The sequence below is a fragment of the Botryllus schlosseri genome, chromosome 14, assembly GCF_051294905.1.
Source record: "Botryllus schlosseri isolate E-star chromosome 14, Bs_hap1, whole genome shotgun sequence".
Classification (NCBI taxonomy): domain Eukaryota; kingdom Metazoa; phylum Chordata; class Ascidiacea; order Stolidobranchia; family Styelidae; genus Botryllus; species Botryllus schlosseri.
Genome location: NC_137249.1, coordinates 11332579 through 11476757, shown reverse-complemented (window position 1 = coordinate 11476757; position 144179 = coordinate 11332579). Strand labels below are relative to the sequence as shown.

Here is a 144179-nt window from a genome sequence, read left to right as displayed (position 1 = left end):
AGGATATGAATAATTTATTATGAATTATATACGACTTTTTGGTGGTACGCAAACGCACTGACTTTCACCGCAAATTCTACGCTCTTAAGTTCTATACCGAATCAATAGTGGGACATGGAAATTATAGCTAGGACAGAATGTAAGCTGCGTATATAGTAAAAATCAACCGCTGTATAATTGGTAGATTATGGACAAAACGATATGCACGTCGTATTGTTTCAAGCTATAATGACAGGTATCGACGTAAGCAGGTATACTCTATATGTCATATGTTATGATTCATGCGGTGATGCCCTCTGTAATTATATGCTTCAGCATGGACTCACAGAATCATAGCTGCGAATCCTCATCCACGGGTTCTTGTTACAGATAGTGAATCTCGCAATCTCTAACAGATTTAGGAGACGGCAGGTAACGGTGATGAGATCAGCACTTTCTATTGATCAAAACCCAAGGAAAGAATTAGTGAAGAAACACTTCTTGCTGCATTAATATCGATGTCAAGTTGGAGTACAAAATCATAAACTGTTTAAAGTTTAAACAATTGGCCAGGTGCACAATTTAACAGTGCACAACTCAATGATTGCCAAACCGTACTGATCATAAATTGGCGTGTGTAGAATTACTTTTTTGATTGCATGGAAACCAGGGATTCAGAAGTTCTAGATATCCCTGATGAAAACTTACACAGATTATTCAAAAACAGGAATCTATGTCTTACTAAGTGTTCCTGCAAATCTTGGCACTTGAATCTGACTTGGTAATCAGCGGGAAAATGTTGTTGCTGTCGAGTGTTGGTATGCGTAAATAACTAACAACTCTTATATCGGCATACTCAGTATAGTGGGCCTATTTCATGATCTTTTAATATTATTATTATCTGTAGTAAAAGTGGGTATTTGATTGAAAGACTATTCCAAGTCGGTTGACTCTTTCTCATATTTTCGTTGTAGCGCAATCATGTGGTGTTATAAAGTGATGAAATTTTACATAAACTGCATCACGTATAGTAAATACAAATGATTTTAACTGGGTGTATAAACGAATATAAGATTATACATTACAAAATCCCGCGTGTGCGGCGTAATTACGTAGTGTATATACCATCATAGGAATCTCCAGGTCAAATTGCGTTACAATAAGAAGCAATAGGGCACATATGTTTGGAACAGGGAATACCAAATGGGTACATTCCAAGGAGTGCGATGAGGTCACAGTCAGCGATTAATCACGGATCTTTGACGATTGTGACATGCATATCGATTAAATTTGATCTGCTAAGAAATAATGTAGGGCTACGCATTCAACACATGATGTAACATGACTAAACTAGTTTCTTGCTCTCGTGAATACTCACAATCATGCATAAAACCATGATATACCATGGTGATTAGCTCCGTGGTCATATTCGGTGTTGACAACTGTCACACACTAATTCCATGCGTCACAAATTAGACTTGAATTGTAGTGGAATTTGGAACGCGCATGTTATTGTAAATATTTTATTTGATGAGGCGACTCCTGCATTTAGGAAATGGGTTTGCATTTCAACTGCTGTCCTTCATTTGTATTCCGTATTTCTAATCAATATTATTGCGCGATTTTAGTGTTTTGATTGTTTGATTACTGTTTAATTGTCTCCTGGCCAGTCTATATATTTTCTTCGTTGCTGTTGTATCTTTCTCCATCCCACCGAGGAACGGACGAGCAAGCACCATTGCGAATCTCGCTTACACATTTTCGTATTTCAACCAAACCCCTAATCTACGTTCTTGTTCAATTTGGAGTTCAATTTGGATACACAACGTTTGCCGAGTCCACATTAGCAGATTTTAGCTGAGCGGACAGGATTCAACATCTGGCACTCATTACTAGGGCTGGGCAAAATGATTCGAGTACTCGAATCTGAATCGAGTATTAATTTTAATGATTCGAGTCCAGTAGTAAAAGACGATTTTTTCGAGTACTGAAATTATACGCTTCTCGCCACTGAAAGTTCATTTATCAACAAGAATTATAGTTTCGATACTAATTTTCACTGGTGAAGCCTTGAAACATTGATTGGCGGTATCGTAGCATACGAAACACATAGTACAAATCTACGAAGGTTACTGGACGTAGCACATTTCCGAAGTCATGATTATCCCACAACATTGTCACCAAGTGGAATGAATTCGGTATGGTCAAAAACATACCAAAGTATCATTTATGAGATGGATAACAGGCATTATATTCTTTGTGGTAGCATAAACGGTACATATTTGAACTTTGACGTTTTACATTCTGTTATGACGTCATAATGAGTGATACTCGATTACTCGACTCGAAGCATATTACGTGATTCAGAATCGAATCACTCAGGTACTCGATTTTGCCCAGCCCTACTCATTTGGAGTATCGCGTCGAAACACACCAACTCCAATGATTCGTGATGACGCGCACGCCTCGGTCACCATTGGGTGCAGGAAATTGGGCGCGATCAGTGTTGTCGAAAGGTGATGTTGACGTTGTGTGCAGGGGTGCAGTCATAGGTAGGTAATAAAATATTATATAGTAAACATTTTCATATTTATTTGATGGTAAAAGGCACTACTCCGTCTAGTCTGGTGCGTTCATTTTTCTCCAAGCTTATGCCATTAATTAATAAATTATGTCAATTCTTGATCTCTGATTGCGACGCCATACTGTACGTATCGTGCTTTTTTATTTATTCGTGTTCTCGTTAGTGTAGGCCTAGCCAGGGTTGTAATGACTCGAGTCATGACTCGACTCGATTCGGACTCGAGTCACGATTTTTTGATGACTCGTCTTGACTCGAGTCATTTTCTCAAAATACTGAAATGACTCGACTCGACTCGAGTCAATTTCTGTATTGACTCGACTTGGACTCGAGTCATTGTGCATGACTCGAGCCAAGTCATATGACTCGAGACGCAGACCGCCAAGACCGACATTTCATTGTAATTTCGAAGAATAGTAAAGTAACCACACTATTGGGATTTCGTCTATGGGTACTGGTACTTGAAAATGCGACCAAAAACTGCTGAAAGTGAGGAAAATTAGTATATTAGAAATGCGAACCAGTCGATATCACCAAACAGAGTTATAAATGGTGGGTTTAACAAGACATTAACAGGAATCTGAGCAGTCAACACAATGACTTGGACTCGACTCGAGTCATAATACCGTGACTCGGACTCGACTCTATTTTCGATGACTTGGACTCGGACTTGACTCGGTGGTGAATTGAAAATGACTCGACTTGACTAATTTCCCTCCAAAAGCCAAACAGCATAGCTATAACCCACTCCCCCTAAAATATGTCAAATACCACACCCCGAATCCCCTAGGTCTGCAAACTTGACCCACCCAAGGCGTTGCAGAGAAACTCACTCTTGGCGACTTTAACAAAATCTATAGCCTGAATAAGGTGACCCAGCGAAAATGTAATTTTTGGCGGTCCCGCCTGGGCGTTCCTGAAATGGGAAACTAATACGTCAAATTTAAACGACAGCATCAATAAAGCGATATATTTGCATATTGTTCGAACACGGTCGTGCTTGGCGGGATAGTTGGAATGTTTGCTTGCAAGCCATTGTGTCATAGATCACACAGTGAGATGCCGCTACCCCATCATATAACTCTTTGTTATGCATATTAAAGCGAATAGCGCAATACTAGAAATAGTATATAGCAAGTTTTTATATCACTCCTTTATATTTCGACGCAATATCTGATAAAAGTGGCAGTAAAAATTGGTATGAAAAATATAGAGAAAAGTCGCAAAAAATTGCACTATAAAATACACCCAAACAGCTTATAACATCATATTACATGAGTTCTGAGAATCTAGGAAGCTGTAGCAAGCTGTAAAAAAAAAGTTGCAAAAGCTGCAAAAACTTGCCCTAGTTATGACTGTTGAAGAGAGAATTCTAAAAATGGAAATTTAATTCGGACATATAGACATAAGAATAAATTGGAGGTAAATCGTGCAGAGCGCTAACAAATTTTCCAGTGGAGCGCTGCTGTACAGAGATCCGAATTACAATGAGCCGATGGCTAGCTATCACAAAGGCAGGTTTATGCGTCAGTACAGGTTGACGCACAGGTTAATGAGCAATATGGTACGATGTTATCTTAAGTGTAATACTGTACACCGCTAGATTGTGATGTCATAAGCAAATATTTCTCCTATTCATTTAGCTGTCGGCAATGGACCAATGGTCGCTTTGGGTGTTGGAAAGGATGCAGTTAACAAACATGTGTTCGGCTAGCAATTTGTCTTTTAGTGATTCTTGAGGAAACCGCCACGATAGCTCAGACTTCTTGAATCGGTACTTCCTACCCAACTTTAATAAATGCCGCAATGCACGTAAATGAAAGTGACGTAGCCAGCCAGGGTTGAAACTGCTTCCATGTTGAAATCGAGACTCTATTGTTTTAAAATGCCGATTTCATGTCCAATATTTCGCCATACATTTGCAATTTAGTATTTTGTTATTAGTGATGCAAATTAGCGGCAATCGACTGTGTATAGCGGTAGATGATCTGAGGTTTCTGACATCTCTTGCAGCCCGTATGCTACCATCGACTGTGTGTGGGGCAGTAGGCTGGTGCGCCTATACTATCATCGCTGGTCTGAATTACCGCTTCTGCAGCAGTAGCTTTTAACCTGCTCTCTCCACAATACTGTTACATTTAGGTTGATTATCGTTCGTAATGTCATGCTGTTTTTGGGCTGACACGAAATAATTCCAATTTGCGTGGCGGGCGGCCTAACTGGCTGCGAATAGACCCTGAATCCCGTGCTTGATTTGAGCTATTACTAAAACTCTTCTTAAAATTCCGGAGCATCAAAATAGGAGTCGAAAAGCGCTTACGATTCTTGTTCGCATGTCTACGACATATCTTTGCGAGCAAGGATTTTCTGCACTTGTTCAAATTAAATCGAAAGAAAAAAAATTCTATGAAGAATGTTGATATGATTTTTGTAGACACGCCGCCATTTAGGATAGTGAAAAATTTCGCACCCCCCTTATCGTCATATCACAAAATCCAACCGGGATGCTAGCAACTCCAACAGATTTTCTGATGGCAGGGAAGATTATACCTGTTGATGAGAGAATTTTAAAAAAATATGAAATTCGGTGTGTATATATAGAGAAACCCACGTGAATTGGAGGTAAATCGCGCAAAGGGCGAAATTTTTCTTCAGTTGACCGCTTTCTCGCGCCCCCTTCCGAGCTTTCGCTCTCCCCCAAGGGGGCGTGCCCCCCAGTTTGGGAACCACTGGCCTAGACAATTTAGATTAGAAAAAGCGTGTACAACACATATTTAAAAGTGACAGGACAGACATGTGTCGTTACGGTTTATCGATATATTAGATAGTACGGTAATCTCGAGCCCTAATTAGTATTTAGCGGTTCCTCCAGCTTGCTAATCCTTATGATTATTAGGCCCATTACCGACTTGGTTGTTTTATGTGAACAGGGGTGTACGAGTGTTGAGCAAACGTTAAAAGGGTGTACCACGTCGAAAAAGGTTGAAGGGCACTGCTTTAATTCACTTTACCACTTAGTTCTGTTTTCTACCGACCTTGTCCGTACATATGAACACTGAACAGCTTTCTTTCCGTCATCCTTAGATTGGGAGAATATGGTCCGGTACATTGAAACCCACGAAATAAGTCTGAAACATATTGATTAAGTTATGACATCATGCCAGCGTAGTATGGCTGCTCAGTGCTCACCAACATAATCGCAATATTCTGGAGCGCCCCAATTACTAGCCGAATATATGATCACTGATCAGTTGTGACGTTATGTTTACACTTTACATGTATACAGCAGGGGTTCGTAATTTATAGGTTGATGGCGATCTAACGATCACGAAGCCATTCCCGGTAGATCGTTAGGTATTTCGGCAGGCAGCGCAGCAATGCAACGGCACCATAGAGAGTCCACCCTTCTCCCTCTCGGTTCTAGTACTTTTCAAAGTGTGGGAGGTTTATCTGCGCTCGTCCTCCCCACGGCATCTGTACAAAAAATTCCACAGAAAGAACTCGCGAATGACGCATATAGCGAAAGAGAAATCGTCAAAAAGAAAGAAGATAGCAACCATGAAGACTACCATGTTATATTGGGCAATAATGGCAAATAGCCTACATGTATGGATTATTAAACTGGGGTTCACGGACCCCTGAGTGGCTGCCAACCATTGAGCATCCCTGATGTAAAGGGTTGGCTCACGTGGTGATCTCAGTAGGGGGCGGTTAGGCGCAATGGAGGGGGAAAATCCAACATCGTGAATATTTTTAAAACCCGACTGCAAGAATATGCATCGCTTGCGTGATTTAACATTGTCATGCCAGCCGTAGTCCTATGACGTGGTTTGATTACGCCAGCGCCGCTGTCTTCGTGACAAAATGCCTAATTTCCTAATTTTGCTAACCTGCGGAAATTTACATTCCTATCTTTCGATTGTGTGTTAGGTGGGTATATCTCATCTGTTGTGCTGTAGATTAGTACACAACTTAGTCATATCAGTTATTAGTTGCACGTTATGCTATTTTAGACCCGGGATTGCGATTGTAAAGTTTTGGGGGTTTGCCCTGAAGAAGTGGGTGGGCCAAATTGGGGCAATTTGGCTGGGACACAATGGCCCATTGATATATAACGGCAAATTTTACAATATACATAAAGCAACAGAAGAGTGCGAAAAAGCAATGTCGTCACCAACACTCCCTGAAAAAAATATCCCTTGAAGTGCCACGCAATAAAAACACCCCTTCTATAACACTGGTAAACACAAATTTTTCTGACTTTGAACAGACAACTGATTTCGACTAACTTTTGGTCGCTGAATTCAAAAATTACTTCCATATTTCTCTATCACGTCAAGTTTTCGTGGTAGGCACCCACCCCATTGTCTTATAGGGCGATTTTTTGCCTAAAAAATATAAGATTTTGACCTAAATTTTGACATTTTTTTACCTTAAAAAACTAAATTTTGACCAAATTTTGACCTTATGTATGCAAATTGACTGTTTTCCCACATGATGTTATAATTGTACTTCTTATCTTCATTTCTCGTAGGAACTGTCTGTCATTACGAAGTATAGTTTGGCCTGAAAAAAAATTTGTCTCAAAAACTGACAAATTTTTACTTGAAAAACTTTATTTTAACGAAATCTGGCCCTATGAAGAATTCCAGTAGTTACATCACGTCTTACGGTAGACATAATTAAAATTTGTTGTAGTACAACGAAAAATACTTTCCTACATTCTCGGGTAAAAAGTGTCTGTCATTACTAAGTAGCCAGCCAAGAATAGAGAAAGAACGTTCAACAGCAGCAGTTGTTGGCTGCCAACATTGAAATTGTGCGTACACCGTACACTGCTGGTGTCACACCGTCTTGCTTCATTCTGACAATGGTGTCTACATCACAATTTTTCATCATGCGCTTCTTGATATAAGAACCATGCATTACCAACGCCGTCTTGCTTCAGTTAGGATATTGCGGTACGTTGAGCATAACACCATGCCAACCTATTTGTTTCATTTGAATGTTTAAGATTCACAATGAGCAGACAATGGCTGTCTTCAACGGTAGACCTATACAGTCGGCTACAAGCTGTAAAATGTCAAACGATAAGTTCACCGACAGTGCAAAGTCTACGATACAAACGAAATGCAGGTTGCAAAAACGCTACAATTTTGACATAATTTTGACTTTTTTGACATGTCAAAATAAAATCGCTCTATTTATAACCCACATAAAAGTATACTACTTTTAATATTTTGTGTTTATTGTATAAAACGTTTCAAAAAGCACATGCAGTCGAAAGTAAATCAATAGACTCCAAATAAACATTTGCACTGCTTTATTTGGTTGATTTAAACTGATGTTGCTTCTGCAGGACAAATGAAGTGCGAGTTTCAGGGTCCAAATTTTCGCTCATAATTTATAATTCTGCGGCTTGTCTCGTTTGATACTCGAGATAATAGTCAGCTAGCATATGTAAGCTCCAATCTACTCTGGTATCTTACTCCCATCATCATCAGATATTAGGGGATGCTTTCTCCTTGCCCATCGCTGACTATGCCAAGGTTTTCCGGGAAATTATTTTGATATTTTAGCTTTTTTAAATGTCTGCTGTCCGACATAAACAAATGGCACTGGCGCATGTCTATCAGGTTTACATGTACATTCTTATTGTCTGACCACTAAGAAAATATTTCAAAGCTGACACTTATGATCCAATCCCAATCGTGCTTGTGATATTGCAACAACTCAATGTTTCTGTATTATTCACGAAGACTAACTGAGTGTGCAATTGTTAATGCACCTAAGACGTTGCCATTTTGGAGAATGCCACACTTTGAGATCCTTTTTGAGCTTCCAATAGACATTTGCCATTCACTTGAGCTGTAAATTCCTATCTCATCCAGCAACCTAAGGTAACAGTATCATGCCAATGCCAGTATCACGGCAATACACAAATACACCGAAAGTAGCCCTACGATGAAAACGCCGTTTCTCATGATCGAAAGTGAGATATCTTCGTTCTCTTGCCAAGTAATCTTTTTTTTCAATTCGCAAGGATGCTAAAAGTTCCGAATATTTCTCTTCCAAGTCTCAAAGCCTATGTCAGATCATTTAACTTGTGTTGATGGACTACTCTACGTTCTGAATCATCTTCGATTTCAAAATCTTCTTCATTAGGCCTGCCATTCCTAAGATCTTCATCTTGATCCAAATAATCAAGCTTATATGAGTTTCAAGTTACACTGGATAAGCTGAATGGAGCATCGGACCGATAAGTGATAGTAAAAGTAATGTTTATTTTTCTTGCCATATCCTGCAGTTTGCATCAAATATGTGTCTGAAATATCCTCGGATGATTGCATCCTCTAAGCAAAAATGGGTGAAAGCGTCGGCCTAGATCGATACCAGCACCTTTTTTCCTTGTAATTCAATTGACCTCTTGGCTATATAACTTATTATATGATAAAAGTGTGGATTTCTATATAGTATGAAAATATAATACGGCTAAATTCGTGAAAATTTGCATATTTTCGACATACGTCGTAAAGCAAAAACTTGACAACATCGAAGAAAACCGGCGGCATTTTTGGAATCACCATACCAAAATTAGCCTAGATCGAGTGCAAAATCAAAGTCTTCAACTGTTCCCAGTTTCTTGCTAACTGATGACGTGTTGTGTAAGTGATGACACTTTCGGTCGCTGTTTGCCCCATTGTGCTTGTATCCCGTCTTAGGACAATCGGACTGAAACGGTACGTTTTAGCTGTGCTTTCGCTATGTCTTCGTATTTTCAAATCATTCATCTTTGTAAATATGCGTTTTATGTTCATCCATCGTTATGCTAGAGCTCATTGGAATTTCTGGATTCAAAATATACTTACGGCTAAAAATGTATTTTATCCATTGTTCCCACCTTCCCCTACTCTCACCCTGTTATGATTATTGCGTAATAAAGAGTGCAGATACAATTGAATTGATTTCACAAATGAGAATAAAAATTTATAATTTCAAATATTGTACAACATCAAAAAATTCATTAGGGTCTTTAGGGCCCTCGATCCGGTACTGGTTAGCATTGGTACTAGGGTTGGGAAAAATCAAGTTCACCAGCGATTAGAGTAGACTGAAGTTTAAACTTCGAAACGAGTTGTCTGTTTGAGTAGTAATCTCACCTTTTCTGAAGTGATAACAGGACTAATTTGAGGTGTATGAATATGTATACAGATCGTACAACGATATAATCGTGGCAAATGCATGCTCCATTGATCAATTTCATGTTTCATCCTGTAGCATTGGCAGCAATAGGCCAAATAGCACGTATATTTTCGAGGGCAATCCTCACGGCGAATATGGGATTATAAATCGTTGAACTTTATGAAAGTCTGAGATCTCGGAACTTCGTACTTTTGGAGGGAATCCGCGGATCATTCAGCTCTGCTTGCTATGCCGCAAATTTTTCTGCCCGTCATACTGAAGGTCTCACTGCACATGTCATTTCATTGTCCGTGTGGCAAAGGATTGAATATTCGAAAGTCCAGAAGTTCAGGTTTGTGAATTTGTATACATGATTTTGACTAAAAATGAGAATAATCAGGCTCCAACCCGACATGTAAACCCTATTTCCAATGATTACTGAAAATGTATAGAGCTTTCCGCGGCATTGAAATTAGCATCTTTGAACTGCTTGGTTAGCCTTGCCACGTTCGTGATATCTCCATAAATCAGACATCAGTATGCGAAAATGGGGGCATCCAAGATGCTATACAGCAGGATATACCGATAAAGCAGGGGTGTGTATAATGTGTGTGCCACACATTGCTACAGCACGATGAGTGCATGGAACTACTCATATCCTAGCTCTTGGTTCCATATCAGGACGGTTCTGAAATATTAATGATTTATCTACTTTACGCACTGTTTGTTATATGTAACCATCGTTTGTTAGTTTGTTCGTCCCGCCACGTCCAGATCATCCGCAAGCTTTAACGACGACACGAAACAAATCGTTAATTCATAAACGAAGTGCCCATGCCCATTGTCCATCCTGTAGTAAATGTTGCTCTTTTACTAAGGTTAGCGACAGACTGCAGAGTGGATGTCTATTGTTAATTACTCGCCGGTATACAACACACTGATTGATGAAACAAGGATGCAGGGTGAAGCCTCAGAAAACATAAACGGAAATAATCAAATATTACAACACAACCTACAACATCGTGCAATAATTCCCAATGATCTTATATGGCGTTGAGAGTAACTTGACTCTGATCTATCGATTTTAATTTCGTACAATACAAGTCTGCAATCTTGTTACACGACATAACGAGGCGCTTCCATGTTGATAGCAGTTGTCTTCAGCAACTGGTACGAAAACTTGAGTCGTGGAATACGCTCGATTTCTGGATAATATTAGACTTTAGTGCTATGAGATTTAGTTTCATTCACAGGGACGTAAGTAATGTTTCAAAATACTTGATAACCTTACAGTTATCTTTGCTTTACTGTTAATTCGATTCTGCATAATATTACCAATAGCGACATAGATACTGATATTCGCATATTTGAACTGCGGCTAATCACTGGGCCATATACGAAAGTATGATGTGGACATAAGTTGAGCATTCAGAAATTTACAGCATATGGTCACATGCAGAGACGGCCAGACCAGTCCTTGATGCTATTCGGTAGAGTTGCTGCTGAAGATTTGCACTCAAGTAATATTTCTAGAAACAGAGAAACTATTAAAAAGTTAAAAAGTTAAAGATTAGGCAGTTGCGACTCGTCAGAAGATTGGGTACTGGGTATACCCAGTGGAGGCTTTTGGTGTGGGCGAGGTGGGCGGTCGCCCGGGGCCCCCTGGTGGAAGGGCCTTCCTCTTTGGTCAATCATCAAATCTCTGCATTTGTTGGAAAAGTCTCATATCCCGATAATCATCAAGTCTCTGCATGCGGTAGAGGTACTTAGTTTTGATTTAGTCTATCCTTGCAACCATGCAATGATAGATATGACCTAATCCAGCGCCCGGCTCAAACCTTGACGTGGTGTGCTGGCTCATTACTAATGTCAGCGGATAGCTTTTCAGATTAGTGTGGGTCTATTTAGCCTGCAGCAGTTGTATCGCTATTCTATTATTTCACGCTACATGCCATACATCTTCAACATAAAGGCATGAGGTATATTTAACTGGTTCACTCCTTTTATAATTTGACAATGTATGATAAAATAGGGCTCAGGAGCTAGAGCAATTCAACATTCCGGTCTGCTTCAACGCTGTGTTATAGTGTAATATACACATCACGTGATCCCGTTCTATATTGCGCACTAATATTAAATGGGTAACAATAGATGCGAAAGCCCCCCAGAAGCTGCGACTACTTACTTATAGAGGGCCCCTGGATGTCTCGCCCAGCCATCCTTCCCAATCGTAGGGCCACCAATGGGTATACCACTATGGTGGGACTGTGGGATAAACAGGCGCGCGTCATAACATGGCATATTCTTACATGAAAATGTGACTTCATGCTGGTCAGAGCAGTCCTTCAGTTTCGACATCTTTCATTGTCGATATGATCGGTCAAACTGCTGTGCATTCATATAATCAATTAAATGTAACATAGCTCCTATTGAGAGAGCCTACCGTATCATCGTGGCAACGAATAAGTGATAATTAGGGCGGTGTTTTTTACCTAAAAAAAGGAAAATTTTGATCTAAAAAATCAAAATTTTGACATTTTTCGACCTAAACAAACTGAATTTTGACCAAATTTTGACCTAACGTATGCAAATTAGGTGTTTTCCCACATAATGTTAAAATTGTACCAATTATCTTCATTTCTGTATGGAACTGGCTGTCCTAACGAAGTAGTTTGGCCTGAAAAAACGATTTTGGCTCAAAAACAGGCATCTTTTTACATGAAAAACCAATATTTTAACGAAATCTAGCCTATGAAGAATTCCAGTGGTTACAATATGTATTATGGTAGAGAAAATAAAAAAAAAGTTGTAGTGCAACGAGATAATTTCCTACATTCTTGGGTAGAAAGTGCATGCCCTTTCTAAGAAGCTTGCAAAAGACGTTCAACAGCAGCAGTTGGCTGACAACACTCAAGTTGTGCGTACACTGCTGGTGAAACACCGTGTTGATTCATTCTGACAATGTTGTCAACATCACAATTTTTCATCACGCGCTTCTTGATATAATAACGATGCAATGCCCAAGAAGTTTTTCTTCAATTAGGATATTGTGGTACGATTGACCATAACACCATCACCACCTATTTGTTTTATTTGACCGTTTATGATTCACAATGAGCAGACAATTAGCCGTTTACAACGGTTGGCCTATAAAATAGGCTACAAGCTGTAAAATACCAAATGATAAGATGACGATGCAAAAAAAAATTGACTCAATTCGGACTAGTAGAAGTGGAGTTATTGGAGTTTTTCGTTGATAATTCTCCAATTATCCTTAATTTGGGGATAATCCGAGAATTATCAACGAAAAAGTCGAATAACTCCGTTTCTACTAGTCCGAATTGAGTCAAATTTTTTTTGCATCGTCTCTGAAGACAGCTCAACAATTTCATGGGGTTGACAGAAAAATTTGAAAAATTTTTTTTTTCAATTTTCCTGTATAAATTAAAAATTTTAATTGGATCCGCGGAGCCCTATACTTGTTAGAATTGAACCAAATTTGGTGTGCAGCCTTTGTTATGGCAACCTGACAATTTAATCAGTGAATGGCTGGAATCAGGAAAAAAAAGTTATTTTTGAACAGCCCTAATGCACACCACTTTGACCGATTTATTATTGATCAAATTGATACATGAAATCGAAAAAATCAATATTCCCATCGTAATGGATTTGGAAAATTAACCGCCGCATAGACTAAAAATCCCTGTTTCTCCTTAGTTAGATCTACAAAAACTACGCTAACCTTTAACATTTGAAGCACATTAGCGAGGATAGCGTCTGTGAGTGTGAAAGAGTATTTGCGATGGTTGAAGTGTACCCGGTGCCCTCAAACACTATGTAGAATACATCATCATTGCGTCTAATCCGTCACCCAGCATGGCATTTTTGATAGACGATGTAATAATCAGCTGTGTCCCTCAGTTAAGTAGGAAAATAAGACTAACAACGAAACGAATACACAAATAAATTAGAGCTTCTTGGAGGTACAAAACTTTAATATACTTTTGGATGGTATATTCATTAGGGTTGCTCAAAAAGTAACTTTTTTTTCCAGATTCCGGGATTCACTGATTAAATTGTTAGGTTGACTAGAAAACGCAGCACACCAAATTTGGCTCGATTCGAATTGGTAGATATGAATCGGTAATCTCAACATGAATATATTATTCAAGAATAAGTAAATATAAGAGCGCAACATTAGAATGAAGGAACCTGTTTACGTTGGTGACAGTTTCAGCTAGCGTGCCATGTGCATTGTGTAGCAGACAATAACAATTCGATCAAAGCACCCAGTGCTGATATTCCTGCAGCATCTGAATCAAAACGACAAATACATTTAGTAAAAATACACGTAGTAACATCGTCATGAAGACTGGTGACATTAGAGTAAATTTACAGTTGTATTCCATTACATGACGAATGGTGGTCAATATCAGCAATCAGGATGTTCGGTGATTTTTGAGAGATTGTGCACGGTACACTACGGAATTGACGTTCTAAGCTCAATAATTTGCGGTAGCAAGGTCTTATAGTCCTGTATTTTAAGGTTGCCTTTAAAACAAACGGTGTCGTCAACAAAAACCTTTGAAAAATGAATATTTTTCAAACATTGTATTATCATGCTATAGCTGTGTAAATACTTTCGAAAAACAAGTAGTATCAGCCCATACGAACGATTTGCACCCAACGCAGTCGACGTATACGATATGGAGGAGCTGAAGTGATGAAGTTTAAGTGATTTTTCTGTGCTTTCCGGATTTTATAGCTTCAGGCATACTTTTCGTAGCATCTTTAATAGTAATGTAGTCTACGGAATAGGGGTGACCAGACATGATTCCGTGCTGTGACAGAGTCAGGTACTGTCAAAGGTTGGGTATCACTAAAATAGAACAGATTAATGCGGTAGAGCAACCCGCAGAACAGGTGCGTCAAAAGAAAAAGTATGATTTAACACAGATTTTACATACGGCCCGCGACGGGGTTCGGAGCGGCCCACAGAGAGTTATCCGATCTTACATGATTATGTGACTCGCGCCTACATACATTTTCGATTATGGACATTACAAAACAAAGCTGCGTTCCAATCTAACTAAAAACTTTGATCTACCACAGATGTCACCTGAACTGCAACAGCTACTGAAGTACATTACGTTAATAAATTCATTGAAGGCTGTTTTTGGTCTCTATGCGTTGAACTAGAAGTCTATTAAACACGATTTGTTCCTTTTATAGGTGGATATAGACGCGATTAATACATCGACTCAGTAATCCGACCCTCCAAGTATAGGCCTACTTCATTTTCCCATATCCGACCCGCCGACTGGAGAAGTTGCCCGTCCCTGAACAGCACATCGTTGTCTAATAATGATAATGATAATTTTGCTTGATAGAAAGCTCGTTTACCTAAATGATGTCAGTTTGCTCAATCAAAAAGGATTGCAGAATTGCTGATTTCGCCTCGTTAATCTTCCTTGCCCATTAGCTTAATGTAGAGGGGAATTTCAATAGCGGAACATTTACTAGTCACCTTTCATCATGCTAAATGGGTCAACCTTTAGTCAGGACACTCACCATCAACCTTACATTACGATTTCGCAATACGTCTCATCACATTACAATTGTACTATAAAACATTCCTCTACTCACAGTATTAGCATAGAATTCTCTAGTCGACATGACAGGCAACAGCTCAGTGATTACGTTCTGAAGAGGTGCGATGAATCGTAGCGAAGACCACTCGCTCTAGCATACCATCGATTGACGCTGTGCACTGTGCAGTGTAGGAGAGGTAGTGACAATAGAATAAATGCCGAAAGGTGAGCTTTCATTACAAAGATCCCATCCCAGTAAATTAGAAATAATATCTCGCAGACTATACTCACCACGATCATTGAGTTGGGATGGTAGCTTTTTTGAAGTAGCAAAACATTTCAAAGTAGGTGTGTTGTTAGAGGTAGGCATACTTTGTAACGGAGCTATAAAAACAACGCTGCAAGATCTCTCTGTCCCTTAGGGAATCCCGTGACCATGAACGTACGTTCTCAAACCACTTGGTGTTGCAGGTTCTTTTCTTGAGCCGGTCTAAAGTTGCTGCTGTTGTTGTTGTTGTATTCGTGGTGTTTTTCAACTGCAATGGTCGTCTACAGCTACGCCAGGTCGGGATCCGTTATTTGATTCCGCATATGCCTACTTGTGGCACGACCAGCTTCTACGCTTTTTAAGACACTGTTCACGAGGTTCACGTGGCGAGGAGGAGCCTAGATAAACCTCCAACACTTGAGAAGGCATTCTGGAGTCGACCTCGGTCGAGCTCGCACCCGCAACCTATTGGTGTTGCAGCTGTTTATCATCACTCTGAAGTTAAATAAGATAACGTAGACTCCTAAAGCATGCTATCCCACCCACAAAACACTCATTATCACATGCAACTCTGCAATAATTTGAATCCAACACTAAAAGTTTTAGAATTGCAAAATGGGAAGCGGGTGTTTTGGGTTATATTTGTCTGTACTTCATTAACGCACGAATTTTCAGCTCGGTCGAAAAAGTATCACTTTTGATGTTGCTTTAATGTAAAAGCCGTGTGTCGTATGTGGCATATCTCATACCGCCGGGCCTAAATTAGATCTCAAATCTGTTCCGATTGGTATTTTAGGGTATCTTGGAAATGAATATTCCGCGCGGAAACATTTCTTAGAATACCCAGGTCCTTGATCGAGAAAGGAATAGACAGAATCACAGATACAATGCTGGAGCAAGTGACTGATCTCTTATACGTGCCGTTGCTCAAATTTACCACAAAAATACATACAAGGAAATTGTTAAAAACATTTAGTACAATGGAAACTGGACAGTAGTGATGTACAAAATTAACTTTTTTTCCGGATTCCGGGGATTCACTGGTTAAATTGTTGGTTTGCACAACAAATTTGGTTCAATTCCAACAGCAAGTAGCAGTGGCCGCAGAGCCAATTTAAACTTCTGAATTTATTATAAAAATATAAAAATATTTTCAAATTTACTGTCAACCCCATGAAATTGTTACGTTGCCTAAAAGAACGACGCATAACAATTTCTGCTCACTTTCAATCAGTAGAAGCTAAGTCATTGCAGTTGAAACTTGTGGATATGCAGAAATAACCTGGACGGTGGGTAATCCCAGAATTATGGTTGAAAAAATCAAATAACTTCGCTTCTACGAGTTGAAATTGCGGCAACTTTGTTTTGCATCGTTTTTGTAGATAAGTCAACAATTGCTTGAGTGTAAAATTTGAAAAAGAAATATTTCTCATGATAAATTCAAAGGTTTAAATTGGCTCTCCGGTCGCTTCTATTAGTTGGAATTGAGCCACCTGTTTGTGCAGCTGTTTTTATGTAACCTAGCAATTTAATCTGTGGTTGCCCGGGATCCGAAAAAAAGGTTATTTTGGAACAACCCTACTGGACAGTCTTAGAGGACAGTCTTAGATCACGGCCCCAGACATATCTCTCATAATCATGTTGCAACAAGCAAAGTCTAAATATTTATATTTAAGTTTTCTAATATTTATAGTTATATTTAAGTATAACTCTAGAAGTTATACTTCAATGGTTCTATTCCTTTAACACTTTGTTGATGCACGGTGATTTTGTGTCAGCAATCTATGGTAATGTTTCATAACCTTAGTTACATGTGTATTGTATTTGTGCAAAGGTTAAGAACCAATGGACTAGAACTAGTGCTTCGAATCGAAACGAGTCTGTCTTCACTCAATCAGAATTGTCAAGGACCCTCATCCTTTCCGCATGACAACAACAACAACAGCAGCTTCTAGTTATAGCTGTTTTCGTTCGCGCCATTTTTATTGCATAAGAAAGTAATACGCGTTTGAAATTTATTTAAATTTGATTAGGAAAATAAAAATTGTGAAAACCTTCAATTGTTATTGGTATATTCTATCCATGCTCGTGAATGACTAATTTTAAACATTTTTATACCCGACATCCGATTGCATATTTCGTTGCATATTTATTGTTCATAAATATAGCGCGAGAAGAAAGGTGGGGATAAGGTGAGACGCAGACGTGCCTGTAGCCTCATATGTGAGCGCAATTCATCTCAAAGTGTTCCGAATTTATAATAACTGGTATCAACCGAATGCTATTTTCGCACTGATTTCGAAAACCCAATTTTTATTCATAATACCAGAGCACCAGAACACCCTTAAAATCGCCAGGGAGTTTGAAATTGGGCTTTGTTTCATACAATGACGGGGTATGTCACTGACTGGAGCCCCGGGAACCCCTGGTGTCTGTAGCGTCCGAACACTTGGTTATGTTCTGAAAGCAATCTGCAAAGGGTGTGAACTGCTATAGACATAGTGAAGTACACCCAGGCGTAAGACCCGCATAAACGGATACATAAAGTCTAAAACTAAAATGGGCGGTGCTAAAGGTCGGCATATCAGGAATGATATCAAAAAGTGAAGTGACCAATGTAGTGGAAAGACCATGAATAGAAAGTTTACAGAACCATTTGATTGTATGCTTCACCACCATCACCATTCCGATATTATCTCATCAGAAAGTGAATTGGGTTGTTTTGAGCCCCATAATCACCGCAGGCCACGTGTGCGGGCTCGCAATAATTAATGAACCAGTTTTTTGAACAGTCATTTTGATTGGCGCGCGAAATAGGAGAGTGTGTTATTATGTATGCCTGAGAATTGGAATTAATTCCTTCCTCCAAAAGATTTGTGACCATTGATCGGGAACACAGTAATCCAGTGCGATTTGGTATTACACTGAGTATGAGTAAGCAATTGCCGCGATGCAAGCTACTCATAACCGCACTGTATTCAACTTGAAATATACGCGCTTTCTCGTTTGTAATCATGTGGTACGTGAATTGATTCTTGTCTACACTATGTGTGGCGAGAAAGCGTGGTGTTCGACAGCTGTTCGAGTCCAACCGAGGTCGACTCAAGTGTTGGAGGTTTATCTAGGCTCCTCCTCGTCATCTGATCCCCGTACATGCTGGTGTCTCAAATAAATCTAGAAGTGGGCCGTGCTACAAGTCGGCAGCTACGGAATAAAATTAAAAAATATCGGCCTGGCCTAAATGACCACCCCAGTCGACAAACAACACGAAGACCACAAAACAACGACGACGTACTGTGAATTGAATTACGTTTTCATTATTTGTCATATTTCATGGTGGGTTGCACGATGAAATTTGGATGAAAATTGGGTCGCAAACTGAAAAAGGTAGGGAAGCACTGTTGTAGAGCAATGTGTTGGTCGGGTTGAAAGGACTTTATAGATTATCTCCCTGACAAAGCTGCTTTTCCCTCTAGTAAATCTGGATTTATCATATCCAAAATTTGAACCGTGAGGAGCCAAGTTTGGACTCTAAAATCCAGATTTTTATCCGCATTATTCCATTTGATTTCGGCAAATCCTGATTAGATTTGGAATAGCCCTCCCTACACTGGAAATCGATTCCATGTTATATTAGCGATTTTATGAAGTCATAACAGTCCATTTTCGAAACAAATTCTACAAGTCTAATCGTTGAAAGACAAATTCACGGCGAAAAGAAGGTTTTGGACGATTTCGTCGACCTGGAAACGGCTAATCCAGTCGATTGTCTGAATATCAGATAATTTCAAACGTTTCGAATGCATCTACTGTTTGACCTGTGCTGCGTTTTGATTGATGGAACCATGAATAAAACTACTAATATAATAACATCATTAAGCATACATATTATGTACATTTACTGTAGTGTACGTTTTCATCGCATGTATAATATTTATCAATACGGGCTGTCGCAGTTTATAAGGAGTTCAAAACAGTGACATTGTCGTAACAGATTCATATCGAATTCCGACCAACAAAATCGAATTGTTATCGAGTGAATTTATGAGAGCGATCAATATCCTAACAAAGATCCTATTCAGATCCATATGCACTATTCAGTTTCAAGCGCTTAAAGCAAGCCGTCCGTATGGGCGGATAAACCACCGTTGCGACTATCATAAAATATTAATGGCTCAAATGGCAAAATGGGAGTAGGTCTAGAATGGGAAATGAACTGTGATTTATCAGTGATGACCATGATCACGCAAAAATATATCAAGCTCTAATCTGGTCTGATTGGATGATAAAATATCTTAAGTTCTAATTGCACTGGGGATATATGTTGAAGAGTAAATTCATATCCGTTTTCACATATTCGAAACCTATAAAATAAGATCCCATGCAGACTGAGGGGAGCACAAATGTTTTTATAAAATATGCAAATGCACGCACGCACGTCATATAATCTCGGTAACGAACTCCCGGGTATGTTCGAGAAAATAGCTGATATTGCTTATCGACTAGGTCGTGGAGTTGGATGTATACAGTTCAAGCGATCTCGGCCGACATTCTGTAAACAAAGTCAATCAAACGCGGCGCGGGCATCGGTTTAATATATATACACAGATTTAAATCGGAAAACCAACGAATATGGAGAAACGGAAGAAGCAAGGGGGAGCGGTTAAAGGTTGTTTATTATTTCTAGTGGCTCTGATCTTTTCTAGAGAGGCTTCTAATTAATTGAATTGCGCACAGAGTAGTCCTCAAAATTCTTGAGTGCATATAGTTTATTATTGGGCGCAATTCGAAAGAGACAGAGAAGGCCGAGATGGATGCAGACAACCAACCGTGTGTGCGTGACAATGAATTATTGACAACGTGCCAAATATCGCGAATAGACAAGTGCCGGATCGTATGATGCTAGGAAGGTATGGAATTACCGCGCGAAGCATAGACATTTTGAGTGCCAAGGACGGTGACAGGTTAAACCCACGAGATCGAACACCTGCGCAGTGGAAGGCTTTCAGTGCTCTGGAAAATTGTGAAGACAAATTTTGTAAAGGAAACTAGGAATACGCAACTTGCTATGTTTAATATGACGCTCAAATGCGTTTACAAATATTCGGCCCGTGCTGGTGAAAGAAGGTCTGTTTAAATATCAAGGAAATTTTACTCCACAAAGATAGCGGATTGGTGCTGAGTAGGCCCTATATCTGCAGATGGAGCATAGAATGAGCGTGGTGGAAGGGCAGCATAAACGGGAAGACAGCATAGCGCTATTGTCCAAAGAACGTGAGTATAGAAAAAAAGGCACGAGATTTATTTACCAACCACTACATGGCTGTATGAAATTATATGGTTGGTTACAAATTTAACACAGCACCCTGAGGATGAGTTCTGACAATTAACAATACCCGGATCAACGCAATAGATCCCCATTAGAGCGGTGTCTCATTGAATGTGGGGCGGAGATAGCATTGAATGAGCCCTAGCCTTTACCATCCAACTCTAAATCGTATCATTTTCGGAAAATCAAGAAATATCATATCACTCTAATGGACTGCAAACTAGAATGAGGCCAATATCAAAATTTAAAGCCATTATCAAAATGTCCATCTTTATGCAGTCGATCATATATCAATAAAATTTTAGGTATAATCATTATATAATCATAATATTCCGTTGATATTTAGGCATTTTCATCGATTTTCCCCTCGGCTGCATAGAAAAAATGAAAAATTATGACAAGGTGTTTGTTATTAGAGTGAACACATTATATTATAGTGAAGGGACAACTTCTTGTATCGACAGTGTGTAAATACAAATCGCAGGCAAAGATAACACTGGTCAACACACATTTTGGTGCCAAGAAAGTTTCAACGGTTTTTGGGTATTTGCATGTCGCTGAATCGAAAAATGACGTTGTTTTTTCCGAATTAGCTCTATTTTTTGAGATATTCCATATTTTAGTTTCACAAAATGCTAAAAATACCTGATTTTGACGTAGGTCAAATTCTCTTTTTCTACAACTTTGATGAGTCTACATCTGTCTTCAAGCATGTGCATTGGCAATTGTGCATGTGCATACCGTATTCTTTTAGTTCTCAAGCGATTTCGCAAAACACGCAATCGTTAACACAGAGAGCCTTGTAAACGGGAATGATGTTTAATGTGAATATCAAGCAAAAATTATGCGATATTAGCAGTAAACAAAAACAGCTGACATCAAAGCGCAGCACTGCTTTCAGTAACGCCCAAAGTACATTTAGTAAGGTATCAAAGCACCTTACACAACTATAGAAGTAGGCTACTCTATAGCCCCGTAGCTATAAAATGAGATATTGATGTCATGTGATAACTGAAGGGAGTAGGCCTACTCGACACTGTACATTGTACAATGTACATGTACATGTGGTTAACAATCCAAACAAACTGCAGCTTATCAGAATGATGCTTCTACTTTTACCCTTCCATTACCTGGTTTACTGTGTGATGATGTAGCCTACATGTACACTGTACTGTACAAGTACAGTTTGCAGAAAGCTGAGGAAATCACTCATAACGATAGAGACATACGGTACAGCAACATATTATATAGGCTGCATCTAAATAACTTGTGTTGTCCAAAATGAAGTGTTTCTGAAGTAATGGGATGCTACAATAGCACATAGATATAGTGGAGTATCTGGTCCATAATAAGTAATTCATTGGCTTCAGAGACATTTCCAATATGCATGTTATTGATACTTATGTTCACATTTGGCAGTTACTAAAGTTAGGCTAACGATTTTTCTTCTATTAATGAAAATATCACTATCTCAAAAAATAGAGCCAATTCAAGGAAACGAATGTCACTTTCAGACTCAGCAGCCCCAAAATACCCAGAAACCAATAAACTATCTTTGGCACTCAAAAAAAAATTGTTGGCCAGTGTAATAATTTTAATCAAGTACGCAGTGTCAATAGACATAGACAGTTACTATTTATCTTAAATTGTTGAGCTGTTGACCGAACCGATATTATTCATATCTTAATCCATCTATACTCGCTGAATGTCGGCAGAATACTCGAATCTGACGTCATAATGAGTGATACTTGAATAGACGACTCGACTCGAATCACACAGGTATTCCATTTTGCCCAGCCCTAGCCTAGACTCGGTATCCAGAACCAGAAAAGCAAGTATTTTTGCTGTCTAGCCGCCTATTTATTTATTTTTCTCTGTAATAGGCTATACCCAATACTCAGCGTAGACCATAATTACTCAATGTTAGCAATTGCGTACTAAGACCTTGCTGTCCCCGGTAGTCACCTCGTCCCGTCGTCCGTACTGGATTTTCATCGGCGACAAAATCAATAAATCCATCTTTGCCATCAATAACCATACAGACGCCAATGCAGATGTTGAAACTTATGGATTACATCGAGGCAATGTAATTTCGTTCAATGGGGATCACCATACCACGTGATATTCGTACATGACACTTAGAATGCTGTCGGTCATTTGCCCCTGCCCATATTGAAGCAGCAATTCATGTTCTACAGAACAGCAGCTCAAGGGTGTGAAGACTCGTCTGTACTGCAGGCAGGGATATTATTTGGGCATCAACGTTTCAAACGGTCAAGTTCGTGGATTTGAGGAGGAGACCGATAGCACGGTATTTTTCCTGATACCGGTAGGGCTGCGTATCGTCGCGATTCAGCATCGCGATACACATCTGTACATTGCCATCAACTCGGAAGGACGGCTAGTTACTTCGGTAAGTAAAGGTAACAGCAGTAATCAGTGATCTCAACAGTGGTCCTCGATTTCTTCATTGAAAGCAGGCATGCTGCAGGCTGCAAATCATTTGATTATCGTGGCTTGATTGGTTGCTATATCTCCTGTGATGTGTAAGGCATGTTTTTTGTGCAGTGACGTTGCATTGCAGTTGTGCAGTGACGATGACAGATTCTGGGACCACCTAGCGTGCCTCAAGGAAAAAGGCTGAATTTATCCAATCAAAATTTGAACCCACAAAAACTCTCACTATAAATCCAGATTTGGATTCGAGAAATTGAGATTTGTAATTGAAATAAGTCTCAGCAGATTTGGCACACATATTATACTAGCCATTTCCGTGACGTCACATCAATCCATTCTCGAACTTTCATTTATATTATTATTATTATTATTATTTATTAATAAAAGCATGTTATGGGGCTTATAACAGCGTGGTCTTTTGCACCACGTGACAACAAATTCCATCACTAACACAAGCTAACTTGCAAATTCAGTACATGATACTCTCAGTCGGAAGTCAAATGTCAATAATTATATACGGCGTCCCGATGATCGAACTTCCATTCATCAGGCCTACTTCTTGGCAACTAAGCTGAAATACCATCAATTTATTTTACTGAATAACTCGGATATTAAAATGCCAAATGCAAGACAAAGGGCTATCAAAGAACGTTAGGCTACACGTTACCGTTCTTAAATGTGATGCATCCCATAAACAAGCTTAGTATTTCACAGCAGGAAAGGAAATTTAAGTCACAATCAACATTTGATTTAAACAATCCGATGTGAACAGATGATCAAAGGTGTTCATCTTTACACAATCATTGATGGTCCATCATTGTTTCTGTTCAAATAAAGTACACCAATTGGACATCTTGACACCCTAGTATGTATTCAGTATGGTCAATTCGAGCCGCGAGACTATACGTCAATCTTTTGTGCAGACTGAACTCAAGTGAAATCCTGCTGTAGAACCGACTGTGTGTGTCGATAAATATTCAACAACTGGCACATTCCTTTATCATGCATATAGACATGTGCCTTTTCAGGATGACTTCACATCGGAATGTAAATTCAAAGAGTCTGTGTTTGAAAATTATTACGTCATGTACAGTTCAATAATGTACAAACAAGCGGAATCCGGTCGACTTTGGTTTATAGGACTGGACCAAGATGGGAAACCGCTGAAAGGGTCGCGTGCTAAAAAGAACAAGCCATCATCACATTTTATTCCACAACCGATGGAAGGTAAGTTCGGCTATTAGGCATCGTTAGATAGCAGCGTGATATTTAGTTGGTGGAGCTATATGCTGACGATCTCTAGATAGCCACAAACTCCATTGGTCTGACTGGCCGGTATCCATTGTCCAACAAATTTTAACTTTTCTCGGGCAGTGATTACCAAACCTTTTCACTCAGTAGATCACGCGGCCCGCAAAATTAGCACCACACCGCTTGACATTTCGTATATGCGGTATACATTAATGTAAGCAGAGGTGGTCAGTAACGAAGTACTTCTACTTTTCGAAGTACTCAAGTAGCTTTCCTCTACTTCTGGTTCTTACTCAAGTAGATCTTGTTTTCTTCTTCTACTTCTTTATATTTTGTGAACTACTTGCTTACTTTTCGCTATTTTCAGTATGTCAAGTAGAAGTAGTTAAATCCAGAGGTGGTCAGTAGCGAAGTACTTCTACTTTTTCGAAGTACTCAAGTAGTTTTCCTCTACTTTTGGTACTTACTCAAGTAGATCTGATTTTCGCTACTTCTACTTCGTAATATTTTGTGATCTACTTACTTACTTTTCGCTATTTTCAGTTTGTCAAGTAGAAGTAGTTTAATTCACCAATCAGGAAGACAGCCTGGAATATCAACATTAAATTTTCATAAAAGTGTAGTAAAGCACAGAATTTTCGTCGCGCTTCGCGCTCAGTGGATATGGAATAACCATTATGATTTCACGTAAGTATCGGTGAATATTATTTAGGCAGCGGGTTGACGTGGTTCCGTTCACACCGGATTGTCACCCTTCGCCCATATGAAATATTTCATCACAGTATTATCATCATAACGTTTGAAACCGATGTTTCACAATCTAGCATTTACTTACTTATCTAAAAGTCCATGGCGTGTCCTAATCTGGAAAGGTGGACTCTGACTTTTTTTTAGTTTTAGAGCTGTTTTAGCATACCACTTTTGAAACTTTCTGGACTAGAGACATGAAATATATCTTCCGCTTTTAGAAGTAGTATTTATATTTCACTTTCAATTCCCCGTATCATATACTTTGAGTTCTAATTAATATCAGTTCTTTTGTCTGGATAACATACATGTTGAAGTATAAAAGCAAGTGTAGTAATGCCTTCAATTTCCGGAAATAAAGCTACACAATATTGCATTTTTACGATCCACCACATCACGTTAAGTATTTACACCGTATCCTATACAACTTCTCCGTATTGCTCTTCGGCTAAACTATGGGCCTTATGATGTGGGGAAGTGCGTGAAGAAGTACTTCTACTCGTACTTGATTAGATTTTTTCGTCGCTACTTCTACTTCTACTTGCAATACACTTCTACTCGCAATACATTCACTAATATGACGGCAACAGCGAATCCACAATCAGTCACAACATTTCTCCTTGCTATGGAGCGACCACGCAAACGAGATAATGAGATGCTCTGTTCTATAATGAGATGCTCTGGCCTGTGGCGTTTCATTAGTAGGCAGATGGCATGGCACGCGTACCAGTTTCGGAACCGATGCCTATTAATTGCAGAAGTAGGATGCTTCTTGCCGTTGTCGTGACAACTGTACCTTTTAGTTGCCGATAAAGATATAAAATGCAGTAAGGCGCGTATACGTTGGGGTCTAGGATCAAAGTCTAATCTCATTTATAAGAATATATAAATCATAGGCAGTCAGATGGACCTTTCCCGACCAATACCTGCCACCCCCGTCAGTACCACAGTATGAATCTATAGTGTCCAATGCAGACCCGGGCAATATTACGTACCTTGTACTCTGTAAAAAAATATGCGCGTCGTTCAAATGTGGTCGTCTCGTTGCAACACCCATATCCTTGTTCAATGTTTCTATACTCAATCATACATAACGTAATGCGCGCTTATTAAAACTGCAATTCCATTGCCGATTTTATATTTCAGTTCAAATGTTCAAAGAACCTAGTATTCGTGAGCTCGCTTTAACACCGCGTACCGCTGGTTCGGGAGAGGTGAAGAAGAGGAAGCCTGTAACATCGTGATCGCGATTCTGCCTCCAATTAGTGTCAATAACTTCTATCAATCCGTTTTGATAGTGGAATACGGGTGGCATGTTTTCGGAAGGACTTCCAGCTGGATGTCGTTAATTTTACCGATATTAAGTGTTAGTGCAGTACGTTGTTCACAATTTTCTTTGCACAGAAACCCGCAATATAACAAATGATCATCCTTACGAAAATGATTGTACACGTAGATCTATACAAGAACAGATAGTGTCCTCGTATACTGGGAATACGACCCGTAGCTAGACTATGGGATGTGAGTGTCATTTGGCAACGCACACTACAGGACGTAACCGTATACATGATTGAGGGAATCAACAATAGCGTGGTATTTCATCTAATTTACATATCCTGTTCTGCGACACATATAGCTCACTAAAACACATATTAGTCACGCATATGGAAAATGGTGGCTGTGCTAGTGCTATTGTGCATCCAAGTGACATTTCATTGATTTGAGTACAGACCTCTGAGATCTTCCATAGCAGTGATTCTGAAGGACGCCTCTCCAAGGACTCCTAACAAGGTCATCCCCTACGGCCTACAATCTCATTTAGGGTTAATTTTAAACAGTGTTTTAAAATAACCTTTTTAAATGTGTTTTTAATTCAAATCTTGTATAATTATGGCATTAGTGTGTAACTTTCGACTATAAACATGTAGTATGAGCCTACAGACAATTTACACCCGATATAATAGTCAACGTATGCGATATGGAGTGATTGAAGCCCTCAAAATCGTCGTCGGTTCAACACTTGTTGCACGTAGATACAGATCATTGGTACGAAATGGATGTTCTGATGATGATAACCGCCGACCGTAAAAATGCTGCATAACGATGTAGTCCTGGTTAAAGATATTTTTGGTCCGTTTATGACAGGAGTCGGAAGCCTTTTTCGTCAAAGGAGACCAATTCATCCAATATTTTGATTTGGCAATGTCAATCGGCTGTAACGACACAATGAAAGATTCGTGATGTGGTGGTTTTGAACTAGTACCATGTTTTAAATATGTGTGTTTTAATTTTTGTTTTAAATGCAACCTTAATCTCATTAGGACTGTGGAAAGCCTATACAGTGTATTTTACAAGTGGCATGTCAAACATGCTGCCCGCCGAATGATAAAATGCGGTTCTGATCTATTTCTTAGCACGTGGAAAAGCGAGTCTCACGTTTTTTTTCTTCAAAAGTTGAGTTTTTTCATCAAGTAATATGTCAAAACCCGAACACTTCCACCACCGTTAGATCGCCGAGGGGAATACGAATCATTACGCTCGTCATGTAGGCATATTATGCCGGGATATATAGAACTCTATATATCCCTGATATGATGGCATGAATATAATATAGTGCGAATAACATTAATGTATCATAATAATAATATATTATGGTATGAACCATTGTTGTCGGCATGTAGGCGTAATATGATATAGGAAGTGTTGCAGGCAATATTGTAAGGAATTTCAGCCTCTTGTAGGTCAATCCTATGATTCCTATCACGTGTTTGATGGTGTTGCCGCTCCTTTGATTTATTTTTGTATTGCTACAACTTCAGAGTCACCAGGCCGTGCAGCTAATGCTGAACATGATTGTGCAATGTACATCGCTAAGGTTTTTTATGGGAAAAACAATTGCTTCATATATCTCCCAATTCATTTTGTGTGGTATATGTTGACTACGTAGTCTAAAGCTGGAGTATTTGACTGCCTTTATCAACCAATCATTCTATTTTGAGCAATTCCATTGCTTGTGAATAAATGTGATATTAAACTATATTCCTTGTGATTAGATAGTTGTCATAGGGTGTAGGCCACCAATTGTGCTTTAATAGCGCGGAGGCACAGCACGGAGATATAAAACGTGAGATACGGTATTATTATACAATTGCGGTCCACATCATCATCATCATTGGTTTATTAGCAATTTTATCAGTTCAATACACCACAAAAAATGCGATACAATGAAAAGACAGGAAGATGTCGAAGCGACAAGGAGTATAGTCTATGGAATCTGACACCCACCTTGGCCTAGGCGATGTAAAGAGGAGGCATGCACACTGAATGAAAGTAAAGAAGATAGTATAGAAAAAGAATGCGACAAGAAATAGGGCGGCATGTCATGGGAAGCGATATCGATAGGTCAGTCGTGGTCCGGTAATCTTGAGGATGGACTGTATTTATTTAGTAGTAATTGCTTGTATTTCGACTTGAATGTGGACATGCTCGTCGACCGTCGGATGGCCGGCGGGATACTGTTCCACACATCAGGTCCGGCATATTTGATGGAGCGATGATCTTTTCGGTCGATCATATGATATTTGGACGACGTGGACGCGCGTGTGTTGTACTTGTGCGCTTTTGATTCAGAGGTAAAGAAGTCATTGAAATATTCGGGGCAACGACCGCAGTGAAACTGATACATAAACTTGGCGATTTCTAGTTTCCGCATATCTTCTATGTTTAGGACGCCAAATCTCTTCAGCAGCGACTTATTGGATGGGCAGCCAGGCCCCTTTGGAGCCCTAGCTATGATTCGGAGTACTTTATGCTGTAGTTTCTGCAGTGGCTTGAGTGCAGTTTTACTGGCAGCCCCCCAAAAGAGGATGCCATAATGTAACTTCGATCGGATTAAGGATTTAAAGAGTATCAGAAGAACCCATGCTGGCATGAAGCGCCCAAGGCTGTAGAACAGGCCGCACTTCGGTGATAATTTAGTTTCTAGGGACTGAAATATGACTCTTCCAGGACATGTTCGAGTCCAGTAAAACTCCGAGATATTTGGCATTATCTGTGTTGGAAACGGGCTGACCAGCGATATTAACGGTTAGGTTATTTTTTGAATTTACTGTCAGCAATTGCGATTTCGAGGCGTTTATGCAAAGGTTGTTCTGGGCCGTCCACTCATGGACTTTGAGCATTTGGTCATCAGTCAGGGCATCCAGCTCTGCCGTAGAAGATGCGGAAGAGAGGAGGTGAGTATCATCAGCGAACAGTGTGGTGTTCAATGAGGAGGTTTAAAAAATGTCGTTGACATATAAGGTGAAAAGGACCGGTCCAAGTACTGAGCCCTGGGGCACACCAACGGTCACCGGGTGAGGAGAGGACAAAGTGTCTGAGATCGCAACCATTTGTTGGCGTCCAGTGAGGTAGCTTTTCATGAGCTCAAGTTGTGGGCCCCGAAGTCCGTAACGCGCCAATTTCGAGATGAGAATTTTATGATCTACGCAGTCAAACGCTTTTTTTAGGTCGAGAAAAATGCTACATCCCACATTTCGCTTCTCTGAGATATCATAGTACTGTTCGGCCACGGTTAGGAGGGCATGAGCGGTTAGGTGTTTGTTTCGGAAGCCAAATTGTTGAGGGGAAATGACAGACATTTTGGCGAGGAATGAGGACAGACGGGAGAGGAGCAACTTTTCGAATACAATCCCGATGCATGGGAGAACGGATATCGGACGTTAGCTGGTGACATTAGTTCTATCCCCAGCTTTGTGTACAGGGACTACTCTGGCTTTTTTTAGATAGCTTGGGTAGACTCCATTTTCTATCATAAAGTTGAAAAAATGGGCCATATATTGACCGATATGCAGGCTTATCATTTTTAAAAACCATGATGGGATTTGGTCATAGCCGTCGGCCTTGTGCGATTTCAGTTTGTGGATGGCTACTTCTACTTCGTATTTGGTCGTAGGTTCAAGCACAATTGACTGGGATATCGATCTCACCTCTGACCTGGCCGACACAGGTTTTGTAATAGAAGAAGCAATATTTGGGCCTACGTTACAAAAATATTCATTGAAGTGATTCGCGATGGCTGCCGGGTCTGAAAGTTTGTTTCCGGTATCCGAATTCACAATTTCCGAAACAGACTTATGGCCTGTTTTCGATGTAGGAGAGAGTTAAGTCCTGACCATTTTTTCGAGTGTCCTTTATGTGTCTGTTGAAAAATCTCTCATTGTACTTTATTGCTTTTGCCTTGGAAATGAGATGCACGGTGCGATTCCTGAAACGTCGAAATCTTTCTCGTTCATGTTCTGGGCAGTTCTTGGTGTCTATTCGGTTATGCCACCGGTTACGTTTACGGATAAGTTGAATCAGCTTTGTGGTCATCCACGGATTTCGCTTCAATTTTCTTTGACTTCTCGAAAGGCGCTGTAGAGGTGCAAATTGTTCCAGCAGTGATTTGATAGCAGACATAAACTCTACAAATTTTTCGTCAAAGTTGTTTACCGAGATGTGGGGGATGGCTGATGTTTTAAATTGATTGAATGCGGCATCATCGAGCGCTTCTTCGTCCACTAACTCTCGTCGTCTGCAGAGGTGATATGTTTCGGGGGGTGTCCTTTGTTGTTCTTGTGATAGAAAACCAATATGGTTGTGGTCACTGATTTTTGCCGAAATGACAAATGGAATGATTTCCATGTCGCGCGAGTTGGTATATATGTGATCGATCAAAGTCCTTGACTTTTCGGTTATGCGTGTAGGCTCGGTAATCATTTGGTAGAGACCGGCGGATTTGACGGCGTTTGAGTATGCGTTGCCTTTGTGTTTTAGAAGGTTTATGTTAATATCTCCCGCAATGAAACACATCTTTTTGTCGCTGTTGACTTTGTCCATGAGATCAGAAGGTAAGATTACGGACGATACCTAGTTCAGTTTGACAGTTTAACGGTTTGCTCTACAGCGGAAAAACTGAACTCAAAAAGCGTGTCCCACTGTCCACGAATGCACCCTACGATGAAAAAAAATAAAGTGGTGTTTGGGCGGCAATTGGGTGATGTAGCCCGAGAGGCCGTGAAATTGAAGGTTGTGAGTTGTAATTACCACGTTAGATGTTGAAGGTTATGAATCCATGGTTATGAGCCACTGCTGTAAAGACACTATAGGTCGTGTCTCTATGCCAGAGTTTCTTAACTAGGGGTGTACGCGCAAGGCCGTTACTGCCGCACCTCAAAAACTTCAATTATAGGGACGAGCGCGAAGAGGCCCGAAAGTATTTTGTAAATCAACATAAATTATAGAGGATTTTTTAGGGAGATTTATTCAAATTGAAAATTCGCTTCGCGCGATTAAATGTCTCTAGTTTTCTTCATTCTAATATTATCCGGCCCACCACGGAAAATACGCATAATTTAAGAGGCATTTCGACGCCTGTCATTACCACGCCACGACACACCAAGACATATGAAGTTTCGCCCAACATGCGACAACTCGTGGTATGCTGCCAAAAAGATCGGCAGCGGGAAACCCTTGGCCGAAAATGAAATCCGCATGTTTTCTCAAATCTTCGATATATATGCTCAATTGCCCATGTCCATATGCGTCTGAATACCCAGCGCTGAACAGTCCTGTCCTGGGAATCTAAATCTCACAGTATGCAAATACCCCTCACTGGGGAAAGTGATCCTTGCCGTGCAGAAATATTAATTTAGAATAGCGTGCATTTCACGACAGAAGTTTTTTTTAGTTCAGTCTGGTGCGTTTGGAAGATTCAAATCTTCTTTGGAGCAGACAGAAGGTCTCGAAATAATAACATGCAACGAAGTAATTAACTAACTGCCTAACTGAAGATGCATAATTATTTAACTACGGGCCATAAATTTTCGAAGACATCAACTCCCTCAGCTCTGCCTGTAAATCTGATCACGTGGCCTGAGAGAGAATAGCAATATGCAGTTACCGATATTTTTGACAAAATTTATAACTAATGTATCTATATTTTGATGATCATATGCTATGCATTCATTGGATCGGTACTTTATCGAAGCTTGGATTTTTTTACCGAATAACAGTCCATTATTGTCGCTAGCATCTAAATAACTTGACCATTGCCAGTCGGTTTTGAGATGCACGCATCGCTCTTTTCAAAATCCATTGTAGATTACTATTCAACGATCTAGCTCCAAAACAGAGCGGAATGCATGTCGCTATTTTACAAAGATCGTCATTAGATTGGTGCTTGAAAATCCCATCATCAATCTTACATATAGCCCAACATGGAGACAAATCATCTGTGATGCACAGATAATTTAACTACGCGAAGTCCCTGCTATAGTTTCACCCAAACGATACTTCGAGTAGCCTACATTTAAAATGGTTGCAAGGCAGTGGTTCTTAACCGGGGTTCCGCTGGAGGTCAGTACACACACTCAACTCACATTTATCGGCCTGGTGTAAATAACCATTGTAGTCGTAGTAGAAAAGCACCATGAATACCACAAAATAACAACTCATATTTATATAATAATGCGTGATGACACGCCCGTCCTAAGGCCGTCATTGGCTGCATCGCATTGTGTCTTGTAGCCTATAACGCATTGTTCAATGTTCATGTGTGGTGTATGCCTCGATCGGATGAAAATTTTATATAAACTGACACAGTACAGTGTACACAGGGGAGGTTAGAGTACGAAATCGAATTCCCGTCCTTCTGGAATGACAATTATATCCCAATATATATTACCTCATCTGAAATTAATAAATCGGTATCACACTGTTGTGGTTAGCGCGAACAATGCGATAGCACTTCCAAACGCCAAGCCTGGCATTTCAAACTCATGGCCTGTGAAAGCGAATTGCAGAAGTCACTATGTTTGCACCAAATATCCATAACAACGTTCTCGTTTTGTCTGAAAATCATATTTTAATGGTGTTGTTCTCGCTATGTTGATAATCGGTTCATTTTGCGCATCAAACAGATGTGTAGTGTGATGCGGTTGATTTTAGTTTTTGTGACTCAGCGAAAACTGTGGGTTCCCGAACGCTTGCAGATCGGCGTAAGGGTTTCCCAGGTTAATAAAGGTTAGGAACCTCCGTTGTAAGGATAAAATGTCACAGCCATTACGACGCCAATTAGGAGTATGTCAAAGTTGTTTTGTTAGCGGCAATAACCTCGCTGCTGGTGGAATTACAACCATATCGAAAACGTAAATAAAGGATTCGCGAGTATTAATGACGCGGGCACTTCAGAATGACTTGACCATTGACTAGAAAATTTGACTGGGAGTAAAAAGTCACTTAATATTTCTCGTGGAGTCCGAGTCATGTCAGGTCATTTTAGGGCAGGTGTCTCGTAGCCTAAACGTCATTTGAAACACGTGACTCGCTTTCCTTGAATTCGTCCTTCGCCGAAATTTGTCTGGGCTTTTCAGTAAGCAGACCAACAAGAATAGCGACGTAGAGGAGCCCAGATAAACCTCCGACACTTTGAAACTACAGAACGTTCTACTGCAAAAAATCAATCCAGTGCCGACGTTGGTGAATTTATCACTGCGCCAACTCCTTCATGCCCTCGACACATCAATACCGCTAACGAACACCGTGATCCTGACTACTCATACCGACAGCGCACCTAACCAACCATAGCACTCGTTACACGTTGTCAGATATACATACATTCAAATGAAGTATACTCAAAACACTCCGCTTTATTCATACCACCATATGGAAAAAATAAGGGAGACGTATGTCGTTTTGACAGACAAAAGAAAGGTACAAGTTAAGTTTGCAGACTTATTTACTCCCTTCAATTCATTAGCCAGTGCATCACACAAAACGTAGCAGAAAGTCGCTAATTCACTACTCAAGACCATACTGAATGAAATAATATCGGAAGTAGGCAAAGGACCTACACAGTAACCAAGGCACTGTTCGTGGGGCTTGAGTAGTATTGTCACCCTAAATGCAATGGCAGAGATATCCCTAGCAGACCAGGCATTGTGTCGTTGCTCCAAGACATTGACGATATCTTTGATAGCGCATGGTCGTATGCCACGGAAGGGGATAACTATTTCTCATGATAATCAACCGATTGCAAAATATCATCTTTACATAATTTGATGTTTCTCATATCAATACAAAGTGGAAAATGCGATGTTCCAAAGTATTTGTGCCCATGCAATGTGACGTATGTACACATTGCACAATTCATACATTTCAAAGGCAGACATTGCTCGTGTGAACGTGGATACACGTCCGGAGGGTGTGAAGTTGGAAATAGATCAAAGTTAAACGGCACAGACCCATCGGATCCCATTCTCTCCTATTGCTAACCAGGAGATTAAATGGATCATAAACAGAACGTTGTCTACACAAGATGTAACGCCTCTTGCGGTAAGATTGCATGCACGCCCCGATTTAAAAAGCCGTATTTGCCGAGGGCCCGAAAACCGAGACATGCCCAATTTCAATGATACATAATCGAAAGCGCCCCGCTACCAGTCGGCCTCGCCCGTCGCTTTTTGGAACACATGATCTTTCCCCTCGAGATTCATGATTCCGACTTTTAGGTTAAATTTCCATTTGGCTTTGGCGCGATGAATTTTGTCGTACTGGCAAACCACTACGTTTTCTACGTCGAATAATTCGCTAGCATCTTGGTCACTGTCGTCATCGTTAGAGTTCAATGGCTCCTCGTCTTCGTCCTCCTTCTCTTGGGAGGCGTTTTCATCGTCATCTGCATCATCATCGTCGTCATCATCATCGTCATCATCGTCATCATCATCTCGGCCTAGGTCATCATCGGACGAAGAAGAATCGCCTTTTCCATCGACTTGTAGCACAATTTTCTGGCACCTCTTTTTTGGAAATAGCTTTTTCAACGTCCCTGATGAAGCACGCTGCTTGGCAGAAACATCTCTACCGATTCGTTCTTCGGGTAAGACCTCGTCCGCACAGCCGTCGGATTGCGGGACGTTCGAGGAGCCTGGGTTGTTGCTGTTTTGTGGATGGTCTTTCGAAGTCGAGGCTAAAAGTAGTGTTTCTCCGGTTGTTATTACTTGTGACGGAAGGTGCTGTTGCAGAGGAACGCCGGGATATGAAGTGAATAGCTGATTCTTTGTAGGCAGTACGATATTCGCTCCTTGCCTATAGATGACGCCGGGCACCTGCGCCCTTGCTTGTTGTGATGCCGCTGAGAGTTGGACGCGCGGGACTTGGTACATGACGTGTCCGGTGGTTTTTTGTGTTGGCATAGAATACGGATATACTGTCTGTCTGGCCCTGTCTCCGATTGTCGGAGAATCAACTGCTTTCGTTTGAGCGAGTTTGGTTTCCCATATCTGCTTCAGTTCTGTTAAGACTTGTTCATCAACGCCATCATCGAGAAAAGAATCCCGCACGTTGGTGATGACGTCTTGAATGACTTTTTCATAGAGCTGAGCGACCTGATTCTGAGGTCTTGATGCCATAGCTTTGGCCAACGCAATATATATGGCCGTTTAAACTGATTTCAACATCACAGGATACACAACAGGATATATCTAAATGGAAACATTGAGTGATGAAGAACCAGATACTGAATATATTACTAGTGCTCAACCAGTAGGTGCAGCAACTAAAGCTGCATGTATAGGAAATGCTTGGATCATGGTAATCCAACAGCCAAACTTTTCCATAACCCCAACCACGTTTAAATTATAGGGCCTATCAACCATTAGTCTACTCGTCACAAAGATTCCATCAGACAGATATGGCTTTTTAAACGGCCTGGTTTTTCATGCTGCAAAACAAGTGATTACTGATTTGCCTGTCATAACAGGTTTTTGTAAAATAACCGATTTCTTCAAATACATGTTCTAACAAAGCACGTATGGTGTCATAGAAACAAGTCACACAGAGACTCAAATTGCGGTGAACAGAGAGTGGTTAGACTTGCTCAGTCACACCATGCAATACAGCCGCCAGCCATTCTCTCTCGATAATGAATAAGTTGGGTCTAGATATTATTGTTACATAATTAGGAATCAGTGTCTTGTACACACCAAAGATTTTACTGACAGCACGCATGGTGTGATGCTTGGAAGTTGGAACTGTCTTGGCACACCAAATATATTACGCTAATCGTACCGGAATTCCAACCCGGATTATTATTATGCTATTAACACAGGATCTTATTAGTTATTAAACTGGTTGGTCTCAGGTCAGGGTCAGGCATGCCGATGGTATTGCCCTCTGCCGGACATTCGTATTTGCCAGACGTTTACTCACCATCAATCATATATTCATATAGGTCAGATATTCCCAGTACTGGTATTGTTAGTGGATCAGATATAACACAGCAAACCCTTACTAATTTCATACGGAATCCTATCAATCCTCCTTCAGTTTCTGAGCCTGAACCCATCGACAAATCAAGTTAGCCATTAGCCACTAACATATATAGTCATTTCCAATTTATCAGGATGCCAGGACCGTAACTGCCGCACCCCAAACCCAATAATTGGGGGGGGGCGAGCTCGAAGGGGGCCTAAAATTATTTCGCGAATTGGCATAAATTATAGAGTATTTTTTCAAAATATATGCAACTATTTCAAATTTTTTTCGCGCTGCGCGCGATTCCAAGTTGCTAGATATCTTGATTTTTGGGTACGCAAGATTTATCGAAATGGGCATATCGGCGCTGGCCATTACCACGCCACGATGCACCAAGACGTATAAAGTTTCAGGTCATGTAACATGCGACTTCAAGAAGTGTACCTGAACGATCGGCAGCTAGAAAACCCTGGCCGAAAAGGACTGCCCTTATGCTTATCAACGTATTGTTTGCTGCAATATTGAAGTTCTGTACTCCGAAAAGCCTATTTAGATTAGAATTAGAATTACTGAATTCGCAAAAACTTGAAAATTGAATGCAATCAGATCATTTCAAATCACAGTGCATACCCATAACCTGCGAGGAGGCCCAAAATTATTTAGTGAATTGGCATAAATTATAGAGTAGGCTATTTTTGCAACTTTTTCAAATTTTTTTCTCGCTATAGCCGCGATTTCTGGTTGCCAAATATCTTGATTATTGGGTACTTTACCCAAAGAAAAAATACGCAAGATATATAGAAATAGGCATATTGGCGTTGGCCATTAGCGCGCTAAAACGCACCAAGACATATTAAATTCTAGGCCATGTAACTTTCGACTCTAAGAAGTGTGCCAGAACGATCGGCAGCGAGAAAACCTTGGCCGAAAAGGACTGCCCTTATGCTGACCGAAAACTTCGTTATACATACAAAATACATATAGGTTCAATTGTCTATAGGCACCTACATGACTGACGCCGAATGTTCCTGTCTTGGCAATCTGAACCTCACAAGACAAATACCATCCCGCAGCGAAAAAATATATGCCAGTGAAGAAATACCAATTTGAAATCGTGTGCGTCTTTTAGTTTAGTAGCCTACGTTTGGGCGATTCTATTTTGATGCAGCAGACAGGAGGTAAATCTGATTACGTGAGCAGAGAGGACAAGAAATTACCAGCAATATATATGCAATTCTTGATCATATTGACCGAATTTATCATGAATGTTCGAAAATTTTCGCGCTTGGCGCTGGGTCGCTAAATAGTAGCCTACGACTTATTTTGTGACAAAAGCGAATAACGTGATTGGGGTAGGTTTATCACCCTATGGAAGACCAAGAGCCAAGTTTATTTTTGGGGGCCTGACGAAGGGCTGTTTCGTTCCTGCCAACGGGTATACGCACGAAGATGTCTTTTCAAACACACCTCACTCAGCTCTACCTGTAAATCTGATTACGTGAGCAGAGAGAGGATAGAAATTGATGGCAATATATATGCAATTCCCGATCATATTGACCGATTCAGTCATGAATTATAGTATTTTTCGCGCATGGCGCGCTTAGGCGATAAAGGCTGACCCAGCAAACCGCTCCAGTCTATACGAAAAGTAGCGGTGACCTGCGTATAGCCTGAAGGGGGTCTAGGGGGCGAAGCCCCCCATAAGGAGAGTTTATCATCATATGGGGGGCCAAGACCAACGTTTTTTTTGGGGGGGGGCTGACGAAGTGCTGTTACGGCCCTGCAGGATGCGATATACTAGCTAGGTACTACAGTATTTACAAAAGCTCTAATAAATTTACACAATATCACGCATTCCTTGGTCATGTTATGAGACTTATTATGCTACCCAGCAGTAGCCAATCCCAGTACCCACTCACTATACCCACAAACTGGGACGACGAAGAAGATACGAAACGAGCCGAGCTGAACCGAAGTTCATTACTGACAGCCGTGGCTATTACGGCATAAATTAAACGACTCATCATTACCTGAAACTATTTATGAATTTGAAAACTAACAGACTCTTTGATAACCGGAGTTACTGGCTGCAGATCTTCGACGCTACACCCCGTATTCCAGAATGCAATGGTACCATTGGAATTTGTTTGAAATCTGACACGAAATTAGGAGTTACTAATGTCCGGTCCCGGACCTGAGCAGTCAGGACATGCTAGATTTTAGAATTTAATTTATTATATGTATATTGCATATCTATATTTACATCGATTAAAATCTTTGCGTACGAGAAATCATATATCAAATGGCAATATTCATGACTGAACTGAATCAGTAACAGGCTATGTAGTCTGAAGTTGCCGTGATGTATATTTGATGTATAAACGACAAAGAGCAAGAAACAGCTTATAAAAAAGAAGACTGTGACATCGGGCATTAGGTCAAGGTGGGTGCCAGTTAAAGATACCCCAACGCAGGGTTATAACCAAGTCACAATGCTCCGAGTCACAAGTCAATCTCAGTTTTATAGTTTTGACTCGAGTCAAGTCGAGTCGTTTTCAATTCACCACCGAGTCAAGTCCGAGTCCAAGTCACCGAGCAGAGGGTCGAGTCCGAGTCATGGTATCATGACTCGAGTCGAGTCAAAGTCATTGTGTTGACTGCCCAGTTTCCAGTTGAAGGCTTGTTAATTCTACTTTTTGTAACTCTGTTTGGTGATATCGAATGGTTCGCATTATAATATACTAATTTTCGTCATTTTTAGAAGTTTCTGGGCACATTTTCAAGTACCAGTACTAATAGACGAAATCCAAATAGTGTGATTATTTTACTATTCCTCGAAATTACAATGAAAGGTCGGTCTTGGCCGTCTGAGTCTCGAGTCATATGACTTGGTTCGAGTCATGCACAATGACTCGAGTCCAAGTCGAGTCAATCCACAAATTGACTCGAGTCGAGTCGAGTCATTTCCGTAATTTGAGAAAATGACTCGAGTCAAGTCGAGTCATCTGAAAAACGTGACTCGAGTCGAGTCATGACTCGAGTCATTAAAACCCTGCCCCAATAACGGGTTGGTCGTTCGGCATCCCCCTATCTGTTCATTCATTGTGTGTCTTGTATATCGCATTGTACATTGTGTGTGTGTGTGTGTGTGTGCCGATATCCGTTTCTTTTATCTTTTTGTAATTTTGATGTTTATTGGTCAATTTATTTGACTTTCATATTCGTTCGTCTTGATATACCCATATCTTGCCATATTTACTCGTTTATAACCCCGCTGGGTTGCGACTGGCCTTTCTTGTGTTCCGTTGTAGATCCATAGCCTTTATAAGGGATATGATAGACGGACCTACGTAGATTATTATCTATCAATCGTCAGATTATATTTTCATCTGCCCAATACTAGGCTTACCATATTTTGAAAATGCAAAAAGAGGACACTTTTTCAGAAATTTGCAAGATACATAACCGGAGTAGAATTCCAAAAAACCGGTGAATTGTTCCCACTTTGCGGTCGGTTGACTGAAAAAAAAAAAAAAAAAAAAAAAAAAAGGTCTTCACTTCCGCTCAGATCTCAAAATAACGTTTTTTACTCTATGGATGACTAAAAAAAAAAAAAAAAAAAAAAAAGGTCTTCATTTCGCTCAGAGCTGAAATCACTGCTTTTCCTCCGAAATACCCGCCGGAGCTTCACTTCTGCGCTATTTTGCGGCATATCACTCGCAATTTCCTCTATATCTGACCTAAATTTTCAAAAAAGAGGACAAAATCTCAAAAAAGAGGACAAAAGGGCGTCCTCCGAGGACACTTTCGAAAAAGTCAAAAAAGAGGACAAATCCTCTTAAAAGAGGACGTATGGTAAGCCTACCCAATACACACACATACACACAATGTCGGGGTAGAGATTACTAACCTACGGATAGATACGCAAGTCCCGTCGTTACGCTCCGGCAAGTAGTCACACTTACTGCTGAGCAATCTAAAAGCAGCATAATTGGTGGTGTTATAACTTGCGACCCGAGGGGTGAAATTTAATGAAACTGCTCTTAGTCGAGAGCTACTGTCGCACTGATTCTGAGAATGCAAATTAAAATCTTGTTGGGGAAATGGAACCACGTCAAAACATCCCTCAACGTCTAAAAATCGGCATTGTTCTGAACGATCGCTTGACGAAATTGCCATTGTTATGTTCATCGTGTTGCGGTGGTGCCATTGCTGGAACAATGCCGATTTTCAGATTTTGAGGGCTGTTTTGAGGTGGTTCCATATCCCCGACAATATTTTAATTTGTATTTTCGGAATCAGTGCGGCAGTAGCTCTCGATTAAGACCAGTTTCATTACATTTCAGCCCTCGGGTCGCAAGCTATAACTCCACCGATGATGCTGCTTTTAGATTGCTCAGCAACAAGTGAAACTGCTTGCCGGAGCGTAACGACGGGACTTGCGTATCCATCCGTAGGTTAGTAATCTATCCGTAGGTTAGTAATCTATAGTCGGGGTCTCTTGAACTGTCATCCACCTCGACCTATTATAGTTCCCGATGTCACAGTCTTCTTCGATGTTCTTCTTTCTTCGTTGGTCTTTTTTAAAAGCTATTGATTGCTATTTTTTCTTTCTTTATCAGGTCTTTTTTCTGTTTTTTTTTTTTGTCGCCGTAAGAACAGCAACACTAGTAATGTATAGTCCCGTCCCGTCGTCCCCCAATCCATACCAATTTGCCTGTTGTGTTTGTTGGTGAGATAAATAAAAACATATTGACTATTCTGCAGCTATACGTATGTGTATGAATCAGTGATACCAATTGAGATGGCCTTTATTAATATCATGCGAAATATGTCGGACGTGAAGTCACTTGAACCAACCCACCTTCAATTCCAGGTCCTGGAGTTGAAGCATGGCCTTCATAAGAGGCCATTGCTAAAGAGTATGTTCCAGAAATATCTGCGCCACTATCAATAGGGCAGCGGCGTTTTGTCACAATTATCCCCCGCTAACAAAATAAGGTGGTCGGATACTTAATGAGTGGTGATTCTTATTTGTGACCCGATGGCGAATTTCGTGGTTTTAGGCGTAGTATGGGTACATTTTATTTAAATACATCGGCGTTACGCATTTACATTGTACGTTAATTTACTAATACACAACAATTCAAGATATGTGGCACCCTGTACTTGATGTAAATATTCATCGAGTCTTATTCCTTCATTCTATTCGTCTATAATGGCGCCGGTTAAGAATCACATGAATCGATCGTATCACTAGATTCAACTTTCCGGCATCGTGGTAGCTAGTAGCCTACGCTGAGTTCATAAAAACACGTCAGTTAGAAGCGATATGCACCACTTACCAAATATACCTTATTCTCTCTCCACATCCCTTTCCAGCCGGTTTACTGAAATAACATTAGAAATTGTTTGAAGCTAGCCCAGAATCGGTTAGCTATCACAATTAGGATATATTAAAACCCATCAAGGTGGATCCAAAAATCCAAAAACAAATTGGATTGCAATGACAACCTACAGTTCCAAGTTATGCTCATCCCATTTTACTGACCTTTAAAGTATGTTAGCATTACATCACAAACTCTGCATTCCAGTATATTTTGAGCAGGTCTATAGGAGGTGGGCCGCGACCAAAAAAGCCAAAAATAACTGTTCTAGGCTAAGGTGGATGTCTCCTTAAAATAAAATTCTAAGCCATATAGACACCTTGCTATCTTTCCATTTTATCGCAATCTTGCGGTTTTTAAATTTATGAATACCCTAATAAAAAGAATAACCGAATGAATCATTTGCGAATATTTTTTTAACTATAAATTTCGTTTCGATTCAGTAATCTGCCGATTTTGCTGAGATATCGCCGCGATCGTCCTATATTTAGGGTTACTATACGTCCTCCTTTAGAAGGATTTGTCCTCATTTTTCATGTTTTTTAAAAATGCCCTCCGATGATGCCTAAATGTCCTCCTTTTTTGGCAATTCGTCCTCCTTTACAACTTTTACAGCCAGGATAATGGACAGGTTCGACTGACAATCGGCATAAATGACGTGAAATAGAAAAAGAAGGACGTTCGAGCTTGTCATTCGGGAGTCGATCGAAATGGGCCAATCTTTTTTTTAGTCAACAAAAAGTGGGTAAATCGGGAGCTGAGCGAAAGTGATGACCTTTTTTTGTTAGTCAACTCCACAAATTTTCCAACAGAAATACCAAAATTGGCTGTTTTCAGTCTTATCAACTAAGTTTTCTTATTTGGCGAAAGTGTCTTCCTTTCCCGATTACAAAATATGGTAAACCTTCCTATATTTGACCTATTTATCACACAACCGAAAACATGTGACATTATGTAACAACCAATGATAGTGTCACGGCGTCTCTGTACAATAGGAACTGCCAATGATGCTTTATCGCAAAAATCACAGTTCAAAGCTTCATAGAAAATCTCGGTCTTCAAACGGGACTTTTTTTGGGGGGGGAAGTGTTATTGGAATAATATTGTTTTGCTGTCATATTAAAGATACGACTTTGAACTGATGTCTTAAATGATCGATTCTCACGAACGGCAGTGTTTTTGTCTGATTTCAGAAGCAAAGAGCTACGCCAAAGAATCGATGTTTGCTATGGTAAAGAATAAGTTGATGTATATATGCGGAGTCGTTACATCACTTGATACGTAATTTCCGCATTTAAAAAGAAATTATCAGCACTCAGCAGTTATCGAAAATCCATGCTACTCGCCGTTGGCTGGTGATTTCCCGAACGCTTTTCTGACGAAGAATAAATTTAAAGCGTGTCGAGATGGTCGACGTACGTAGTGGCATCAACAAAATAGTAATATCGTGTTTTCTGCAAATAAATCGAGAGATTTGTTTTGGAACGGCGGTCACAAGGTTACAAGTAGCCTGTCTCGAATAATCCTTGACATCCGAACATATCGAGGTTTTCGTGTGAGAATACACTGCCTTCGAAACTGATTCCAAGTGTGAACTTCGGTATGAATATGCTGTGTATATACAGTGTAGCCTCGCTAGTGCCGATATATAGCCTTTTCCTGAATGTGGAAGCCTCTTTCAGTTAGCGGGCCAAAGCATTTTCATTGAAAATATAGGGTGTAGTTGGTAGGTAATTAGCATCGAGATCGGGATGATTATCAGGCGGAAAGTTTCTAAAGTAATTGATACAACCAGCCAGTACAGCTTATGGTACGTCGAAGCATTCTATAGATTCACATAATTATACCTCGTCGTAGAAGCAATCTGTTCGTATGTAGCTGTTACTATACGAGAAAATGTTAGAATATAATTTAAGATTCCATAAGCTACTTTTATAAATTATATCTTTAATAGTTCACACAGCAACTGTACTATGTGATTGATATGTCCCAAATATTCGAAACACTTTACCATTCCAGATTTTATGCTGATAGGAATAGTAGAAACATATCTTCAATGCTAACATGAAAAGTATAGTCGCATGCTTGATGTCTATTACGATATGGTTACGCATTGGAAGAAACCTAGCAGACAATAGATCCAGCTTTGGAAAGATTGTATTAGAGACTGGTAAGGGATTCGTAATCGGGTAATATAATATAATACAGTATAATAGCTAACTAATGAATGGTTCCGAGCGGTTCGACGTGGAGCCAAATAAATCTCCAACACTTCACTAAGGATCACGGAGTAGACTTGGAACGCAGGGGAACCGGGCCATACAGTCAGCCCGTACCCGAACATTGATTGCAACCTCATTTGAGCCCGAACACTATAGTATCACTTTTATATCTTGGATTAGTCGAGTGGTCATTCGGCTCCATTGATCTCCGATATATTTCCTAAGTCGGTCCCGAACCCGTTTTGTCCTACCCGATTTCCATCTATGTTTAGTGCGCATGCTCACATTGCTCAATGCTCAGTCATTCTCGAATCAATACCTTATTGGCGGTGTTGGAATTAGCCATTATATACGTTATAGTCGCGGCTAAGTGTAGCTAAACTGGCGTCAAAGGTAAGGCTATTATTTAGTATTAAAGAATACCCAATTTATGAGCCATATGTTGTTTATGAATTTAACTTGGTCATTTGATAGGTACCTATAATGCTGAAAAAGCGTGGTCATCCGGGATAATGTAACAGGCTATAAATTAATTAGACGTTAGTCAAAGAAGGGAAGGAAGCTATAGTTATATTCAACCGGCGAACTTGGCAAAATTTCTCTTTATTTGTTCTATATATATCGCGACATGATAAGTAAGTGATCATAGGTTACCAGACGTAGACTGTGATTTGCCGAGTTAGAGAACATACACTGCTCCCGAAAACTTAATCAAAATTTCTACTAATGCATTTACCGAATCGACACTGGTAAACACTGAAACTTTGTATGTATTTTGAAGATGGTGTGATCATAACAATATTTTCTTGGCTATATTAACCAATGTTGTTTGTAATATTCGTGCATAATAACTATGTCCATAGTAGGACGTCTATTTCGAATCTCCACTTTAACTGCTTCCTTATTGTTAGGTGACATCCTGTAACTAGTGCATAAAAGGTACGGAATAGCTTTGTTTCCCCATATTGTTTATTGCAGTACTAACCAGAACCGAGTCTTCGCATTATCTGATCGGAATAATCCTTCTGGGGATGAAACAGTGAGCCAGCACCCGATTGGAAAGACGTTAACCCATAGCTATACCAAGAATCCGAATCGCAAGCACAAGTTCAAAATAAATATTGTTATATCTTCAGGTCAATGCGGAAGCAAATGCATCAAAGGAGAAGTAACGATTCCAATAATATTTGAAGTACAATCATGGCGTGTCATCATGAAATTCAATAAAACCCTCACAGACTTCAAGGTTTGCAATGATTGTTTCCTCGCCTTGTGACGTAGCCCGACCGATAGGTGTATTTCTGATTACTGAAATTTACGTTTAAAGGTTTATGACGCCAGAGTTAGAAAGCGTAAAAGCAATGGAGCTGTTTTTGAAGTCGAAAACTTAATAACCGACAGATTTTTGAGTGCAAAAGATGTAATACACTTTCAATTTCGAGGCTTATTTGACGGTGTCAGGCCAAACGCTACCGTGACCCTGGTAAATGCCGCTAACGGATTGGCATCGGAACGTGATAGGCCCCCGGCAATAAATCAAGAAATATTACAAAGAATCACTAGTGAGTATATCCGAGTATACGAATGTATTTACCCTGACCTTTGACAGAGTCGATGCGATTTCGGTATAAATCTCAGCTTAACCATGGGCTTTTCGAAATATATGCTCCATCCTGCGATTATAATCCACGGACCGGTATTTCGCCTTGGTAATCCCACGCTGTCACAGCGCGCTAGCATAAGCAGTGTTCTTTGAGTGAGTTTTATGTCAATAACAGATTTAGGTTCATTGAACGTCGATGCAAAGTTTATGCTGCGGCAGCACACGCCATGTACCTCACGTCCAAGTTCCATCTACTCTCTAGTCTATCGCATAGGCATATACGTCAACTCGACTTTAAAAACTTACATGACCGATTTTTCATCCCGGTCTCACCCATTTTAATCTATTCATTGTCTCGCCACACATATCGATAAAGGGCATGCTTTATAGATTCCATCGTGGACTATCGAAGAGCTATGAGACTATCATTGAAAATGTTTAACGGTCAAAGGTCAGGATATTTGCCAAAAGATAACGCCTTTGGTTGGAAGAGCAGTTCCGGCATCGAGGATGGATCGGGACAGCAGGTTGACCTTGTCGGAGGATATTACAGCGGTTAGACAGAGTTTCTTAAGCTGGGATAAACCTAACCACTAGGGGTAAAAGACTACATACTTTCCGGGGGGATTTAGGCAATCAAGGAACTAAACATTAACAAAAACAATCCCGATATAATTACCTCGTAACGAAACAAAAGGAAAAGTTAACAAAGGTAGTTGTAATTTTTCCACCCCATATCCCTGTCATGATTCACTCACTCAGCACGCACAAATGTTTGTGGAACCCTGGATTGGATTAATAACATCTCAAAGATTCATTGAACCTATGAAACAGCATACAAGTATATGCTATACACGGCTATATTGCTATTGAAGCTATGAGTATTCTGGTTCCGTTTTTGACAACTTATCTGTCAGAGTGCAGTAGCGAGCACAAAATCCAAGTGACGTTAAATCAAATACTTAACCATAAACAATGACAACCTCCCAAATAAATGAATAAAATTGACTTTCGCAAATCTCGTTTGAGTTTCATCACAATTATCATGGCCGTATATTGGGGTAAATTTAGTTACCACTTCCGCGGAAGGGGTAGATTCTGCAAAATAGGTTAGGAACTGGGCTACAATGATGATTATTTTCAGTCCCTTTATAACGTTCATGCGTTTATATCGACTCGAACGTTGCTTTCCTGTGATTAAAATCAGAACACAAACTCACGTCCGGGTATTGTCAATGACTTTCTTGCTCAAGGGATCCCATATTTGTTTACATTTTTACCGGGGGTCTGATGTTAACCAGGCATAAGAGGATTAGCATAAGCGGTCCTATTACTATGTTAGCCAACTAATTCTCCTTCTAAACGCAGCCGTGCTGTAGCCGAGTTGATTACCGTTATTCCTGCAAACCTGGTCCGATGCAAGGGATATGACTAGACCTAGAGTATAAATAAAGAGGCTTTAAATTCCGTGGTTCCCGCTTTTCGTAATACTGTGTTATATTTACAAACGACACTTGCGAATTGACGAGATTTTATATTTGAACTGATAACGGACTTAATTAAAAAATAATGACATTTCAGGAAAATACGCGATTCGGTTCGAATCAGATTCTGTCAAATTTGTCTGATTGAGAAGACACGTTCTAATTTACAAATCGAAGTATAATATGTTATACAACTTGTGCCAAAGGTTTGTCGAGATTTGAGATCCACGGATAATAAAGTGATCTATAAAAAGATTGATAAAGGATCTATCCATGATTGCAGGGGGAGATTACGTCAAATACAATTTTCCTATGGCGTTCGCGACAACACAACTGGTCTGGGGCGCTTTAGAATTTGCTGAGGGATATGAATCTGCCGGAGCAACGGCGGATTTATTGAAGACAGTGAAATGGGCGACTGATTATTTTATCAAGTGCAATCCGAAAAAGAATGAGTATTACTATCAGGTCAGCGTAATCGTGTTACAAAAACTTTACCGCTGTCAATAGATCGAATATTTGACATTTCAAACAACTCATACGACATTTCCGCTATATCCTACTTGTATTATTTAGTAAGTATGTAATTACTGAATAATTATTGTCAATGAAGCGGAGGCTTGTGACAGCGGCCGTGTTGCTTAGTCCTGATGACAGATAATGCGGCATCTCTCGCCACGTTTCATCCACGATGACCTTTAGGTGGCATCCCATAATTTGCGTTGGTTACTAATCTTTTATGGCTATGACCTTCATCTTAAAATTGACTCATACAAATGCTACTGCGACGTTATCTTCGTTCATGATTAGAGTATTTTGTTTAAGGTGGGAGATCCTGCGATTGACCACAGTATGTGGGAACGCTCGGAGAATATGAATTGGAGTCGCCCAGCTTACAAATCATCACCGGACAAACCGGTATCTGACGTAACGGGGGAAACCGCAGCAGCTTTGGCTGCCGCCTCCATCTTATTCAAATCGTCAGGTTAGTTTATGGATTACATGTTTTGTTTAATGTTTGGAAATTGACTAATCCAATCACATAAATTAACCTCGTTCGTTCAAATATCGAAATGGATTTTAAGTACAAAGCTGCTATAATCCAGACAATAGCGGCTCATCGAGACTTCTTCTTTACCATTTACAGATCCTACGTATTCCGCGAAACTGGTAAAGGCTGCAAAATCTATTTGGAAATTGGGTAAACGATACAAAGGAGCATACGACCCCATACAAAACGCTCCTGAGTATAGGTTAGAAATATAACCAGTCAAATGAATTGATCCGATTGTAGGCCGATTACTGTCCCTCGGAGGCGTTCACAATCTCCATTGTCGAATAAGATTATATTCGTTCGCGCATTTCAGCTCAACGGGATACCGTGACGAGTTGGTATGGGGGGCATTGTGGATTTATAAAGCGACATCAAATCAATTGTATCTGAACAGCGCCCGAACTGGATACTCCAAATTAATTAAAAATATGGATGAAGGATTTTCACTGAATAGTAAGATACTTGGGATACAGGTAAGAACTGCCTCTGGTACAGCGCGGTTAATTTGAACTCGGATTACTCATTGTTTACATACATTTGACAGCTTCTATTGTATGACATTACTAAGAAAAGTAAGTTCATGCTGCCAGTGACAAGATTTTGCAACAAGCCAACTGGTAAAGATGGGTACATTCTACCGAATGGTCTTCTCTATCACGATTCTTGGTTTGGACCTGTGATGTACGCTGGTGAGTAATGGTAACCTAGAATAGATCATCAAATGAGTCTATCTATCAAATAAATTCGAATCGTGAGCCCACTCGCGTAGCTGTATCACAATACACAATACGATTCGGGAGAACTTCGGTTTTAAGAAATTGAAAAGTGAATAATGTTCGTGTCATAAACAGGAATCATATGAGGTTTGGAATCGGCAGACCGCGTCCGTTGTGGCTGCAAGTATATCTTTATCCAACTCAGGCTAGGACTGGTTACCGGTACTATGACATGAGGTCAGAATGCCCGCCTTCTGATTCGGGTTACATGTTGCTCCCTTATCTTAATCGACACGGACAAAAGACAGATGGGGCAGTTCGGAACATATCTATGGCAGGCGCAATGCCAACAAAACTGCTATCATTACAGCGAATGCGGCGTTTGTTTGCTCGTATGCAGCCCGGAGAAGCGAGAATAAGGCCACGCGATATGCGCGCTTTGTCAAATCGCAAATTCATATCATACTGGGTACTGATGTCCAGAATGGATATATGGTCGGTTTTGGACAAACATATCCCACAAATCTACACCACAGAGAGAGGTATGCATAATGAACTACACATATACTTAGACTAGAGAACACGGCGTTTTATTCACTACGCCAAAGATAATAATTCAATAATGTCCTCGATGGATAGCCAATTATTTGGGCAATATGTGACTGGCTTGTCGCTCGTAGTCATTTTACATACTGCAATCAGCTCTGCAAGCAATGGTAGAGAGATTTAATAGAATAAGATATTCTGACATCAAATGACATAATGAACTACGTGCTGTTTATTATAGAAAATGCATGTATAATTGAATAGCTTCGTTTCCAGGCAATATAGTCTGTGTCAATGCTGTTGAAATGATACGAATCGAAGTTGCAAGACTGAATTTTCATAATAACCCTAATCCCAACTCCGTGTATTGAGGATTGTCGCTGTATCGACTTGACGTATCGTTGCAGTTCGTGCCCTGTCCATCCCAAACCATGCGGTTGGGACTTTTACGAAGACGAAACCCTACCTAATGCAAACGAATTGAGCGGGGCCATTGTCGGAGGCCCTAACGGTACAGGGGACTACGTAGATACCAGGTATGCTTGCATCATGTAGACTGCATGTATGCATAATCGGGCAATCTACAAACACGAAATGTTAATAGTAAGGTCTTCAACTGTTCAATGACAGAACCAATTCCAAATTCAACCAACCTAATATTTTGTACAACTCCGCCGTGCAGTCCAGTTTAGCATTCCTCATCATGCTCGAGAACGGACATTTTGATTCTGAGGACAGCACTGGCGACAGTACACAGGCAGTAAGTATAAATAATCGTGATTTACAGGGTAATGTTTCCAATCTGTTCAGAGATAGCGATGTGCGTCTTTCCCTTCACGTTATATCCGAAAGCGCGCCATATATCGCAGATGGTATTTACAAATTAGCCCTCGCGGATAGTAATAGTGTAATGAGAATGACGATTGCCCTCTCCGTCCATATCCTGGAACCTATAAACTAATTTGTGGAACTGACCAGAGGATATAAACCCTTGCTCGAGATAGAGAAATCTGATCTGTCATTGCCTATACCCGCATCTCCAGTGCTTTGATTCTTCAGAACGTCTATTCGGATAAGTAAAATGGTTGTAATGGTTATCGAGTATAATCGACATACGCATTATACCACATTGTTGCTTTAGTTTTATGTGCAATTGTAGTGATTGCGATTGCCCACAAACAGTTATCGTATATTCGCCAACGGAATCCTCGTAGTTCATTACGATAGTACTGTGATTGAGCCGATCTGACAGTCCTACAAAACAGACTTAGACAACTAGATAATTCTAGTTGTCTAATTTCACTAAATTAAAGCGAAATGCCAGTAGTCTAATTTTAATCTAATTTGTGAAATGTTTTCATGCCCTAATTCTAATTATATTCTAATTTGTGAAATGTCTCTATTAGGGCTGGGCAAAATCGAGTATCTGGGTGATTCGATTCTGAATCACGCAATATGCTTCGAGTCGAGTCGAGTAATCGAGTATCACTCATTATGACGTCATAGCAGAACGTTATACGTGAAAATTTATATATATGTACCTTTTATGCGACCACAAAGAATACAATGCATGTTATCCATCACATTAAAGATACTTTGGTATTTGCACTTGGTGACATGTTGTGGGTTGATCATGACTTCGGAAATGTGCTAGTTCTAGTAACGTTCGTAGCTTTGTACTATATGTTTCGTATGCTACGATACGCCCACTCAAGGTTTCAAGGCTTCACCAGTGAACATTACTGTCGAAAATATAATTTCCCGTGATAAATTGTCAGTGGCGAGAAGCGTATAATTTCAGTACTCGAAAAAATGGTATTTTACAACTCGACTCGAATCATTACAATTAATACTCGATTCAGATTCGAGTACTCGAATCATTTTGCCCAGCCCTAGTCTCTATGCTCTATAATTATAGTTTTTATCTAATTCATTGTTTTCCTGAAAATGCCTCTTTGTCAGAGGCATTTTGCAGCGAGTTTATAAGAAAATCCCTCTCGCGCAGGGAAATCCAGTGCCAGACCACCATCCCCTTACTTACACCGTGCAGTTATAGTAGTTATTGTGACGACGCATAATAATAACCTGCTAGCATAGTACTTTGTAGTCTGCGAACAACATTCTAGTTATTGAAACTTTACGTTAGTAGGCTACAATGCCGTGCTCACTAACATGGGCGATGCTCGTGGTTACCACAAAAGAAGTAATATTTTAATAAAGTAAAGTAGTACAAATACAACAAAAAATATCACGATCATGAACGTCATTATATTTTGAACTATGAGCTGCGCACGATACCCGACATCGCTTTCCAACGACTGATGAATCGATATTGGGGCTATAGCCAGACATCATGCTAGCTAAAAGACTATCTCATCGTAAAGATTGATCTTGTGGGAACGTCCTATGCCGTTTCTAAGCTTCTTGGGTGTGTCTGGGTCATTACGCGTCAAGGCAATATGCTTATTGATATCAGCAGACGCTCAATCGATGAAATGCTGTTGCCATCGCCGAAGCCGATTCAGCTAGTGTGGAATAGTGTTGTTGGCCACAGACAAATAGCTTATTTTGAAACAACAACAATAATTTGAAACTGAAATCAGTTTTAGCATTTCAAAATGCTTTATTTTGCGTCTTTCCAAAATCTCATATCAGATCGCCGGAGGCGATTGCGGTGACCCCTGGTATAGTAAAGAACGAGCCCAGCTTGGTGTACAGACGTTAACCATTCTCATGATTATGAGAGTGCTCTGTCGTTTGATATGAACTGATTGTTGCTGTATTCATTTCCAATCACAATTTCATTCAATTTCCAAGTTTTTGCGAATTCAGTAATTCTAATTCTAATCTAATTTGGAAAAAGCTGTGTAGCTCTAATTCTAATTCTAATCTAATTCGGAAAAGCTGAAAATTTTCTAGTTCTCCAAGTCTGCTACAAAACGGTATTGATTTGTGCGAATCAGAGAAATGTCGGATTTCTCAATAATTATAATAGGAGCTCTGCTCATTTATACTTCAATTAAGAACTTTAGTACCATATTCTTGCATTCCTTCATATTTCAAATGCAATTATTGACTTTTTATTCCGACAGGACTTTATTCCTGCAGCCAATTTGGACCGTCCGTTTGCAGAGGATTCCGCTGATCAAGCTCTGAGTGGTAATTATTACTAATTAGGCTTACTAGTATACAATGAAGCATATTTGCCATTTTTGTAAATAGATAACTTTACCGTTTATATGCTAACAGCAAGTAAAGAAGTATCTTATCCACATCGAATATTCAATTTCTCACAGAGTCAATTAAATACTTATGTACCGTAGAGCCTATATGATGTAAGGTTGTAGGTAGACGATGGGTTTACGATTACCCACCCACACATATAGGCCTAATTCGTAATTCAGAGGTATTAGAGAACCGGTCCAATATGATAGAGCGACATGATAGTACAATAACCAGAATTCGCATACGAGCTATTGTTGATATTTATTATTGTCACATACCCAGGCGCATGAATTGTCATATTCACGAAGTAAACGTAATCGCGCGGTCGAACCGCCATGAGGCATTCCGACTATACCGTTAATTTACCTCATTTGCAGTGTGTTCGCCCAATCCGTGTCAAAACAACGGGGTTTGTAAACGTAAGGGAAGTCAGAAGTTCTCGTGCAGATGCCACAAACATTACGCCGGACAAATATGTGACAAAGGTAACAAGCTAGTGCATAGGCCTACTACGTGCTTCTTGGCATAATGAGGTAAATCTCGTATCATAACTGTGTCGCGCAGCCTTGAAGCCTGAAATAGAATGGATCGAAAATTGGCGAGGAGGCGCTCGATTGTATATCCATCTCCCTAAGTCTATGATGAAAAGGAAGGAAAAGAAGTTGAATATATTATTGCCACAAGACTGCAACGTATGGTACACAGAGGTAATACCGAATGTCTCTAATTTCGTATGTTGGAAGTTCGACAGATCACTTCTTGTAACCTTCAATTTCAAATGTCAGTAAGTCAAATGCTATTGACACTACAAATTGATGCGTAAAAATAGAGTCGTGAAATGGCGCATATATCGATAACCCGTGCTTTTACGACTTACATTTATGACCGTTGATGTTGGATGTGATAACGATCAAAATAAACAATAAACATGTTGCATGGTATGTAGTATGTACGCTTCGTACCGCGGAAAATCCCTTTAAATTACTAGGCGACCACATATTTTTGGATATATAGGCCTAAAAACGTCAGTATTTCAGAAATCCAGTTAATTTGTATAGGCTACTGACGCTTGACGCCAAGTTCTAAATATATATATATAGAATGCGTGATTTTTCACTACATGCGTTCCTGATAATGCGTCGTAAATACGTAACAATAGCTGCGACGAAACAATAGCGAATATTTGTCCGAACTCGTAAACCGGAAGATTCCTTTTACCAATAGGTGTTGTATAGTAATTAAATGTCTGAAATGGTATCTGAATTATCAAATTGTATCATGAATAGATTTGGAACGGATGCTTCTTGACTTCAAACGCCAACTTGAAGGAGGGTAGGATAACAATTCAACAAAGAGTCATGGACAGAAGCTACGCTTATTTCGAAGTTGCTCTTCAAGTTCAAGAAATCTCAGCTGTTGAGCCATGCTTGAAAACGGAAAATTTTAAATTCAAAGTTTCACCTTCAGGTATTTACGGTCTGAAATCAATATAAACTTGGATGCACTACGCACATATACCTTCAGCGATTGCTGTTGTCGTGGCGTCGCATCAGAATACACGTTTATGACTCGCGTTGAAACTTTCTAGTTCTGTCGAATAAACTTTTTATTCCGTCTGCGGTGACAATTTGCCGAAAATTGATTCGATCTCGATATCGCCACTATTGAGTATCTCTTTCATCGTTTCCTCCCTACAGAACGAATTGAAGGATTTTGTGTCACATATCTTGAAACTGAAACTGAGGAGACCACACTGCGGTCGCCAGGTGAGTCGAGAAAATGCATTGCATAGGTTTGAACACACATCAATATTTGAATGACTTGACAACTTTCTCTCAAGGATATATAGAACTCTACAGACAGGCAGGATCCAGAAGATCTTTCATTTCATCATGTTTATATTTTGAACTCTTAGATGACTTCATTCACCGCCTTTCGTGACTACTGTACCTCACGCTGCGGTGTTATAGTCTTATATCAGACAAACGGTACCTTGCACGTAATAGCCTACACGTAGGCCAGACAGGGGTTGGCAGCCTTTTTGATGGATGAAAATGGTAGACGGCCCAGATATACGCTGACCAACACTAAACTTTGTCAACCATGTATAATTCACAGCCGCGTTGGGCTACTTTGCATGCTGCAGTTACCGTTCGCTATTTATTTTCAAGTGTTATTATTCATTTTTCTCTTATAAAAACATGACAATTTCCGGGCGCCACACGGCAAGAAATGACTAAACTGTGGATCTGTCACTGTGGGCTGATGCACTAATTTTAAAAATATATAGGTTTAGTCCTAGAGGGGAACGCGCGGTCTGCGCATGGAGAGGTAAAGTACAGATAAACGGCATATAATATAAGACATGACTTTAATAGCATTTCATAATTTATTCCTTTCTACGTTGCTTATTCAGATTTGCAAGAAACCATAACAAGTGTGCCAAATTTAGCAGAAATTCTGAGTAAGTTATTGTAAATTCATTGTAAATTGAAAGTGACTTAACGTATTCCTGTTGCTCCAGACACTCCGTTGCACGACTTTACCGGTCATCTACCAATTATATCACATGAGAAAAACGTTGTTGGTCAGCTTTGCTATATATTCGCCACATTTATTGAGCTTACTCACTCATGCCATTCATCTGCAGTCGGACAAGACCTCATCAAAGATCTGGGCCTTTCACGAGGTATGGTATGGTACATTGGGTGCACATTAAGATATTAGTCGTGTGTATAGTTCCGCCCGATTTTCGCCTGAAATTTACCTATGCAAGCTACTAAATGACTGCAATAGCAACACGTCGAGTACCCAATTACGCGTTATTTCATATTGAGCACAGCACATGAATTGCGACTAACACGAGCATTGAGCATGCGTTCTACTGGGAGCACGACCTCAGCGCAAGTATCAAGGCTTTTTGCGAATTTTAAGCCTAGCTTATGAATATATGATTAAGACGGGAATTAACAGAACGCCGCTTTGCACTAATTCAGTAGTTTTATTGTCACCGACGTCTGGTAAAATATTACAATTTTCGTCTTAGGCGACATGAGTATGATATCTTGGAATAGCCGCTGGGGAGCCGGTGGGCAAGGGCATATTAATTTGGACAAAGCCGTGATTGGCGCGGGTCGGTCGTGGAATCTCAGACTTTTATTTCCTCCCGGGTGCTATCTTTCAACTGCTCAATTTTGGCATGCTTGCGTCGTGGACTCCCTTACGCAACCGGAAAATGGACTTTTCACCCTCAGACAGGTATATATAATTCAGTTGTCGCTGGATGGGCATATTTTTCAGGCTCGTCTTGTTTCCCTATCCAATAATCACTGACAAAATCATGTCGCCAGCGCCCCCTAGGGACGATTTTGAAATCAAAGGGAGCGGAAACACTCAGGGGCGATGTGGGGGGCACTGCGACGTTATGTGGGCACAGAAGAAAACGGCGTAACAGTACATATGGTGCAGTATTTGTCATGGGGACACAACGTTCTATATTTCTATATATCCTTGATATCTCGTTGCAAAATTCATTCATTCCAAACCAAATTCATCAAGTATCCAACATTTTCGTCGCGCGAAATATACCGACGACGTATTTGCACTATTTAGTGTTTCCACGAATGCAGCGGTTACTATATTTCATCTAAAATGTGTTTTACGCTCCATGCGCGTACTTTTAGATAGCAAAATACTGCGCCTCGAAGTCTGAAAGCGTATGGTGCTATACCACTTTTGAAAGTGAGAGCCATCTGTATCCAGCAGACATGATTTGACGCTTTCTGACCAGATTGAATAACTAACTTACCTTGTTTTCGAGAGCTACAAAATATAACGTCACCGAATCCGGGTGTGTACATTGCACTCAATACCCTATTAGGTATGAGTCTGTGCCCGTACCCTACAGTTGTTATAAGAACCTTGATTTAATCCCGAGAATAGTGCATACAACTATTAGATCGTTAATTAATCGAGTGGTCATCCGGCGCGATTCAAGCGCGAAATATTTGCAATAATCAAGTCCAAACCCGAAAAAATGGACATGACTTGGACCTCTACCCCATTAGTACACACCGTAAAATATATGGGGCGCCAAACCGTGAAATTTTCCGAAACGGGGAGCTGGGAGAAAAAAGGTTAAGAACAACTGGATTAAATGATGCAGCATATTACTTATGAATAGGTAATGGATATGCTAGTTACACAATGTCATACTGAACAGATGGATTTAGCAGGCCATGCTTGCACTGGCACTGATATAATAGCCTAGTCTGACTGATAAGGTCTGGATAAGGAACTCCATTCCACGATCAAGGCTATCACATTTTCTTAGTTGATGAACTTCTGGTGAAGTATGTCATATTTCATGTTTCTTACCTTACGTATTATAATTTAATATACTATTCAATCGTATATTGAAGTTCTCTACTCCAAGAAGCTCTTACGTAATTATAGTTGATTTGATGCATGGTATTGTGTTGCTTTCGCATTGCTGTGAACCTCTCCTCAAAACAGAAGTCCTCATTGCTAAGGGACTTTTCGGTGGTATATATAGCTCAGCAGCCTCATATCACAAATAACATTTGCTACTGTTTTGGACATGTGCCCACTGCCCAATGATGCCAAATCTTTTAAATATCGGTTGAATAATCAATACATCAGAGTTATCAGCAGGCCGTGTTATTTTTGGCAGTTTTCAGATTTTCAGAATTTTGGAATCACCATGAATTCATATTTATAGACTCGAATTAGTCATGTAAATTGCTTGACTTTGGTCTTCCTTCTGTAACGGAAGTCACAAAACATGCAGTATCCACACTCTGCCATCAACCAGCAAGATTTAAATCCGAATTCTATACGATGTTGGATTCCAAATTTATCCGATACAAAACCGAGTGCTTCTGCAGTAACTATTCTCAATAGTCGATTTACTATGCGTACAACATTACCGGCATTCACATAGGTCACAATACATACAATAACAATTCAAAAACGTTTCTGATCAGTTTGACTAGCAGCCGTCACTGTATATACTCAACCAATGATTACTGATTAGAAATCATGAGGGAATTTAACAATAATCAATATAATACAAAAATCATCCACCCGGCAATGAAAAACTGTGAAATGACTGCATGTATTGTATATCTGTATGTATGGAGGCTATAGATCTGGAAGCCTTTTGCACAGGCAGTGTTTTTTTGCATATGCCAAAAATACCAAAACTAGCTTATTTTTGGCATGTCAAAATTTTTATTTATGGCAGTTTTGGCATTTCGTTCCCGAAATGCCAAAAATAACATGGCCTTGTTATCAGTGAAGTTGCTAGGTATCGGTTTTTATCGGTATCGGCTCAAAAATCCAATATAGGTATAAGGCATATTGATATGAGACGGCGTGATTCACAGTTTAAAATACACCTTTTTCGATACTGCAGGTTGGCTGGCAGGTTTACCAGACCTTCATCGGGTTATTCATGACATTTAAAGAAGTCGCTGCGGATGTGGACTGTTATAATCCTTCCAATTATTACGTGCGGTTTGAAGGTGATGGGCGAGGTTCTTTTTGTTCGATTTCTTCCATCTTATTGCTTATAGAGAGGAGACAAGACGCCACAGCCGCAGATTTGTTTCAATACGAGTAGATATAGGTTATTCGAGGGACTTCGGTCAGCAATGATCGACTGCTGAACTGAGCATAAGATACTTTATTCTGCGTCCATGTGTTTACTGAAACGTTCTTATTTAAAATTTTCATTTTCGGATTGTAAAACCTTCTAAACATTTGTGGCGAAAGTATTTTATGGTGTAGTTTATATAGATGTTTCTGGTCTACAAGAGTTTTTTTTTGCAAGAACGTGCGTAAATATACGCTGTTCTCGTTATGCAATGGCCGATTTTAGCAACTCCATCCATTGAAATTAGTGCCCCGAGTAGGCTTACTGGGTACCTTAGTATAGAGATGAAATAGCGCTGCTAGGTAACCTTTACAAATGTGTTTGAGTATAGGAATATGATCCAGACGACTGGTGCGCCACGCAATCAAACGATAACCAATTCTGGTAACTCACAAAAATATTAACGCGGCGAACGTCCGAATTTTCAAGGTTCGTATACTGAACACGAACCAAACGTTCGGATCATCCCGGCATATTCAAAAGTCAGAAAAAATGACCATCGTGATTTCGCTTGCTATTTCTCGCCGTGATAGTTGGCTGCGATGTCTGTACGTCAGTGGTCCCTAACCTTTACTAAAGTTATGACCTGGCCAGCCCTTACGCGATAGTGCAAGGCTTCGGCGAACCTCAAATTTTCGCTCAGTCACAAATCAAAAATCTATCTCATTACATATCTAATACAGCACTAGAATATTGGTGCATAGAACGAAATGTGCATCGACAAAAATATCATTAAGTTTTGATTTTCATACGAAACAAAAAGATTATAATTTGTGTGACTGCTGCTGCATGATGAAGGTGTGTGTCGTGAGTCTTGACCTACAAGGAGCCCCTGATACTGGCTCAGTGAACCCCGGTAAAGAAACACTGCTCTGCTTGTAACTCGATTATAAATCATTTCGATGTGAAAAGGCAAGTCGTAATGTTGACTTTGCGCATCTCCTCAACTTTTGATGTCAATGGGTTTATGTCTTTAAATTGCCAATGAGGAAATTTCCATATGCAACAGAGTCAACTGCCGGGTCCGGTATGTTTCCGGACTCGTGTACCGAGGAATTTCAAAATATCGGAATGCCCGAGGCAAGTCTTCCATCGGACGTACTAATTGTTGGAGAGGAGCGGAGTAGCCCAGCGCCGGTCTCAAGTGTTATTGAGATCACGCGGGACCCAGAGGGAACGCCGGCTACACGGGCAACAACAACAAGAACAGTCACAAGACCGCCAAGGACTACGGCGGGAACTCCCAGAAAACCACGAGCAACTACGACACGGCGAACAACAACTACCTCGAAACAAACTACAACTACCAGAACAACCACACTGACACCAACAACTACAACAACTACCACAAGACCACCAGCAACCACGAGACCACCACCAACAACAACAACAACTACTATTACAACCACAACCACGCCAGAGTCAACTACAGAAACCACCCAACCGTCACCAACAACAACTAACAAACCGACTACAGCTGCTGCTACTACTACTACATCTTCAACTACGGCGGTACCTCCAACGACTAGTACTGTCACAACTACCGAGCCTTCCACAATAGCAGAAACGACAAGCGCAGAACCGCAAACTACCATAACGGAAGTAACAACACCATCGACTACGACTACCGCGACCACCGAGCCTACCACAATATCAGAAACACCAAGCACAGAACCGCCAACTACTGCAACAGCGACAACTGCTTCTACTACTACTACTACTACTACCGGAGTGACGACACCGCCGACGACGGTCGTCACAACTCTTTCGTCGACAGCAAATCCGGTAAATGCCTTTTGGAAGCGTATGACTTATTGTTCAGTTTGTCGCGAACGGCGCATCACTGTGTTGATTTATTTTCCGTCTGCTCATTGCTATTCATCGACTCCAAATTCTAATTTGGATGTATTGAAACACATTGGTCATAGTCAGTAAATTTTCATGGACATAGTCAGTAAATTTTCATGGTCATAGTGAGTAAATTTTGATGACACTGAATTAAGATTTGGGTGTGGAAATTCCATATTATACATGCATCTGTTCTAAATCCCCATCCCCCAGCTTCAACTTTCTACTTTATGAAAGTAGGCCTACATCAATCTTCACTTGATGTTGAATTCTTTCAGGTCGACCTTGGGAATCTGTGGCGGTTAGTGATACCGACACCAGAGCAAAACGATGGTAGATCTTTAAATCCACTTATAGATCCAGCCAGCTAACACGTGACCTTTTGTTTCGCTTGTAGGTCGCATCACAAGATTGCGAATCAAAACATTGTCGAAGACGAGCGTTCAATTAACGTGGGGCCGACCGAACGCAAGGCAACGGAGGATATCTGTAAGATTTTATTCACGAGCCGGTGTTACCAAAATGTCATCGATCAATGATACCGAGTCTGCTGTACACTTAGATATACCTTCGTCTGGAGTCCTTGACTCGGTCTATAATATGAAAAGTAATGTTATCGTTTAGAGACACCTATATGATCATCATAGATCACTTTGCAGTTAGCAATTTGTTTTCCCAGCTCATATGATTCACTCGCTTAACCTATCCGGCAGTTGAGATACATGGTTACAGTTACAATGGATTGTAGTGTTCTTTTTGCTATTTCAATCCAATTCTTTCGATACACTTGAAGGTTGTCGTGCTGTCATATTTTTTGTGTCAACTGTACTACGTTTTTTCGGGTAGAATCTTACATCATGCTTAGTATGCATATATTTTCAATTCTCCAGGCAAGTTTCACGCCACCCCGAATTTAAGCATACACGCGAAACGGTGACATCGCATAGCTGTATAGAAAACAAGGCTTCAGTTGCTTTTCGTGTTAGTAATCCTGCTTATCTTTCTCAGATCAATTATGGTATTACCGAACCAGAAGAAGGTGTCCAGGAACTGCCGAGCGCATCGTGGCCGACTATGAGCAGAGAAGTTCCAGCGAGATCGACAGGAGTTGAGATATCGGGTCTTCAACCGGGCGGCACATATGAGTTCACGGCTAGAGCATGGGACGGAAATACTTACGGTCCTGCATCGTCCGTTTCTGTTGCCTTACGTAAGAACTAGTTTTTGGTTTGCTCTTTTTCACTTACGACACACTATAGAACAGAGGTCTCAAACACGCGGCCCGCGAGAACATTTTGTGTGGCCCGCGATGGCATTTTGGAATTTCAAGTCTTCGACAATATACATGCAAGTGCCACATATCTTTTTTACCGATAAAAACTTGAAGTTCACCCTAGTACTACTATAAAAACACTGAAATCTCAACAAACTACACCATGATATCACTTTTAAAAGCTACCATGCAGTAGAAGATCAGCCATTAGGTCACATTTCTAGGTCATGATGATAAAACAAGACCAGTTGATGATTCGTGACTGAAAACTGTGATTTGGTTTGGTGCGACCTTTCGTAAAATTACTCAATTTCGGATTGGCTGGGTGATTAAGAAAAATGACTCGAGTTGAGTCGGGTCAAACGTTAAAATCGGAGAAGGACTTGCGACTCGGAACGATGACTTGGCAATCCTACGGATGCAACGATCTATGAAACAATCATGGGAAGGTCGTAGCTTGCGTTGCGTAGGGTATATATAGCTATCTAATCAGGTCCGTATGGCAATAATCGGCATTATGTGACCCCCGTGACGTATATAGTTGGTTACATGCTGGGTGCTGTTTGTTCTCTTTATCCATGCTATTATCGGTGGCGAGTAAGGTAGTAGTACGCTCCACAGCTGTAACACCAATGAATTCATCGGCGATTGGACATTTCTATTCCAGGGGTTCTTAACCAGGGTCCGTAGACCCTTTCGGGGTACGACGCACCACATCATGGGGTTCAATATGCATTTTGGAATTAGGCCTTTATGCTGTGGAATATTTTCTTGGCCAATTTATTCAACTGGAAAATGCTACGCGCGATTTTATGTGTATGGGCTTTCTAATTTTAATATAGGTACCATCATAGATTGTGTTGAAAATGAACTGGGGCTACGAGACATCTTATTGGAAGCACGAGGGGTACGATCGCTAAGGCTAAGAAACAATGCTAATACTATGGCTCAATAATGATTATATTTAAGTTGTTATTGATATTTTCCAATAATAATTGAGGGCAAAATCTGACGCTGATATAATTTGACTTTGGCAATGACAGTAACATGTATATCATGGGTCTACGTCTGATATCATATCAATCTTCAGTAAATTTTAAAATATTCTGCATACAATTGTGCCACGTCAAAGGTCCACCAGCTGCAATGTTACAACCCGACAGTTTGACGATGTCATGATGCATCCTCTCGCATGATGTCTATAACTCATTATTTTACCAAATTATGCCCGGCACAAACACAATGATTTTTCCGTGTCAAGCGTGAATGGTACAATTGTAAATGACATTTTCACGATGTTTGTGGAATGCCTGTCTGCAAGCTCCCGTCAAATAAGGCCTACTTGGAAATCATACGTTGAATATCCCTGTTATTGATGCTGCGGCCCGCGGTGTCATCAAAACTAGGAAATTGGCCCGCGAGCACATTTGAGTTTGAGACCTCTGCTATAGAAAGTGTATGCGTGTATGAGCAACGAGTTCAAGAGACACTGCAAATAATTATGACGGTAATATTCAACAAACATAAACTTTTCCTGACCGTCCAGTCAATCCCCTAATATTCCACTCAACTTGTTTAGCGCCTTCGGAAATTGGGGATATCCGCGTGTCCAATCCAAATGGGACGGCTTTGCGGTTCCATTGGCTGAAACCTCCTGGTTTTCTGAGCACGTACCTCGTCGCCTATTTTCCGCCCGTAAGTGCCTATTCATGTATCTATACGACTAAAAATTGTGAGAAATATCGGAAGAAATCGTCTTCTTACACCTACAACGCGTTGACTTCTCGCATATCGAGCTGGTTATCATACCCCTGCGTTTTATTCATAAGTAAATATTGTATCAGTAAATTGCTGTAATACCATATTGACTGCTATTCTTTCCGCAAAAGTATATTTCATTATCGTCCATTTCTGGCGCCCTTGTGTACGCGGAAACAATGGAGACTCATAATCAACGAGAATTAAGAATCATAGAGACTACACTCACAACTGTATTGAGACCTGTTGAGCGCATGCAAAGATCCAATAAATATATCGACGAACAGTAACCCACGTCAGGGGCCCTCAAACAGGCCTACATTTTGATGCGATCCATAAAAATTGCTCTGAGGACTCGCGACGCCAGCAACTAATTCGCATGTATATTTTGCGGATTCAGTTACCCTGGTGAGAACACATGAAGTCAATTCCAGTTATGATTTTAGATACGGCGAAGATGGCATTAACATTATTTTAGGCACATCTTGGGCTCGAGAATGCAATTTTTATACGCTTACCGACCAATAAATCCTGCTTGAAAATCTATTACACTGCTGAATTCCATATAGTTATTCACTAATGTCGTGGTATGATTATGTTGTTGTTATTATAATAATTATATAAGCCTAACAATTTCAATTGCAGCCTGTAGCCTAACATTCCTAAATTGGGCTGGACTGAACTGATCAGACCTCATCTATTTACCTCGATTATTTGAATTTTCATATTCAAGTCTGTGGCGTAATAATTGGCAATACGATATCTCGTTGCACTAAATTTTCCGAATTCTCGGATTGTTGACGATTGCCCACTCCCAAGGAGGGTTTATTTCAAATAATAACAACATATTCGAATTTAATACGCTGCTTTGATGGATTGTGACACGGTAAAGTTGACGACCGATTTTGCTTACCATCAGGTCCTACTTCCTTATATCACGATCGCATAAAAGCCTACGATACAAGGTTATTGATATCCAAGTGCCGCACTATTTATATACCGCGCTTGTCACTATTGCGATAATTAGAAATTTACAAAGTTTATTGGAATACAGATTCGATGCTTAATTCACGTTAAATCTGGAATAGTTCGCTCCCTAGACTTGAAGGTATGCCTGCAGACATATGACAGTGTTACGTCACACGGAACGTGGCGATATCAGAGTAAGAAATGAAGCGTATGTATTCTACTCAGACTGAAACCGGCTTCCCGAAATCTCCCTTCACGCTACCAGCAACTGATACCAGAGCAACGATATCAGGACTTGATAGAAGGACCGAATATATTGTTTCATTCGTTGTCCAAAATGGCGATACGCAAAGCCGCGCAACAAATGTTTCAGCCACGACAGGTGTGTGTACTGTAGTATATATTCATAAGTCTCGAACTGTGCATTAGGTGAGATGATTCCAATTTGTTGCCCTACAGGAAGCAATTTCTGCGGGATAAGGGGGTGTCAACGATTCGCGCGCTGTGTGCAAACAAATTCTACGGGTCAGTGCGTGTGCAATTTTGGTTTTACGGAAGAAACCGTGATCCGACAGGATACAGAGCGAAAAGTTTGTCGAGGTCAGTGGGAGTCAATCACATAAATATATGGATGAATATATGCATTACAGCTTCATTAGAAGTTCTGACATGTCTTAAACCTTGCTCTCCTCTTTTTTTTGAATCATAATATACCTGTTACGCATTATAGAGCAATTATACATTTATGGAGCTCCCTACACTGCAACAATAACAATATATTATTTGTTTTTGTACCGCAATCTGCAAATAGTATCATTACTATTATGTTTTGTAGTGCATAAACTATTTATACGAAAGCTCTTTGGAATGTGATCACATATCTCATTTACTTCATATTACGCTCATCCTTTACCATTTCAAACGCTGGAATACATAATTCATATTGGAATGTATAATGTGTAGTCATGATACAAGTCGATGGACCAAATATATCAAGTATAGATCAAACATGCACACAAATTTAAATTTACACTGAAAAACTCAGGCTCACATATAGCAGCACCGTAAAAATCCTTGTTTTTCAGACGTCGACGAATGTGCCGAAACGAATGACTGTGACGAAAATGCCATTTGCAGCAATTCTCGCGGGTCTTATCGCTGTCGATGTGAGGAAGGCTACGAAGGAGACGGAAAACGCTGCTATGGTAGGCTTTCCGGTCATACCAGTCGATAGGGTGATACTCTCACATCTAACTTATCTTATTTCCAGACATCGACGAATGTAGCATTCCAGGGATCGATATATGTTCTGGTGCGTTATGCATAAATACAGGAGGTTCCTACACATGTCAATGCGACGAGGGGTATACTTATCGAGATGGCGATTGTGAAGGTACTAGATTATCAACGCTTCAATTCATCTGCTGTAGAAAATTTCGAAAGGGCAATCAAACTTCGCTTTCCGGTACTGTTTTACCTAGACGTTGATGAATGCGAGTCTGAAGTAGACGAAGTTTGTCCGGAAAATGCGGAATGTTCGAACACAGACGGATCCTATTCTTGCAATTGCCCGGAAGGATCGATATACGCTGAAGATGACTGTCAAGGTACATTGTAATCCGTCGCACAATTTATGCTGCTGCCACAACCACAACAACAACGACAACAATTCCCAGATAGAATGTATATCGCTACTTCAATGCCATATGGCTATGGGTGTACTGTACGAGTGTACGACGTACGTCCCTTGTCGAATACTGACAAGTGACAAGACATGTGTATCCGTTTCCTGTTTTCCAGCAGCGTGAAGTCAAGTATCGGCGCCCACATGGTAATGGGCTATGACGTAATTGCTAATACCTCGCGTGACATCAAACGAAAAGCCGCTTTATGATAGGCATTTTTCAATCCAAGGCTAGTTTATCATGTCTAACATAGTACCCAAAGGGTAAATCAATCGATTGAAATATCAACACAAATGCATAACCTACGTAAGCAATATCAATATAATAATTATGATATCATTCCTTAGAAACAAATTAGGATTCCGAGTTCGTTGTTCACTGCACAGTGCACACTGTTCCAGTGTTCAGATGTTAAATGTTCATTGCTCATAGACTGGCTATTCAATCATAGACTGATACGCCCCGATGACATGGATCTCGATTTGGATACCACTGCTCTTGATTAAGATTGTAGCGGCAACACTGTCGCTAGTAATATTTTCCCAAAACTTTGTAAATGTCCTCAAACGCATTTTTACTTCGTTCTACAACTATCCAGCTCGCCATTCTAGCGGATAATGGATAGGGTAACACGGAAGGACGCAGTCAGTCAAATCCTGCACAATGTTTTCAAGATGAAGCGCAAAATCTAGGGGACTCTGGATAATAAATTGCTCCTGTTCGTTCAGTATGATTACTTTTGAGATTTCGTCGTTGAACATGTGTCGTGCTATGGCGGGCAACTTCTCCGGTCGGCTGGCCTGACATGGTAAAATGAAGTACTTGGAGGGCCGGATTACAGAATCGATACATAAATCGCATAGGAGTGAATCGTATTTAATGTAAACTTCAAGTTTAATGCATAGAGGCCAATAACAGTATTTAATGAACAATTAACCTATGTACTTCAATAGCTTCTGCAGTCAATCAGACATCAAAGTTAATCAAAGTTGTCAACAAGTTCTTTGAACTCTGACTGCTTGTCGGATGTAGAAACCCTAAGTATAGACAGCACGTGAACATCAGCTACATTGGAACGCAACCTTGTCTTGTTAATGTTCAGGGTCGAAAATGTTTGCTCGCAGTCGTTTCCTGACCATCTTTCTCAGGTTGGCAAACTAGGATTCATTATTTGATGCATAAAATTTAATTTCACTTTTTGGGTAAGGAACTCTCTGTGGGCCGCACGAAATCCCGTCGCTGACCTGATCTGGCTCGCGGGCCGTATGTTCACTATGTTGCCCACCACTGTGCTATAGCATCAGATTTCATCGACTTTGACACGTCGAAACACAAAAACAACAAATAGGTGCTTATCACCTGGTCTTTTGCACCACGGTCGATGATTTGCGTCATGATCAGATATTTTTCTAACTATATAGAGCAGACCTGGGCAAAGTGCGGCCCGCGAAGCTATTCTGTGCGGCCCGCGAAAGGCTATTTGGAATTCAAAACATAAAACTTGTTTTGTGAATGACTAAAACCATAGGCTGTGTCAAATGAACAGGAAATTCGTTAACTTTTAAGCCTGTTCATTAATATGTCACGGTTACGCTGCCCACGTACCTGGCATGCGTTATCCAGATTCAAAATAAAGGCAATGTGGCAAAGTATGAGTATAGTATAGTTTAGTTTAGTTCAAACCTTCCTTGTTGACATTGTCACATTACGCATTATATACGGTATGTGTTTCAATTTGTGATGTGATATATTTCCAAATCCCTAATGCGTAAAACAAGTCAATCGTTCAGTGCTCGCGATTACTATATGACTCATCATATCTATCACTCATAAAGGATCAACGGGCATGCCAAAAAAAAGAAAGCCGATAACTGAAATTCAAAGGTTTGGATTTGAAATTTAGAGCACTAAATATTCGCATACAGGAGTCAGGGGTACACCCATCCTTTCAGTTTTGCCGATCATGTCGTCGAGATTAAGGTCTTATGACAAAAGCACGAAACACTCGGTCAAGGGAGGGCGAAGTTCAGAAAAACTGCAAGCTTCGCTCAACATAACGGCTATTTAACCTGCACACCGATGGGAAGAAAATAAGCTTTGTACTATTGCATATACATTTCACTGCAGTGGCTCTCAGGCTGGGAGACGTGAAAGCATCTGAAGGGTGGCACGAAACCGAAGTTTATTGAAAAAAAAATCGCGCTGGGCGCGATATACCCTCAGCGTCTAGTTGTTGCTCTGTGCATTGTCCGTCTTTGATATTTCAGAATTCTCTCATCAACACCAATAATCTTCCATGACATCAAACTATCCGTTGGGATTGCTAGCATTTTGGTTGCACTTTTTATTATTTTGTGATATGATGATAAGTGGGCACGAAAATTGTTCACTATAGTTAAGGGAGGCGTGCCTAAAAAAGTGTGAGAACCCCTGTTTTAGAGTCTTAATAGAAGAACGTGGATAGGGGTTTAAAAAGAGCTAAAATTTATCATGCTTAACATTGTTTCGAATCATGACAGCTGGTAGATATATTTTAATTAACTGTCACTTTCTCATTACCAACCACTGAGTAGCATTTATTAACAATGTAATTTAGAAATGAAATTTAAATAAGCTGGAGAATATAGCTAATGTTTTTCACTCGGCCCGCCGACGAATTTATTTTTCCTATTTGGCCCGCGGAGGAAAATAACTGCCCACCCCTGATATAGAGCCTATAGAGCCTCCCATCAATCGTATATCTACCTACAACTACACATAACGTAATACTTTACATCCAAAGATATTGACGAGTGTGTCGAAAGCCTTGACAACTGTCACAGCTCGCAGGTCTGCGTTAACGTCAGAAATGGATTCTCTTGTCAATGTCCCAGCGGCACGAGGACCTTTGATGGGAATAGTTGCAGAGGTAAACTACGCCTGCAAACGAGCGATGCATGGCACGGCAATGCAAAATGCTTCGGCGATGTACAATGCTAACTTTTGCCAAACGTAACCAAATTGCTTGAATGTAACAAAATGCTTCTATCCGCTAAATATAGGCGACCTTGTACTGCGACCTACGTCGGACTACCGGACCACTCGACCATCATTCAGGAGTCAATAAATCTATATACGATAATATCCATGTGACAGCGATCTAATGACCAGTAGTGATTACTAATTTCATGCATGCGATCTACTTTAGAAAGGAGCAAGCGATGTACCTTCAAAAGTAGCTGACTGACTAAAACAATGTCACTATGGTCGCTACCGTACTCATTGAGTAGTGAATATACAAGGTTACCAATCTCACAACGGTGTCTCTGAAGTCTGAATGCGATGTTGGTGCTTCTCATGTCTCATATATACATCGATCCGACGTCACCTCGCTTCATCCATAGTCTGACTGATAATTCATGGCGCAAAGGATATATTATGTAGGCCGGATGACATTTTGATGGTGCTAGGTCACGGTATCTGGTAAATGTAACGGTGGGTCGCTCGCGATGGACCTTCCCTAGCGTCGATACCACGGTTCGGGTTTTAGCCATGAATTAGTAGCAAGTGCCCTCCTAAGACGTTCTTTCGATTTGATGTTGCAAAACTTGAAAACATTCACTGTGAAACCCTTTGATATGTAGCCCGATAACCTGGCTGCGCACCATTTTTCGATGGAAAACCATCAATCGTGGATCCCATATAAATTTGGTATTTTACTTTGCGATAATCCGTTTTGAAGCATGATTTCGCAGACATGTGATGACAAAACGTAGTTAAAAGGTCTCATATGAAGCCAATGACATTCCTAAACTGTTCGTTGTCTCAGAATCCTGATATATCGGGACATTCCGTGATTACTTCAACAACAGTAGCTATCGACACGACTTCGTTGATAAAATCAAAACAGAAGAACTTGAGCACTCAGCGTCAAGTTGCAGTTTTTATCACTGCACAGTGCACAAGTACACACAAATCTCGAGGAGTCGCTGCAGAGCGACCGTGATTTTTTAAGCTCATGCTTCGCATCCTATCTGATCGACTACTAACTATATGTGCATGATCTTGCTTGTATTTCATTTTGAATTGGAGCCGGCTAGACACTGTTCCATACATTAGGTCACTATGGGTCCCGCGAGCCAGTTTCAGGGACTCCGCGGAGTTCAAGAGTCACACTCAACTCATACATATGATTTGTGTTGACACGCCCATCTTGGCCGTCATGGGTTGCAAGTATAGGCGTGTGCGCAGGACCCATCCTTCTGAAATGACAAGTCTATCCCGAATTTTATAAGCTTATTTGTAATAAAGTATTTGGTGTCACGCTGTTGCGTTTCGACCGAACAATACGATGACACTTTCCAAGGTAAAGCCTCGCATTTCTGGACTGCTATCAGTAAGGAAACAGCAGAAATCACGCTGATGTGCAATATATATTCATTATAGTGTTTTTGTTTTATGTGAAAATTATATTTAATGGTTTTGTTCTTTTAACACTCTGCTGATACACAGGTCATTCTTATTGTTCGTCAGAAATCTATAGTAATGTATATTAGATGTGGAGTTACAGCTAGATGTGTATTGTTGTAGCATAGTGTCCTATAGTTGTAGATTTCTGTTATTATGGCTCAGCGAAAATTTCGGGTTCCGCGAAGGCTTGAAGATTAGCGGTGTTCCGTGGGTTGGTAAAGGTTAAGAACCGCTCCGTATGAAGCTACCTTAAATTATGACTTTTACCTGTTGCCTTTATCTGATACCACTCCCAAATTGTATGTAGCCTATATATTTAGATATAGACGAGTGTGCGGAAAATCGGGACAACTGTAACCAAAACGCTATCTGCACGAACACTGATCGGTCGTTCAGTTGTTCGTGTAAGACTGGATTCGTCGGCAATGGAGTTCTATGCAAAGGTAAGCATCATATAACCATGTTTTAGGATAACTATAGGATCATTGTGCCTAGCCCCGCCCATATAATCCATTCGCCTAATCAATATGCACTATGCAGTGGAAGGTTTCGTTAGCAGAAGCAGCTAGCAGGCGGTAATTAGATAATGTTACAAGCATCCCACGCGTACTTTAAACTTAGCAGTCAGCTTACTTTTTTTTATTGCTAGACCGCCGACACTCCAGTATGCTGTTGTTTTGATATCCTTGGTGTTTCGATATATGTGGTCATGTCCATGATCATTTTACACCAGATCAATATTCTTTTGTCTGATTCCGGAGTTGCCTACTTCCGTTTAAGCTTTTTTAAAACACCGCTTGCGGGTCGGTTGGCGATAGGGGTCTAGCTAGGATCTAGTTGATCTAGTCTGACAACGATTTTATTTTGTAGGCGGGAACTCATTTTATCAATTCGAATAGGTGTCCGAATTTTGATGCATGCATGTGCCCGACTTTTCCTCCTATGCATACCTCAATTTGTTATATTTTCACAGACATAAACGAATGTCTCCAAGAAAATGATTGCGATGAAGGTGCCGGCGAATGTATCAATACTGTGGGATCGTACAGTTGCACGTGCCGACCTGAGTTCTCCGGAGACGGGAAGAATTGCTTCCCCCTATAATAGTTCTTCCTTTTGAAGTTGTCAATGCAATTTTTGTAACGTGTTTTAGCTCAATACACTGGTAGCGCTGTGGTGACCTACGAGCTTGAACGTACATTGTAGAATTCGAATATATATCAAGGTTTTGGGGTAGCCTAACATCTTGGATGCGGTCGAGAATTTGTGCCGATATCAGGGTAGGTCTAAAGACCATGTAGATATTAAACCTAAAGAAGCAACTATTTCAGTTATATCTTGAAAATTCCATCTTTGAAATGCTTATCCCGTATGAATACTGATAACATTCCTGACTAGGTTGGCGCAATGGGATCCCGCCGAGGCAATTTCAAGAGCATGTTTCATGGGCTCGTTATTCGTTCAATGCAGCTGAAATTTAATTTACTAATTGAATTGAATTGAATTCACTTTAATTAATTGAAACATTAGGCCGATAAGACTTGAAGGCGTAGTTCGATGCAAATTAACTCACGGACCGCATACCGTTACCGTTCGTTGAAAACTTAATTTTTCAACGTATGCTATAAATACACCTGATTGGAATTGAGAAGCCGACGCACTCAGCATTTCTTGGTGTGGTTTTTGGCATATTCGCGATTGCAGAAATATTTCACGTGTAACCGGTTGGAAACCCCTGTCTTGACGCAATGGGAATGCGCATTTCGTACCCATTTCGTAGTGCCAAGTTATTTCTGTCCTGCGCCAGATTCTGCATGACCTCGTACTGATGCATGTCGTCATTGTCGTGTCTACCTCCTTCGTCAACGAAAACCCCGAAACCAAACACATAATAAAGAAATGGTTCCAAAAGGATAGTATAATTGACCAGCGAAAGACATCCACATGGAAAAAATTTCTCTATTAGGGTTCTAAGCAGGTATAATCTTTGGGAGGTAAAAGGATCACCGCAGCTGTGTAGATTCCACTGCTAGGTGACGCACCGCTACCACAGACGACTAGAATTCCAGCACGGCTGATGTGGTAGGAATTTGGTGGCGATGATATAACTTTGGCGTCTGACCGACGTAGGCTCCACTATCCACGTAGCGGTACCTGCCTTCCGATACACCAAAAGGCCTCTGATATCTCTAACACATTAGGTAAAGTAAAGAAGGCGAAAACAACAGGTAACGTTATAAGGTGAACTAACAGTAAACTATAGTAATTACAGCATCCATTGTGTATATGAACGTCCTATCATCAAGTAGGCTACATGAGCTGGAAGAGTTACGTTTTCCGTAATGACTGATATTTCGTTTGAAGGCGGTAGCATTTCGAGTTCTGTGGCTCTTAGGTCATTGGCTATCCAATGTTGTTTTTGTTTGCTGCGGACAGATCGTACGTGAAACCCCTTTTCGTGGCCGAAGCCTCTTTCTTCGCCACCTACAGAAAAGCATAGGATATGAAAAGCTTGCTTAAAGCGAATACTTAGCTCCACCATATCTACGATAGGCGAGTACTTACTCTTTTCATTATTTTCTTTTTGAGTTCTTCCTGCGTGAGAGGCCGCGATTCGTCATCGGTCAGGCCTTCTTGGTCATCATTTTCCGAGTCTCTGAAGCTGGATATTGCGATGGCGAGATTACGAGATGAATACTCGTTATGGCGTGTTCTAGGTAGTGTCTCGATCACGCATATTCAATTCAACTAAAACATCACGCGTGGGAAATTGCTGTGCTAACAGCGCTACCATATAGTCATAGGCGGTAATGGAGCTAGAACAATAATATCTGCGATTTCCGGCATCTAGGATTTTCAATAGTTACGTCAGAACGTCATCATCATTGGGTTGGATACTTCCAAATCTGTTCATAGTCGAAGTCACGATGGTCTCTAGACAGGCTTTACGTCAGCCACATTAGTATAGACACTATCTAATCCGACTTGATAAGTCACCATACACGCACATTACGAGCTTATCATGCATTCTTATAGCATGATCTATTATAATTACTATAGATGTTATCTCAGCTACATTCTTCAATCTCAACTAAACACTTCCGAGTACTTGTCATGCTGTTTTTAAACTACTTGCAATTTTCAAATCAATCCTTGATTACCTTCCCGCATAACTGAAGGATAAGGCCACACCTAGCGGTCTGTCAAGGACAAAAATACTATGCCATCTCCGCGTGACCATGTTCGAAACTGGACTTTTGAAAACTTCGTGCGTTCAGTTGCAATACTGCGACGCTTAGAATCGGTAAAAATTACTAACGAAATACTGGAATAGAGACTCAGCGAACATATTTTCTGAAATCTTGACTCCAAGTAAATAAATGCCTGGGCGAATTCGTACAAACTTTGCGACTTCCAACCTCACTGCTATTCTATCTCTGCCTTCTAATTACATGCGACGATACTTACCTCAGGTCAAGGACGGACGCAAGAAGCTTATTTTGTTTCGCTCTCTGTCTCAAGTCACTAAAATGCAAATAAATGTCAGATACAATTCGGCATTCGGAGCTCGTGCACTCGTTGCATTGAACAACTGCTAACTGCTAACATAAGCGACTGCTGGCATATCTCGGCTACTTGGTAGGAAAAGTGTCTCGAATGATAATCCAGCTACGCAGCTAACGCACAGCCATCTTTCTGCTGTCTCTTCAATTCCTACATTATATAATATAACTTATTTAAATATACTAATTTCATGTGATAACAAATTCTCCAAGCTCCCAAACTAATACTGTTCATCGTGGATATTGAATAGAACAAACCCTAACTCAAATAGGTTTGTCGTTGCAAAACCCTAAATCGTTCGTAATTGGTATTACTGGAGGCACAGTGCATACAGCACACGAGGCATTTGAAGTGATGAAATCTATAACGTTCAATCACATAGATTGTGAAATGGTCACAGTTCTTGATTTCTAACTTATCCCTTTCTCATATTGGACTGGTCTTGAGCCATGATGCACCTTATGACACATGAGATATATAATTTGGCCTCTGCATTTGATGCCGATGATACCATACGATATTCTTGAATGAAATGCTGTATGTAGCTGCGAGACGTAACACAAGTGTCGTGCTGAGGACACATGTTCAAAATTTCTACCCACCCAGTCGACGGAGGCGATATCAAAAGCGGTTGCACCGGTGTCGTAGGTGCTTGACCAAGCATGATACGAGCATGTTCCTGGGCGTTGTAAGGCCGGTCAAGATCCTAATGATTGAGAACGATTAGATCGCGAAGTCAAGATGACGCAACTAAAATCTCCTAATTTCGAATTGTCCCCTACCTGAGAATCAATATACGCTTGCGCCGCTAGCAGCTCATTAGCTTTCTGTTCCACCAAGCCAAGGTATTGCATCACGTTGTCATCTTTGACCCCATCTTCACTCCCAAGCATATCATTCAGCAACTGGCCGTCGCATCCGATTTTGTGGAAAAGCGAAGATATACCTGCAACAGAAAGAGTTGTTTCAGCAGAACGTGGAATCGATCTGTCTTCAATATAGCAAGTGCAGTTTGTAATATTTTGATAAATTTAAAAAGAGGAATGGAGTGTGGAGAGCCTATAATAGGCATTGGCAGAATTAATAGGGCAAGGTATACAAAATACAGTTGCACAAGAACATCAATACAACCACAATATGTGTGTTATAAATAACTCATGAGTATACAGGAAATCAATAAAGAATGAACAAAACCGATCAATACAATATTAACAATCAATGTCCAATAATCGTAATGAACATGAATGTAATTGAGTCATTCCAGTCCAAAATCGATAATTAAAATTTGAGGAGAGAATACACATGGTAATGCACTCATGAGTTATTAATGCGAAGGCTGTACCACCTTGCTTCAGCTGTTCCAGTATTTTGATCGTGCTTTTGAGCCTTTGCTTGCTGTATTGTTTCGCCTCAAGAGCGCCGTTGGTCGATTCTTCGAGATCTGATAGAATAGCTTTATGGTCCTCTTCCAAGCGATTTTCCTCGGATTTGAAATCGTCGATTTTCTGCTGAATCTGTGGAACGTTTCAAGCGTTATAGTTTGCAATCGCGTGTTTAACGCCAATTATTATCCTTCCACCTGCTCGATAAGATCGCGAATCCTCTCTATCTCGTTATTCTGCTCATTGACGTAGTTGAAAAGTGCAAAGTTACTGTCCTCCACTGGAATATATGAGAGAATGTATGAGAAAAAATAGAATGTTCAAAGATCCTTGCACACTACTTAGAACAAGGCCGTGAGAACTAACACGTTCCACACAAAACTATGGCTGATCGTTCCTGGTAAGTTGTCAAGTAAAAATTACTTGAAAGATACTGAAGTGGGCTACGTTTCTGTTGAGAGAAGCATTTATTTCAATTGAATTGCAATTTCGCTGGCGGTCAGAGCAAACACTCATTGCAAGATACGCAAGTGAAGATCTTGATTAAAGTATTTGGTTGTATTAGAGGCAAGTTACAAGTTACTGACTGAAACAGTCTTTGCGTAGCTCATTGCCTGCAAGAATAGCTATTGATTGGAGTCTGTCATAAGATCGTAACGCAGTAATTGGCTACTGTATAATAATAATGATGGAGGCCCCTTGAACCTGCATGTATTGTGTTCTCAAGATAAGAAAGTTTGGCGCCGTCGATGGTCAGTACAGCTAGACAGAAACAAATCGTGGCACCGACCACTACACTTTCAATCCATGAAACACATCTAGTTTTACGGACATTTACTTTTACTGCAACAGTTTTTGAACCAAAACTATTTATACATTTTCGATTTTGTCACGTAGCAAGTAGCATTTGGATCAATTTCAACATGATATTGATTTAAGACAAGGTAGCCTAATGGTGAAGCGTCCGGCTTCTTGAACGGTAGGTCGTGGGTTTGATCCCCAGCCAGGTCAGACCAAAGACCTGATTAGTAACACTGGTATCCATGACTTCCCGGTTTGGCTCTGATGCATTACTAGGATAGCATGGAGGGGTGGTGCAAGACTTAGAAAGCCGTATAAGGCTACATCTGCACCTTCCTTGTCCAGCGGCATATGCACATCATGGTATGTATATGCACAGATCGTATGTATGTATATCATGAGTAGGTGAATATGCCGCAAAAACATCAAGGACAAAAATACGCCCTTTCCTTTCCTTAATGAACTAATTGTACCCATCACCTTGTATGAACTTTTCCACCAAGATATCAATGTCCGTTTCAGAGGTTATTTCTTCAATTTGACGGAATGCGATCTCAAACGATTCAATGCTTTGTCTTCCATCTCCTCTTTTCTTCATTTGCTTCCCTGAAACAGACATTGAATAATATTGATTCTAAAAGCAATATTACTCAACATAATTGAATACACTTCCAATAAGCAAATTTACTTCCACAAATGCTTGTCCATAAGAAGACTGATCACATATCGAATAGGTTTAAGCAACAACAAAAAAAACTCCAGAGCATGGTATTTTGTACAGATAGTATTAAAAAAAATTACGGTAAAATACCTTGCTGGTTAAGGTTTTCTTCTGCACTCCTAGTAGTGCTTTTTACTGTCATGAAATTTCGGAGAGCCTTGTCGTGGTCGATAATCCTTTGCAGTTCCTGTTGATAAATATCAGTGTCGATCGTCCTTTGACTTTAGGCAACATAGATATTGTATGAGACAATGTAAATTGCACAATTGCCAATTCTTTATGGATGAGGTAATTTGGCATACGGTGATATCACTTCATAACTGCAGTTGACCAGATTACCACCCATCTACCATTTTTATTATAGTGTTGTTCAAAATATTGCGAATTGAATAAAGATATGTCTGTCTATATCAGGGGTAGCCAACCTTTTTGGCCAAAGGGCCACATGAGACTTGAGGACCATTGCGCAGGCCACTTGAATATTGATGACCTTTTCTTCGTCATCCAATAAGAGTGAAGGTAACAGTGAAAACAAGACATAAATTACTATGCATCAAAATCGATAACAATTATGTTATTAAAACCCAGTTTACATTAATGCCATAGACGCGCTAACCGCAAAAAATTTTCCAAGGTAATGAATGAATTTGGTCGATAGTAATGGTACTTGCATACATTGCGGGTCGCCTCTGTATACCGCTGTGCTGATTTGGCAAGGACTGGATTATAAATCGCGCAAAGCGCTAAGAAAAGTATCAAGTCAAATACATCTGCCACGAAATATTCTACTTCATGGTCATATACAAAGATCTACGAAAAACGTGGCTGGCCCCTGGTTTCGCCAATGAATCGGAACTAATATTCTAGTCATCGACATCCCGCATTTCGAGGTCAGGCTAATCAAATTTTTGGTTGGCCTTGCACGTTTACAATAAATTACCTGGGTAATTTATTTTTTGATATTATAACTAATTTCGAGAATTACCTCGCGGGCCACTCAAAACCTACCGCAGGCCACATGTGGTCCGCAGGGCACGGGTTGGCCGCCCCTGGTCTATAGCAAGCACCAGTGACTCAGAAACTGGTTATTTCATTTTGTCGTCGATAATTCTCGGAGAACAAACGTATTGTCCCACTCACCTTGATCTCGCCATTAAACTGCTGCAGGTCTTTCTCTGATTTATCGCGTAGAAGTAAGATTTTGTTTTGCGACTCGTCCCGCTGATCGTACGCAAGCGTGGATGCTTCGATAACTTGCCCGATCTCTCTCTTCAGATCTTTCAATTCCTGCCCGAAACAGGTTAAAATGCGCTCATAACCAATTCAGTATGATTCTACTGAAATTTACCTTTTCCAGCCTCTTATACAACTGCTGGAATCGACTTTTCTCTATTCGCAGTGTCTGTATGTGATCCCTCAGCGACGCATTTTTTGTGAGGCCGATATTATACTTGGATAATGCCTGCAAAATTTATGATTACATGGTCGTTTCATGCGTTCAGATGTGGTCAGAAATGAAATAGTTTTACTTTTGTCTTCTTGCACTCACCGTACAAAAGACCAAGTGTGTAGACTACCATCACTTACACTTTGACAGATTTTGAAGTGAAACTGCTAATTTACTGCGTTCAAGATTTTGTGAGATAGAAGTAGTGTTTGCATAGATTCGCATCACTGTTATGAGTGAAATTGTCACAGAAGTAACATAGTATAATTTAGAAAATTGTTCGTAATGCCATTAGTCATTTGCGTTTGTTGCGAATATGCGTCTTGCAATTTTGAAAACTGTTGCGGGCGATTTATAGACAGAATTCTGCTACGCCTAGTATCAATTGACTTACTTGAGTAATTTTTAGACCTTCCATTTTCTACTTTTACTTGAGGTACCGTTGGAATGTCTCAAAAATTGCTAGCTTAACTTATAATTGCAATTAAATTTCCGAGTATCTTGAATAGGGCTGGGCACATCAATTCAAGTATTTGAATTCGAGTCGAGTAGTGCGAGTCGACTTTTTCGTGTGACGAAATTACATGCCCCGTTACGACAAGAGTTATTTTGTCAACAAGAAATGTAGTTTCTATCCTTTCTTCAACTCATGAAATCCCTGAAACTATGACGGGTCAATCAAAACACGTCGCACAATCATATTCCTAAGCAACGATTCTATTATATCCATCCGCTCAAGACAAACAATGCAGTACACAGAACACATCGTGATGTGATGAACATATACGAGGATGTCGAAACGACCAAGTACGGACTATCAATCTGAAATCCACGTTCGCCTACTGGCATTAGTATGAATAGCCTACAAATATTGATCAAAACGACATTCCGGAATAGGATTGCCACAATACGCTATAAAACAGTTAACTTTCAAATTATTTTAAATGAATTATTACTGACTTTATTTACTTTGTGGCAGAAAAAGGCATGTAGCTGAATTTTCAAATCACTATTTCTGTCCTGAGACCATAACTCGACTCGAAATCGAATCACTCACGTACTTGATTTTGCCCCGCCCAAATTACAAATGGCTACTTCGATTACCTCTGCACGATTATGTACTCAGATATGTGGGAAACTATGATCGCATTGAACACGTACTCTGTGCAGTCGTCCCTCCAACACGTTCATCCTTTTCTGGGTCTTTTGCGCAAAGGAACGAGTCGCCTCGCTTCCTCCCATCGAGACCCTTTGCTCGTCGACCTTGCGCTCCCAAGTCTTGATCTCCTCGTCGAGAAGTTCCTGGATTTGTCGCTCCTCGATAATTTCTCGTTCGCAAGTGTCTTCAAAATAAAGGAATTTCGTCACAGAGCTCTGACATTTTTGTAAATCTACAGGGAAAATTATACCTCCATTACATTTTTGAAACATGTATGGTTTGCAGAAATGATGAAAACTGTACTCACAGAAATACACTAAGTTTGTGATGATTCGAAAACGTAAAAATTTGATAAGTTCTGTAGCAGCAACGGCATTTTTTTGTAAAATTGGTTCGATTTTAAAGTAAATGGAGTTGGAGTCAGAGCAAACTCCGACTTCAAGGAGTGCTACAAATGTTCAGTGACTCCGATTCTAACGAGATAAAATTAAATGAAGCTACGAGTCTAACTCCACGATTCCGACTCCACAGCTTAGGTGGATACTCAAGTAGAAATTGAAGTAAAAGTGTAAATTACTACTCAATTACAAGTAGAAGTAGCAATTTACAAGACGCTTCAAAAGTACTTCAAGTAGAAGTAGAAAAGGTCTGAAAAGTATACAAGAAAGTAGTTTTGGTCTCAGTATACTTTTGGCAGTTAATCAGCTGTGGCTACTTTCAAAATTGCGGGATATGGATCTTCACGACTAAAGCAAAATAACTAATGATGTTACAGTGACTGCAATTTTTGAAAACATATTCAGTTTCTGTGATAATGGAGATATTTCACACAGTTGCTATAACTATATCACACATAGTGATGCAAACTTCACAAAATCCATAGAGTAAAAACTAGTTTTGCTTAAAAAAGTGATCAAGTGGAAGTGAAAGTAGTCTAAGAGCATAACTACTTGCGTAAATATTGCAAGTAGGCGAAATCTACTTGAGTACATCAAAAAAGTAGATCTACTTTGTTAGCTACTGACCACCTCTGGATATGTATGTGCGCATCTCTTGATTGCGAGTGAAATTGTCACAACAGCTGAGCGAAATAGCCGTATCTACTCAAGGATCAACTTTCAAGTTAAAGAGGGAGAGTAGATGAAATCAAGAACAAGATAAAACGGTTTATGAGTAATGCAAGTCAGATTCAATCGTGGTTTATGGCAGGGGTCTGCAACCTTTTTTGCGGTTTCAAAATGAAAATTTTTTGCGGCCCGCTGTTAAAAATAGACCAATGTTCAAAGTTGAAAATCGATTTCATCTCATACAGTATAAGTTTAGTAAACGGTGCATAATAAGGCAGTAACACACATGTTTCGATTAAAGGGATTAACTTTGATTCTCTTTCAATTTTAATTAATGATCTTGATCGCTACGCTAAAATGTACAATCTTTTCACCGACCACTAGTTTATGACAGATTTGCTTGAAGTATCGGTACCATATTAAATGGCGAACAATACCATGGCCGATGGGCTGGGATCTAGCGAGAATCATGACTAAAAATTTCATAAATATCTCTTAGCTAGGCTACTTTAAGAAGTGGCTATAACTTATCCTGTGTGTCTAATGATCTGGCATGCATTGACAATCATCTCGTATGACACTTGTGGCATGAGTGTCTCAGGGTGCGCACCCTGGCAAGTTCTAGCCAGGTTTGGAAAGGCTATACGCAGTGTCTCCCAAACTTTTTTTAGCTACCGCCCCCCTGGACAACGAATAAAGTGCCAGCGCCCCCCGACACCCCCCCTCACACCACGCCTAAATGATAAAACGAAAGTTGTTCTGCATTTATTACAGCTTATAATGAGACGGATGAAGCTGTTGTATTATTATCATCATCCTCGACAAATTGGGTTGGAGTCGTAGTAAGAACAATCTTATTCTAAAATCTCCAGGGCTCACGTCCCGTACTGTCAAGTCGATTTCTGCTGTGAGCCTTATCACCTTATCACAGCACTTAAAACACGTTCTATCAAATATGAGCGGGGACGGGCAATGACGAAAAACTCTAACCGACTCCAGTGAGAGTATTGCTATTTAATTCAATTGTGTATCCAGAACGATTGATTGGAGATACTGAACTTCGGGTAGAACTCAAACTTGTTCTACACTGCAATGTAATCAGCTCCCCAATCATTTCATGCTCATAAACTTCACAGAATGGATTGAATATCCGGAGAGAATTTCTTATTGGAATATATCCTGGAATAAAATCACCATATCCTCGTGCAATTTACTGAGTTGATTGCTTTATGTTTCTCCATCAAATTACGGTGAAATATCACGGGATTATCATTGAATCCAGACAGTGCCATTTTAACCTTTATCAGGTTCATCATTACCAAGAACGGATATATTCTACTCATAAATTTTGGAAAATATGCCCGTCAAGTGGAAGCGATATCGTTTCTCGCAACCAGAAACGCTGTGTCGAAGGCCACGGTCGCGGCACTGTGGTAAATCCACGATCGTTTGAGACAAAGTAAAATCACGCAAGGCAGTTTCTGTAATGCCATCACACCTTGCAGTGAGCAATACCTGCTCAAATTCTCACAACACACAGTGAACCACGCTTTTCAAGGATACTGCCGTCTGCTAAATTAGTCCATTGATGGGCAGGTTCAACATTGTGAAGTAACAATTGACTTTTCCGGTACAGCTGAATAGATAGACGGATGACCCTAAATTACCCTGGCTGAATCGATTCCGCATTTTTACTGCGAATTTAGCTGCTTTATTTATCAATAGTTTCAACACTACGCAGCAGTTGTCTTCTAAACCTACACCGCCCCATTTTCTCTCAGCGCTCCCCTACCGCCCCACCTTTAGCGCCAGCGCCCCCCAATCGCCCATTTCGTGGCCAGCGCCCCCTTCACGCTCACGAACGCCCCCAGGGGGGCGCTGGCGCCCACTTTGGGAACCACTGGGCTATAGCTTTGGAAGTCAGAATGAGGAGTTATGAAATGATTAGTCATTTCCTATTTTATCAAAAGGATTTTGATCCAACCTTTTTCATCCAAAAGCTTCTGTAAATCAGTACTATTTGTTCTGTCTTTATCCTGGTTGCATTTGCTCTCGGCAAGACTGAGGTTCTTCATCAACTCCGTTTTCTCACTTTGCAGCTTTTCAATTTCAGCACTGAGAATGCACAAGGGAGCAGAGTTAAGTTAGGATTCGGTAAGCATAACTGTGATATTATTTACAGCTGACGACGTATCAAATCTTGAGATTCCAGCGTGTACGCTTGTCTATCTCCTTCCATAATGCGATACTTCCTCTGAAGCTTTTCCAACTCGGATTCAGCTGTAAAGTTATCAATTTATTGACGATGCATTTTACAATTGAAATCGTAAATTCATACCGAATCCTTCAAGATCAGCATCGCTGACTTCTGACGAATAATTTCCGAACGGCATGGTTTTGAAATGGATTTTTAAACCGTCAATACACAGTATGAGGAATTAATTCATTTGGCTGCATGGAATGCATATACAATTATACAAACATATTTTCAAGTGATTATATATGAATGCAATTTTATCATAGAAGTTATTGAAGTGAAGAATTTCATCTGTCATCGGATGTGACCATGTCATAGCGATTGCTTGATATATAACGACACATATATATAGCAGAAGCTCATTTAAAGTCCTATAAGGTTGTTGTATGTGGTTTTTTAAAAATTGAGTCAAAAATTTCAAATATCGATAACACTCAGTTAAAGCAACACAATTCGGTATTCTCGTGCTTTTTATCCATATTTTTATCGTTTTCATCCATACGTATGACGTATATGATATCACGGCGAAAAGCGCGAGAAATTGTAATGTGATCACACGTAAGGATATCAGTTTTCACAACAAATGTAAACCGATAACCCCATACATACACCTAGAAGACAAAAGCGAAATTTAACACCGGTGACGTGGTCGATACTGTAGCAAAAGTTGAACTTTGGTTGACGAAATCGAAACTGTTACTGAGCTTAATCAAAATCGACCTCAATCCTGAAACCCAGCAAGCGTTCGCCGTTCGCCAAATGATGATAATGTCGATTTGTTTGGTTGCCGCGGCAACCATCATGATGCCTGCTGAATGAGGTGCCTCGAAATAACAAGATACCGAGTGATCGCGAGTTGGAGCAGGAGCAGCCAGGATTTGGTCGATTAGACTGGATCGGGATTTTAAAATCAATTGGAAATATGATTTAGGCAGCATCATTCCATTAAAATACGCAAAATTAGCAGGATTTCAAGTGTCAGATGGATTCTGACACCGAATTTTGAGAATCTGCTCATCTCTGGATATCAGTATTTCTGATATTTCTACTCTACATTCTACAAACATCCGCCCTGCGCTCTACAGTACAGTGAAATTCATCGAACTTCAATTCACTTTATTCATTATTTCATCACTTCAAAACATCACTTGGAATAGGACAAGAGAATAAAATGAAGTGGCGTGTAGGTACGCGATATAGATAGGTCAGATTGGAGTTCGACAATCTCGAGCACATACAGGCATCCATTCGGTAGAATATGCTTGAATGTGGATATTCACATCCAGTATCAGTATCAGTTTTATTGAGAATTTTGTCATTACAAGCCCCACCGAGCTAGATAGTGTAATGGTTGTGCGTCCGGCTTCTCGATCGGTAGGTCGTGGGTTTCGATCCCCGGCCGGGTCAGACCAAAGACTCGAAAACTGGTATCCGCGGCTATCCCGCTAGGCGCTCAGCAATCACGGCAGCATGGAGGAGAAAAAAGCCGGGGGTGCAGACTAGATGACCTTAGTATAAAGGCCGTATCGCATCTCCGTCGTCAGAAGCATCTCGATGGTGCAGGCGAAAAAGAATACCATATCTCTCTCTCTCTCTCTCCACAAAACTTAGATACAGTGAATATATAGGGAGGTGGCGAAACGACTTAGGGTAGTGTTTGAAATCAAACACCACCTGGGCCTCTAGGCGATGTAAATAGGAGGCTTGCACACTGAATGAACAGTGACAGGAAATAATACACAAGGACTAGTAGCAAGGTGACATGTGATTGAAGTCATATGTCAGTTCGTGGTCAGGTAAAAGTATTCAGTATAAAATGCTAGTATATTTCGACCTGAATGTGGAAATGCTCGACGACTATGACTGTGACGTGACTGCTCCGGACTTAAGGGCATGCTCAAGTCCAGTAGCCTAATGCCTGGGTATTTGTCATGCATCTTTAGCGTTAAAATTTCGTTGACCAGATGATGTCAATGCGGTCAGGTTTTCAATGGTACGACGAATAATTGGGATTTCGCGGCATTGACAAAAGGCTGATATTAGGCTTACCATACGTCCTCTTTTAAGAGGATTTGTCCTCTTTTTTGACTTTTTTGAAAGTGTCCTCGGAGGACGCCCTTTTGTCCTCTTTTTTGAGATTTTGTCCTCTTTTTTGAAAATTTAGGTCAGATATAGAGGAAATTGCGAGTGATATGCCGCAAATTAGCGCAGAAGTGAAGCTCCGGCGGGTATTTCGGAGGGAAAAGCGGTGATTTCAGCTCTGAGCGAAATGAAGACCTTTTATTTTTTTTTTTTTTTTTTTTTAGTCATCCACCTAGCAATGAGGAGTGAAAAACGTGTTTTTGAGCTCTGAGCGGAAGTGATGACCTTTTTTTTTTTTTTTTTTTTTAGTCAACCGATCATGAAGCGGGTGAAATTTACCGGTTTTTGAGAATTTTTCTCCAGTTTTGCATGTCTGAAATTTCTGAAAAAGTGTCCTCTTTTTTCATTTCCGAAATATGGTAAGCCTACTGATATATTTATAATGGAAGTTGGCGTAGTTGATAACTCTATCGAGAGACCTTCCTTTGGTCTTATCCTTTCTTAAAACCAGTGTGCATGCCGCTTATTTGCATGCTTTAGGCTAATTAGGTGTCTGATTAAAAGACCACTCCAAGTCGTTTCGGCACTCTCACCTTTTCATTGTACCGCAATCTTGTAGTGTATTGATTTGAAAAAAAAATTATTATTGTTGATGATGATGACCCAGTTCGCGGTATTGGCGGCATCACGTTCGATTTATTATTGTTTTTTATCAATTCAAAGTAACGCATGATTGGGATTCAATGAAAAGATATAGGAAGGAGTTGAAATGACTTGGAGTAATCTTTTAATCAGAAACCCACTTCAGCGTTTAGCCTAGAACAAATAAGTTAGGGTTACTACATACTATACGTCCTCCTTTGTCCTCCTTTTTCAGGTTTTTGAAAATGTCCTCCTTTTTGGTAATTCGTCCTCCTTCACAGCTTTTAGAGCTAAGAATGTGGATAGAGTCGAGTGAAAATGGGCATAAATGACGCTAAATAGGAAATTCGTGGTTCGAACGAAAGCGACGACCTATTTTTTAGCAACCAACGTAAAGTGTGAAAAAAATGAATTGACTTTTTTTCTTTTTTTTTTGCCAACCAACCACAATATCGTGGAAAATTTACCATTTTTTCCGGATTTTACTCCAGTATTTTCAGTTTGAAAATTTTGAAAAAGTGTCCTTCTTTCCCTATTCCAAAATATGGTAACCCTAATATAAGTAAAAGGCATGCACAGTCTGAATGAAAAGTATCAGAAGATAACAAATGGAAAGGCGATGAAGTGGGATGAAGGTTCGGTAGTCGGCGTCGATGTGTCCAATCGTTCGCGATCCGGCAAACCGGAGCGATGACCAATATTTATTCAGTATAGAATCTGCTAGTATTTTGACTTGCATGTGGACATTGAACACGCTCCACGACTGTCAGATTCCCGGCAAAATGCTGTTCCACAGTCGTGATTCGTCATGTCATAAGGCAGTATGGTTCTTTTTACGCCGCGACCCAAATCTGAGTTTTACTTTATCTCGCGACCGAAGCGTCACGCTCACGCATCGTCACGAATGCATTTTTAATGTCAGTATGCTACGTATTTATGGGCATTGGGCATAGGCTATATGAAATACAGAAGGCGCAGACAACCAATTGACCTTGCAGAGAAACCATAATGTGTCAGACAAGTCTTATCATGACATCAAACCAATTTGTGTAATACAAAGGTCGGCACATTTTCATGACCACTCCATTGTAGTAACGACTTTTCAGGGTGTCTCGCTTATTGGCTATAATACTCAATAACAGTGACACAGTACAAACCAAGCACAGGAGATCGCGCGAAGCGACCCAAATTTATACACTTCGTGAATCCCTGTCATAAGGGATAGAGCGATGCGCTCTCTTATAGTCAATTTCGTGCGGAACATATGGTTATCGGATGACGGCGAAGCGCGTGTGTTGTAGCCTACATATGTTTCATACGTTACATATGGCTACAATGTTTCATCGGGCAGAGCGGGGCAGAGGTTAGAATAGATTGATAGACCGTACTTATAGGGTTTTCGACACTCATCTATCTTTCATTACATCGCATTGTGTCTTATGTTTGTACATTAAGTGTCTTTAGCGTATAAAATCAATAGAAGCACCCATTAATATTATTTCGCGGCATTGACACAAAGGCTGTTGTATGCCGCCAATCCAAGCACTTTGGGCATTTGATCGGCGAGAGCATTCAAGCTTGCAGTAGTAGACTCGCAAGTTACGGGGTGAGTAGGCCACTGTAGATCAATATCCTAGTTTCAATTTCATCAAATCGGAATACCACAAGATGGCGATACAATGAAAAAAGCTTGTGCGGTAACGAATGGTCATCAAAATCAGACAGCCCTCACTAGTAGTGCAATATAGTGGAATAATGCTATTATATACTTTAAGGTCTGCGAATATTGGCCGGGAGTTACTCGAGAAAGGAGAGTGATCCGAGGTCTACATAATGTCAATGATATATATCATTAAGTGCTTTCCACTACTACGGTATATTTGCAACGGTCTTATTTTGTGTGCCATGTTTGTTTTGAATATAATTACAGTTAAAGACGATTAGATAACCAGTCTGGGCATAGAAAACGGAGATATCTCTATTTCTGGTAGAAAATCAGTAGTCACGTACATTATTTAGCTCTTATAAAGGCTATGATATTCACAAGTACGAATTGACCAAGAGCAACCAACATTTCTTTATGTAGCCGCGTGACCAGAGCAAACAAGATACTCGATTCTCGATTCACCTTCGTATAAATTACCAACTTACGTAGGTTAGCAATCTATAGTCTTATCGTAGCCTTTATAAAGCTATGGTCTTATGTCTCTTTAGTTTTTATGGTCACACCAAAAGATAGTGCCAGAGAGTCGCGTCAAGAAGAACAACACATCAGGTTAAAGGTCAATGTAGGAGTTTTGTCAACAACTCTATCGAAGTGCTGCGGCAGAGGCAAATTTCTTAATTTTCTGGTCCTCTTGAGATATATGCGTCGTTGTAGTTCACAGACGAGATGTAAACCCGCTGTTATGATGAGTAAGATAGCGATTATGAGTTTAAATAGCCTAAATGAAGTCTTATTCAGTAATTTATTCACTCGAAATTGAGGTCAGTTGGCTCAGTTCACTAAATTCTCAATTGCAATATACGTTTCTAACGTTTGGACTCCGACACTTTATCATGGTCTGCTGTGTCTGATCGAGGAAGACTACCACATATGATTTCGTTTCGACTCCTTCCTATCTTTTGATTGTATCGCAAATCTTCTGGTGTTTTTGAATTGATGAAAATCATAACAAACGAATAATAATATTAAAAACATAATATTCTGTGTTTGTTAAGGTTTTCATAGGCTGTCGCATCCTCTTCTCACTTTGCTTCTCTGTGTTGGTAGCAAATGTCACTAAGTAAGAATTGACTATCTTAGGTATTCGGTAATTCATGACTCTCTTACTGTACTCTTGAAGCTCGTAATAATTTGGAAGTAGCCTACATGCAGGCAAATAATTTAATAACTTGTGATGTAGGTCATGTTCTATCCTTTTCTATATGATGAGGATTTGGTGTTTATCCGTTCATGGCATTCTCATTCAAGATGAATCCCAAAGTTGTGATTCTCTTTAGTTATTATACTATTGGTTAACATGTTTATTACCCCTCAAAAACGCAATAATGAAAATAAATCTGCCGATAACTTCTTTGATTTGCTCAATACGGTTAAAGTCAATGTACTTCAAAAATAGAGTTACCCGTACTCAAGACTGATTGATTTTCCTTTTGTAGCGTTTTTAATCCTTGCTGTTGCTTGATTGATTCACCAATTTACTCCTTAACTGTACTGCATCTGGCTATCCAAAACATTCAGCTCAGAATATCGGGAATAAATACATATTAGTGCAGTTAATGTCCCTGAAATATGCACGATATGAATGGATAATTCATCATTAAAATATTCTTAATAGTTGATTGTAGTCCCTTGATCAAATCAGAATTTATAATTATATGTGAGAATGATTCATCAATTAATCGTTAATAATGTTGTCTCCAACTTTTACATTAGTGTGAGAAAATGTATAGACCTATAGCAGGGCTGGCCAACCTTTTCAGCCAAAGGGCCACATTCGACTGACGAAATATTGCGCGGGCCACTAGCCGCGCGAAGCGCGAAAATTTTTTGAAGTTCATAGGTCAATAATATTGTCACTTGGGTATATTGCGGGTATGTTGTATATCGCTGGGCTAAGTTTGCGAGGACTGGGTTATTCGGCGCATGGACATATCTATATCGAAAGCTGCGACCAACATGCGGCAATCATTTCGTGCCTAAGTTTCATAGTCGACGGTCTTACTGCGAGCGCAAACGCAATGTCGCATATATTGAACGACACTTTGTCTCGTAATCGCGAATATAGTTCGACTCAATCTGTTACATTAGGTGTTCTTCCATTTTCACAAAGGGACAACAATATTAAAAACAAGAAATCAAGTGACAACATGTTGCGACAAGCTTTGATGAATCTATCGCAAATTATTCTGCTTTATAGTAGTGTACGAAGATATACCAATATGTGAATGGCTGTTGGATCTGCCAATGCGTCGGAACTGATATTTTAGTCATCACATCTCAAGTGTTGCGGCCGGACTAATCAAATTTTTGGTTGGCCTTGCAAGTTCACAATCTGTGCAATCCATTTTTGATGAAATTAGAAATTTCGGAAATTACTCGCGGGCCACTCAAAACCTTCTCGCGGGCCACATGTGGCCCGCGGGCCACGGGTTGGCCGGCCCTGACCTATAGTGTCTAAATTGCCTGCGGAGTGAATATTGTTTGTATTTTATGAAGGTGTTGTTATTTATCAAACTCAAATTTTTCTGCATTAATGCGGCCGTTTATAGGAGATGCGTTGCAAATAATCGAACATTGTAAAATGTCTTGATATACCGCTAAAGTGCATGTGGCCGTGGCTGGAGGTTATTTTGTGCTAACTCATGTTGGCATGGTTTTGCAGATGCAGACTTATCCTTGCTAAACCAATCAAATCTTTTATGTAATTGCAAATACTCTTGTAGACCAAAGCAGGTGTTCGTTTTCCGCAGTCAAACATATTTCTGAATGCTTCGCTCCATGATTTACAGCTTGGTATTGCTGCACGGATATAATAGAGTAGGATATATCGCATAATATAGGCTAGCCCAGTGCTTTTCAACCTGTGTGACGGTTCGCACTTGTGCGAATGAAAAAAATTGCAGTGCGAATGACGAAGGTGGTGCGAATGGTGCGAATGAAAGTCCGGGTCAAGTGCGAATGAAAATCGTGATTAATTGATAACTTTTCTGACGTGGAATAATTCAAGTAAACCTAATAGGAAATTTAAGATCAGTGTAATTTTTGTAGTTGTGACGCAATTGTAAAACTTAATACGACGCACCACTCACCGTAGCTCTCACAAGCCGTAGTGAATTGATATTCCCGCACTCTAATTATTACGTAACGAAAAGCCTGGTTTGAAGCTGGTGTAGTGGCAGTATAAGATCTCTACAATCTCTATAGTGGCAGACATAGGCTACAATACATCAGCCCGTCTGAGCCTGCGACAGGCTGGAAAAATTATGCCAAATTGACTTTCTGCTTTCTTTCGCTAAGCAATCATCATATTTTCGAAATAACTGTTCGATTTGCGCGAGGCACGAGGATTGTAGGAAATACCATCATTACAGACTCACATTTGCAAGTTACTGTAACGCAAATTTTTACCCCTTCCCTTCAAGGGTTATTAAAGTATGGACCGCAAAGAGTATAATATTGGGTCCACACGGTGCCAGAGATATCTATGTTAATATGTATGTAATATTTATTGAATTTATTGCAAAAAATCCTGCGATCGTTTCTACATATCGTAACCAATAAGCGAGACACGCATTAAATGTGGCTTTATCATGAGAATTCATGATAAGATTTGTCCGACTGTTTTTTCTGGAAAACATGGTCGAAGACCGTTGGGATGAACTAGTGTAGGCTGTAGTGGTGTGCAACGAGCGAGTTCAGGCCTATGAGACTTATTCATTTCGAGGCCAACCCCTTTGCGTCGGGGCACATGAAGACGTAAAGTTTGGCGCTTCTTCGATATACGCCCGAGATCAAAACAGTGCTCCCCATGACACCCGTAAATGTATCCCCATGAACACGATATAAATTTATAAACGTCAAAATATTTTTTTCTTCATTTGAATAGACGGATATTAGGGTTGGTGGAATGGATATATTGGTGTTGGATGTGGGTTAGGGTCAAAGTCGGGGTTAGGGTATCCCAAGATTACGGTTGGGGGAGGGGGTATTAGGGAAGAGAAACGAGGGAGATTAGGGTTGGATGTGGGTTAGGGTCAAAGTCGGGGTTAGGGTATCCCAAGATTACGGTTGGGAGAGGGGGGTATTAGGGAAGAGAAACGAGGGAGATTAGGGTTGGATGTGGGTTAGGGTGAAAGTTGGGATTAGGGTATCCAAGAGTAGGGTTGGGGGAGAGGGGGAAATTAGGGTTGGGGAAACTTTAACCCTAACCCCAACCCACATCCAACTCTAAGACCCCCCTCCCCCAACTCTAATATTCCCCTTCCCAAACCCTAATTTTGGGATACCCAAACTCAACTTTGACCCTAACCCGCATCCAACTCTTATACCCCTCCCCCAACCTTAATATCCCCCTTCCCCAACCCTAATCTTGGGATACCCTAACCCCAACTTTGACCCTAACCCACATCCAACCGTAATATCACTCCTTCCTCTTCCCTAATACCCCGTCCCCAACCGTAATCTTGGGATACCCTAACCCCAACTTCGACCCTAATCCACCTCCAACTCTAATATCTGTCTCTCCAAAGGCAAAAAAAATATATTTTGACGGTTATAAAATTGTATCGTGGTCATGGGAAGCACTTGTTGGTGCTACGTGAAACACTGTTTCGATCTCGGGCGTATATCGAAGAAGTGCCTAAAGTTTTGGCGAACAAACCGCTGATAATATGCGGTTCCGAAGACATAAGCGGCGACAAAACCTTCGGTCTAAAAATTACCGATGTTGGATGGCCAAACCATTCCAGGTGAATTGAATATGTTCCGTTGTCTGCACGGAATAGTCCCGTTCTTGCAATCCGAGTAGACAGTAGCTGCGATACGCAGAGGCATTTAATTCGCCCTAATTTGAAATCGCCTGCGTCAGACATGTTTTGTAGAGCTGTGTTGGGTAGAATTGTGGTGTGCGCGTTCTGTATGTCATACATGCCATTAAAATCGTAGCATACAATTGTAATGTTAAAATAAATTCCTTTTCATGGGTAAGGCTCGGGTCGCGATATGTCACAAAAACTCAGATTTTGGTGGTAGTCTAAAAGCTGCTTTACCGTTATTAAACTGTCATGAATTCTAAAGTTAGATTGAGCTAAAGAGTAGAACGCACAGTATCGTGAGTTATTTGCTCTTCTCGTAAACTTGCGAGACAGAAGTTGGAGCAAAGTATCATCAGGTAGCGAGCTTTAATGTGCCTACTCTCCTCGATCGTTTTGCACCTTATGTTCCAAAGAAATAAAGCAAAAGCCTCAACAATCATGTGAGTTTTTTATCCTTTCAACAGACTGGAGCCTCGCGGGACCTTTGTGTCAGCTCTCAAATACGATTTCTGCCAGCAAGCATTTTTCACTCGCGAAAAAAACGCTGTATTTTGGATAGTAGTGCAGAACAGATTTTAAGACCTGGCCATCCAAGCACTAGTAGACGTTTTTGTACAAATTCCCAACAACATTGTTTGGCCGAGAAGGGTTTTAGTGAAATAATTGGAAGCAAAACGAGCAAAAAAAGTTGCCTTCTTATTGATACACTTGATAGCTTAGGCTACATAGTAGCCAATTTGTTGCGCATCTGAACAAAATGGTGTTAAGTAGGCCTATCTTCATCTACTTTTTGTATAACAATTTTCGATTAGTTTGTGCGAATGAAATTTATTTTACAAAAAAAAGTGCGAACGGAGCACAAAAAGGTTGAAAAGCACTGGGCTAGCCTATAGTAGCCTATTTTCATATAGCATGCTAAAGATTGATTAAAGTTAGTCTACTAATAAATCTCTTCTTACTTTGTGCATCATCTATATAGAATATCAATGGGGCTGTAGCCTACTAGATTCTAGTGCATCGAGAATGTACAAATTTCAGTATTTGTAAAATGCTGGTATCTTAACCACCAATGTGTGATCAATTGATCGTTGAGAAATCAATTCTAGCACTACGTGGATGAGAATCCTCATTGTGAAATTTCTCATGGATTGATAATGTAATATGGGTTTCTTTTGCCCCAGGCTATAAATAGCCTAAGCCAGTTGCCTTTTGTTGTTTTCAGATTGCCGCCTACTTGATAAAAAGCTTAATAACGATGGGTACTGAAATGTGATGCTTTGTAACAACTGTGATTCGCCTACTCTCAACTTGTGGTCCTGGTCTTCAATATTGCCAAACCTGCAGAATTTGTTTCAATTATTTGTGACTTGATAAATTCATTTAGATCCAGAATGCTCACGATTTGCAACAGTGCAATCTTTTCTTCTGATGAAGATGTCACCAGTCACCATGATCCATCAATTTACTGCCTAAAAGAGCCTAATACCCCACTTCACCCAAATCATCCCATGTTTCCACCTCTGTCAACATAAAGAAAGGTCAACACAATACTGATTCCACATTATGGCTTCTTTTCAGTTAGTTTGGATGTAGTTTGACTCTAATCTAGTTTTATTGATGTAGATATCGCCCATTATGATTGTATTGTAGCGTGGTCTGCCAAACGTTTGTCGCGATTTACCAAAAAAGGCCTCCCCGTCTATCAAGAATGATTCGTGATAGACTTTGACCCCCCCCTGTTTGTGTAGCAATGCCAGTAGGTCCTTCCGATGGTCCTCATCAGGGGAATTTGTGGTAGATGTGAACGGACTTTTGTTGGGTAGTTATTGCTGATTACTAATATAATTATAATGTATGGTTGGGGTTGTTTAGTTTCAGTTTTGCTGCCATATGTGGTCTGTTGTCATAAGGATTATAAATAATTTACTTAGTCAACTACTACTCCGAAGCTAACTAATTAGCTGTCCCTTGTGCATAGGGTAAACGTAAACACGCATTTTTGAGAACTTGTACATTCCTACTTGTTTATAACAATACTATTCATAGACTCTAGTCAATTAACAACTCACAATATCTTGATAATGACCCGAAAACGTTCCGGAGGCAGTTCCGTCAAGCCTGACGAGGAGGTTGTACCAAAGAAGGTGGTGAAACACAGTCCGGGTAAGGAGGCAACTGCAGCAGCAGATGAATGCAACAATACCTTGCCTCGAAAACTGGCACTGTCGGAACCGGCAATATTCGCCAATCCCGAAGGCAGCGCCCATCTCGGCGAATACAAGAGAGTTACTAAGGAGGAGGCGATGAAAATGCTGCCACCGGATCGCCCGGCAAGAGTTTATGCAGACGGGATTTATGACATGTTCCACTCCGGCCATGCGCGAGCGTTGATGCAAGCCAAAAAGCTATTTCCCAATACCTACCTAATTGTCGGAGTGTGCAGCGATGAGCTGACTCACAGGTAAATATGACTTTGATAATGGCAAGGCAATGGTAATAAACATCTCAGAAGTTACCATTAACAGGATTATTACATCAGTTCTTTTTTGTATCAATATTATGTCCTATATGAGTTGTTCACTGCATTTTCCGCTGTATTTTTACGGCATCGAGAAATGATTTTGGCCAAATACAGTATATCCCATGCTAGAAGACAGCAACTTTGGACCAGTGATTTTCAACTGTGGTAGCTTCGTTGCTCGTAACTAGGGCTGGGCAAAATCGAGTATCTGAGTGATTCGATTCTGAATCACGTAATATGCTTCGAGTCGAGTAATCGAGTATCACTAATCATGACGTCATAACAGAATGTAATACGTCAAAGTTCAAATATGTACCGTTCATGCTACCTCAAAGAATATAATGCCAGGTATCTCATAAAAATTACTTTGGTATTTTTTCGACCATACCGATTTCGTTCCACTTGGTGACAATGTTGTGGGATAATCATGACTTCGAGAATGTGCTGCGTCCAGTAACCTTCGTAGCTTTGTTACGATATTTCGTGTGCTACGATACCGCCATCAGTCAAGGTTTCAAGGCTTCAGCAATGAAAATTAGTATCGAACCTGTAACTCTCGTTGATAAATTAACTTTCAGTGGTGAGAAAGCGAATAATTTAAGTACTCGAAAAAATCGTCATTTACTACTCGACTCGAATCATTAAAATTATTACTCGATTCAGATTCGAGTACCCGAATCATTGTGCCCAGCCCTACAGTCGTAACCTTGTTTTTCTCATGAATTAGTCGAATAGAAATATTTCTCAGATTTTCAGCTTTATCAGAAAGAACTTCAGACTATCGTTTAATTTTGTTTCTCTCTAGGACCTTTTTTCAGAGGTGACGCATCGCAAGAGTATTGTGTGACACAATTTACTAATTTGTAAGTCTCGTAATCAGATCAATTCTACCCAGTGAAAGTATTTTTCATGTTAAGGAGCAGGGGGTGACTATTTTAGATGCTGTTCTAAATTTACCAAGTCAAATCTGCCTGTAATGTCTACTGGAAATATGCATAGCATACGTATATTGAGAATTCTATTGGCTACAATTTGTGACCTATATTCGAGACTAATTAACGGGATGGCAACTCGCATGCACTGAATTGAATCTCCAAGGAACACAGCAATCAATTTGATAACTTGATGTATTTTCTTAATTGCTCGGGCAACCTCGCTCGTTTTTATACCTACCATTGCTTTAGGTTTAGACAGTAGGCCTACTATATTGCTCTTCCACATTTTTATTATTGGTTAATAACAAATTATTAAGTCTGGGTAGTTGTTATATTAATTCCTCACGCTTATTAACAGTTTGAAAGGAAGGACTGTTATGACCGAATGGGAACGGTACGAAGCCATCCGTCACTGTAGATACGTTGATGAGGTTATCAAAGACGCCCCTTGGACTCTGGAGCCAGAATTTCTGGAGAAACACAGAATAGACTTTGTGGCGCACGATGATTTACCATATGGCACTGGTAAGTATATTTTAGATAGGCCTCATTCCGATATGAAGCCAAAGCATGCGCTGGTATCGTAATTGCATCGATTTCTTCTGCAAATTTCATCAAGAATGAAACATGATGATATTGTTATACACAATATGATCGATAATATCAAGAAGTAGAAAATTCAATTTTCATATCTGTCAGGCGAATGTCTTCCCGGGATATGAAGTAAAAAAAGTCTCTTATGTGGAATTTGTACCCAACTGGTCGGAAATTGACAGAACCATATTCATCAGGAACAGTCCATGTACACCGCAATATAAAACCTATGCTTCTTCTTATCCATCCTTTTTTCCGCTGTTGACTTCATGGCTTTTGCAGCAAAATTAGGCCATTCATTTTAAATATAAACAGGTGAAGATTGTGACATATGGGCAGGCCGTGTTATTTTTGGCATTTCAGGAGCCAGATGCCAAAACTGCCAAAAATAAAAATTTGAAAATGCCAAAAATAAGCAATTTTTGGCATATGCCAAAAATAACACGGCCTGCGAAATAGTCTATTTCGTTCATGGTGTTGTGTTAACAGGACCGCGTTATAAGCGAGAAGACCGTTTGTGAAAGGCAGGTTTCTTAATCTGGGTCCAGCCCACCCATTAGAGGTGAAAGCATGGTGTCCTAAATGGTGTGGGCACAGCGAGATTGAACGGCTGACTGCATTTGGTTTACGTCATACTTTCCATTTGTCCAAAGGCAATTTTACGACCATTTTTGACCGGCTTGTCGAGCGCTAAATTTGATAAAACGGGTATCAATGAGAAGCTGCCGCAGTACTGATTATTAAAGTATAAACTATATTCTGCTCATGGAACTGGAACACCAAAATCAACCACGATATTTGCATTGTGATCGAGTTGAACATTGTGACGCAACAAAGTGTCTGGCTATTTCTGAGCTGCATAGTCTCGTTTTGCCAGACAGTCTGGTTGCGTCAATGTTCTTAAACAAGCTAACCTTCCCAGGACTCTTCCATGTGAGTAGGTAATATTAAAGCCACCTGAAGTGACCAAAGTCCTCCGAAAATATATCGGTAGACTGAAGGAGAAATTATAGTCGGGCTACTAAATAGAATGTGTTGAGAGACAACACAGGGAACTCCTGGAAAGGATCGGGAGAAAATTCTTTCCGCGATGAGATCGATGGCACTGGCGAAGTGATCGCTTTTCATGATGCATGGATGCCGGTTCGGCCCTCCAAAGATTTTGAAGCTCTGAAAACCTTTTGTGGATGACTGGCAACATTCTTTCGCTCAACGGCTACTGTTGAAGCCGATATTTCCCAGATTCGCTGGGCGAGAAATGAATTTAGGAGAAACCTAGCTGACCTGAGTTTGGAAGCACTGTTACAGTGCAACTGATTTCAGTCTATTCAACAGCTGTGACATTCAGCTGTTGAGATTGTAAGCACCGATTCCGATGGATACTGCACATTTTGTAGTTTCGTTTGATATTATCAACCTATGAAATCGTTAGGTTTTTTCTTCTTCTTATTGTTTGTTGGCACTGATTATACGTGGATGCTGCACATTTTGTGGTGTCTTTTGACAAACTAGCCCAAATAAAGCGTTTTTGTGAGTAATTCGAGGCTGAAACTATCTATTTGGAGGACGATGCCAAAACTGCCAAAAATAAAAATCGAAAAATGCCAAAAATAAGTTATTTTTGGCAGTTTTGGCATATGCCAAAAATAACACGGCCTGCATATGGGGCATGGATTGTGTTAGAAATCAGGTGTGCCTTTTGATGAGTAAAATTTTACCACTGAAGTAGCAAAATGCTCGATATCAATTAAATAGCAATGGAAAACTGTGAAAACCGGGGTGGTGCAGTAACAAGTTTAGCATTGTCACGTAATTAGATGACACCACAAATAGCTTGTTATAAACTCACAAATAGGTGTTATGATCCCAGCAAGCTGGAATTGCGTACCTATCAATTAATCGATACGTAGAATTCTAGGATGTGGTCTCTCTCCATATCAAGTGTATTCACCAATACAAACATATCTCTTTGGACTTCGCATCTTTTCGAAGTAGGGAACAAAGTCTGTGATTAGTTTAAATTAATCATTAGCTGACAAGCCGAGGTTAGGTGTTCTGGTTGTGACCTGACTGGGTTTGGGTGATTAAGTAATAAAACTTGTATTGATTCATACATTTAAGTACCTCTTAACTTTGCTCTATAAATATGCCGATGTGAAGTACGCATTGACAAGCATTTCTGTATTGTTAAAGGGCTTTGTCATTGAAATTTGCTGTGCACAATCAAATTACTCTGTGTTGTTTTGTACTTTGCACTTTGAGATGACCTCTTTGTACACTGAAGTTGTGGATGGTTCTGTAACTGATCAGGTGGATATGCAGTGTTGATTTCCTTGCCATTTATTTGAAAAGGGTTTCGTATAACTAGGACTAGGAATATTCCCAGCATGTGAATCTCAATCTATAGAAATTAAATGTGAATCAGGCAGTGTTTCTATCCCAGTATGTATATTGCTATGTTGTGTTGATGCTGTGTCGTATGTGATGCTCCTATTCAATGATAAAAGCACACTCATGTTCTCATTTTCGTCATTTTCGTCATTTCAGGACAATCGAAAAAGATATTGTCACTCTTGATAACATTTGAAAGCAATGTCTAGCCATGCATTTTGTGAAATGTTGCAATAGCTCGTATTTGATACTCGTGGATTTACAATCGATAAAGTTCACTGGACTGTGTTAAACTAATTCACAAGGTATATACTTAATAAGGATCATGCTTTTACAAAAGACATACCGGTACCGTGGTTTGTGGAGTTTAAATTTGTGATCAGATATGCAACTTAAATCCTCTTTGTTTTTTTCCAAGGTTCTTCCAGTGCTGATGTTTATCAACATATCAAAGAAGCTGGCATGTTTTGTGCCACTCAGAGAACAGAAGGCATCTCAACATCTGATGTCATCGCAAGAATAGTGAAGGTGATTGTCGTGTCAAATTTCCTATATTATATCACACCAGTGCTAAGTGTGCGCTTTTATTTACACTTTGATGTCATTTTTCTTCTAATTATACTATCTGCTGATAGGGTATTCTGACTTCGTTGATCAATGCGACAAACAGCAACTTGATATTGCATAGTGCTAAGGACAACTGTTCTACTTATATGACACTTACGTTATACTTTTTGTAACCCTTTAACACTTGAATGACATGGAGCAGTGTTCTGGTTGATATGCTCCTGAAAAATGCTCATCATTGCACATTACTTGCTTTTGTCGCGAGCTACAGTAAAGATTAAATGTTGAAGCTTATTGATCCTGCTTTTTTGGGTTAGATAGAACTTCGTTCATTCATTTTTACGATATCATTCTTGCTGCACGGAGCACGATTTTCAATTATTAAATGATCGATACACAACACTAGCCATATCAACTGGCCCGGCTTAGTACGGAAGCAATGCAAGTCTCAACGTAACGCGAACAAATTTTTCGTTATCAGGATTACGACATGTACATCCGCAGAAATCTAGCTCGAGGATACACTGCAAAGGAGCTGAACGTCAGTTACATGCGAGAGAAAAAGATTGCTGTTCAAAACACCGTGGATACGGTGAAGGTTGTTAGATCAAATGGTACTGTTATTGAAATCTTGTCTTAACGAGGACTTGCGCAGGCCAAGGTCAAAGATATGGGAGAGAAATACAAGTCGTTTGTCAACAATCTGGATGACAAGAGGCAAGAGGTGTTGGACAAGTGGCGAGAGAAATCTACCGATTTCGTTCAGAATTTTATTCAAATGTACGGCGCCATGAACCAAGTGAAGGAGCAACTCATGGAGGTGAGGGACGGGTCGGGTTTTCGGGTTCCGCGTTTTTCTTGAGCCACTCCATGTTCGATGAAGGGTGTAAATAGTAGATGCTCGCATGGGTGTAGTTCCAGAAGTATTTGCCGCCATAATCCTAATGGTTTTGGACCTACCCTGTCTACCTTCTCGAGCAGGTCCTGCAGTGATTGTGTGTGACTGACTGAAGTTGAACTAGTTCTTATTAAATCATGCGCCAGTTGTATGGCGCGGTTGGAATCGAATTACCGTTATACTTACCAGATACGCTTGTATCATGTTACCAGTTCATACTATCTGCTCAATTTCTAAATGACTCAAGTCACGTCATTTGACTGTGGCTACTTGGAAGTATGAGGCGGGATGTGTAATATCAAACTCTTGGCTCCAGACTTGGTCTTTATGGCCACTTAACACCTTTGCTTTTCGCGTTCACAAAATAATTCAGTGAAGAACGTAGTGGCCGCTTCTATCCATAAAAGAGGTGAAATATGGCTCCATTGAAAATGATAAACTCAAATTTTATGACTACAAAGTATGCAAAACTGCCATGGCCCGTGTCTTGAATGGTTCTACTCCTAGGCCATGTCTCCCGGGAGGACAAGCCCTAATGCAGAATCGCCGAGATCAAGGTCACCGACACTCTGGTCACCCACAAGGTTTGGCATGCCTTCGCCTACTACAACCTCACAGGGTACCTCGACTTCCGAAGATCTGTCGGAAGAGGAATAAGCGCTACACCATTTGCATGAATATGACTGTGCAATATATACATTCTATAATGAAAATGCCCATATTGTAGTAGTATAATCGCTTGCATTTGGGGTACCTGAGTATCTTCTTCATTTCACAACGGTTGTCGATGTTGGTGCAATGTACTTCGCCCTGATTTTTCTGTAGAAGTAGCACTCTATTTGTTCAATGTGTTTCAATTCCAGCGAGTATACTGCGCTATAGCCAATTTATAGTAGTTGAAATCCATGACATGATGCAGGCTAAGTATTTTACGTTACAAATTTCAAGGCGCATTTCTAACTAACGTTTATATTCATATGCCACAAGTGACTCAAATGTTAACATTGTCCTATCGATTTTACTATGTTTGCTGGAAAATCCATTTGCTCCAGATCAATTCTGGGTCACTTGTATTCTTATTCTTGAGACGTGTCAAATGAGTAACCAAGTATTGAACATGGACTCTCTTGAGATAATTTTTTTCAAACTATGCTGCCTTACTGGTATATAACCCAAAATTTGGAAGTAAAAATATCGCTAGATCGTCAGTTGATGGGATTTCGCTACATGTGTGTTAAGGTGGACTGGTGCAGCTAGTATCTCGCTTTGAAATTACATATCACTAACAATTCAATTGCCTCGTATGGTCTAGCTTACACTTCTTGACACTACTATAAGTGAAGAATCAAGCTCGACCATATTCTACTACCTTTCCATGTGATAGCCATTGAAAATTTATCTCCATTCTGGTTCAATATCAACGAACCGACTTTGCAGGCTCCGTGTTATAGGCTTGTGCTAAAGTTTCAGTTGTAAGAAATTGTATTTTACTGAGTGCAGTATTATGACTTGACTGCCTTCACTAAACCTAACTATTTTCTTATTGAATAGTGTGTGATCTGATGCAAAAATTTGACAAAAATGTTAACCGTTTCACTTTTCCAAACTACCAATCCCTGCTACGGGGTTCCTGTGATTTATGCATATAATAGATTCAAGTGTTAACAAATGGAAGACTAGCGAACAAACAAGTCGTACATCCGGTGTCGCAGCAGAACGTCAACAACCAGTTGGTTGTTGTTTGAGAACACGAGCTATGATTTGTTGCAGTGCTTTCCAACCGACTGTGTCTAACACGGAAACATCCCATGGTGTATCAGATATCGCATTACAATTGATCGATAACTAGGACTCGTTGGTATCACATTAAATAGGCAAGTTTGGGCTTAAGAAAACATCAGGCTGATTGGTGAACGCACCTTGTAAGTTATTTTTATCGTATATGTGATGCCATAACCGAGCATACGTGATCATTTCGATGTTCTGCGCTGCAGCAAAATTTTGGAGCCTGGTTTCCATGAGACAATTATTTGGATTCGGGTCTATATAGAACTCTATACAGCTCTGTACTAGAGGTCGACCGATTATCGGCGCCGATATTTGGAACTTTCTCGAATATCGGTATCGGCCAATCTAGGCCGATATCGCCCCCGATATTTTATATCTAACTACAATCTACCTTTTCTGAACTGATCTGCAATTCTGTATCATGTTTTCATTTTCGGGTTATCCCAAATTTCAACGAATGTTCACAATTAAGCAATAAGTCTTTTCGATTTCAGTTTTCTCGTTTGTTGTTCACCTTTCTGTGGCATGAACAAGTGCCACCTTGCCTAATATATAATATTTTTGGCGAAATAGTCAAATATCGGCCTATAATATCGGTTATCGGCCTTGTGAGCGTCGAAATATCGGTATCGGTATCGGCCTGTAAAAATCAATATCGGTCGACCTCTACTCTGTACATCCCTATTTGGATCTTAATTGTGGATCGTACAGCCGTTTACAACTGAAGTTTCTAACGTGGGCTACAATAAGCTCTGGTTCAAAAGGCAGCATATAAAACAGTGTTTCCATACTTACCAATCCGCGCAGGCCTTCGTGGGACCCCAAATACACAATACACATCTAATACATTACTATCGATTACATGTGCACAAAATGACCTGCGCAACAGAGTGTTAAAAGAACGAAACTATTAAAATGTAATTTCCACACAAAACGAAAACCTTATAATGAATATATATATTGGTGGAGTGAAAATAACTTTTTTTTACATCGAAAAAAGGGTTTCTTAAATCCCGACAAATGACTTGAAACTTCAAGAAAAATTGATTTTAGGGGATTGCCCTAATTTCCAGCCGGCAACCCCCCCCCCCAATTTCTGCGTGCGAGGGGGTAAAATTGCCCATCTCGACAATCACTGGTCAGAGAGTGATGATATATAGCTCAAAAGCTGATAAAACATCATGTTTCTATCTGTCTTAAGAAGAACGTTTTCTCTATTGTGACCACAAAACGAGTTACAGCCGAAAACACAAACATTTTGAAGCGGGTAATGGCGGGAGTAACTAATTAAGTTACATGTTAGTGTGATTTACACAAGAACAGCAAAATAAATCAATAACATTATGTAAAAGCTCACTGGTAAGGGATGTTACTCCATCTATTTTTATAACAGGCGCGCTGGCGATTCATCTGGTCCTTGCGGGCTACCTGGGGCCCGTGGGCACCGCATGGCGGTGACCCCTGATCTAGAATATGGCCGTGGATTGTGGAAGGAGACCATGAGTGGTCGTCGGACCCCTTGAGTGGGGTGGAAGGACACAGTCATGCTTCAACTGCTGCCTTAGTAGCAAATATATGAGAGGCTGTGGCATCCTAGCCCCTAGGGCTTGATTATTCCTTGAAATAAGAGACGTACAAGTGTCCGTACAGGATATGCTTGGCGTGAGACGTAACGATCAGGTCTGTGGGCGGCGCCGTGCACAAAATCGGTAAAATGGCAAAAGAACATCCATGCTCTTCCTAAATGCATGGCGGGTAGACGTCAGTGTGCCGGGGAGTGCCGCTGACGACGTCCGATCGGTTGATTATTAATACTGTCTAGGAATACCCAAGCAGGCGGCGTCTCCATGAGAAAGGAGAAGAGGCAAGTCATGCTTAGACTGTGGCCTCAGTAGCAAATATACCATGTCAGCAATGGTCTACCAGCCTGGTCTGATAATGGGTTGGTCTCTGTTGGCAACAGAATGAGGTCTACAGGAAAGTCCGAGAGGAGAAACAAGCGGGTCCCAGCCAGGAAGATGCATTAAGGCGTCATTTCGTCGGCTCGGCAGACAATACAGGGTATTGGAGTTTGCGCGCGGGTGGATGCCTATTGGGCCACCTACGATCTTTGTCAAGCCCTGGGTGGAAACCAGTATGGCATACAGGGATATGGACTTGCGTTACGACTGGGTCCAGCCACCCTACTCAAGGGGATCAGACGACCACCTTCCACAGCCATATTCTAGATAAGGGGTCACCAATGCGGTGCTCACGGGCCCAGGTAGCCCGCAAGGACAAAATGAATCACCCGCGGGCCTGTTCTAAAAATAGATTGAGTAACAGCCCTTACCATTGAGCTTGTACATAATGGGATTTATTTATTTAGTTGTTCGTATGTAAATCACAATAACATGTAACATGGTTACTCCCGCCATTTACCCGCTTCAAAATTGTAGTGTTTTTTGGCTGTAACTCGTTTTGTGTTCACAACAGAGAAAACTTTCTTCTTAAGCAGTGGTTCTCAACCTGGGGGGGCGTGAAAGCATGGGGGCGCGAAGAAGCGGTCAATTGAAATTTTTTTTCCCGCTCTGCGCGATGCCGCGATTTACCTCCAATTCACGCGTGTTTCTCTATATATAGACCTAATTTCGTATTTTTGAATTCTCTCATCAACAGTCATAATCTTCCATACCATCAAACAATCTGTTGGGGTTGCTAGCATCCCAGTTTGATTTTTTGATATGACGATAAGGAGGGCGCGAAATTTTTCACCATCATCAAGGGGGGCGTGTCTAAAAAAAGGTTGAGAACCACTGTTCTTAAGACAGATATAGACATCATGTTTTGGCAGCTTTTGAGCTAATCATGATTCTACGACCAGTGGTTGTCGAGATGGGCAATTTTACCCCCTCCCGCGCAGAAATTGGGGGTTGCCGGCTAGAAAATTGGGACAATCCCCTAAAACCAATTTTTATTGATGTTTAGGTCATTTGTCGGGATTCAAGAACCCCCTTTTTCGATTTGAAAAAAAAAGTCATTTTCACTCCCCCCTAATATAATTATATTCCAGTTACCAGATACCAGCTCAGAAATGCGAAGCTTCGCCTTTTGGAAAGCGTCATCGTATTTTCGGTCAAAGCTCAACAGCGTGATACCACCACTCAATCGCAAATGAGCTTATAAAAATTGGAGATAGAATTGTCATTGAGGAGGGCGTGGTTTCAAATTCGAACCCCAACCTTTGATGCGTACGTCACAGAACCCACGTCAAAACAATAACAACCCAATAAACACTTTACAGACCAAAGATGTAGTAAAGCCGAGCTTGATTTAGTAGATATTACAGATCGCGCATATAATTACCTGAAATCCGTGATGGCCAAGACCAGGGTATCATCACAAATCATATATATGACTTCAGTGTGTCTCTTGAACTCCGCGGAACCCCTAGTGTTCCGTAATCCGTGGAACACCCGGGAACACTGGTTAAGACTCACTGGTTTAAACAGTTTCAAAACTATGATGAAGTTTGGGCATCGCTTCTAAACCTTTTTAAATTTCGAAATCTCAGTTACAAAGCAATTTCCATTGGTGCCTCGTGCCCAGTGCCCACGATCAAACGTGATGAAAATAGTCAAGAAAGCTACTCAAGTAGAAGTACCGGTGCAAAAATCTACTCAAGTACGAGTAGAAATAGTACTTTTGAGAGCAACCTAAACTACTTGAAGTAGAATTGGCTGATTTTAAATCTACTCAAGTAAGGAAGTAGTTGTTCAAAGCAGTCATAAATATGCTCTCATGAACTTTCAACAGCTGGAAACCAGTGTTGGGATGACTCGAGACACCTTTTCCTATGACTTGACTTGACTCGAGTCACTTTGCTAAAATCAATCAATCAATCAGGTTTATTAATATTTTCATCGTTTCAAAACGTACCAGAAATATGGATTGACTCGTGACTAAGAGCAAAATTCACGAGTCAATTTCAAGTCATCAAGTAATCGGTGTCGATAAAAATCACTGTATCTTGCATATCTTCGGATTGTTCGCGAAACGCTGGTGTAACCCGCGAGAGCGACCAATCATTCAATGATGGTGCGTTTTACTGAGCCTATATTGTTCTCTCACAAATAAATTGACCACAAACGAAGTGATCGAAACTTACAGCTTAGGTTGTCGTAAACTAGTAGTAAAGTCATTTAATAAAAAATATCTATTCTGTTCTCTGTTCTTACCTTAACCAAGCCTCTTGTTTTATTGAATTTGAATTCGAATATAGTTTACATACTCCTCAACCATTGGCACAGGCTCGAATTGTATCATATCAATATGTAAATGGGGAATGTATTGCATCTTATCAATTCGTTTTTCTATTCTCTATTTTCTATTTTGGCTGGTAACTATAAACTGAGGCTATACGTATATGTGAGCGATACAGCGCCTTCTTGGGTGCTGTATTTTCAACTTTATATTCGTTCATCGGTTCAGAATCAATGATCACTCAATCTGTATTTCAGACAGCTTCGCAAAAGCAACTTGACTTGACTTGACTTGACTTGACTTGACTTGACTTGACTTGACTTGACTTGACTTGACTTGACTTGACTTGACTTGACTTGACTTGACTTGACTTGACTTGACTTGACTTGACTTGACTTGACTTGACTTGACTTGACTTGACTTGACTTGACTTGACTTGACTTGACTTGACTTGACTTGACTTGACTTGACTTGACTTGACTTGACTTGACTTGACTTGACTTGACTTGACTTGACTTGACTTGACTTGACTTGACTTGACTTGACTTGACTTGACTTGACTTGACTTGACTTGACTTGACTTGACTTGACTTGACTCGACTCGACTCGACTTAACTCGAGTCACCTCCAAAAATCGAGTGACTTGACTTGACTCGGGTCACATTCGATAATCTGGTGACTTGACTTGACTTGACTTGACTTGACTCGACTCGACTTAACTCGAGTCACCTCCAAAAATCGAGTGACTTGACTTGACTCGGGTCACATTCGATAATCTGGTGACTTGACTTGACTCGGGTCACATTCGATAATTTGGTGACTTGACTTGACTCGAGTCAAAATGTGCAATGACTCGAAATGACTCGTGGCTCGAAGGTAGTGACTTGATCCCAACACTGCTGGAAACTGAGTTATGCGGAAGGTGCAGTGCAGGGAGCGCGGTTCGTGCTGCTACATGCATTTAATTATAGCTTTTCCAAAGAAGTAGATAGCCTCATGGGATGCAAAAGATAGTTTGCTATGGAACAGCGGTTCTATACTTTTGTTTACCCCAGCGCCCCGTTTCATACTATGTCCTGGAATGGCACTTTACTCCTTATTATAAGGCCCGTAGTTAAGACGAAGGGCGAAACGGAAAAATTAATGTTGGATACTGCATTAACATTTTGCGAGATTAGTACATTAACTATATAAGAATATGGTAAACCGAATAAATGCCATTTACATAGCGTTACCATACGTCCTCCGTTCAGTAAGATTTTTCCTCCTATTTCAAGAAATCGAAAATGTCCTCCAGGACGCCCAAATGTCCTCCTTTTTGGCAATCCGTCCTCCTTTATAGCTTGGACAGGCATACGATTGCACAATGCACAGTGACAACTACAAAACGCCATAAATGGTTCGAAAACTGGATTGCAATGGCAAAAAACAAAAAATGACTTTAGAGCGGATCTTCCGGGAGTCGAGTTGGAAAAATGAAGTTTTTGGGTCAACACAACAGTATTTCTAGTAAAATTTATCGTCGATTTTAGAAATTTTGCGATTTATACAAAGTGTCCTCTTTTGCAGATCCCATAATATGGTAACCCTCATTTACATTCAATTTTAATTCCGTAAAGTAGAGGAAATAACATACTTTTAAACTTCAAGATCTATTTACTCCATGGACAAAATAACTCAAATTAATTAGAATTCAATTCAATTCAATTTATTGCTAATTATTTCATCATTTCAATACACAGCAAGATGAAGAATAGGAAGTTGTCGAAATGACTAAGACGAAGCAAAATTTATGATACAGGGACACAATGAAATACATCCGCGCAAGCGGTGTCTTACAAAAAGCCTAAAAGTGAGCTGTGCTAATAAGTCGGCAATTACGGAATAAAAATGAACAATATCGGCCTGGTGTAAATGACCATAGTAGTCGACGAACACTACCACACAAAAAATGAAATACTTATACAATTTTTGAAAAGCTAGAAATACATTTCAGGTCTTTTGTCTGCAAAGCTTCACAACTGTGGTGTGCTAAAACATAGGTGAACCACTTTTTCCAGGTAGGACACGCCATGTGCTGCTAGTTACGATATGATAGTTCCAATCTGAGCCATATTTACTGTGATGAAACATCATATCATATCAATGACAATGTGGTGTGAAAGAAACCACGCAACCCGCTACGTAAATTATATTTACCGACACCTCCGTTACTTACAACATACTTTTCACTCTCCATGTCTGTCTCGCGCGAAGCATGGCGAGAATTCTGGATTTTCCTTGAATTTTGTGAAAGGTAAATTATTCTCTTTCTCATTGGTTCTCACAGTTCTATTCACAATCTATAAATAGCGAAAAGTGCGTATATAGGCTAAAGACCGAGCGAGATAGTGTAATGGTTATGCGTCCGGCTTCTTGAGCGGTAGGTCGTGGGTTCGATCCCCGGCCGGGTCATACCAAAGACTCGAAAAATGGTATCCGCAGCTATCCTGCTAGGCGCTCAGCAATCACGGATAGCATGGAGGAGGAGAAAAAAAACGGGGGCGCAGACTAGATGACCTCATGGGGCCGTATCGCAACTCCGTCGCCAAAGCATCTCGATGGTGCAGGCGAGAAAGAATATCATATCTCTCTCTCTCACACAAATATTGCGAATTTGAAGTAGTGAAAGATTAGAATTACTTTAGTAAGCACTAGAAGAAGAGGAAAACTACTTGGTCACTTCGAAAAAGTAGAAGTACTTCGCTATACTGACGATCTCTGCCGCCGATATACCTTTCCGAACAATTATTTTCTGCTCTTGTTGAAATCAACTTATGGGTCCAGAGGTGGTCAGTAACCAATTACTTCTACTTTTTCGACGTACTCAAGTAATTTTCCTCTACTTCTGGTACTTACTCAAGTAGATCTATTTTTCTCTACTTTTACTTCTACTTCTTAATATTTTGTGATCTACTTACTTACTTTTCGCTATTTTCAGTTTGTCAAGTAGAAGTAGTTTATTCCCCCAATACGAAAGACAGCCCGAGGAATTTCGGGGCTGTTTTAACGGAGTACACACATTTAATAATATTCATAAAAGTCAAGTTAAGCCCAGAAATTTTGTTTCGCTTCGGGCACAGTAGTTATGGAGTGACAAATATGTTTTCACGAAAGTATCAGTAAATATAATTTAAGTACCAGATTGCTTGGTTCCGCTCACACCGCATTGTCGCCCATATCAAATATTTCATCACAGTAAATATGACCCCCCATAACGTTTGAAATTACCTTTTCGCAATCTAGCAATTACCCATCATATCGTAATCTAGCAGCCCATGACGTGTCCTGCTAATCTGGAAAATTCGACTTTTTGTAACGTTACGCCTGTTTTGACCGATCCCCTTTGACGCTTCATGGACAAAAGACATCAAATATATTTTCCGATTTTTGGAAGTGGTATTTGTATTTCACTTTCAATTCCGAGTATCATACTTTGAGTTGTAATCTTTTGTCTGCAGAACGTACATGTTGAAGCATAAAAGCCAGTGTAGTAATGCCTCTATTTTCCGAAAATAGAGCTACACTAAATATAAATTTTCCGATCCACAATATTTGTTATTAACGTATACCAATCAAGCAAAGTGTTGAAATCGTATCCGATACAACTTTTCCGTATTGCTTTTCGTCTAAACTTGGGACCTTATAACATGTGGTAGGGTGCCATGCCATGATGTTCTCTAAAACGGGGTTTTCTAGTAAACAAAGGATTAGTATCGCATTTTCATATCAATACTATAATTTGCAGCCCATGATGCGAAAGAATGCTTATTCTGTCGAAAATATATACCTCCTGGGATGCATCAATACGAATCAAGCTCTCTGGACCTTCCGCATAGGTCAATTTGCAGCTTTTGACAGTCCATGCAAACGAATTAAGACTGTTTTCAAAACTACTTACTTACTTGAGTAGATTTAAAGTCAGTCAGTTCTACTTCTACTTCAAGTAGTTTTAGGTGGCTTATGGAAGAAGTACTTCTACTCGTACTTGAGTGGATTTTTTCGTCGCTACTTCTACTTCTACTTTTGAGTAGCTTTCTTGACTACTTTGACCACCTCTGCTTATGACGTAAGAGCACTTGAGACAAGACCACTGGCTAATTAGCAGAAGAAGTCGACCCATCAACACATCTACTTCTATATTTCGAAATTTGGGCCCCCTTCGAGCTTGGGTAATAATCGTCAGATTGTATGTCAACTTCATCAGCTCAAGACACACACAATGCACAATACGATGTAATGAACAGATAGGAGGATGCCGAAACGACCAGTTACGGTCTCTACTCTCTTGATCTGGCATCTATCGTCATATTGTACCCACTGTCCGATGGTGCGTCACCGTTATTCCAGATGGCATTATTGCATCACAATGTCAAACCCCGTCACGATGCACAATTCGAGGCTGATGTTATGGGGTTCCAGGGCTATGAGTAGAATAAAATTATTATTTTCGTAATCGTGGAAATTGATTAAGGAGAGTCATATTTGATAGTAGCGGAGCAGGAGACATTTCTTCATGTTTGCGACTATCTAGCACAGAGGTGGGCAAACTACGGCCCGCCGACCGCATGATGCGGCTCGCAACATCGTTTTGTGCGGCCCGCGAAAGCCTCAAGAAACGTTGTAAAATATTGATAAAATACGTACTTAAAGTCAAATCAATAATCGTCAGATTTATTTTCATCTGTCCAAGACACACACGCAATGTACAATGTGATATACAAGACATACAATGCAATGTAATGAACAGATAGGGGGGCGCAGAACGACCAACCAGTTGGGGTCTCTTGAACTGGCATTCACCTCGACCTAGCGCCCAACGTCACAGTCTTCTTCGATGTTATTCTTTCTTCGTCGGTCCTTTTTAGAAGCTATTTCTTTCTTTTTCATGATGGGTCTGTTTTTCTGTTTTTGTTTTCGGTCGCCGTAAGAACATCGATACTGGGGACAAGGAGCCCATAATAACCTCCGACGGCGGACCGCCTGGGTAGATGGCGTCGGCGCTCACCACTACGCTATATTTAATTAAACTTTTTCTTATTAATTTTCAACACGGTAATGATATTTTATATTCTTACCATAATATTTTTTTATTTTATTGATGGTGCGATAGCCCGACACAGCGGCCCATGTATTTTGAAAGGTTGCAGTTGCTAAACATCACAGAAAATGAAACCGATTCGCGAGTGTGTTAGATAGATTCGTTCCTTGTATCTGTAATAGTATTTATATAAATAATATTTATATATTGTAGAAGCGTATTTAAAGGTAACGTGGTTATGATGCTGTCAGCATTGCTGTCCTGGAGTTAAAAACCAAAAGTACAATCCACAAATCTATGAACAGATCGCTGCTTACAGACTCAAATTTACATCCAGTTCTAAGAATCGGAAAAAGCGACTTTCATCCCTAATTTTGACAATGAGGACGACCAGCTTATAAATTTTCGGAATGTTTCTGACGCGTGTACGTTATCATCAAATCAATGTTTCGTTTGTTTTAAATATCCAAATACATAGGCCTATATATGATTATATTATATTATGTTGCCGGTCACTATATAATCGAATAATACCATTGAATTTTTTCTTAGTATCCCATTTTTAAAAAGTGCGGCCCGCGAGCTAAAAAGTTTGCCCACCCATGATCTAGCAGCATACCGTAGCAAGACAGTTCGAACATACCACAGCAGACGTTATGTTAGGGTTACCATATTTTGGAAATCGGAAAAGAGGACACTTTTTCAAAATTTTCAGACTTGCAATACCGCGGAGGCAAATCCTGAAACAATGGTATACTTTACGGCTCAACTCCCGAAATAGCCGCCGGAGCGTTACTTCAGTTATGATTTACTGTATCTCAGACGAATTTTGCCCTACATTTAACCAAAATTCGCAAAAAATAGGACAAAATCTCAAAAAAAAGAGGACATTTGGGCGTCCACCGAGGACACTTTCAAAAAAGTAAAAAATGAGGACAAATCCTCTTAAAAGAGGACGTATGGTAACCCTACGTTATGTCCTAGTTCAGTGGTTCCCACCCGGAGAGGAATTCCCCCCTTGGGGGAATTTCGCAAATTTTAAGGAGGAATTCCACTTTAGAATTGTAACGGATTTCCCAAATTGTTCATGCTCGAACTGTCATGTAGTCTACCAGTTATATCCAAACGTATGCTCCTTATTGCTGTTTTTTTGCTGAAAGTATCTTCAAATGCTATTTGAAATCTCTTTTTCAGATACAAATCGCCCTTGTTTTTCAAAAAAACTAGTTCAGATGTGCTGCAGTTCGCAAGACAACTTTGTAGGCCAGCGACGGCCTCTCAATCAAATATATCCTAAGCGAGCAAGTCCCGTGCCGAATCTATCACAACAAGGCCTCCAGTGAAGTATTTATCTTATATTTTCAGACAGTGACAAAATATTCCAACGTTATCGATTCAAGTCAAAAAGATCGCTAGTTTATTTTTTAGTGAACAGCTACCCGATCGAAAAAAGACATGTTAAACTTGGTGCAATGTTGCCGAAACATAATGGGTGTCCTAAATTTCAAGGAGCTCTAGCAGGAAATCTCATCACGTATATGTTATATATCAGAGCTGTAACCAAGTCGTGAGGCTCCGAGTCACAAGTCAATCTCACTTTCATAGTTTTGACTCGAGTCAACTCGAGTCATTTTCAATTCACTATTGAGTCAAGTCCGAGCCTAAGTCATCGAGCAGAGGGTCGATTCCGAGTCATGGTCATGGTATTATGACTCGAGTCCGAGTCCAAGTCATTGTGTTGACTGCTCAGTTTCCAGTTGAAGTCTTGTCAAACCCCCTTTTTATAACTCTGTTTGGTGATATTGAATGATTTGGATTGATAATATACTAATTTTCCTCACTTTGAGCAGTTTCTTATCGCATTTTCAAGTACCAGGACCAATAGACGAAATTCCAATAGGGTGGTCACTTTACTGTTCTTCGAAATTATAATGAAATGTCGGTATTGGCCGTCTTATAGTCTCGAGTCATATGGCTTGGTTCGAGTCATGCACAATGACTCGAGTCCAAGTCGAGTCGAAATTGTCTCGAGTCGAGTCGTTTCCGTATTTTGAGAAAGTGACTCGAGTCAAGTCGAGTCATCAGAAAATGGTAACTCGAGTCAGACTCGAGTCTGGTCAACCCTGCCATATATGAAAGTACCAATATTATTGGCCAAATGCATACGCAGACTTGAGAAAAAAATCACGAGACCAGTAAATTTATTCATACTGATTTTTCACGACAGTTATATTAGCGATTGGTGCATGGTAAGCCGAGAACACAAATGGAAGTGTGGGGGTCTGTTGAGTCAAGCCTTCCAGAATTTGTTTGATTGGGACCAAAATCTACAAAGTACTGTTACAGCCCTGCTAGAAACAAACACTCGGTACCGCCCGTCTTATTCTCTCAGTCAACAGGTATTTGCGCGGTAAAATTACCTTTTTTAATCATCGGGCAGATTCTCCTAACGGGGGAATTTTGGTCTAAATTTCGGCCAAGGGAGGCACGAGATGAGAAAGGTTGGGAACCACTGTCCTAGTTGAACACAATTTGAACATACCCAAGACACGATGTCCGAGTGACAGAACAGTCCGAATCAATGATATATAGGCTAATACATCATTGGTCCGAATATAACAAAGGTCATCACTTTGACTCGACTCCCGTTTTACCCGATTTTTTACGAAACTCTGACGTTCGCTGCGTCGGTGTCGAGTTTTGGATCGCATTTCAATTCAATTCAATTTATTGCTAAAATTTTCATTATTTCAATACACCACAAGACTGCGACACAATGACAGACAGGAAGGTGTCGAAACGACTTGAAGTAGTCTTCGAAATCAGACGCCTAATATCTGGCCTAGGCGATGTAAATAAAGGGGGCATGTACACTGAATGAAAAGTAAAATAAGATGACATAAAAGGACATAGGTGACAAAAAAAAGGTGGCATGTGTCGGAAGGCGAGATCGATGTGTCAGTTTGTGGTCCGGTAAACTAAAAGATTAACTAGTTTTTACTAGTATTTAATACTTTTTTTTGCAGGAAAAGAGGAAAAATTACCAAAAAAGAGGACATTTTGGTGTCCTCCGACTCCGGGGACACTGTCAATTTATCGAAAAAGAGGACAAATCCTCTTAAAAGAGGACGCACGGTAACCCTAGGTAAACGCAGTATCCACGTTGCTGCTAAGCGAACAGTATGCAAAAATGACAAATACGCCTCAACTGAAAATAGGAGAATGCGTTAAGCCCGCACTGCGGCCGAGTCTCTTATACAGGACCGTAACTGTCGCACACCAAACCCCCCAATTGGGGAGGGGGCGAGCTCGAAGGGGCCCCAAAATTATTTCGTGAATTAGCATAAATTATAAAGTATTTTTTGAAAATTTATGCAGCTTGTTCAAAATTTTTGCGCGCTCCGCGCGATATCAAGTCGTCAAATATCTTGATTATTGGGTACTCTTCACCCAAGAAAAAATACGCAAGATTTATAGAAATGGGCATATCGGCGTTGGCCATTACCGCGCCACGACGCACCAAGATATAAAGTTTTAGGCCATGTAACATGTGACTCCAAGAAATGTGCCAGAATGATCGGCAGCGAGAAAATCTTGGCCGAAAAGAACTGCGCTTATGCTGATACGTATAGATTTAATTGTCCATAGCAGGGATATCCAGAACTAGAGGTAATCCTAGATATCCCTGGTCCATAGGCGCCTAAATGACTGACGCCGAATGTTCCTGTCTTAGCAATCTGAACCTCACAAGACAAATACCATCCCGCAGGGAAATATTATATACCAGTGAAGAAATACCAATTTGAAATCGTGTGCGTCTTTTAGTTTAGTACATTTATGCGATTTTATATTTTTTGATTTAGCGGAGGTCACGAAATAACATCATGTAACGAAGTCATACCAACGGGTCCGTCCGCCTGAAGATGTTTAATTAGCCTTTTATTTACGGGCCCTACAGTTTCCAAGACACCTCACTCAGCTCTACCGGTAAATCTGATAACGCGAGCAGAGAGGACAAAAAATTGATTACAATATATATGCAATTCCCGATCTTATTGACCGATTTTATTATGCTCACTAAATAGTACAACTAATTTCGTGGTAAAAGCGAACAACGTGATGGGGGGAGGGTCGGTTTATCGCCCTACTGGAGCCCAAGACCCTAGTTTTTTGCGGGGCCTGACGAAGTGCTGTTTCGTTCCTGCCAACCGGTATACGCCCGAAGATATTTAATTATTATTGAGTGTGGTCCTAACTTTTCAAACACACCTCACTCCGCTCTACCGGTAAATCTGATTACGTGAGCAGAGAAAAGATAAAAATTGATAGCAATATATATGCAATTTCTCGATCATATTGCCCGATTCAATCCTAAATTATAAAAAAAAAGTTCGCGCTACGCGCGGTCAGCCGAGAAAGGATAACTAATCAAGCGGACACCCAATATAGATGATAAATAGCGGTAAATAACGAGCTGAGGGGGGTCTGGGGGGCGAAGCCCCCCAGACGTCCGGTTTATCACCCTATGGGGGGCCCAAGACCAACATTTTGGGGGGAGGCTGACGAAGTGCTGTTACGGCCCTGCTCTTATACGTGGCGTATGAACAGTGAACACTGAACAGGCTTGGCGTCCAGCATTCTCCTACGTCCTGGTTCAGCATGGCGTTTGAAATCTAGTATTTTGAGACGCCATGTAGGGGATACCTACTATAGCTGTCAAACGACATGCCCCAATTAGATGTACCCTGTGGAGTGTGGAGTCTCGAAATCCAAGCGCCAAATGTCGACATGTACAAATTAAATGCACCCCGCTTGGCGATTGACGTGTGAATTTCGAGACGGCGTGCAGCAAGCTACACGGAGTTTGACGTCTAAGATTTCGGGACGCGGTGCAGCTACATGTAAGACAATGGAATATTATCTTACAATAAGTCATGATTATTCAGTACTGTAAATCTGTGCAAAATGCCTCTTTAGAAAGTAATTGTGTTCGCAGTATGATGCCAAAATGAATTTATCTTTTTCAATTGTGATATATAATGTTAATATATAATCCTAGACGCCAAACGACATGCAGCGGTAGGCCTACGGAGTCAGAAGATGTTGGATGCCAAACGACATGCAGCGATTCAGGTGCCGCGCTGTGTTTGAACCCGTTCAGACATCAAAGGCCACGTAGAGACAGACTCAGTCACAGCACGGCGTCGGAGTCACAGACATTTTGTAACAACCCTGGACGGCGGAGTTGGGAAACACACTTTTCACAGTTAATTAATGAATTCGGTCAACAATATTGTTACTTGCATATATTGCGGGTCGCCTCTGCAGAACGCTGGGCTCATTTGGCAGGGACAAGATTATTTTACATTTGGACATATCAAAAATATCGAAGATTTCGGGGAACATGCGTCTATCATTTTGTGCAGAGGTTTCATCGCCGACGATCGTTCTGCGAGTGCAGATGAGAAGTCGAATGTTGGACGACATGTTCTCTCATGATTGCGAATATAGTTAGACTCAATTCTGTAAATTTGGCGTATTTGTATTTCAACTATCAGGAAGGGGTACCGGGTACCAATACTAAAAGCAAGAAATCTAGGACAAAAAAGCCCTAAGAAAAATTTCAAGTCAAATAAATCTGCCAAGATATATTCTACTTTATGGTCTTACACGAAGATTTGGGGAAATGTAGCTTTCTCTCACGGCCCCTTAGCTACGCCAATGCTTCAGAACTGATATTTTAGTCATCAACATCCCAAATTCCACGGTCAGGTTAATAAAATTCTGCGTTGACCTTGCAAGTAAACAATAAATTACCTGGATATTTCTATGCGATATCTGTCTTTTCGTACGATCATCATCATTAATTCGGGCGAAAGTGAGCGGAATGAAAGTACCCAAATTAGACGGAGTCGACAGGCCAAGGTTGGAGTTTGATTGAGTCACTTCACTAAGTTGCTTCGAATCTTTATTTCCCATTCACTCTATTTCAATTTCCTGAGCGTAAAATATCGATCGGATTCTTATTTCTATGAGATCGGTGCAAAATATTCCGCTAGATGATGACGTTGCGCATTTTGAACACCCATCCCTCGTTCCCTCCATATGTCGCATCGTCGTGATGGCGAAGGGAATCATTTACAACGATATAACGGTACACTCAAGTAATCGTAATCGCAATTGATTACATTCGAAAAAGTCATTAAGTAACCATATATTGCATTGCATATATTACATTGCAAAGGGACAAATCGCTTGAATTTTTCGTTTTACAAGGACTTTATAAATTAAACTCAACAAGAAATAGTGCGATGTATTGTTCTTCACAAACAGTATATCCGCTAATTAGTTGGTAACCAAAACAAAGTAACCAAACCAAAGCTCTCACAATTAGTGACAACCAGGACTCAGCTTGGATTCAAACTTTTTGAACCATGCATCTTCAGTCTTCACACTAGAGACGCTATGCCATTGACCAATCTAATATATGTTTAATGTAGAAACCAGACAGTTAAACGCAGTTCGAACATATTGGTTCAAGCATATGCAGTATATCCAAACTGCACACACACAATGGCCTCGCCAGCTAGAGATATCTATCCTTGATTAGCCTATGCAGCAAATGACGAAATATATTTCAAAAATATATGTTTTTCTCTTGTCAATTGTCATATCGTGTTCGAACATATCTCCAAGTCCAAGGATCAGGCACGCCAAATAAATGTATCGTGATTATATTTACTATGCAATCGTATTAGTAATTGTAAATCACAATCGTTCGACTAAATGTTTTGACTCGCTTATCACACACCATGTTCAGTTCATGTATAATGCGATTTACAAGACGCAACGTGATGTAATGAACAGATAGAAGGATGGCGAAACGACTAGTTTCAGTCTCTCAATCTGGCATCCACCCAAGCCTATTGCCCGATGTGACAGCTAGTATTCGGCGATCGTTATTCGACTTCAGATGCTCTTCCTTGCTATTTTCATGCACTATTCTGTGTGTACGTCCTTCGTAATCGCAATCGACTATAGCCTACTTCAGGATTTTGCCGTTACCGTTATGCGCATTTCAGAGCTTCAGAGGTAATCCTAATTGCAATCGATGAGGTGAATGAGAGTGTTTTTATCGGATGAAAGTAGATATGATCTCACAAATATTAATATATTCTTTATTCACAGTAAAACTGGTAAATTCACACATAATCCGGGGAGCAACCTGCGCCCTGAGGAAAATTATAATTATTATCAAGGAATCCGAAACGAACCGATATGCAACAACGATATAAGGAAAGAAAGAAACGCGCTCATGGGTCATTAACAATAACTTAATAAGTTATGTTGAAAACTGATTTTTTTTTCTTATATTGTACGGGACCCCTGATATCTTGTCAGTAGCTCACATGGATCGTCGTCTGCACGCAAAAAATGCTTCATGCTGCAGACAAAGGATGAATTTCCGTCATGTTCTGAAATGAATAAAATATATATGAATGAAACCAGCTCAAATATTATCGGCGTTTGCACAATTTTTCTTACATGTTTACAATTATATATATACCATTGCATTTTTCTGATCATTTGAATCATAGCCTATGATTTGAATCGATGAAATTTCTGATAATAATGATTTTGATTCTGATAACGCCTTCGCCTCGTTCTTCGTCCTTTCGTTTACACCTGAAGACCAAGGTAGGTGTTTGACTGATAGAGCATTCTAAATCATATTAGGCACCTTCATATCTTTTCACTGCATCGCACAACTGCGTTGTGTCGAACTAATGGAAAAAGCAATAAAACCAAGCAATCCGCCATTCAGGACCGTTCGTATTTCAAAATCGGCTTGACTCGCCTAGAAATTATCGTCATATTACATTACGCCAGTCAGCATCCGGGACTTTTGGCAACAGCAATCACACAGACGTAATGGGCGTAACCTCGCTTCTGAGGAGTAGCAGGTCTTCGATATACGTAGATTCGAAAGCTGAATGCGCTTCCTACTCTGTTATGCTGGGTGTAGAAACTTAGCAGTAAAGACCATTTTAAACATTCTGATTATACTGTAGTATACTAAAGGTTTTACTCCATGGAGACGAGAGTTTTACAGCCCTCTATCGTGTTGGGCTCGCCCGACGTGCAGCAATACCGTAGTGATGGTCGGAGTGAGAAATGTGGAATTGTAATGCCGGTATGAGATGCGAGAGTGTCCTCCAGTCCTCCAGTTAATTTCAACATTATCATGTGTAGATACAATGCTCCTTTGAATTATGTCCGTTCTGGTTGTGTTAAATTATATTTTCGATAAGAATAGATGACATATAGTAGGCTACTGTAAGTCTGTAATTCTATTAGCATAAACATTACTTATGTACCTTGTATTTACATATTGCGATTTATAAACATAACATTCTAATAGCAAAAGTATTATTACTTATGTACCCTGTACTTGTGTAGTGCATGTTGTAATTTAATTTTAGTAAATTTGATATTTTGAATAATTTTTGTTCGGATTGTAGTTGGTGTTTTTTCATCACCCAGATAAATATCATAAAAGTATAGTATGGTGCCGGTACTAGTCTGATGTATGGTACTTTATGCCATATCAATATCTTTTGTCAGCATAGCGCTGAACAGGGATAACGTAGTGTATGTTGTCGCTGCACAGAGCAAGGCAAGCTATAGCGCCGTATTTATCGGTTAAAATGAGATGCTGTAACTTAAATTAACGCTGGCCGCGGAATGTCATATCACATCTTTGTTTTGAACATACATATTTATTTTGACCAATACGACATTGACATGTCCGACATAAATTATGGTGTCCGAGTTTTTCAGGGAATCTCGTGACTCTAATTTTCTTGAGGAAATCAATTGCAATTGAAACGTTGACTAAGGTAAATAATGTTGAAGTCTTTCCTTTACCATGTTGTCTTCGTCTATTCAAAAATTTCTAACATTTATCGAGATGTATAATATTTATAGTAAACTGATATATTTGTAGATGAAATTCCTCAATCGCATCCATGATATTGTAGAAGACTACGCTTTAGCATATGTCATGACAATATAAAATGATGTATCCTAGAAGCAACTGCTCTTTTATAGGTTTTTTGTGAAAAGCATCTCATAATGTCAGGGACAAACTATTCGGTCATCAGTGTAGGTGTGTAGTCGTAAACTTTTCACATGCCATTATAACCAGACTGCACAAAATGTTACTGGAAGCCTTATAGTAATGCAATGACTGTATATTAGCACTCGGCAAATTTTGTTGAAATCCGACTTCACCAAGTAGAGCTGGTGATAATGACTCGGTACATCTCAATATAAAGTGAATTTATTGACCTCAATCATTTGCCCTTGTCATAGTTTTGTGATATATACTGGCTGGTGTCCATGTTGGATGTAAAGAAAAACCATACCCCATAAATGTTCCTGATCTCACTTCGTTTCTTGATAGTTGTTTCATGAATGTTACCTGTATGTTCAAGCTACCAGTGTACGATCATTAGTGATTGTTAGCATTCGTGCCTGGTGATAGTTAGCATTCATGCCTGGTGATAATTGTTTTACATGGCAACATTTTACTTTGCTTCAGTTTTTCCTATTTTGTTCAATAGAGGAAAGAGTAATTAAATTGCTTGTGGTTTTCGACGCATAGCAGTGCTATCAATGTTCGATGTTGCGTGGTAATGATGAAATGACAATTCGCAAGTGTCGCTTCTGCCATGCTATCTAATTTAGGAATGCTTTAACGATTGCGAGCCTGAGCCGGGCTAATGTTACTGACGATTGTATCGTATGCACCCTGGTGTTTACTGGTCTTAACCATCTGTACACAACAAGAATGCTACACTATCTTAGCAGACAGTTAATCGATCATATTGATTCGAAACTGATGACGCATAACTGAATTAATCCAAGTACACAGAAACCCGATGTGAACAATTGATACGAAAGAGGATAATTAATATCTGAGGAATATTGAAACTGGACGATCGGTAGATGTGCCGCATAGAATGAAGATTAGAAAGGGGGGCGGTCGTTACTCACACAATCAACCCAAATCAATTGTAAATTATATCATTACATAGGAGATCCATTCCGCCTTGGACAATTTCATTTGTGAAATCTGTTATAATGCTGTGTACTTATTTGACCCATGACCCATGTGCAGCGTGCGTCTGTTGGCGCTCAGAGGCCCAAGCTATAACTGGGTCCTGTATATGTGAATGAGTCATCACAAGGAAGATTACCGTATCCAATCATTGTAGTATCAGCATTTGTGCATACATATAACTATTTTCTCGGCTGGCTATGAGCATGTACAGTACACTGTACAGTATACATGCTGTAGTTGACTTTGTGTATGATCTTATCTTGAATACGTTTCCTAACTATTATAACACATTGTCGTCATGATAGTCATTATTTTTAATCTGCTCTTTTACTGTGTATTTGGTGGTTACAAAATGATCTAGATGTGCAATTATTTAGAGAAGTAACAATTCATGCGATGTATCATGGTAGAAGGTGTTTTGTATACCCCAGGCCTGAAATTATTTACAGTCCACTAATACTGGGTGTGAAAATGATCAGGAATTAGTGAAACTTGTCCTGTAAAGCTCGATTGGCAGTTCTGGAAATGTCATTCCGCATGTTTCAACTAGGTAGAGCAATTCAAGATTATAGAAGATATCAACATCATTGCCGTAAGGAAATGTCCATGCCATTGTTTAAAGCCTTGCATCATACTGCAATTGTGCAGTGTAGTGAATTGTTTTAAAATACTAAAAAAGCATGCAGACTACTGTCCGAGTTGTATTGGTTTGTTGTGGGTTTCGAACTGCTCTGTGAGGCAATATATTGTAGACCGCCACAAAACTATAGTTTATGATAAGGGCTGCGCAAGATAGAGTACCTGAATGATTCTATTCCAAGTCAAATATTAAAGTGTCGCCTATTGAATCATCATAATAGTCATACTGACCTGAAAGTTAGATGCTCGGGCCCAACTTTTCGCAGCCAAAAGAAAAATGATGTCAATCACTCAAAATTAGTCTTTGTGGAACGTGGCCATTTAATTGTGTTTTGTGAGCATGCTGTGGTCCGATCAATTTTTCACAGAGATGTCGTTACCATGAATATCTCTAGCTCTGCAATATTTTTTGGATGCTGAGATCTACAAATTCAGGGTTTTCAGGCTGTCATGGTGGAAGAAAAGTATCAAAACTATATTTATCGCAAGTGTAATGAACTTTCAATTTCATCCGCACTTGGAAAACGTCTTGCTAGGATTGGCGAACTCCGAATCCAGTTGTGCTGTTGCATTTAATGGGTGTGTTACTGGCACCTATTCCGACTAGAAAGTGCCACATTCGAAGAAGGATGCAATGTATGGGTCGAGTTTCAATATCATCGAAATTTTGCATCCTGTGGATGGTAGCTCAGTTGTTAGTGCACTATTAATGCAATATTTCATGGCGTCTGCCGATATTGAACGTGCATGGGATTAGGGTGATAAGCTTTTTCCTGCAAGTGAATTATTCAACATTTGTCAATCCAGTATAGTTCTTAGTAGGCATACGAGTCTCTGTTATTGTTTTGATATAGGGTGTTTTATCAAGGGCAAATCTTGTATCAATTTCTCATCTTTCGTATAGGCCTATTATTGATAACGGGGAAGTCTGCACAGTCAGAGTGTGGGATACAGAGAATGTGCATAATATTTCGATTACTTTCATAATTAGTGAGTGGAGTGGGTAGTCGAAGAAATGTAAATCTCGAACAAACCTATACTGACAGTTTTGTTATAGGTGTTGTAGTTTTCACAGATCATCAACTGCTGTATCTTACTTGATTTTTCCTGTGCTCTAATGTAGCTCATTTAATATCAGTACTTATTTGTATATATCTATATATATATATACATCATGAGATTAGCTCGAAAGATGCATTACTTTTGTGGAGTCGACGAGTCGTCCTGTAAGTTGATCAGGATTTAGTACTAATATCTCGGATGATACAGGTTCAAATTGGTGCAGAGTCCCATCAATTAACTTTATCCAGCCACCGTGTGTAATCTAACCTTGCAGTTGTTTTGTAGAAGCTTGTGTCTTTCTAATCGCTAATATTGCACAGGCATGCGCACACCTGTTGATTTATAAGTTATGTGACACATGTTACAGATTACTTACGTTCTGGTAGTTGAAATAATTCTCATTATTCCTGTGGTGATGGCTCATACCTACATTTTAAGATCATAGCTTGCATTTGCATAAATTGCGTTGGTGGGAAATTAGTTTTTGAATGTAGTCATTAGCTGCATGCTCAACTTTTTGTGGTCTTTTGGGGTTACACCTATGATGAGCAAGTACTTGCTAGGTTACTGAAGCATACATTATTACATTTATTGGCAGTACCCACTATCATAAAATCGCAAAATGTCAAAGTTTACTCTTACTAGCTTATGTTCCAAACAATTGAATGATGAATTGCAGTATCCTTTGCTGCCGATTTATAGACTGAATGTCATGTGTTTAGATTGTTAGTACAAGCTGTAATCGCCATACATTCGGTATAGTACTGGTATCTGGTAACTAGTCATGCCCTAGCCAGACCCTCATTCACCAAAGTATATTGTGAATTTGTGATGCATACTATTGATGGCTGGTGATGAATGTGTCAAATGTCAGGCGAATGACAATACCTAGAGCTATCAGTACCTAATACCAACACCTTGATCATGAAACTACCTTATTCTGCAGTGTGCACGTTTTAATCTCCTTTTTGATTGCTGGTGAACTCTTTCGACAGTGTCATTCTGAGATTTGACTGATGCCTTTATTCACCGTGTATCCTTTTATTCGCCATAGTACTATTGAAATCTGGAGTTGCTAGAAAAGTGGGTTATCTTGATACATATGTCATGTAAAGGCCTCATCATTGGTTATTGGTATCAATAACGAAAGATCTGAGATTCTCGAGGCATATAGTTGATTCTCTACTTATATTCTGTTTAATCCTCCCACTGTGTCCAGTATATAGTGTTATCATTACAAATGACTTTTGCAAATGCTGTCATAGGTCAGCTCCAAGCATCTATACAGATTTAGCTGTTAAGACAATTAGAAATGAGCTACCAAACCTGTTCCGAAAGGATACTGGTGATGATTAGTGATAGTTATATATCCCATGTTCTCCTTGTCTGACATGAATGACTTAATGATAATGCACTCACACTCAGCCAGATACAATAAGCATGTGATATTGCTTGCCGAGTTTCTAATCTTATATACCATAAGGGCGCAGTCAGTCATGGTTACTTAATTGCTCGATAGGAATATAGAATTAGTGGTTCTTATCGTAAAATTAAAATTTACGCTGCTTTGTTTTACATTTACTTGTACATCTGTTGGGTATGACCAATTGCTCACCTATCACACTTGCCTCACAGGGTTGCTGTAATAATATAGTTTTATGGTAGAAAATTTAGAATTCAGTGCACAAGGGTAAAAGAATTGCTGCTAGTTTAATTGTTTGCCATTGTGACTTTGCATTCGTGAACGGACAGCATGACGAATGAAACACAAAAGCTGGAGGACTTGAAGCAGGAGGCGGAGAGAATAAAGAAAGAAATAATGGTAACAAGATACTGTAGGAATGCCCTAAATTTCTTCGTTTCAACTGGAATTTTTAATTTCAAGGCCCAGAGAAAGGCGGTCCAAGACACTAATCTTTTAAGGGTAAGTTGAAAGGAATATGAGTTTTAATATCAACACATGCCATGACTGTTAGGAGCCCGCATGAAAGTGTGTTTTGTAATTGGTTAACATGTTAAAATCACTTTCAAAGGTCACTGCAAATCTCGAGAGCCTCGGGCGTATACAGCTAAGAACAAGAAGAACCTTGCGAGGACATCTTGCAAAGATTTATGCTATGCATTGGGGCTCAGATTCAAGGTCAGTATCACCTAATCTAAGTTGTTGCACTGCATTATTCTGGTGTCGAAAATTTTTGATTTTTCACAAATGTCGACACCCTGTTTTAAGGTTCTCTCATTTTGCAGGAATCTTGTCAGTGCTTCGCAAGACGGAAAATTGATTGTCTGGGACTCGTACACTACCAATAAGGTGGGTTGATTATTATATCGCGTATGTTTTTTAAGCATATATTTCGTTATGAATTGATGTTGGATTGCTTATACGATGTTGCAAAACAGTGTAAATATTTGGTCTAGCCTAGGATAATGATCATATTTCCTGGTGACGTGGATTCTCTTTAAAATATTTAACCTTAGAGCGTCGAAACGACATGCTCTCATTACTTGTTGAAGTGTGCAGAAGGAATTAATTTCTGTATTTAGGTACACGCCATTCCTTTGAGATCTAGCTGGGTTATGACTTGTGCTTACGCCCCATCCGGAAATTTCGTTGCTTGCGGTGGTCTGGATAATATCTGCTCAATATACAGTTTGAGGACAAGAGAAGGGAATGTGAAAGTAAGCCGAGAACTCCCCGGCCACACAGGTATTGTCACGTCTATCTTTTTTCGATCGTACCGTTGCTGACTGCTGAAACTTTTCTTCAGGATATTTAAGTTGTTGTAGATTTTTAGACGACGGTAGAATTGTCACCAGCTCGGGAGACATGTCATGGTAAGTCGTGTGTCCAAGTGTCGCGTCTGTGTAGCTGATCGCTGTTTTCACGCTTTATAGCGCTTTGTGGGATATCGAAACTGGACAACAAACTACTGCATACACTGGCCATACGGGTGATGTCATGTCACTGTCTGTGTCTGACGACAAAGCAACTTTCATTTCTGGTGCTTGTGATGCAAGTGCGAAGCTTTGGGATATTCGAGACGGGATGTGTTGCCAGACCTTTGTCGGGCACGAATCCGATATTAATGCAGTAGCGGTATGTGTGTTTTGTGCGTGTCTCCCGATCGTTTTTTTTCACTCTTGCAATCGTTTTAGTATTTTCCAAATCATATGGCTTTCGGAACTGGGTCGGACGATGCAACATGCCGTCTTTTTGACATTCGAGCGGACCAGGAGCTAACAACCTATCAACAAGACAATATTATATGCGGTATCACCAGTGTCGCTTTCAGCAAAAGCGGTCGTTTGCTGCTCGCGGGATACGACGATTTTAACTGCAATGTTTGGGACTCCATGAAAGGAGATAGAGCAGGTAAAACTCGGCTATTTGCGCTATAGCCAGTTTGTAGTTTGGACCGATGTTTTTGCGTTGCCTAGAGCCGTTTCGGTTGTTTTTGCTACTTGATATGGATTCATACTTGTGCATAGCATTTCAAGAAGTTTTTTTGTTTCAGGGGTTTTGGCTGGCCATGATAATAGAGTTAGTTGTTTGGGTATCACAACTGACGGCATGGCGGTGGCGACCGGATCCTGGGACTCTTTTTTGAAAGTTTGGAATTAAGCTTCCTCGGGACGTACCTCGCGTTTGTCATCTGGAGACCTTTCGAAGGGAGAAAATTATTGACACACAAAAGGACATAACACAGAACGGAATTGGGGCGATGTGTACATATGGCAATGCATAGCGTCTACGTGATAGGGCACTCGCGTGCCGATTATATACATTCTTAATTTATGTGCTTACAGGCCGTTGCCACAGCGTACACTCGTCCTAGATCCGACTGACTTTCGATGTGTATACATTTTATGCAGTAATGTGGTCAGATCGTCGTACCCTCCCATAGTATTAGCGATAGTTCCAGGTCCGGTGTTATTCCGTCGCCGTTTGTACCGCGACAATACGGAATAATGTATGACAGTCCTTATTATGACTGCAATGGAACGGTCGCCTTGATACAAAGGACACTCTGTTGCTACAATCTCACAATGTCGAGCGACTTGTCTACTAGAAACAAAATGCGCTACTGTCGATGTAAACAAATTCAGTCGCTCCGACCTGTTTTTTCGAGGACGTGTTTCTTGATTTCATCTCCTCGTTTCCAGTCTTGTGGTCCCGTTGTTTGTTTGTCGTTTATCTTTCGAGGCGGGAGCGCTGTCTTTGCGAGAGGCCTGTCGAATAACGATGAAGCTAGTCCCTCTCACTTTCAACCCTGTATCTTACGTATTGATATATTTGCATTCACTTCGCCTGTTAACCCGGCGTGCTTTCGAATAGACATTAACCTCCTCACGCATGTCACGTGAGCCGATGTCCGGCGAGGGGGTGTTCGGTGTGCGCCTCTTGTGTGTGCAATAACTTTTTGGAATTTCGAGGTTTGTGGGAAGGCAAACCCTCGAAGATTGTAGATCATGTACGCGCGAGATTGCTCTTTGAAAATTCGGCCCGTGTCATCACTGAAGTGCGCCCCGACTCATGTGTGTAACATTCTATATGTTGTCTTCAAATTAACTTGCCTAGTTTTCCTGTTTTCTAGTATTTTTCAAACTGATATCTGTCCAATTATTATCTATGATCTGTTTTGTCGGAGACTGCTGTTTGCTCCGATCCTGACTGAATGAAATTTTGGAGTTCACTTGTACTCACTTTTCCCCCCTGAAATACCGCTAACATCGTATGTATTGGTATCCTTCAAATCCGTATAAGTGTTTGTTTTTATTTAGTTATCATGGGACGTTACTTGCTTTTGATCGGTCCAATACCGTACAATGTATGTTCGTCGTTCATTGGTGATGTCGAGACACGTCACCCGGCGATAGGCGGTTGCGGCCGACCGCCTGCAGTGTTAAAGCACCGTCTTGAGTTGGTGCGGATTTCCTCATAGGTTATGAATTTGCACGCCGGTCCTACCTGTTGTCGTTTTTGTAACGCAAAGGCTCTCGCGTCAAGCCAATAAGCAAGGCCATTTCTCAGCGATGTGTACCGACGACGAGTTGACGACGTATGGCGCTGGACGAACCTTCGGCAAGGACCGCCAGCTCTGCGGAGAACTCAATCCTGAACATTTACGAGCGCGGTCGCTCGCTATTGCTTCGATAACCGGTCCTTTTTTACAGTGATGTGGCTGTACTTTCGATGTGAATGTGTGTAATAAAACGACTCTAAATAAAAGCAAGCATTATTCTGGCCAAGTCCGGAATCGCGTCCTTGTACGCTCGCCGTATACGCGGCGTCTGTTCGCTTCGAGCCTTTTCTAGCGCGATCGCATCAGTACAACGGCGGTTGTCACGCGCTCGCGTCGGGCTGCGATGCGCGGCATATGTGCGTGCGTGATTTAATGGCGTACCCGTACGTCAGCAGAGCTTGTTCGATCGATAACAGTGAGTGGGCATGTCTTACGTAATGGCGGATGTCATTGCAGGTTTCGTACGTTATTGTTCTTCGGTCGCATCTGCTTAGCTTCGGTGAACGCGGGAAGGCGTGTCCCGACGCTTATTCGAGCCTGCGCTGCCTGTCTGCGAGCTGATGAGGCTGTTAACGCTACTGGCAGCAGGCGGTGAAAAGTGTCACACGAAGATACGGCTAATTCAGTGCTAATAATTTTTGAAACGCAGATTCACAAGTATAAAATATTGACATTAAAGCCCACAAAAGTAATTCAGTGTATAATACAGTGCGCGACGAAGAAACTTCTTTCCACTCTAAAGCAGCCCGTAATTGATCTTTATGAATGATTCATTCGCAAAGGAAGGATCCATTTCGCATGCCTGAAAAACATCACTTGATTAGGTGGGAAAACGACTAGTTGTACAGCACGGCCAATCCAAGTCGCGGGCTTCGGTTACGTTTAACGACTTCAACAGCTTTGTATCCAACGAGATTCGTTTTGTGACGAAGCGGGTTAGCGCAATGGTCTTAATCCGCTGAGGACTTAATTACCACGAGACACACACGGGTGACAGCAGAAATAATAATAACTCCCGAGAAGGGCTACTGCAAGACTTCCTGCGCTGTAGCGACAAAATTTCCAAGTGGACATGCTGAAGCAGATGTGATGCTGGACCAGGGTTATAAAAGCGTTTTATTGGGTCCTATTATGTCTTGCACCAGCGACATGGTATAGGCGTAGCTGATTGATCGTACTCTATGGGAAGAGCGAAACAATTTTCGCACCTGGTGCTTCCCTATGAGGTTACCAGCGAATTCGTCATTGCAACTAATGGTATTACGAAATCTAAGCATTAGTATTGTACTGTAATTCGCAAATGAGTGTTGTACTGAATCTGAGCGACGGCATTGTATCAATTCAGCACGTGTTTTCGGGTTATTCGCTATTACAGAGTACACACATTAGGATATGATTAGGGTCTGCCGAGTGCCAAGTACACTGATAACAAGTGTTGGGATGACTCGATTCAACTTTTTTCTTTTATCATACATTGTCAAATTATAAAAGAAGTGAACCAGTTATGCGTGTAATGATCCAGCACACCACGTCAAGGTCTGAGCCAGGCGCTGGATTAGGTCATATCTATGATCGCATGGTTGCAAGGATAGACTTACATCAAAACTAAGTAGCCCTACCTCTACTGCATGCGGAGACTTGATGATTATCGGGATATTGGACATCTCAAACAAATGCAGAGATTTGACGACTGACCAGAGAGGGGGGCCGGGCGACCGCCCACCTTGCCCACCCCAAAAGCCACCACTGAATGTGTAGATGGGTAGTGTATTGTGCCATATCAATTTGTATCAACATATCGATCCTCTAGTTTGGCTGATAATACCAGACTGTACCATGCAGCTGTACAGCTACTTAGATATTTTATTAGCAGTTCTAGATGTGCGTGAGCGATACGACGCCTATTAGCACGTATATATTTAACTTTATATTCGTGGTTTGATTCAAGATAAATGGCCAATCAATCTGTTTTTCACCCAACCTAGCAAAATTTAATGACTTTGAATCATCACTCATACTTCGAAAATACAATTTGACTTGAATTGCGACTTGACTTGACTCGAGTCACCTCTAAAAAACGATTGACTTGACTCGAGTCACAATGTGATTGTGTAATGACTCGTGACTCGAAGTGAGTGACTTGATCTGCTGATAACCACCTGCGACGATAAATTTGAACAGCAAATTTAAGACCACAAATTCAGCGTAACTGATCAGGGTGCGTAATAAACAGAGATGTTCAGTAACGAAGTACTTCGAGTAGATTTTGCCTACTCGAATTACTTCCTCAAGTGGTTTTGACTTTAGACTACTTCTACTTGACAGTATTTTAGGCAAAATCAGGCCCAGAATACTTACTTTTCTACTTATTTGAAAATCACTACTACCCTAGTAGAAATTACGGAGTTACCTCTGCTTGGACACCAACGGTGACTACTTGGACAACATCTGGTTGTTCCTGTATTTCACTCAAAATCATTGCTTAATAATGCTATCAAGGTCAATGTAATGCTTAATTAAACTCTCAACCTAAATCTTAAGATCGCTACGCACCAAGTAGCCGGGCTCGCAGATGGCAACAGAAGAAGTCAAATCGACTTGGTCATAGATTTCATCGCGAGATTACGAACGTATTAGAACTTAAAGAACATGATTGTCGCGTGGATCTTATCAAGAATTATTGAGAAAAGCAGCTGGAAGCAATGGAATGCATCACGTTGAAGTAGACATGTACTGAATAGTGTACCATAGGGCTAGGCAAAATTGAGAACCTGAGTGATTATGAATCACTTACTACGCTTCGAGTAGAGTATTCGAGTATCACTCATTATGACGTCACAAGATAATGTACGATGTCGAAGTTCAAATATGTACCTTTTATGCCACCACAAAGAACATTATACCTCTTATTCGTCACAATAAAGGTAATTTGGTATTTTTTCGACCATACCGATTTCATTGCACTTCTTGACCATGTTGTGGGATGATCATGACTTCGGAAATGTGTTATTTCCAATGACGTTCGTAGCTTTGTACTATGTCTCGTATGATGCGACACGGCCAATCAAGGTTTCCACAGCAGAATATAGTATCAAAACTATAATTCGCGTTAGTAAATTACCTTTCAGTTGCGAGGAGCATATAATTTCAGTACTCGAATCATTGTGTCCGGCCCTATGTACGATAGACATGTTCATTGTTCAGTGCATGGCACAATATCCACAGGGTTGTTGAAAAAGTCCAAATTTAGGTTGCCTATGAAAACGCTGCGCACCAAATTTGGAATGATTCCAACCTGTGGAAGCCGCACAACGCACAATCCCAAATAGATATTTTGCCATGACCAAAATATCAGGTTGAAGACATGCCCGAAGGCAGAGTGATGCTTTTTTTCACGCATTTTCATCTTGAGACGGGCCACTGATATCGTTTGAATAAAGACATCGATAACAATATTGAACTAAAATATGACGCTGATTAGCTGGAAATTAGTCAACTTTATTGAGAGCCTCGTTAAAACGATGATGATAAAATTCACAAATCCACACTGATATCGGCGATCGCAAAGTGAAAATGAACGAACAAGCAAATAAAATACAAGAAAATAAATTTCTCAAGTGATAGACAACATATGAAAGTGTCTTTTGTTCGGTCAACGTAGATTTAATGTAATCAGAACGAAGCTTGCGGTTGTATTCTGCACAGTGAACTATGTCGATTCTTCTCAACATTTTTGAGAACCATCCGCACTTTTATTTTATCAAAAATTTCATTCGCGCAAACAACCAATAATTTTTACACAAGAAAATGAAGAGAGTTACCACTTGTTTATTCAAAGGTCTCACCACTGGGCCATCAAGTGTATCAACAAGAAAACATGTCCCTTTCTTCGTTTTGATGTCAACTAGTGCACTAACGTCCTTTTCGGCGGAATAAGTTGTGGGGTCTTGTACAAGGATTTGCATGGCCAGGTCATTATACCCGCTCTCAAACGATACTTTAGATACGTAATACTAGTAGTGGCCAAATAATAATTCCCTCCGACTGGTGCGAGAAGAAATTATTACAGAAGCTACGATTAGCGGTGCGTCCAACAACATTTTACAAATGAATAGCAACGACAAAAGTTAGGGAGCCACTGTACTTAGCATCATAATATTACGTTTATTTGAATTGTTCCACGACAGGAAAAGTTAAAATTTCGTACAATTTTCACTGCACTGCGATTTTTCTCATCCGCACAAGTGCATACCATTCCACAGGTTGCAAATCCCTACCTACTATTATATTATATTGAACTTCCGGTGGTTCCGAAAATGTGACACGATCCATATGCAACCTCACTAACTGTACTCCTGCCCGCAGGAATAGCAACGTGGCTATTAAGGCTACTGTGGACCGGCCAACACCGCTGTGGGATATATTTTACCAATGAGGCCTACTCCCAAGGAGAATAATAAACCGTCGGGTCGGAGTCGTCACAGTCAGTCAGTAGCATGCGACAGAACATCATATAAGTCGATATTTGACATCATAAGTGCAAGTTAGTCGTGCGGATGCATCCTATTGTGTAACAGACGTACGGGCAATCGACGGAATTCTCATCTAGGTCGACAGCTAGCACACGCGCATTCCGCAAAAGAAAATAGCAATCATTGAGGTTCATTTGTGGCAGGACCGGCATAAGTCGACCACATTCGCGAGAGTATGATGCCTCGTTGAGACGAAGCACGGAGTCGGAGCTTTATCCAAGCTATTCGACAGTCCTAGCTGCCGGATAAGGAATGACCAGTATGATTTTCGTGTTCGCTGTAACTTGTACAACGTAAATTGATACGATAAATTGGGATCGTTTGTTGTTTCGACAGCATAATTTCACAAGGTTCAACAAAGTGGGAATAAATTGGTGCCATGAAGCGACTCTTGGGCATAAGCCAGGCTTGAGGTCTCGGTTGCCAGTTTCAGAAGCACGATATCGTTAAGATAGTTGTACTACATTTTCATCAGTTCGAGACACGCAATGCACATGCAAAATACAAGGCACTATGCCCGTTTCATCATCAGCGGCTCAGAAGTTAATAGGACATAACAAGGCGAAATTCGCTTCTATATATAATAAATATCAAGAAGCTTAAGCGAGATTACTGACACGTGCAACGCCATCACGAAAATCTGAAGATAATTGCAGTTATCATGACGCGCAAAATGAGCTATAATGAACTAATTACTTTGCAGGCATATCAATTGATCAGCTATCAATAGACCTCAAGTTGACCTGACCACGACCTGACATATCGATCTCGCCTTCCGCCACATGCCACCTCATTTTGTCGCTTGTCCTTTTGTATTATCTTCTTTTACTCTTCATTCAGTGCGCAAGTGCATGCCTCCTATTAACGTCGGCGGCCCAGGCGGGTGTCTGATTTCAAAGACTACACCAATTCGTTTCGACACCTGCCTAATGCCTATTAGGGCTGCTCAAAAGTAACTTTTTTTTTCCGGATTCAAGCCATTCAATGATTAAATTGTCAGGTTACCCTAAAAAACGCTGCACACTAAATTTGGTTCAATTCTAACAAATATAAGCAGCCGCAGAGCCAAGTAAAATTTTTAATTTATTAGGGAAAATTTAAAAAAAAAATCCAAATTTTTCTGTCAACCCCATGAAATTGTTGAGTTGTCTTCAAAACCGATGCAAAACAAATTTGACTCAATTCCAACTAGTAGAAGCGGAGTTATTTGAGTTTTTCGTTGATAATTCTCGGATTATCCGTGATTGGTGAAGCTAATTTTGAACAGCCCTACTGCCCATCGTTTCATTGCATCGCAGTCTTGTGGTGTTGTTAATTGATGAAATTCTTGATAAACTGATACGGAAAACACAATCATTTCATGAATAGGAAAATCAGCTGGCTGCCATGGATATAAAATTACTGGACATGGTGTTTATGAAGTGATTGTCTCTACAAATACAGAGAGAGGGAGACTGCTTTTTCAAACTACCAACTTCAATACTCGGTATCTCAAATATTTCGTATTCTACCTCTACTCAAAACAGTATCGACATGCTTTGAAAATTGCAAATTCTACTTGTAGTTGATTAGACATTTACGCTAATTACTTCTGCTTGCACTTAAGCGCTAGCAATTACTACTTTGACTGTTGACATCAATTCCAATGAACCCTTGATGTCTGGGGTTGGGCTGTTCTTGCACATCCTCACATCATTGTAACCATTAAAGCATACTCTTTCCAACGTAACCAAGTCACAACTTCACAAGGCACAAGTCAATCTTACTTTTATAGTTTTGACTCGAGTCAAAACGAGTCATTTTCAATTCACCACCGAGTCAAGTCCGAGTCCAAGTAAACGAGCATACGGTCGAGTACGAGTCCAAGTGATTGCTTTGACTGCTCAGTTTAGAGGTAAAGTCATGTTGAAAACTCTTTATAGAACTTTGCCTTGTGATATCGGATGGTTGGCATTTAAAAGGCACTAATTTTCCTCACTTCAACAGTTTCTGGTCGCATTTTCGAGTTCCAGTATCAATAGGCGAGTACAAACAGTGTGGGTACTTTACTATTCTACGAAATTGCAATGAAATGTTGGTCTTGGCCGTCGGAGACTCGAGTCATATGACTTGGTCTGAGTCATGTGCAATAACTCGAGTCCAAGTCGATACACATTACACAGTCAACACGCAGATTGACTCGAGTCGAGTCATTTCCGTATTTTGTGAGAATGACTCGAGTCATCAGAAAATTAAGACTCGAGTCGAGTCATTACAACCCTTACTCTTTTTCTCACACAATGCTGGGGGATGACGTTTGTTAAAGCTGATTAGGATTGCAGTTAGTGATGGAACAGGTCCCATTTTAAAATCTATTCCGGCCCTACCGTATTAAAAAATCTTTTTGCTTCATCTTCATCCTTTTTCACGCCATTACCGAGTTTCAAGCATCTTGACAGATAGACAGCGGCGACAGCGATTCCTTTGATAATGTAGGTTGGCAAGCATAGTGTCTCTTGCGATATCCTCTCAATGTCTGTGTAGGCGACAACCCTGCGCGAACATATGGATGTTTAGACTATGCCAGCGGTCAAGAGAAAGATTTTTACTACGAACACTGGACAACAAATAGAACTATCAAAAATTAGGAAAGTTGATTACAAACACTAGATGCGTACCAAATCCTGGACTACATGGCAGTGTTCAGATGAAAAATATAATCCAACAATGTTATGTTAACGTCGTTAACGATGTTAGCACCAGTCTAATGTTTTTACCAGTTCAAATCACAGAGTCACATGACAAATAAATTTACTCACTCTTGAAAAATTATTGTATTTCACCATAGAAATTATCTTCAATATTACCAGTATGTTAAATGTTTTAGGAAGGTGTATTAGGCGTTCAATTTAAACCCGAGGCGACCAATCGCTCTAAACCAGGGGTTATTGACTAGTATTCCATGAAACACTAGGGGTTCCCTGATCCAGTCTCAAGGAATCCCTGGAGGTTAAGAACCACTGCTTCAAACTATCAAAAGAAAAACCCAAAAACAGATGACGCATTGGGTTTGGGCCACACAGTAGGCTACATTGTACACAAACGTGCAATCATAACAACGCATCAAAAAATGTATATTTGTCAAATAGTTCTTCATAGCAGGCACACAGGTCGCTGTTGTGTAGTCCAACCCATGCAAGGAAATGTGGGAAGAAAAGAGAAATCAAATGCAGTTCTGACTAATTGAAACAAATATATTTTACAATATTTTATGAAAGTGTGAAGGGCTGTGTTGCAAGGTATCGGGTGAGACTCGCAGCGCAAAGTGACATATTGTCCCAGTAAATCAGATATAACATTTTCAAGGTGGAAGAGACACCAAATGTCAAGTTTATCAAACTTCAATCAAGGAAGACCAACCTTCTTGCTAATTCACAGGATTTCGTGTAGAGTTTACGTTCGTAATAAAATTGTACCAATCTGCCTTGCGCATACACATTTCCACGCTGGGCTGCTTCTTTTAAACACTCCAAAGCACTCTCTTCGTTGCGCTTGACGCCAAGACCGTACATGTACATCACTCCGAGGATTCCTGATGAAAGGTGGCGAGTTCTCTCTTTATTCACTGATTTATTGGATCAATAACCTAACAGGATATCCATATTATACATCCCTGGGTCTCTTTGTTTTTGAAACCAGCATTGTATGCAATTTACTCTATATTCATATTATCCAACAGTGAAATTCTAATATATCTAATATCCATGCATGTAACGGTAGAGAATGTGCTAGCATTATATGAATACAGAAGGTACCGTAATTGTACCTTGTGATTCCAAGCTGCCATTGCCACAAGCCTCTGAATGCCAGAAAAAGGCCTTTTTCTTATTTAAAAAGTCAGGCCGCGAGTATAACATCCCCAGAATAGACTGCGCAAGTACGCTTGCTTTTGGGTTGCCATCGTCAGCTGCCAATAACCACCACCTGCAAATTGAGGAGGACTTATCAAGTCACTGATTCGACAAATGTTTCATAATTGCACATCAGCACGAGATTGTATCAATGAAAAGTTTTGGAGTTTCCAATACAACATTGTGAAACACCCCACTGAGCAGAATATATAGTTGATGACAGAAAATAAAGCACATCATCATCATCATCATCATTGGTTTATTAGCAATTTTTATCAGTTCAACACACCATAAAATGTGATACAATGAAAAGATAGGAAGGTATCGAAGCGACTTAGAGTAGTCTATGGAATCAGACACCCACCTAGGCCTAGGCGATGTAAAGAGGAGGCATGCACACTGAATGAAAAGTAAAGAAGATAGTATAGGAAAAAAAGCAAGCAAGAAGAAATGGGGTGGCATGTCATGGAAGGCGAGATCGATAGGTCAGTCGTGGTCCGGTAATCTTGAGGATGGACTAGTATTCATTTAGTAGTAATTGCTTGTATTTCGACTTGAATGTGGACATGATGTGCACATCAAACAGGAAACAGACAGAAAAGGCGTACCACTAATGCAGAAAGTAGGCTACTAACTGGGAAACAGGACATAAATATATATGTGTAATATTACAAATTGATTTAGGTGACTCTGGGTGGTGGAATCGGGAGCAAACCGATATGCCTGTCAATAATCAAATGCTCGTAATACCATATGCATGAATAGACATCACACTGCTATCATTGAATGATCATATGCGCACAAAGTAGATAATTAGTCGGATAACATTGATTTTATATGCCATGATGATTAAACAGTCATTATGTATTAGGATGTTATGAAAGACTTGACAGTAGGTCATCTATGAATAAATTTGAATAAATCGAGATAGGTATATAAATGCCTTAGCCAGGCAGAAATCCCAGTACCTACCGCAGAACGGCTTCCTATGTTCCACTGCGTGTAAATGAAGACTGAAGTAGAGTAAACCGTAAGAACCAGAAATGAGCAAAAGTGTTGACCTTTTATTTACTTTTTAGGAGTCAATAACATTACCCCTGCTCAGAAATCAAGGTTTGAGCAGAACTATGTTGATTTTATTTTTTTAGTCAACAATTTTGCTTCTATCTTTTATGGATTGAGTTCAATTACCAAAGCGGTGTGGGCGCACAAGACTTCTAGTCCTTACTGGTGCGTTGGCATGAAAATTTTACTTGTGAATGCACTGCACTGTGCACTACGCAAGTTAAAGTGAGTAAACTATCCACCTTTCAGCCTCCACATCAGACTGACGCACACCATATCCTTCAAAGTATGAACGTCCTATATTGTATTGAGCGGCATATTTCAAGTGTCGTGCCTTTTTACTTTTTGACGTAGCGATTTTCATCATCAACTCAAAGCCTTTCTCCTAGATTTGAAAAAACAATAAAAGAGAATAAATGAAACTACATCAGAGTAAAGCAATAAGTACTTGTCACAAATGTACACACATGATTGACAGCCACTCCCACTCCATCGAAGCACATAGTCGCTAGTTGATAGCAGGCTTGATAGTCCACATCTTTTATCCTCTCAAATTGGATGACAGCTTTTTCAAGTAGCCCCTAATAATAAAGGCACATAAGACATATATGGTATTACTACGAACTCGGCCAATTTAAATTATTTATGTAGGACCCAAGCGCCACAGAAAACATAATTAAGTTAAATATAGTTAGCGGAATTTCTCTCTGATTTAAATGAGTGTTGGACTTGAGATAAAAGCAATGTCATTTTGGTATATAGGCCTAATGTTTTTTATAACTCTTTTACAATGTAGTTTCTGGCACAGGTAAGTAAACCGACCATATATTATGGGGAGAATCGGAAAATATTACTAATAGTGTACAAGGAGAAAGTGTGCCTTACTTCTTCATAATAAAACTGTCCCAAAAGAAACGGTGCTTCCGTATCACCTTTTGCAATTTTTTCCAACAAATGATCCTCCACTTTTCGAAACAACTCGTCTTCAGAAATGTCCGGCTTGCTTGTTTCGTTCACTTGGCTTTGTAGAGAACTGACCACCCCTCCCGTTAAGAGAGGTTCTAATCCTATGCCATCCATAAACAGTCTCCAATCTAACTCACACTATGCGGTAGGGAAATTTCTCTTATCTAAGCAACGAACTTCGAGTTCGAGACAGTTTCATCCGTACATATTCATCATACGGCACACGTTTGTCCCCTGTACTCTGTAACTTGTTTTGCACCAGTTCAGCTGGCTCATCGTTACCATAGCGATAGCAGCTACGCATGAATGAAGGCTGCAAATATGTTACTTCTCGACGCCAACCATTATTACCCCACACCTTCAATAAGACTGTTGTTATTTATAGGTAGAAATGATTAGATCCCTTTACTACACATTTTTCAATATATATCGTAATATAATCGAGGACCTTTTCTCGAATATAAGCCATGCTTGATGGATAGTGCTATGGTGGTATTATAGAGATTGTACAATCTCTATAGTGCTATAAGAGAGGTATTAGAGAGAGAGAGAGAGAGAGAGTCTTTATTTCCATCCTACCAAAATATATAACATGATGATATTGATGATATATGAAAGAGAGTCTTTATTTTCATCCAACCAAAATACATAACATGATGATATTTTTTTCGCCTACAACATCGAGATGCTCCGACGACGGATATATGCGGTACGACCGTAAGGTCACCTAGTCTGCACTGCACCCCCTTTTTTTCTCCTCCATGCTACCCGTGGATGCCGAGCGCCTAGCAAGGTAGCTACGGATACCAGTTTTCAAGTCTTTGGTCTGACCCGGCCGGGGATCCAACACACGACCTACCGATCAAGAAGCAGGACGCATCACCATTACACTAACTCACTAGCATGCAATCATATTATTATAGACCAGGGGTCGCGTACTCAAAACGGGTCGCGGGCCACTTTTCAAATTTCGTAGAGGCCGCGGGCCGCATGAATTCGATATCGATGAAAAATAGGCAACAACGTTCTAAAACCCTACGTCAGTACAACGGTGAGCTACCCAACATAGGCGATGGGTATATTGACCACAGAAGAAATAATATTTTAATAAAGGAATACAAATACGACAAAAAATCATTATCATCAATATTATTTTATTTTGAACTGTGAGCTGTGCACGATACCTGGAAACGATTTCCAGCGACTAAAGAATCGATCTTGGGGCTTGCGAGATACGCGACTAGCTGAAAGACCATCTCGACGTAAAGCTTGATCTTGTGGGGAAGCCCTAAAGCCAGTGGTTCTCAAATTTTTTTAGACACGCGCCTCTTTATGATACTGAAAAATCGTCATATCACGGAATGCAACCAGAATACTAGCAATCCCAACGGCTAGTTTGATGGCATGGAACGTTATGACTGTTGATAAGAGAATTCTATAAGATGAATTCCGGAGTATACACAGAGCATTAACTATGAAATAGGTAAATCGCGCCGGGCGCGAAAAAGTTTGCAGTTGAGCGCATCCCCGCCTCCCCATCAGATGCTTTCGCGCCCACACAAGGGGCGCGCGCTCCCCAGTTTGGGAACCACTGCCTTAAGCCGTTTTCTTAGCGTCTCGGTCTTGGCAGTGTTTGGGCCATTGCAGGTCAAGACAATATGCCCATTCATATCAGCTGATTCCACCTCGATGGAATGTTGTTGCCATCACCACAGCCGTTTTAGCTATTGTGACGAATAGTGATATTGGGCACAAGAGAATAGCTTATTTTGAAACAACAACAACAACAACAACATGTTGAAACTGTAGTCAATTTAAGCATTTCAAATTGGATTTCTTAGCTTTCTTCCGAAATCCCAAATCAGGTCGCGGGCCGCAGAATAAGACTTGGCGGGCCGCGTGTTGGTGACCCCTGTTATGGACACTGTAGTCGTGCAGCCGTTCATTTGCTCCTGAGTTGCGATCTCGTTTAGCCGGACAGCATTGTTGCGTCACACTGCCGATCTCCATAACAATAAAAAGTTCGAGGCTAATTGTGGTGCTTCTAGGGCAGGGGTGGGCAAACTTTTGAGCTCGCGGGCCGCATTCAACATCTGAATCCATTCGCGGGTCGCACTACATAAAATTGGGAAAACCAAAACGCAATATTGGTATTTGATTATATAGTGAGGACATTGAGATAAGATATATGCTTATTTAAAACAAATCAAGCATTGCTCTGATGATATCGTACACGCGTCAGATACAGTGACGAAATTTCTAGGCTGGTCGACCTCAATAATCAATTTGTCAAAACTATAGAAATGAAAGTCGGTTTTCCCGATTCTCACAACAGGATTGAAATTTAAATCCGTGAAAAACGATCTGTTTATAGAATTACCAATTCCACTTTTGATTCAGTTCAAGGACACGCAATGTTGACAGCACCATAACCATAACCATGTAAGCTTCAAACACGCTTCTACTATGTGTAGATAAAGTATAAATACCCTAATTCTACGCATACAGAGAACGAATCAACTTAAGACACGCGCGAATCGTTTTTAATAAGCACATCACTGAGATAATTAAAACTGGAGTGGCCAATCTGAAATCACAGTCGTGATCCAAATTATGCCAATCTCGTTTAGGATTTCTGTGATGTTTAGCAGTAGAAACCTTTCAAACAGCGCGGGGCTTGAGATCGAGCTGCCGCGCCAGAAATTAAACTTAAAAAATAATATAGGAAGTACTTACCTTAGAACAGTGATTCTCACATTTTTTAAGACACCCCCCTCCTTATGATGGTGGAAGATCCCCCCCCCCCTTATCCTCATGTCACAAAACGCAACCAGGATGCTAGCAAACCTAACGGATAGTTAATGACATGGAAGGTTACGACTGTGGATGAGAGATTTTTAAATATGAAATTCAGACTAAATGCAGAGCAATTAACAAGAATGGGATGGAAATCGCGCGAAGCGCGAAAAACATATTTATGTTGAGCTCAGCTTCGCGCCCCCCAGTTTGAGAACCACTGCCTCAGAATTATCATGGTGAAATGTACTAAGAAAAAGTTTCATAAGTCCCTGCAATAATTCGATTTTTATTACGCATTTTATCAATATTTTTAAAAAGTTTCTTTAGACTCTCGCGGGCCGCATGCGGTTTGCGGGCCGTAGTTGGCCCACCCCTGTTCTAGGGCCATGAGCGGAATAAAATTTATATTTTCGTAGTACAGCGGCAGCTTTCGATTGATACCCGTTTATCAAATTTATTGCTCGGCAAGCCGGTCAAAAATTATCGTCAGATTGCCTTTAGCCCAGGGGTGGGCAAACTTTTCAGCTCAAAGGCCGCATTCAACATACGAATCCGTTCGCGGGCCGCACCATAGTAAAATTAGGATATGCGAAAACAAATCATTTATTTGATTATAGGGTCTACTGACCAATGAGATGAACAATAAGCATAATATAAGAAATCAAACGCCGATTTAATGATACTGCACACGCGTAAGCAACATTAACGAGAATATATAAACTGGTCAGTGGCTGGTCATCCTCAAGAACATACAAGTTTGTCGAAGGCATGAAAGTCAAGTATGCCGATTCTTAGAACCGGGCGGATATGTCAATTTATGAACAACAGCGTTACTTATACAGGATGCACAATACCGACAGAATCATGATCACGTTACCTTTAAATACGCCTCACCATATGCCTTACTGTGTTGCTGTGTACACTTACCTTCTTCACATTCTTTCGACGACAGCAACATACCTTATTGTTGTCTCAAACATTTTATAATTCGGTTGCTCTATTCAGCGAATCATAATTTGATAATTTGTGCCTATATATATGATAAGGATGTTCGGTTCAAAGTGGTGTGTTTATATTGCGGCAACAGATTCATTATATATCAGTCGTACTTGTTGCATTAACCCCGAAGCCGAAACAGAAATACTTCTTAGACGATTCTTTAATAAAAGCGAAGCATTCATATGGATTTTTCGTATTTTTATGGACCGAAGTTTGTGAATGAGTTGGTATCTAACTTCAAGTTCAAGTTTATTCATAAAATGTCATCACTTCAAAACATCACAAGACTGCAATGCAATGAATGATAAGATGCCGAAACGACTACGAGTAGTCTTAAGATCAGACACCCACCTGACTGCACTTGTACAGTACGCATATGCCTATACCTAAAACACGCACGAACTGGTGTTTTCAAGTACAGCGCCGATAGTATTAAATTTGTTGGAGTTGCCAATTCAAAACCCCACGCACATGATCCGAATTTAGTCATTTCGGCTTTGACTTTCTGGGATGTTTAGCAGCAAAAACTTTTCTCAGTTCGTATAGGTTCCGAGGTCGGGTATTACGCTGGCAAGTAAAGAAAGAAATACCATAATAAGACTATTGTCTATCAAAATCATTGTGAAATATATTAAGAGAAAGCTTCATATCAAGTCGCTGCAGTAATTTAATTTTGACAATGTATTTTATTAATATGTTTTATCACTTTATTTGGTCTTTCGTGGGCCGCACAGAATGTTGTCACGGGCCGTAGTTTGCCCATCCCTGCTTTAGCCAAATGGAAGGTGTGACGCAAAGTGCGTGCCGTGGGCCAAATGCGGTCCGCGAAGCTATTCTGTGCGGCCCAAGAAAGGTTGCTTGGAATTAAAAACATAAAACTTGCTTTTTGAATGGCTAAAGCCATAGGCTGTATCAACCCAGGGATATCTAGAACTCTAGAGTTCTAGATAGATAGGAGTTCTAGATATCCCTGTATCAACCGAACCGGTAATTCGTTAATTTTGAAGCCTGTTCATTGATATTACACGATGACGCTGCCTACGTACCTCGCATGCGTAATCCAGGTTCCAAATAAAGGCAATGTGGCAAAGTATGAGTAGCAATTAAAGTACCACGAAATCACTAATTCCATATAATTTAGTTCAAACCTTCTTTGTTGCCATTGTGCCATTACGCATTGTACAGGATTTGCTTCAAATTGTTACGTGATACGTTTCCAAATCCCCAATTCTTAAAACAATTCAATCAGTGCTCGCGATTACTATATGACTCATCATATCTATCACCCATAGCAAGCATGCCAAAAAAAGAAAGCCGAAAACTAAAATTCAAAGAAGGTTTAGACTTAAGACCACTATGAACATTTGTATACTGGAATCAGGGGTAAACCCGTCCATTTAGTTTTTGCCGAGCATGTCGTAAGGATTTTAGTCAAAATCGGTCATATGACAAAAACACGAAACACTCCGTCCAGTGAGGGCGAAGCTCAGAAAAACTGCAAGCTTCCCTCAAAATCAAGGCCATTAAAGCTGTACACTGCTTAGAAGGCAGCGACCAAGAAACTAAGCTTTGTACTACTGCATATACATGCCAGTACCGTGGTTCTCGAACTGGGGCGTGAAAGCATCAGTAGGGGCGGGGCGAAGCAGAAGTTTAATGAAATCTTTTATTGAGCTTCGCGCGATTTGCCCCCTGATTATAGTTATTGGCAGAGGAGGTCAGTAACGAAGTACTTCTACTTTTTCGAAGTACTCAAGTAGTTTTCCTCTACTTCTGGTACTTACTCAAGTAGATCTTTTTTTTTCTTCGCTACTTCTACTTCT

At 40.3% G+C, this 144179-nt stretch overlaps 7 protein-coding genes across 14 annotated transcripts; 4 read left to right on the top strand and 3 right to left on the bottom strand.

Moving 5' to 3' along the window:
* Nucleotides 1-9644: 9644 nt before the first annotated feature.
* Nucleotides 9645-28422, top strand: LOC145455495 (fibroblast growth factor 14-like). Of its 4 annotated transcripts, none has more exons than XM_080333477.1 (4): nt 9645-10094; nt 23129-23343; nt 24416-24614; nt 26532-28422. In XM_080333477.1, exons 1-4 carry the CDS (start codon nt 9992-9994, stop codon nt 26627-26629), a joined length of 615 nt encoding a protein of 204 aa, XP_080189603.1. In that variant the 5' UTR covers nt 9645-9991; the 3' UTR covers nt 26630-28422. The 4 variants fall into 4 exon arrangements, with proteins under 4 accessions (XP_080189603.1, XP_080189606.1, XP_080189605.1 ...); XM_080333480.1 differs by lacking the exon at nt 9645-10094 and adding an exon at nt 13338-15558; XM_080333479.1 differs by lacking the exon at nt 9645-10094 and adding an exon at nt 17292-20270.
* Nucleotides 28423-34055: 5633 nt separating this feature from the next.
* Nucleotides 34056-42160, bottom strand: LOC145455493 (transcription initiation factor IIA subunit 1-like). Of its 2 annotated transcripts, none has more exons than XM_080333475.1 (2): nt 42026-42160; nt 34056-35908 (listed from the first exon to the last, which is right to left on the bottom strand). In XM_080333475.1, the coding sequence occupies exon 2, from the start codon at nt 35834-35836 to the stop codon at nt 34862-34864; it is 975 nt and encodes a 324-aa protein (XP_080189601.1). In that variant the 5' UTR covers nt 35837-35908; nt 42026-42160; the 3' UTR covers nt 34056-34861. The 2 variants fall into 2 exon arrangements, with proteins under 2 accessions (XP_080189601.1, XP_080189600.1); XM_080333474.1 differs by lacking the exon at nt 42026-42160 and adding an exon at nt 38711-38806.
* Nucleotides 42161-43815: 1655 nt separating this feature from the next.
* Nucleotides 43816-71774, top strand: LOC145455484 (uncharacterized). 3 transcript variants are annotated; one of them, XM_080333465.1, is made up of 35 exons: nt 43818-44237; nt 45426-45535; nt 45617-45851; nt 46283-46447; nt 47660-47844; nt 48202-48361; nt 48524-48629; nt 48744-48903; nt 48975-49119; nt 49517-49688; nt 50100-50228; nt 50323-50452; nt 52785-52851; nt 53295-53402; nt 53482-53624; nt 54204-54384; nt 54615-54683; nt 55334-55381; nt 55442-55504; nt 55568-55606; nt 55964-56175; nt 58355-58463; nt 59604-60379; nt 60721-60775; nt 60840-60931; nt 61451-61652; nt 63295-63410; nt 64668-64824; nt 64902-65042; nt 65528-65647; nt 65713-65835; nt 65924-66049; nt 68910-69035; nt 70897-71019; nt 71550-71774. In XM_080333465.1, exons 1-35 carry the CDS (start codon nt 44132-44134, stop codon nt 71678-71680), a joined length of 5130 nt encoding a protein of 1709 aa, XP_080189591.1. In that variant the 5' UTR covers nt 43818-44131; the 3' UTR covers nt 71681-71774. The 3 variants fall into 3 exon arrangements, with proteins under 3 accessions (XP_080189592.1, XP_080189591.1, XP_080189590.1); XM_080333464.1 differs by having other exon boundaries at nt 55442-55606; XM_080333466.1 differs by lacking the exon at nt 68910-69035 and having other exon boundaries at nt 43816-44237; nt 55442-55606.
* Nucleotides 71775-72476: 702 nt separating this feature from the next.
* On the bottom strand, nt 72477-83176 carry LOC145455488 (coiled-coil domain-containing protein 63-like). Of its 2 annotated transcripts, XM_080333469.1 has the most exons (15): nt 83056-83176; nt 82898-82997; nt 82702-82832; nt 79653-79834; nt 78393-78506; nt 78185-78331; nt 77135-77231; nt 76804-76929; nt 75720-75802; nt 75486-75654; nt 74923-75086; nt 74743-74846; nt 74045-74101; nt 73142-73238; nt 72477-73060 (listed from the first exon to the last, which is right to left on the bottom strand). In XM_080333469.1, the coding sequence occupies exons 1-15, from the start codon at nt 83108-83110 to the stop codon at nt 72980-72982; spliced, it is 1707 nt and encodes a 568-aa protein (XP_080189595.1). In that variant the 5' UTR covers nt 83111-83176; the 3' UTR covers nt 72477-72979. The 2 variants fall into 2 exon arrangements, with proteins under 2 accessions (XP_080189595.1, XP_080189596.1); XM_080333470.1 differs by lacking the exon at nt 74045-74101.
* Nucleotides 76071-128331, top strand: LOC145455490 (guanine nucleotide-binding protein subunit beta-1-like). Its single transcript, XM_080333472.1, has 10 exons — nt 76071-76086; nt 124715-124903; nt 124967-125005; nt 125115-125221; nt 125329-125392; nt 125626-125788; nt 125850-125916; nt 125977-126178; nt 126238-126454; nt 126597-128331. The coding sequence occupies exons 2-10, from the start codon at nt 124835-124837 to the stop codon at nt 126701-126703; spliced, it is 1035 nt and encodes a 344-aa protein (XP_080189598.1). The 5' UTR covers nt 76071-76086; nt 124715-124834; the 3' UTR covers nt 126704-128331.
* LOC145455232 (choline-phosphate cytidylyltransferase A-like) lies at nt 94133-101813 on the top strand. Its single transcript, XM_080333179.1, has 6 exons — nt 94133-94699; nt 96053-96219; nt 99098-99207; nt 99728-99844; nt 99902-100066; nt 100652-101813. Exons 1-6 carry the CDS (start codon nt 94320-94322, stop codon nt 100799-100801), a joined length of 1089 nt encoding a protein of 362 aa, XP_080189305.1. The 5' UTR covers nt 94133-94319; the 3' UTR covers nt 100802-101813.
* Nucleotides 128332-128726: 395 nt separating the features above from the next.
* Nucleotides 128727-138824, bottom strand: LOC145455492 (LRP2-binding protein-like). Its single transcript, XM_080333473.1, has 7 exons — nt 138478-138824; nt 138060-138173; nt 137835-137977; nt 136443-136600; nt 136037-136208; nt 135004-135169; nt 128727-128907 (listed from the first exon to the last, which is right to left on the bottom strand). The coding sequence occupies exons 1-7, from the start codon at nt 138670-138672 to the stop codon at nt 128842-128844; spliced, it is 1014 nt and encodes a 337-aa protein (XP_080189599.1). The 5' UTR covers nt 138673-138824; the 3' UTR covers nt 128727-128841.
* Nucleotides 138825-144179: the final 5355 nt, after the last annotated feature.

Bases quoted from the DNA above. Each gene is read 5' to 3' on its own strand.
- LOC145455495 (XM_080333477.1), top strand. From the start codon at position 9,992: ATGCCGCAAATTTTTCTGCCCGTCATACTGAAGGTCTCACTGCACATG. The intron at 10,095-23,128 runs GTTTGTGAATTT...CATGTTCTACAG, and splicing joins TCGAAAGTCCAGAAGTTCAG to AACAGCAGCTCAAGGGTGTG. The intron at 23,344-24,415 runs GTAAGTAAAGGT...GTGCCTTTTCAG, and splicing joins AAGGACGGCTAGTTACTTCG to GATGACTTCACATCGGAATG.
- LOC145455493 (XM_080333475.1), bottom strand. From the start codon at position 35,836: ATGGCATCAAGACCTCAGAATCAGGTCGCTCAGCTCTATGAAAAAGTC.
- LOC145455484 (XM_080333464.1), top strand. From the start codon at position 44,132: ATGAAAAGTATAGTCGCATGCTTGATGTCTATTACGATATGGTTACGC. The intron at 54,385-54,614 runs GTATTTACGGTC...TCCTCCCTACAG, and splicing joins ATTCAAAGTTTCACCTTCAG to AACGAATTGAAGGATTTTGT. The intron at 60,776-60,839 runs GTAGATCTTTAA...TTTCGCTTGTAG, and splicing joins GACACCAGAGCAAAACGATG to GTCGCATCACAAGATTGCGA.
- LOC145455488 (XM_080333469.1), bottom strand. From the start codon at position 83,110: ATGCCGTTCGGAAATTATTCGTCAGAAGTCAGCGATGCTGATCTTGAA. The intron at 78,507-79,652 runs GTACGTGTTCAA...TAAATTTTGCAG, and splicing joins TGGAGGGACGACTGCACAGA to GCATTATCCAAGTATAATAT. The intron at 77,232-78,184 runs GTGAGTGGGACA...ATTTATCAACAG, and splicing joins AGTTTAATGGCGAGATCAAG to GAACTGCAAAGGATTATCGA.
- LOC145455232 (XM_080333179.1), top strand. From the start codon at position 94,320: ATGACCCGAAAACGTTCCGGAGGCAGTTCCGTCAAGCCTGACGAGGAG. The intron at 96,220-99,097 runs GTAAGTATATTT...TTTTTTTCCAAG, and splicing joins TGATTTACCATATGGCACTG to GTTCTTCCAGTGCTGATGTT. The intron at 99,208-99,727 runs GTGATTGTCGTG...TTTCGTTATCAG, and splicing joins TCATCGCAAGAATAGTGAAG to GATTACGACATGTACATCCG.
- LOC145455490 (XM_080333472.1), top strand. From the start codon at position 124,835: ATGACGAATGAAACACAAAAGCTGGAGGACTTGAAGCAGGAGGCGGAG. The intron at 124,904-124,966 runs GTAACAAGATAC...TTTAATTTCAAG, and splicing joins GAATAAAGAAAGAAATAATG to GCCCAGAGAAAGGCGGTCCA. The intron at 125,006-125,114 runs GTAAGTTGAAAG...TCACTTTCAAAG, and splicing joins AAGACACTAATCTTTTAAGG to GTCACTGCAAATCTCGAGAG.
- LOC145455492 (XM_080333473.1), bottom strand. From the start codon at position 138,672: ATGGATGGCATAGGATTAGAACCTCTCTTAACGGGAGGGGTGGTCAGT. The intron at 136,209-136,442 runs GTACAATTACGG...ACCTTTCATCAG, and splicing joins TGGCAGCTTGGAATCACAAG to GAATCCTCGGAGTGATGTAC. The intron at 128,908-135,003 runs GTAGGGCCGGAA...GATGTTTTTCAG, and splicing joins CAAAAAGATTTTTTAATACG to GCATGCGAAATGGATCCTTC.